A 144,179-nucleotide genomic window follows, 5' to 3' on the forward strand; every position below is an offset into this window, starting at 1 on the left:
TCTGTACTTGATGAGACAGACGTTTTGTCCTTTAGAATGGCGTCTACTAATTAGGACTTGGACTGTAAATGATTCACAAGATGGGACGGGTCATATCATTCTTGTCTCAGGACCTGTAGAGAATGTCAACGCCTGTATTGAACTGAAATGTACAAGTTAAGCATATCTAAATAATACAAAACGTTTATATATCAATACTGAACTGCTGAGTTGTTTGTAATGGATTGATGAAATCAATTCATTTTGCATGGAAACAATTAAAATTAATTCCAAGGGTTATCGACTCACTGCCTTGTTCCCAAAAATACTTGCGTCAGTTATAGGGTAACCATGGATACAAATTATGTACTATTATCATAGTAGGTCTGAACACAGGCATAATAGCTATTTTGATAACATAGAAAATAGATAGATTTCATAGAAAAAAAATAAAAACACATTGGGTTAATAAAATCCCATTAAAAGTAATGTTAGACAATATATATATTGTTTTCACCAGATGTCATCGATCAAAATGTGGATACATTGAAATAATTGTAAAATGTGCTAAAATAGACATGCTGTTTTACTCTATTTCATACATGGATTTTCTCAGAACCGAGTATTTATTTTCTTTTTCATTGTTACAGGAAATGCCACATGTGTATCCTACACATAAATTGATTATTGCACTATTGCGCTGCATTCTACATAAAGTTAAAGTATACGAGTTTTGAGTTAATATTATGTTTATAAATAATATTTGGTGGTTAAAATCAATCTAGTATGACATCGAATGACATTCCCAATTAGTAAACAAATGGTTTTACACAAATGTGAAACAATTCACAGACAAGTCGTATTTCAAATACTGTCTGTGAAAGCTTTAGGAACTTATCTCCGTGGATTTTTAATCAGTGTTATTTCGACGAAAGCTGGTGTTTTGAAATCCACATCCCATTGTTAGAAAATGCATAACGACCAGAGAGCTGTCAGCAAGCCAACCCAATGCAGCACAAACAAACGGAGCTAACATCACGAGACGTATTTCCGATACAAATTAACTCGGCCAGATATTCACCATATGCTGTCATTATCGACAGATCGATTTTCAAAGGAAAATTGTTCGACTGTTTTTAGTATTTATGTGAAGTTGATCATTCGATGCCCAACTGAATTGATTGTATAAAAGGAAAAACATTTTAAAACCAATATAATGTCATTATATAATATCCCGTCATAAACGGGTTTGCCAAAATATACAACACTAATATTGAACACGATTGCCTTGATTAAATACATGCTGCTTATATATTGTGAATAAGTGTGGATCAACGTATACATTTAAAGGTCTGAATCTTAAATGAATTTGGTCACAAAACTAATTTTTCTACATAATAAGAAGCTTAACACAATAGGTCCGTTCAATCTTTGCTATAATTAAGTAGTGTGATGTTTATAGAGTTGAGGTCTGCACCATGTTTATTGCGTTTAAGGCAATATGTACTTCAGGTTGAACTTATATGTGCACAAAATATTGCTGTTGGTTTGGGGAAGACGGTATTGCGATGATTTATATTGCACGCCAAATGTTCGGAGTTGTTGCTTTTCATACAAAAAGCACCCATGATCAAATGAAAACGCTTTATTCTGCAGGTTTTGTTGTAGACTGGTCACATTGTACTACTACGATCTTCTTACGTTGCTCCCACCGATTCACACAAGTAGGCGAATCTTGGTGTTAAGCATATGTATATGTTCAAGCTGGTCAACATAATAGTCGTTTTATAAAAACATCAATCGTTCATGAAATCTAAATAAATGGTCCTGACATTACCACTTTTAACATCACGAGTTGTTGCTTTAATTTCAGTTCTACCAAATTCAACTTTCAATTCAAGTTTTCTATTCCTTCCCTTTGTTATATCTGGAATTGGTAGGGTGACACAACCGACTTTTTTTACATGGGGTTCATCCACATATTTTACTTGTTTTTGTGTTGTTGTATAAAATCCGAAATGAACGGATGTCTGATCATCATGTGTAGGATATGCGATAAATGTTCTTACCTCCCCTATTTTAACGTTTTCATTTATGGTCACTAACGTATTAAATACGTTTATTCTTTCCACGCCGCATAGTGTGAACTTGTATTTCTCTTCATGTTTCTTTGGGTTAAATATTGGACTCAAATCACTACCATAAGTATAAGGACTGATCCGTGTTTTTATAGAATCTCGGTTGAGGCCAAATAATACTGCCCCTTTCATAACACTTAAACCTGCATCTATTGGCGTCAAAATACGGTAACGGGAGCCGAAATTTCGTTTGATTTGGTTTTGTAATAAAGCATTCTCCGAGAAACCGCCTACAAGAAATATGCTTTTGACGTCTTGTAAGGATCGCTCTTTCAATAATCTATTCAAATAATCATTAATTTTTTTCAAAGGAGGGAAGAACAAGGATTTCATAATATCAGGCCCAAGACAGAGGCACCCCTTCGAAATCATGATGTTATTCTTGGTAGGATTTCTTCCTACATATTTATCATCGGTTGGAAAACTATATGGAAGTCGAATTCTCGTCATTTCATCGCCAGACACAAAATCAGGTGAACGTTTTTTAATCTCAAAGTCGCTCATAATCTCAATCCACTCAGCAGGCGAGTTGGACTTAAATTGTTTGATAACAGTAGAACCAAAAATCTGGCAAAGTAAGTCTTCAAATTCGTTTTCAACCAACGTTCCTCCCCAAGCTCCACCCATGGGTCTGTGAATCTCGTCTATAGAGCCAGCTTTGTTTATCCTATGTGTTGTTATATCTACTGTACCTCCTGTAAAAAACAAGTACGGAATACACTATAGTGGTGTGAAAAACAGAAACAACTATAGTGGCTCAAAGTGTAAACTACTATGGTGTCATAAAAAGTGTAAACTACTATGGTGTCATAAAAAGTGTAAACTACTATGGTGTCATAACAAGTGTAAACTACTATGGTGTCATAAAAAGTGTAAACTACTATGGTGTCATAAAAAGTGTAAACTACTATGGTGTCATAAAAAGTGTAAACTACTATGGTGTCATAACAAGTGTAAACTACTATGGTGTCATAAAAAGTGTAAACTACTATGGTGTCATAAAAAGTGTAAACTACTATGGTGTCATAACAAGTGTAAACTACTATGGTGTCATAAAAAGTGTAAACTACTATGGTGTCATAAAAAGTGTAAACTACTGTGGTGTCATAAAAAGTGTAAACTACTATGGTGTCATAAAAAGTGTAAACTACTATGGTGTCATAAAGTGTAAACTACTGTGGTGTCATAAAAAGTGTAAACTACTATGGTGTCATAAAAAGTGTAAACTACTATGGTGTCATAAAAAGTGTAAACTACTATGGTGTCATAAAAAGTGTAAACTACTATGGTGTCATAAAAAGTGTAAACTACTATGGTGTCATAAAAAGTGTAAACTACTATGGTGTCATAAAAAGTGTAAACTACTATGGTGTCATACAAAGTGTAAACTACTATGGTGTCATAAAAAGTGTAAACTACTATGGTGTCATACAAAGTGTAAACTACTATGGTGTCATACAAAGTGTAAACTACTATGGTGTCATACAAAGTGTAAACTACTATGGTGTCATACAAAGTGTAAACTACTATGGTGTCATAAAAAGTGTAAACTACTATGGTGTCATACAAAGTGTAAACTACTATGGTGTCATAAAAAGTGTAAACTACTATGGTGTCATAACAAGTGTAAACTACTATGGTGTCATAAAAAGTGTAAACTACTATGGTGTCATAAAAAGTGTAAACTACTATGGTGTCATAACAAGTGTAAACTACTATGGTGTCATAAAAAGTGTAAACTACTATGGTGTCATAAAAAGTGTAAACTACTGTGGTGTCATAAAAAGTGTAAACTACTATGGTGTCATAAAAAGTGTAAACTACTATGGTGTCATAAAAAGTGTAAACTACTGTGGTGTCATAAAAAGTGTAAACTACTATGGTGTCATAAAAAGTGTAAACTACTGTGGTGTCATAAAAAGTGTAAACTACTATGGTGTCATAAAGTGTAAACTACTGTGGTGTCATAAAAAGTGTAAACTACTATGGTGTCATAAAAAGTGTAAACTACTGTGGTGTCATAAAAAGTGTAAACTACTATGGTGTCGTAAAAAGTGTAAACTACTATGATGTCATACAAAGTGTAAACTACTATGGTGTCATAAAAAGTATAAACTACTATGGTGTCATAAAAAGTGTAAACTACTATGATGTCATACAAAGTGTAAACTACTATGGTGTCATAAAAAGTGTAAACTACTATGGTGTCATAACAAGTGTAAACTACTATGGTGTCATAAAAAGTGTAAACTACTATGGTGTCATAAAAAGTGTAAACTACTGTGGTGTCATAAAAAGTGTAAACTACTATGGTGTCATAAAGTGTAAACTACTGTGGTGTCATAAAAAGTGTAAACTACTATGGTGTCATAAAAAGTGTAAACTACTATGGTGTCATAAAAAGTGTAAACTACTATGGTGTCATAAAAAGTGTAAACTACTATGGTGTCATAAAAAGTGTAAACTACTATGGTGTCATAAAAAGTGTAAACTACTATGGTGTCATAAAAAGTGTAAACTACTATGGTGTCATACAAAGTGTAAACTACTATGGTGTCATACAAAGTGTAAACTACTATGGTGTCATACAAAGTGTAAACTACTATGGTGTCATACAAAGTGTAAACTACTATGGTGTCATACAAAGTGTAAACTACTATGGTGTCATAAAAAGTGTAAACTACTATGGTGTCATAAAGTGTAAACTACTATGGTGTCATAAAAAGTGTAAACTACTATGGTGTCATAAAAAGTGTAAACTACTATGGTGTCATAAAAAGTGTAAACTACTATGGTGTCATAAAAAGTGTAAACTACTATGGTGTCATAAAAAGTGTAAACTACTATGGTGTCATAAAAAGTGTAAACTACTATGGTGTCATAAAAAGTGTAAACTACTATGGTGTCATACAAAGTGTAAACTACTGTGGTGTCATAAAAAGTGTAAACTACTGTGGTGTCATAAAAAGTGTAAACTACTATGGTGTCATAAAAAGTGTAAACTACTATGGTGTCATAAAGTGTAAACTACTATGGTGTCATAAAAAGTGTAAACTACTATGGTGTCATAAAAAGTGTAAACTACTGTGGTGTCATAAAGTGTAAACTACTATGGTGTCATAAAGTGTAAACTACTGTGGTGTCATAAAAAGTGTAAACTACTGTGGTGTCATAAAAAGTGTAAACTACTGTGGTGTCATAAAAAGTGTAAACTACTATGATGTCATAAAAAGTGTAAACTACTATGGTGTCATAAAAAGTGTAAACTACTATGGTGTCATAAAAAGTGTAAACTACTATGGTGTCATAAAAAGTGTAAACTACTATGGTGTCATAAGTGTAAACTACTATGGTGTCATAAAGTGTAAACTACTATGGTGTCATAAAAAGTGTAAACTACTATGGTGACATAACAAGTGTAAACTACTGTGGTGTCATAAAAAGTGTAAACTACTGTGGTGTCATAAAAAGTGTAAACTACTATGGTGTCATACAAAGTGTAAACTACTGTGGTGTCATAAAAAGTGTAAACTACTATGGTGTCATAAAAAGTGTAAACTACTATGGTGTCATACAAAGTGTAAACTACTGTGGTGTCATAAAAAGTGTAAACTACTATGGTGTCATAAAAAGTGTAAACTACTATGGTGTCGTAAAAAGTGTAAACTACTGTGGTGTCATAAAAAGTGTAAACTACTGTGGTGTCATAAAAAGTGTAAACTACTATGGTGTCATAAAAAGTGTAAACTACTATGGTGTCATACAAAGTGTAAACTACTATGGTGTCGTAAAAAGTGTAAACTACTATGGTGTCATAAAAAGTATAAACTACTATGGTGTCATAAAAAGTGTAAACTACTATGGTGTCATAAAAAGTGTAAACTACTGTGGTGTCGTAAAAAGTGTAAACTACTATGGTGTCATAAAAAGTGTAAACTACTGTGGTGTCATAAAAAGTGTAAACTACTATGGTGTCATAAAAAGTGTAAACTACTGTGGTGTCGTAAAAAGTGTAAACTACTATGGTGTCATAAAAAGTGTAAACTACTATGGTGTCATAAAAAGTGTAAACTACTATGGTGTCATAAAAAGTGTAAACTACTATGGTGTCATAAAAAGTGTAAACTACTATGGTGTCATAAAAAGTGTAAACTACTGTGGTGTCGTAAAAAGTGTAAACTACTATGGTGTCATAAAAAGTATAAACTACTATGGTGTCATAAAAAGTGTAAACTACTATGGTGTCATAAAAAGTGTAAACTACTGTGGTGTCATAAAAAGTGTAAACTACTATGGTGTCATAAAAAGTGTAAACTACTATGGTGTCGTAAAAAGTGTAAACTACTGTGGTGTCATAAAAAGTGTAAACTACTGTGGTGTCATAAAAAGTGTAAACTACTATGGTGTCATAAAAAGTGTAAACTACTATGGTGTCATACAAAGTGTAAACTACTATGGTGTCGTAAAAAGTGTAAACTACTATGGTGTCATAAAAAGTATAAACTACTATGGTGTCATAAAAAGTGTAAACTACTATGGTGTCATAAAAAGTGTAAACTACTGTGGTGTCGTAAAAAGTGTAAACTACTATGGTGTCATAAAAAGTGTAAACTACTGTGGTGTCATAAAAAGTGTAAACTACTATGGTGTCATAAAAAGTGTAAACTACTGTGGTGTCGTAAAAAGTGTAAACTACTATGGTGTCATAAAAAGTGTAAACTACTATGGTGTCATAAAAAGTGTAAACTACTATGGTGTCATAAAAAGTGTAAACTACTATGGTGTCATAAAAAGTGTAAACTACTATGGTGTCATAAAAAGTGTAAACTACTGTGGTGTCGTAAAAAGTGTAAACTACTATGGTGTCATAAAAAGTATAAACTACTATGGTGTCATAAAAAGTGTAAACTACTATGGTGTCATAAAAAGTGTAAACTACTATGGTGTCATAAAAAGTGTAAACTACTGTGGTGTCGTAAAAAGTGTAAACTACTATGGTGTCATAAAAAGTGTAAACTACTATGGTGTCATAAAAAGTGTAAACTACTATGGTGTCATAAAAAGTGTAAACTACTGTGGTGTCATAAAAATTGTAAACTACTATGGTGTCATATAAAGTGTAAACTACTATGGTGTCATAAAAAGTGTAAACTACTATGGTGTCATAAAAAGTGTAAACTACTATGGTGTCATAAGTGTAAACTACTATGGTGTCATAAAGTGTAAACTACTATGGTGTCATAAAAAGTGTAAACTACTATGGTGACATAACAAGTGTAAACTACTGTGGTGTCATAAAAAGTGTAAACTACTGTGGTGTCATAAAAAGTGTAAACTACTATGGTGTCATACAAAGTGTAAACTACTGTGGTGTCATAAAAAGTGTAAACTACTATGGTGTCATAAAAAGTGTAAACTACTATGGTGTCATACAAAGTGTAAACTACTGTGGTGTCATAAAAAGTGTAAACTACTATGGTGTCATAAAAAGTGTAAACTACTATGGTGTCGTAAAAAGTGTAAACTACTGTGGTGTCATAAAAAGTGTAAACTACTGTGGTGTCATAAAAAGTGTAAACTACTATGGTGTCATAAAAAGTGTAAACTACTATGGTGTCATACAAAGTGTAAACTACTATGGTGTCGTAAAAAGTGTAAACTACTATGGTGTCATAAAAAGTATAAACTACTATGGTGTCATAAAAAGTGTAAACTACTATGGTGTCATAAAAAGTGTAAACTACTATGGTGTCATAAAAAGTGTAAACTACTGTGGTGTCGTAAAAAGTGTAAACTACTATGGTGTCATAAAAAGTGTAAACTACTGTGGTGTCATAAAAAGTGTAAACTACTATGGTGTCATAAAAAGTGTAAACTACTGTGGTGTCGTAAAAAGTGTAAACTACTATGGTGTCATAAAAAGTGTAAACTACTATGGTGTCATAAAAAGTGTAAACTACTATGGTGTCATAAAAAGTGTAAACTACTATGGTGTCATAAAAAGTGTAAACTACTATGGTGTCATAAAAAGTGTAAACTACTGTGGTGTCGTAAAAAGTGTAAACTACTATGGTGTCATAAAAAGTATAAACTACTATGGTGTCATAAAAAGTGTAAACTACTATGGTGTCATAAAAAGTGTAAACTACTATGGTGTCATAAAAAGTGTAAACTACTGTGGTGTCGTAAAAAGTGTAAACTACTATGGTGTCATAAAAAGTGTAAACTACTATGGTGTCATAAAAAGTGTAAACTACTATGGTGTCATAAAAAGTGTAAACTACTGTGGTGTCATAAAAATTGTAAACTACTATGGTGTCATATAAAGTGTAAACTACTATGGTGTCATAAAAAGTGTAAACTACTATGGTGTCATAAAGTGTAAACTACTATGGTGTCATAAAGTGTAAACTACTATGGTGTCATAAAGTGTAAACTACTGTGGTGTCATAAAAAGTGTAAACTACTGTGGTGTCATAAAAAGTGTAAACTACTATGGTGTCATAAAAAGTGTAAACTACTGTGGTGTCATAAAAAGTGTAAACTACTATGGTGTCATAAAAAGTGTAAACTACTGTGGTGTCATAAAAAGTGTAAACTACTGTGGTGTCATAAAAAGTGTAAACTACTATGGTGTCATAAAAAGTGTAAACTACTGTGGTGTCATAAAAAGTGTAAACTACTGTGGTGTCATAAAAAGTGTAAACTACTGTGGTGTCATAAAAAGTGTAAACTACTGTGGTGTCATAAAAAGTGTAAACTACTATGGTGTCATACAAAGTGTAAACTACTATGGTGTCATAACAAGTGTAAACTACTATGGTGTCATAAAAAGTGTAAACTACTGTGGTGTCATAAAAAGTATAAACTACTATGGTGTCATAAAAAGTATAAACTACTATGGTGTCATAAAAAGTATAAACTACTATGGTGTCATAAAAAGTGTAAACTACTATGGTGTCATAAAAAGTGTAAACTACTGTGGTGTCATAAAAAGTGTAAACTACTATGGTGTCATAAAAAGTGTAAACTACTGTGGTTTCATAAAAAGTGTAAACTACTGTGGTGTCATACAAAGTGTAAACTACTATGGTGTCATTAAAAGTGTAAACTACTATGGTGTCATTAAAAGTGTAAACTACTATGGTGTCATAAAAAGTATAAACTACTGTGGTGTCATAAAAAGTGTAAACTACTGTGGTGTCATAAAAAGTGTAAACTACTATGATGTCATAAAAAGTGTAAACTACTGTGGTGTCATAAAAAGTGTAAACTACTGTGGTTTCATAAAAAGTGTAAACTACTGTGGTGTCATACAAAGTGTAAACTACTATGGTGTCATTAAAAGTGTAAACTACTATGGTGTCATTAAAAGTGTAAACTAATATGGTGTCATAAAAAGTATAAACTACTGTGGTGTCATAAAAAGTGTAAACTACTGTGGTGTCATAAAAAGTGTAAACTACTATGATGTCATAAAAAGTGTAAACTACTATGGTGACATAACAAGTGTAAACTACTATGGGGTCATAACAAGTGTAAACTACTATGGTGTCATAAAAAGTGTAAACTACTGTGGTGTCATAAAAAGTGTAAACTACTATGGTGTCATAAAAAGTGAAAACTACTATGGTGTCATAAAAGGTGTAAACTACTATGGTGTCATTAAAAGTGTAAACTAATATGGTGTCATAAAAAGTATAAACTACTGTGGTGTCATAAAAAGTGTAAACTACTGTGGTGTCATAAAAAGTGTAAACTACTATGATGTCATAAAAAGTGTAAACTACTATGGTGACATAACAAGTGTAAACTACTATGGGGTCATAACAAGTGTAAACTACTATGGTGTCATAAAAAGTGTAAACTACTGTGGTGTCATAAAAAGTGTAAACTACTATGGTGTCATAAAAAGTGTAAACTACTATGGTGTCATAAAAAGTGTAAACTACTATGGTGTCATAAAAAGTATAAACTACTGTGGTGTCATAAAAAGTGTAAACTACTGTGGTGTCATAAAAAGTGTAAACTACTATGATGTCATAAAAAGTGTAAACTACTATGGTGACATAACAAGTGTAAACTACTATGGGGTCATAACAAGTGTAAACTACTATGGTGTCATAAAAAGTGTAAACTACTATGGTGTCATAAAAAGTGTAAACTACTGTGGTGTCATAAAAAGTGTAAACTACTGTGGTGTCATAAAAAGTGTAAACTACTGTGGTGTCATATAAAGTGTAAACTACTGTGGTGTCATAAAAAGTGTAAACTACTGTGGTGTCATAAAAATTGTAAACTACTATGGTGTCATAAAAAGTGTAAACTACTATGGTGTCATAAAAAGTGTAAACTACTATGGTGTCATAAAAAGTGTAAACTACTATGGTGTCATAAAAAGTGTAAACTACTATGGTGTCATAAAAAGTGTAAACTACTATGGTGTCATAAAAAGTGTAAACTACTATGGTGTCATAAAAAGTGTAAACTACTGTGGTGTCATAAAAAGTGTAAACTACTATGGTGTCATAAAAAGTGTAAACTACTATGGTGTCATAAAAAGTGTAAACTACTATGGTGTCATAAAAAGTGTAAACTACTATGGTGTCATAAAAAGTGTAAACTACTATGGTGTCATAAAAAGTGTAAACTACTATGGTGTCATAAAAAGTGTAAACTACTGTGGTGTCATAAAAAGTGTAAACTACTGTGGTGTCATAAAAAGTGTAAACTACTATGGTGTCATAAAAAGTGTAAACTACTATGGTGTCATAAAAAGTGTAAACTACTATGGTGTCATAAAAAGTGTAAACTACTATGGTGTCATAAAAAGTGTAAACTACTATGGTGTCATAAAAAGTGTAAACTACTATGGTGTCATAAAAAGTGTAAACTACTATGGTGTCATAAAATGTGTAAACTACTATGGTGTCATAAAATGTGTTAACTACTATGGTGTCATAAAAAGTGTAAACTACTATGGTGTCATAAAAAGTGTAAACTACTATGGTGTCATAAAAAGTGTAAACTACTATGGTGTCATAAAGTGTAAACTACTATGGTGTCATAAAGTGTAAACTACTATGGTGTCATAAAAAGTGTAAACTACTATGGTGTCATAAAAAGTGTAAACTACTATGGTGTCATAAAAAGTGTAAACTACTATGGTGTCATAAAAAGTGTAAACTACTATGGTGTCATAAAGTGTAAACTACTATGGTGTCATAAAGTGTAAACTACTATGGTGTCATAAAGTGTAAACTACTGTGGTGTCATAAAAAGTGTAAACTACTGTGGTGTCATAAAAAGTGTAAACTACTATGGTGTCATAAAAAGTGTAAACTACTATGGTGTCATAAAGTGTAAACTACTGTGGTGTCATAAAAAGTGTAAACTACTATGGTGTCATAAAAAGTGTAAACTACTATGGTGTCATAAAAAGTGTAAACTACTATGGTGTCATAAAAAGTGTAAACTACTATGGTGTCATAAAAAGTGAAAACTACTATGGTGACATAACAAGTGTAAACTACTGTGGTGCCATAAAAAGTGTAAACTACTGTGGTGTCATAAAAAGTGTAAACTACTATGGTGTCATACAAAGTGTAAACTACTATGGTGTCATACAAAGTGTAAACTACTATGGTGTCATACAAAGTGTAAACTACTATGGTGTCATACAAAGTGTAAACTACTATGGTGTCATACAAAGTGTAAACTACTGTGGTATCATAAAAAGTATAAACATGAATTTAAATAATAACACATGTTTGTGAGGGTAATATCAATTTTGTTGCCAGTTCAGAGCTGAATGAGAGGGGTCATCATTATCACGGGGCATTATTATGTCAAGAGTGAGTTTGATAAAATCTTACCGCCATTGTCAACAACCATGTAACTTGTTCCGGGCTTTGAAACTACATCTCCACACTTTCCATTATCATCAGATTTATCAACAAATTCAGCCATATTCCGTTCCCGGCAATCAAGTGACGCAGCTTCTGGTTCTAGAGCGATTACCAGTTGGCATGGATTGTTTTTTGATATGATACCCGCCTGATGGAGAAATATTTGCATATCATTATTGTTTAGCTCGGCAAAACTTATCTCTAATTTTATTGAATATTTTTGTCGTGTTTGGTAAAAAGTGATAGTTTCGACTTTTAGTTGCAAACCGCAAGTCAGATTGCTTTGATATTATACATATAGATACTACAGGTGGACCTCTTTAATCTTCAATTATTGAATTGAAATGTGCATTGCTAACAGCGGAGCTATCTCAACCGAGAGGCTGCTTGTTTTATTTTATGATTCATAAGACGAGGGCGGGCACATTTGAGTCGTGAATCACATTGGGAAAATAAAATAAAAAAATTACAAATCCAATAATTTCTCATTAAAGTACATACACATAATTTAGTTCACGCATGAATTTCATCTTTTCGTGTTGAAATACTTTTATATATGATAAAGATGCCATACCGGTGATAACGGTGATTACTTGAACGAGTTTCGATATTTTAGGTTAAAGTACTTGTTTTCAGCAATTCCGCACGTCATTGTAATGACATTTTGATCGAAGCCGTAATGTAAAAAAAAGCTTTGAGCTTGCAAGAAGAGAGAAAAATACGTGACCCACTTTTGGCAGCAGGATAAACCATTATGGTGCTATAGATGACCCCACACAAACAAAACATAATGTGACTCTGCAGAAAGTAACAAAGCGAAACAACAGAACACTAACCTCGTAACTGGCCTCTCTCATAAACTGCTTTGACACATGATTCCATATCGCTGGAACTGTTATAACCCACAACATATCTTTTTTAGTAAATGATTTTCCTGATCGGGAAGATATAAGTTTTGTTGCTTCCTCGGATAGATACCGAATAGCATGGGCAAACACTTCCAATGCATTTACTTTTTTGCCATTGCTTGCTGTGATTTCTGTTCTGCTATCTATCTCCTATTTAATGAAAAGTAAATGAACAAAATTATAAACAAACACCATGTTTGAGTCACGACTTTTTCATTGCCATTCGACAAAAAATTAATTCAATGCTTTCCACGCATACACCAAATTACATATTAGAAAAATGAAAAGAAAATCTTACCTTACCTCGCACTGATGCAGCTTCATTTTAAACCTGTCAAAATAATAATACTGTCTGTCCTGTTCTTCTTCCAATTCAATGTACTTTGCTTGAGCTCTGTAGCCGAACGAATGGAAGGATTTGTCAGGATTTAACAGGATGCATGTAGGAGTCTGTAATGTACTAACACCTCGACAGTTTCCCCAGGTGCTATTCATATGAATACCTTGTTGACCTGCTCTGTACTTCTGGTGGTTGAATGCATACGCAAATCCACTGTACGTAGTACCGAAGTCAATAGCTACGACGGCGAGATAATCGTTCATATCAGCCATATTAGTTATTCTAAAACATAAATATCAGTGATTAGGTCCTAATACAATATCGCCGTTAAACTGTTAAATGTAACACAATTTAATATGTTCTTTTCATCAAGATATCAGCAAGATTTTGAAGAACATTTTCTAGAATTAATTTTACCTCAAGTAACGTGATCGCGAACTGCATGTGGTACGATACTCGCAAGTTAGAACCTCGATTCATGAGTTGTTACTCGTAGAGCTGCATGTTGGGCAATGAATAAACTACTCATTCGCATACAATGATAGGCACCTGTGTCGATAGCTCGATCGGCATGCCTTACCTTTTATGGCAATAGTATCAGCAAGGTGTTGTAACATTCCTTACCTTTTAAGGCAACAAAACAAACTGTTCTCACATTGTCCTTCATTTAAGTTAGACTTTTCAGTTTAGTTTATGACTTATACAGGCTTTTCTGAAGAACACAGACGAGCAGTTATAACGTAGGTATGTTTTGAGCACATTCTTAAATATTCTCAGAGAAGGTGGAACTTGTATTGAAAACGTGGTGATCAAAAATCTTTCAAGCTACAACAAGTGAATGCCGATCACAACGTATTTATATTATGACTGATTTAATAGATGTAATGGCAATCTACCTGTTTCCTACAACTGAAACTCATTCCGCCGCATGCCATCTAGACTCAATGGTATCGAATTATGTAAAATTTCGTAAATTGCCATTTACTGTAGAAAAGTAGATATGGCCTTGTGACGGTGTACGCATTCGACAGAGGTCGCTATTTGCGTTTTCTCGGTATCGTGTTGCGGCCACTGTCATGAATGCCAAAATCCGAACACAGAATAGTTGCCAACGAATGGCTAAGTCGGCATTCACAACTTTTTGACATTTAAAATCGACCCAAATGGTATTTCGTGGCCTCGTTAATTGTTGTAGTAACGCTGACGGTAATTTGGTATATTGCATGGATGACAATAATACGACTGTGACAATCCAGAGTTAGCTGGACCAGCGCAATATAAACGTGACGTTGGTAATGGGATTGTGTTTTCCAGAGTATTCAAATAATAGAAGCTGACATTTTGTGACTAACGTTATGTAATTGAAACACAAAACAATAGTATTAGATGGCTTACAAAAGAGGCTAAAGTTAATATGGGCAGATGATTTGCTGGAGCCATTGGTAAATTTATGGAATTAATTTTGCTGTGGCAATGTATACATGTATGAACAATTATGTGAATATGGTGTTGTGTGTTATAGGAAGTAGGTGATGTCTTAAGTCTTTTGGTTATGTCATTTGAATCAAGAGAGGGAGGTTAAAGTACTTGATCAGAAAGAATGATTATATTTGTTCTCTGGTATGTTCTGGTATGATTCGCATGAAACGACTCATGCTGTAAAAGCGCATAAGCGTTGACGGGAGACCCAAATGATAGGTATCACCACCGACAATTAATTTGGTAGTAGTCATATTGCTGAAATACTATATCTTGTTGTTTCACTATATATGTGTGCAGTAACATATGCAGCAACAATAAACTGTACGAAACCAGTAGTTAACTGACAGACCCATAACAGTCAAAGTTACATGGTGTCCTACAAATATACACTCTTACTTTTAGGTCATTGTATGTTCATACAAATGTCTATTTAGAATGAATAGGAAATAAAGTAGGTGCAAAGAGTTTATAAGAAATGTAATTGTACTTCATAGAAATATCACTGCCTTGTATGAATGATAAAAATCCCATCATGAATTCATCGCATGGCAATGGCAATATGCCATCTTACATATGACCGGAGTGAATTGAGTGAACCATGTGAAAAGACAGCATTGTTGGTTTTCATAAGACAGCCAACACACATGCTATAAGGAGTAAAATCCTGGTATCACCAATGACAGGGCTGTCAATGAGTCAAGATCAAACCAGAAACATAGAATATAAATACATGGACCTGTTATTCAGAATACCAGTTCATCTCTTATTATTTATGAGGACCATGTTAAAAAGATCTCAAACCATTATGAGGCAATGAAAACAAATTCAGTGTTTCCAGTATTAGGGTAAAACATATTGGGCAACATGTTCATTTTAAACAATTGTATTTGACTTGATGATACCTTTGTACATTTTAGAAAAAGCTAACTCATTTCCATAAAAATAAAATTTGGCCTTAGAAACAAATGGCAACACATGTCATTGTTTCAGGTTGAGGTGAGTGACAAGAACTGTTCATCGGTGGCACCATTTCAAGAATGGCAGCTGATGACAGCAAAACTTTTACTGATGTACATGTGTATGTAGACATCAGCACAAGGAATTGGCCCCTATCAGTGTCTGCCTAATAAATGACAGTTATGTACATTCCTGCTGTGGCCATTTACCCACAATAGCAACATCACAAGCATGATAAGAGCATTTTTGATGTACACATTGCAGCTCTTGCTGTTTCTTGCATGTGACAAAAATCCGCCTCAATAACACAACAATTGTAGTCGGCCAAACAATGGCCATTAAAAATTCGAATGGGTACATGTCAGCCATGCCAATTCTTGTGGTAGCCTATGCCGAATAATCAATGGCGTGGTCACAAATGATCTTGAAGATTAATCATGATCACATACTTCATATACACTATAACATTACATTAATGGGCAAAGACTATAAATCATATCCATGACCCTAGACATAGCTACATCCGAGGTCATCATTTTGCGAATGCCATTTTTGCAATTTCATTATTGCTGACTGCATAGACCAGACTATTAATGTACAAGTATTTATACATATCGTCCCTAATTTTTGGCTTTAGATGCTAAATTGAGATGCATCGTGACAACGGTTGCCGTGCAGGACCGGTGGGTTTGATACACAGTCACTTGAGCCTGAAAATAAATTAAATACTAATTTAAAAAAAAAAAATCTTCCGCTATACGTATATAAATAAACAAGTTTAATATGAAACATAAATCGACACCTTGTCGGTTTCAAATTCTGATTTCTTACCTTAAAATGCGAAACAAAAATATTAAAGGGGATCGGGTGTTACGTTTATAACCATTGTTCATAATCTCTAACTTGGTTTTATTCAAAACTGCACAAATCCCGCGTTTTCTGATGATATCCGACGTCAATATCATTGCGTCCAGTTTTTCGAATTCAACCCTGCAACATACACATCGCCATCACAAACCTGGAGGCGGCGCCTTTGTTTATTATGGCTGGACGTTTTTAGTAGTAAGACGACTCATTTCCAGTCAAATTAAGTTAGGCTATACACGCCTGATATATTGCCGCTAAACTGTCTAAATCAGTGTATTTCTGTAAAATGCTGCTCCGAGGTTCACATACTTCGATCCTAAAGAAGTAAGAAGTTCATCTGATACGTTAACCGATATGGTGAATTTAAATATATCATTGGTTAATTGTGTCCATTGCTCTATTAATGACGTTTCTATATCTTATATGGTTATCTAATATGTTGGCTATATCTTTTTGTACATTTGTCTATTTTCAATTGTTCTCAAAATATTATACTAGTATATGGTAATCACGTGATCAAATGTACAGTTGTGTGATGCAAAGGCGCAAAATACCACATACAGCACATCATACAACGTATTATAGAGCTAGTATTGTATCAGTGTTTTCTGTAATGCACTTAAAAATCCATGCATGTATTATTTTCTATCATGCCTGTATGTATTTACAGCGGCTGCGTTTCGTGCAAATGAATCTTGTGAAGTTACGTTTATGTTGAGACAAAAGAATGATGTCTTTACTATATACATCTTGTCGATAATATCTTAGCAGTTATCCTAGATGGCATTCACAATCCTTATGCATTCACTACTCTCAACAGCTCAATTTGTTAAATACAACATTGCTAATTCATTTTACTCATTTTTAGTGTCACCATGAGCCAACGACGTGATGAAAAAGGTTAGTGTTTTGAAAACTTTTTGAACTAAAATTACTCACAAACCGCGGGCTTATGCGTGTCAGGGATCACTGACCACTGTTGCTGATGCATGTGCAAAAGTTTACTGTATAATACTGGGCCTATATTGTGGATATTTTTTTTTCGTGATTCGATTCAAAATAACGGACTGGTGGTCGCTTTGTTTTTCTGTTCATTTTACAGAGCTGATTGTACAGATTTAGGTTAAATTTTGTACAGAAGCCAGATATATTGGGTTAAATGTTGTTCAGATATTTTTTGTTTTCATCAAAATTTAGCTGACTAGCAGCCATTCTCGTCAAAAACGAATAAAACCACACAATTCAAAAATGCCATCAACCGTTTCTTGGACATGCCTTCACCGATTTCATTCAAACTTGGCATTGACATCAGTCATAGTGGGTTACTGATGCACATCATCAGTGTTATATGAATCGTATTTAACCAATCAGTGAAAGTAATATGAACTTGATGGCACCAGTGTGCATGATCAATGAAAGTAATGTTGACTTGATGATACCATCTGGCCTAAATAACTTTGATAGTTTTAGTGTTCATAATTAGTCAGTGAAAGTATTGTTCATTTTGATTACATTTATTTGATAAGCAGTTCTTGTCTGCACAAGCCGTTCATTTCAGCCATGTTTTATGAATCTCAATAACCTGCTGGTTTTGTTGATATGTAATGGCATTACTAATAAACACTTTCACTTGTACTCTGGGTTGTCTTTATTGCTGTAATATGAACTTGCGTAAGAGTATAGTTCATTAATTCCTATAAAAAGCAGTTATTAATGCATTTACAAGTCATTTCTAAAAACTGGTAACATTGAAAAACGGCCGATTTTATAATCACATACTGACAGGTGGAACTGGTACATACAAAAGTACCAAGGATTGTTCACATGCAACATCTGACCAGTATGGATATCTATTAATTGATATGCACAACAATAATCTCTTTACTCTGTCCTCATTGATATGATTTGGTTTAAAACATGCATGTTACAAATGTTCAGTCTCTATATTTTATACAGACAAACAATATCATATGTTCTAAGCACACCATAGAGAATTGTACTGCTGCCCTATCATCAACCACTCCATCTGTTGAATCAAAATATTCAGCAATACGTTGGCTTTATGTCTCCAGTTCTAATGTAATGGTCAGAAAATGAAATCTGTGTTCAGATATTGGTATATTGGTATTGGATAGACATCCTTGGTGGTCATGTAATTCTGCTGTCATACAGTCAAAGCAGCAGTGATGAGGAGGGTACAATTGCCCTTGTTTTTATCATGGTCTTTTCATCTGTCTCCTGGTTCATATTTCTATTCGGGTCTAACAATGCGATTTGCATATGAGATTTAGTTGCAACTTCAGAGTGCAGCTATGCGTTCAGATTTTCCAGTAATTTTTTTTCTTTCCATGGATCACAGACATATATCAGATCCCGTTCTTTGTGATTTTTCAGGTTTTGGCCGCATTACATTGAACTTCTTTCAAGCAGACCAAACATATATAATTAAAACATCTACTATAATTGCTGTGTTGGTTATAATTGGTCTATGATAATATTATTCAAAATATATATTATTACTTTATAATTACCTAGGTGCTCATGTTAATGAGGAGATACGTTATGACAAAGATGCAAATTCAGAAGTAACTCAGTTAACTAATCTAAAGGCAAATATCGAAGTTCTTGTTTCTCAGTTTGAAAACAGGATTAAAATGAGAGACGACAAGTTCAGACGACATGTACCAAGGTTGGTTGTTTTTTACTTAGTCTTGTGTGTTTTTAACTTGATCTGTGACGTCATTTTATGAGCGATAAAATATAAATACTTATATTATTTATATTATGAGGTTATTACGAGGATACTGCAAAGTATGCACGAAGACGGGAGTATCGACGAACGGTCGACGGTCCATGCCACCGTGTTCGTTCTGTCTTTTCCTCCCAAGAATACATCATGGGAATGTTGAAATCCAAAACGTTTAGAACTTTTTTAGCGAACGTCTTTGTGAAAACACCCCGTAAAATACCGCAACATTACGGCACGTTGTAACTTATGGGGTTACATGACAGATGTATAATAATATTAAATAAATCAAATATTTAACTGATCCAAAATGTACGTAAATTGAATACCATTACATTAATAAATATCGAAAATGTGTTTCAATAAAACATGAAGGACAAATCTGGGAAGAAATTACACTTTGTTGCATGTATTTAAAAAAAAACTAAATGTCTATCTGTGTCATGTGTGTTTAGCTTCAACAATCCTACACAAGACAAAAACTCAGATGCACAGACACGTCAGTTACTGAGCGATATGAATCAAACTATTGATAATACGATCACCCGAATAGTTGAGCTGAGAAGATCAGTTGAAGATAAAAATAAACGTCTACTGTTGTATAAGGAACGGTAAGTTTCTGTTATAAAATAGCCAGTAAGTGTTGGCAGAATCTATATCAAGTTTACAAACACATTTGATAATGAGTTTTACAATTCTGTATAGATTAACCAGTGAAGCAGAATCCAAAACCCAGTCAGATCAAACAGAAGTAGAGGATATTAGCCACCCGAACAGACCAAGTAAAGTTGTTGAACACTACACACTATTCACAGATGGCAGAAGAATACGTTTTGTGGAGGCTATCGAAACCGAAGACTTAAGTGATGAAAACAAATATAAAATTGCCTGTGATATATTTAAGGTATATATGAAATGTTAATTTCTTAAAACTCCTGGATATGACCCATAATTGGTAGTTTTATAGACGAGGTAGATTACACGTGACATTTATCTATCATCTGAGTAGGCTGTTTCTTTTAGTATTCATGTTTTAACTTCCCCAACAAATTGAACTTGGAAATGAAAACGTGTTGTTAAAGGGTTCCTTATTAAAGGTAAATAGCACGTGTCATGAGATCAAGGTGTTAGCATGTAAATATGTCTGCCACCCCACGTTGCGTACTTGCTGCTCGGTGACAAACTCAAACACGGAAGGGAGAACGGATTATATCGATTGCACAGTGCATGCCCGAGACCAAATGTTATCACAAACATGTAAGCAGTTAGTTAAACGGCATAAATCCAACTCAATGTTTAGCCAGGATTGCGTACAGTGTCTAACAATCCCCAGTGGATCAGTAGTGTCCATGTCTTGACTCTTATTCCTGCAATTGAGATGAATTGACGTTTTTTGCCGTGGTAACAATGTAAATTAATAGCTGCTAGGCACGTGACTTGGGAGGTGGTAACATAACAAACCACCATGGATAAAGTACTGAATCAGGAAATGTGAGGGACTACCAGTGACCGTGATAGTGGTCAGCAAAGCATTGATATTGATGTATAAAATACCGTGTCAGTAGTATAGGTACCACGTTTGGGACACTCAACATTTACAGTATCAATTTTATCAGTAGTAAAAGTAGTAGAAGGTTTTGCTCTATGCAAGCTGCTTTCTGTCAATTTCTTCATACCAGTGAATCACCATTGGTTGTGGTACCCAACTTATAAACTGTATATCACCCATTTAATTGTCATACACTTAGTCCATGTATGCACCCATATATAGTTCTTCAATAGATTGGTGCAAAGGATAGGCTGTATAGATGTTTATATTAATTCACATAGACGTAATATCATGGCAAATAATGTGTCATAATTATTCGAGGTAATTTAAATATATTTGCATAGCTTTAAAGTTACTCCATATGTTCCTGCTAAACCCTTGAGTATATAAAAACCTTTTTAGAAATAGATTACAATAATTTTAGAAACGGGACTGATTGTTTTATCTCATATTAAATTATATGGAATGTTCATTTACTGGAAGTTACATATTTGGTGACAAACTATGATAAATAACGACTCCTTATAGTTCTTAAATAGTACTATACAAGATATATATCTAGCAAACAGTCAATAAAATGTATGAATCAAGTCCTGGACCCCCAAATGTCCGCATGTGCTTTGGCAGAAATGCACATTGAATGGCGTATTAATTGGTAGTTAAAGGGTTTGCATAAATTAATACAAAACAGTGCAATGCAGTGCAAAAAGTTTGCATGCCCACTGGATGAGCCGTTAAATTCTCTGAATATGTAAAAACAATAATACAGTAGTATTTCAGAAAATTAACTTAATTGGCATCAACATCAGTTTAATGAACAGAACTCACAATTGGCGGTTTTATAGACAAGGTAGATTACGAGTGGATTTTTTTTTTTTTTTTTTTGGTTTAACTATCTTTTATTCCATACAATAGAAATTCTTTACAGCACAATGTCAACATACAACAAATGTCACAGCTAGTATAACCCATACAAAATAGACACTGAATACCCATTAACAATTGAAGTCTCCCCACTTGTCCAGGAAAATGGACATTGTATTTCTTCTATTTGAAATTTCTAACTCTATCTTCTGCGTGTAACGTATGTCAGATTTTATGAGATTAAGGCATGGTAGTTCCTTTTTTAATTTACACGTATAGATATTTCTTTTAACAATTATAATTATATGGTTTAGTAGAGGGGAGAAGTCCTTGTCTCCTAATATAATCTGTTTTGCTGACAATGTTCTTGGGCATCCTAGTTTTGTTCCCCATAGATTAAAAATTGATGTCCAGAGGACTTTAATAGACTCGCATTCAACAAAAAGATGCACTAGGTTCTCGGTGGTACCATGACAAAATGAGCATAAATCTGACGATACTAATGGTGAATTCATATGGAATAACATTTGTGTACAGGATATTGTGGTTTAATTTACACTGAAACTCACGTAGTTTGCTGCATAGAGTTACCAAAAAAGGCATGGAATAATGAAATTCCCAATCCTTGTTATCCAGATTACACAAAGTATTAAGAAAGAGTTGACTTTTGGGTGTTGTAAAAACATGGGAGGTGAACAGCTTACGTAATTGCTTTTGGGTGGTATTTTCAAGTATAATTATTTGTTCACCGGTGACTAGACTAATAGGAGGCTCTGGACGTACACAAATTGCACGACTATTCCTCCAGTCTAATGGCAGTGCAGAGATAATGCCATACCACTGAAGTAGCTGAACATAATTGAGCCCTAGTGCCTGGAAATTAGCCCAATTTTTAATTTTACCATTTGTGTCAAATATATCTGCAATATAAATTATTCCTGCATTAAAAAACGCTCTGTAAAAGATACTTTTATTTTGAATGAGGATATTTTTGTTATTCCATATGATTTCATATTCATGCGAGATGTTTTTATTAGGCCCAACTTCACTCCACTGTTTTAGTAAAGTGTAATAGAATAATGGGAGTTTAACATTGAGTAAGTCAACAGAAAAATTACATTTAAAAATGAAATCTCCTCCCACATATTCCAGGTAATTGGTAAAAAATAATTTCCAAGGGTGAAATTTAGGAGATAGGTATCGTTTTACCCACCCAACATTAATGGCTTTTTGCATTGCATGTATATCAATCATACCCAAACCTCCGTGGCCTATGTCTCCTATCAGTGTGCTGCGTGCTACTCTATCGTGTCCTTGCCATATGAATATAGATATTTTAGTATTTATGAGTTTAATATCCCGTTGTAGAATTGGAGTATGGTTGAAAATAAATAGTAATTTTGGAATAACAAAAGTTTTAATAATCTGAATTTTGCCAATAATTGTCAAACTACGTCTAGACCAGCATTGCAACACACTATTTAAGCACTTTATTGGTATATTTATGTTCATTTCATATGCTGCTCTAGCATCATAGGAAAAGAAGACACCCACAATTTTGATAGGAGACATAGGCCATTTCACCCCGAACGGTCTGTCTTGACGGAAGCGCCATCTGCCCAACCAAATTGCTTCAGTTTTGTCATAATTGACCTTTAACCCTGAAACCAGTGCAAATTTGTTAAAAAGAGAGAGAAGATTTTCGCTCGATTTTACATCTGCGACAAAGCAGGTAAGATCGTCGGCATAGGCTGAGCTTTTAATTTGTTGTCCACCAATAGATATCCCTTTAATCCCGTCACTGAGTTTCTGATTAAGTAACAAAAGCTCCAGAGACAAAATAAACAGTATTGGGGATAGGGGGTCTTCTTGTCTAACCCCCTTAGAAAGGCCGAAAAATCCAGTTGATTCACCCCTGTTCATTACACAGCTCACCGGGTCAGTATAAAAGCATTGCACCCAACGTAGGATGGAAGGACCAAAATTAAATATTTCTAGACATTGGAACATATAATTCCACTCTAGGCTGTCAAAGGCCTTTTGAAAATCGACAGCAAGAAGTATGCCAGTGTCGTTATTATCTTTCGTGTAGTTCATCACACCCTCAATTACACGAACACATTCCCCAATTGATCTATTTTTAATAAATGCGGTTTGTGATTCCCCAATTAACTTGTCTAATACTTTTTCTAATCTTACGAGTGGAATTTATCTATTATCTGAGTAGGCTGTTCCTTTTATTACTCAGGTTTTAACTTCCACAACAAATAGAGCGTGGGAATGGAAACGTGTTGTTAAAAGTTTTTTTTTTTGTTTTTTGTTAATTTTGATTTGATTTTAAAGTTGATTTCTGTCAATTTCATCATACTAGTGAATCACCGAGGGATGTGATGCTCAACATTATAAGTATGTAAAAACAATAATACAGTAGTATTTCACAAAATTAACTTAATTTGCATCAACATTTAAATAGTTCAATGCAAGCTAGATACTGATAGGTTCCTAGTTTGCTAAACTATTATTAGCATTAGACAAGAAGTCTGTATATGTCGTCCACCTTGCGTAAAGTATATGAATATGCTCCCAGACTGAAACAACAAGTTTCATAACATTCACAATTAGAATGTATAGTGAAATGCTATCTTTACTGTGGACGATAGGTTTTAGATAACTTTACACCCTAAGTCTGTTGGAAAATATGCGTGTACGTTCTTTCATTAATTAATATTTATTATTCGTATTATTTAATGTTTTTGTCCACATCACCTTGTAGTGTTAATATGACAGTATCACTGTAAAATACTTTATTTTCGCTTGCAACTAGGTTTTCGCTATTTTCGCTGAAGAAATGATTCAGTTAAAATAAATTCAGCGAATATACCTTTTTTCTATATTTTACATTCAACTCGTCAACAATCAGTGAAAATAAATTCCACACAAAACACTCAACAAGTCTTAATTAATTCCGCTAAAATAAAGTATTTTACAGTACCATATTTGATAACCTATGACACAACCTTTCTATAAAGCTATTCGCTGTAATTATTACTCATTGTTATGCCTTGACCTTTTTAGTTCTGTTATCACGGGACCATTTACAGTATACAGTGTTTTGAATTATAGTTAGTTAGTCTAACTATCATTGAAATATCATTGTTGTTTTCACCATCTGTATTGACATAATTGTTCAGATTATTGCAGTAATATTTTGTCGAACCTGGTACACATTTTGTTTTCCACAGTAATGAGTCTAATGTTTCTCGGCTTACAGTGAACCATGTACTCAGCTATTTAAAGCCCGCTAAAACCACACGTTTTAAATGTTCAAATGCATCATACTTGAGTCAGGGAACTCACTTTCTGGGCTAAAGAACTTGGGCCACAGCCACTCGCAATCACATAAAATGGAATGGGTTTAATGCCTACCTCGCAATAGCAACTCCTTTTAATTCAAAACAGGAAGAATGCCTATGCTAAATGTATTTTTTCAGTCACCGAGTATTTACACTCCTGACACTCACTTATGAGGAAAAACAAATTAACATATAAGCTATTCGCATACACTATCAATTCACATTTAAATGTATTCAGCCTTGTAGATTCAAATGATAGTTTCATTTTTACATCAACAGATTGTATATAAGCAAGCATCTGATTCATTTGACACATTTGATGGTCAAGTGAAAAGCTTGCTCCACATGCCTGTAAAAGTAGGCACCAGCCTGTCAAAGGATGTTAAAGCGAAAAGGGTGAAAGAGTGTCCCCGTAAACAAGAGTGTAAAGACTCACCCGATCAAGTATGTTTTGTAGTTATATTCATAGTAATTATAGTATGTTTGTTCACATACATGTGTTTTATACTACCACCTTGTATTATATTTGAATATGGTGGGTTTATTAAGGTATTTGCGGTCATGTGTAGGCTGTGTTGGGGCGACAGGAAGTGACTTGTGGGCACCTCCAGTTTGATCCTTTAGTCACTCTTTTGCCCATCCCAGAAGGATATCAGACTGAGAATCAACCAGGAATCTGCCACATTTGTACAATATTTGTATTTATCTCTACACTACCTCTGGTTTGTTTTACTAACAGTGTAATGGATTTCCTGATTTTTTCTGGAACTGTTATTTCTTCTAGGGTGGTCGTTGCCTTTGTTATTGCTTCTATCCCAAATATTCTAAAGCTAAGAAACAAATGTTAAAACGTATGTCAAATCACAGACGTCTACAAGTTGATGCCACAATCCGTGTCATGCTTGTGAAAGTAAATGTAATCACTCTCATCTTTCTTTTTTCATTTTTGTCAAGTGTAGGTAACTATTTTACTATCTCCCCAACTGATTTTCCTGCCAAATTATCCAAAATATCGGCTGATTCTGATGAAATCCGAGAAAAAAATCGTCAAATCCCTATCTCAACCACCCAAGAGGAATGATCGTTAAACTGATCAAAGCCAGTCTTCGCTCTAAGACATCATTTGGATTAGAACTGTATCAAATACAGCTTCTGATGTTCCTTTGGCTTCAAATCAATTACCATAGTCTGTTCGTCTCAACATGTTCATGAGGGTGGCGCAATTGTAAACAAACATGATCATTTATTCAAAAATATTCATGTTTGGGATTTAAGTAATAATTATGTTATTGACAACCACCTTCTTTGGGCAGTACCTTAAAGAAAATATAGCTTCATCATGATTTCGTTCTTTGTCCGGGTCTTAACCCAACTTTGAGATTGATGTATATTGACGTCAAGCAGCAACTGTATATTGCATTATTTCAAAATAGTCAAATTCGTCGATTCAGTATGAGCTTTTAGTGTACATGGACAATCAGATTTGTCAAGTATCTCGGCTTATTTTGGAGTCATTTAACTTCTGGAGGGCCTATCTAAACACAAAGATCTCGTTGAACAACAAGTGCAGAAAAGCTAATGAAAGTGGAAGTGGGGTAAAGTTTGATCAAGAGATATGGAACATTTTAAACAGAATGCTGAACCATTATTATGTCAATTGGATGAGGCTAAAAGTGGTGAACTTCAATCTGAAAGCTTTTCCTCTTTCAATCCGTACGGACGTGCTAAATACGCGATGATCAAGCGTGTGTCGGTAACACCACTTTCATCATGGTAAGCAAAAGACGTAACTTAGCAAGTCCGTGACAACAAAGGTGACAAGAACCCCATTCTTCAACTCTTTTGTTAACAAACAATGGAGATAAAAATGCAGTCCAGTTCCGTAAATAAATTTCATATGGGACTTTGGAAACATGTTCGGATAATCCGTAATTCGGATAATCGGTGTTCGGATAATCGCGGTTTGACTGTATAATATGAGGTACAAATAAATGTACGTACATTAACAAAGATTGTGGGAGACACCCTGTCAGAAATCCTCGGGTTGGGGTCTTTGCGACTACAAACACATGCTCTGATTATATGATCAACAACGAATTATAATGAGGTACCCACATTTCGCTTCCCCTAAGTAGAGAAAATTGTGGCCCAGTGTGAGTACCTCTCATTTACAAATTCCATAGCTCGACAAATTAGAAGCTTACTGTCGCCTGCAGTCTCCAATATTTTACATTCACTCACTTTTTCATCACATATTCTATATTCACATATTACAGAAGTACATCGTGTCAAATGAAGCGATGCCTGCATATGAGGGGATGATATCATATCTCAAAAGAACTGCACATACCACCAGTTTGCAAAAAATAGTTGAGGTAGTATAAACTTTTTTTCCCCACACCTGCCTGTCTTCCTTTCTTTTCTAGTAGTTGACTAAGCTTCACAGAACTGTCATTTATACATTTGGTCTGAATGATATTGTATGCATTGTTTGAATTTTCCAGAGTTCCAATGAAGAAATTAAAAGATATATTGCCAATCAACATAACAAACCTCGCATAAAAAGCAATGAAATGGATATCTACACTGAAAGCTGCGCTGAGCTATGTTGGAAAATGGTAGTTCAAACTCCTAAGTTTGATATTGATGACTCAAGTGATCTAGAGAAACATTTTGAGAAGACTAACCATCAACTCCCTTCTGGGAGTCATCCACCACAACATAACCATGTTATAAAAGCATACTTGTGGCCAGCATTGTACCGACAGAATGACAAGAAAAAAAAAGTATACGTTAAGCCAATTGTCTCAATAAAGTAGATCAATTTACTTTAATGGGAATAGTTTTTTAGATTGGATGTGTGAAACAAATTCATAAAACTGATTTGCTTAAAAATATAGATTTTTGGCTGAGTTACATAAAATTTGAAATAAAATGTTTTAGCTAGTTTTCTCAATGCGTATTCACAAGGTACATGTCACCCACAAACCTTTAGGTTTTGTTCTGAATATTGTAATTCTACTTGTAATGCTATGTCTTTTGATTTGTAGTTTTTATTTGTTATTGTCATTACAAAATGAAAAACAGTGAAAATGAGGCACTACTTGTAAGGTCGTAAAACTTTAAAAATAGTTGCAGGGCTATATGAATCTGTATTTTGCCGCTTAGAATGGTAGTCGCGAGTTTCAAGCGTACAATTAATCGCTTTATTATTAATTAATAGTATTTGAACTTTTTTGATTTTACTGCCAATCTGTTTTTTTAGAAAATTAGTGAAATATGTAAATTAGACAATCTTGTGTATTTGTTTTCCCATATAAAAACATTTGATTGTGGTCCAAAAATAACCATAATTCGATGAAAACTACCGAAACTCCGAAATTACTTGACTTGAAATGGCGCATCTTCGTTTTGGCTATCAGGCATCTCCAAAATGAAGATGTTCAATTAGTTTGTGGCCGTTGCCAACGACTGTCTATTTCATTTACCATGTTTTTATACTATAACCAGTTAAAAATGTTATTTTTTGGTTTAAGGGTTGGCATGCTTGTATTTGAAAGAAAAAGCAAGACTTTGTGAATGAAATTTTGAAATGCAGATTGCTAATATATATTATACAAAATATGTTTTATAATCGTTGGAACTTTACTTATTGTGTAAAATTCCTCTGTTTAAATTTCATAGTGTATGGAATGCTTAGTTGTAATTCTGTTTCAAAAATGATACACAATTATTGGTTTTGACATCAAGTAGTCGACTTTTACAAAATGTTTTACTTTTGAAATAATTCATAACAATGATGTTTTACTACATGTACAAAACAAAATATTAGGGTATGATGTAAAGGTGGGTGGTAAAAAAGCGTATCATAGGTGTCAAGTATTCTTCAAAGCGTACTTCAGGGACTATTTATAAATGGGAACTATACAAGTCGGGTACCCGTTTGTTTTAAAGATGTCAACTGTTGTTGCTACATGTTTTAGGTTGCTAGCTAGTTAGGTTACATGAAAGTTATTTTATGCAAATAAAGTTGTTTAATAGAGTGAGCGTTTGTGCTGATATCCACTAATTTGAAATAATATATTTCTTTCACAAATTAATCTAAAATGACTACATATACATAACTGCATTAAGGTCACAGTATACATTAAGGAAACTATGAATTGCTCAACTATTATCTAGAATATGTTCAAATTGAAATGCTATATTTAAAACCCAAATATGCATGGTGGAGTTATTTATCACCTTGAATAGCTAAATAGTAGAAGACAATATTTGTAAAATGTATTCACTTCCTTCTGACTAGAACACGTGAGAGTCAATGCAATGCAAAATGTAATAATTAATGCTATACAGTTGTATTTAGTAATACACAAGTAGAATCTTACAGTAAGCATGTGGGGGAGATTGAAGATGTTGGTGAGCAGAACAACAGTTATTCGCACTCAGTATAGATGGCTGATGTTATTTTCTTTTGTTGATCTTTATTACAGGACAATCTAGAGCGCAAATTAATAACATGCTGTGGTATTTAGCAGCACAAATCTGCTGCTAACTGCACATGAACATGTACGTTGACTACAGAATTATTAGAATCCATGGTGAATTAAAGAGAATTATGGCTTCTAAAAATAATTATGGTTTTATTTCCTACATGTACAGTGTTAACTATGTTAGGATAATACAGAAATATCATTTGCTTTATATACATATCTGCAATGCATATGTTATCACCTGTGATCCCAAGTCAAACATAAACAGCAAATGAATTCCTTGGTGTAGTTTGTAATATGAAATGGCCATGATAATTAAAATAAGTTGTCAGATGTTACGTAAGTCAAACAAATAAGCATTAAGAATTAGTTTAAACATAAGACACACCGATTTTAGATTTTTAGACTGCGAGTTGTAGAAACAGTGACACAGGGGGGGGGGACTAGAACCCTTGTATGTCAGCAAAATGTCCTTATCAAAAGGCAGGAAATAGCGTTTCAGAGAGTCTATATTTCAGAATTTAGCAGATCCCGCCTTCCCTTGCAAAATGCCGTGCTGCTGCCTCTGAGAAAACAACTCTGATATCTAAAACTCTCCTTAACATCAGCAGATGAAAACACTTGTCATGAATGGAGGTCAAAGTTCAACCATTGAAAATACATTCCATGCTAACAATGTGCCTGTATATAAATAGGTCTGTGGGGAAAAAAACGGGGAATTCCCTTGAATAATGAATAAGTTCCGAAAACTGATATTAACGTATATCAGTTGCATTGTGGTTGTTCATGTGAAATATATAAGCCGAATAAACTGGTGGCGGTATTGAAGAGTTTGCTCACGGGGGCGCCGAGTTGCAGAAATCTAATTTGGATATCAAAGGATATTGAGGACATGAACCTAAGTAGCCAGTCTTCACTTCATTCATACATGACCCTTATAACCACTCAATGACACTCGGAAGTAAATGCATGTTAAATAAATGTATTATTATAATGAACTAACATTTTGAAATAAACAAATGTTCTGCATGCAAGAAAATAGGCCAATGGGATGTTTAACGGTTTTGAAAATTATTGAATAATATAGAAGTTTTGAAAATATTTAACTGGGGATGAATAACATGGTTACGGTCCAATAAACTGTGAAAACAAACACAGCTAAACTCGCAAAAGTTGGAATGTTCAGGTATAATCAGCCATATAACTATCATGATTATATTTCCATGTGTCTAGATACCGGTCACTGATACGAGTTGATAGCTGGTTTCCAGTGAAGGGCTGGGTGATATCACTCAATGCTCGCTCATAACCTGTTATCATTATCTCCACGAGGCTGTGGGGCTAGAGGTTGACACGTATTCCATCTGTGTGTGTCTTTACTTGGCTGAAAAGTTTAAGAACACCCCGATCCCGGGTACTTGATGTAACGCTTAAGAACACGAGAATTAAGCCGTTATATAATCACAAAGGGCATTCAATTATTAATGTAAGTTTGTAATTGGGTTTTAATCATCGGTTCTTGTGTGGTTTGAAGGTCGAAGGATAGAGAAATTTTTTTACACATGGTTTTACACTCATAAATATTTTCAGCGTATTGGCCATTGAGTCATTTTCAAAAGAACGGCCAGACTTGAAAACCTTGTCCCACACACTGTCTAAAAACGTGGTCAGCTCAATTTGTCAGCTCCACATATTATATGAACCGTCAATGAATTAAATGCATAAAATAATTGAACAGTTGTTTTCTACATTATGCTTGGTGATGAGGAGGCAATATATTTAATCGGTGAAAACGTGTTTATCCCAGTAAAATGTCACATTTTCCATACTTTGGACATCCCAAAATAGCTTAGAAATACAAACTAAGTTTGCACACCAATAAGTTAATTAGGATACTCAATAAGAACACTAAAGCCACAAATGAATCTCAAAACAAGTATAATTAAGACCGGATAGATTACAATATAGATGGACACATAGAGTACTGGAGAAGTACTGATGATGCCTGTTAAAAGAATTGTGAATCTTCTTTTGTTATGAAGATTGGTGTTCATAAAGAATTGAAAGATGGTGGTCGTCATGTGACCTCATGCTTAATATGTGTCATAAAGATGACAACAACGTGTATAAAATACATTGTGGTTATAAAAGGGGGCAAATTGTCTCCTTGGTAATTGAAGCTAAGATCCTGCCAACTATTTATATTAATGGACTCTTTGGCTATCTCTATTGCTTGCATCTCCTGCATATCTTGGTTACATATAATTATAGGTATTACATGGACAAAGTTATTTTATAGATTCACATCTCTATACAGTATAAAAGTTGACCTACTGTACTTATAAACTCATGGTTGATTGCAGGTACATTAAATGATTGTTTCACAGATCCCTTATCTAAATATGCAGATTTAACACAAGTGCGATGCTCATACTTGTTTACAACTCTGGAAAGACAAGACTACCAGGTGTGCGTGTGATTTACATAACAAATGATGTTTACAATTGTGTAAATCTACCAGGTGTGCATGTGATTTACATAACAAAAGGCGTTTACAATTGTGGAAGGGCAATTAAAATCTACCAGGCGTCCATGTGAATTACATAAGGATGTTTACGATCTACTGAGTTGCCTACGTGAGACAGCTGTTAGCAAGACCACAGTCTGAGTGGCTCTATCTGAATTGACTGTTTCGTAACTACTTAAGGCCTAGAGAACAGTGTTGTACTGCTAGGCAGACATTAAATCGCTTTATTTAATACTACTGGAACTCGAATTAAAACTTTCAGTATGAATATTGTTAATGAACTTAAGGTAGCGAAAGAGGAAACACAAGTTATAGTTTAATTGAAATTAGGACTTTCCTCACCAGTTACTAAGCATGCAGTTATAGCATAATACGATCATATATGTTTAAAGAAAAGTGTTGAAAGATGACATCTTCAATAGTTATGATAGTCAAAAATTTGTTTCCGTACAAACTCAATAAAATGTTTCTTTGAATTTGGCTACTTATAAACAGCTAATTCTACTATTCTGATCATACTTTATAAAGATACAAGTATCAGATCTGCGAGGACTGCTATATCGTAAAAAAATGAATGGTTGTTTCTAAAAAGTTCGTCGGAAGTGGGTGCTAACTTGAACAAAATGGCGTAGCGCGCATTTTCATTTATTCAAGCCCTTTTGTTATGTTGAACAGCGTCAACAGTGCGATCGGTTCTCTAAACACAGGGCGGGCCACCATGACAGCATATATTTACTCACGGGATATATATGCCAACAAGTACAGATATGTTTGCACTACTGTCTGCCTATGTAGCGTTATCGGATTCATTATAATCAATTAGTAGTTTTGGCAATGCTCACAGAGAACCACAGGTAGGATTGTGTTGCAGAGTGGTTCTAGATAGAGAAGGCGGTGATTTCATGTAACTACTAAATTTGCGTGACGACCCTTTCCAATGCCACGAGCTGCGGTCAACAACTTACGGTTTACTTTGAAAGAAATGCCTCTTTTCCGACCCCGGAAAATGCACTTATAGTGGATTTATGCACTATCACTGCCAATTTCATTTACAGACTGTTATTCTACCATGAACCAGCGTCTGTATCCAGGATTTCCATCTCATTGTTGTCGTTGCTGTCGTCTGAACTGTCTGTGTAACCGTGACAATAACTCACGACACTTTTGTGCGTAGAACTTTTGTTGTAACTGTCGATAGGCTCGTCTTCAAACCACTCTGCAGACTGACTACAATATTAGCCCAGGTCACTTTCATTTAGATTTCTTTAACGGCTTCCGACATTTTTCGGCCGCCAGGTTTCTTCATTTTTTAGAACTCCTTCCCATGATTATATTATGTTATTAAAACACAAAGATGTTAAAAAGACAGTAATGTTTGTGCTTCGATCACGATCGCAAAACAGACACTATTTATAGATTACACAGAATATAATAACGCTGGATGGTCAACAAATCCGTATGCAACTTTTAAGTCTTCCGCCTGTCATTGTTAGTGCTAAGGGTTCAAAATTACCATTGATCAATGAGACTAGGGACGAGATTGATGCATTTATTTTGGGGTTTGGGCGATTTGCTGCATTTCAGAAATGGCCGGGTGATAGTTGGGTTATGAATCTTAGTGCATTATTGACAGGCAAAGCTTGGTATGTGTTTTCAGCATTGTCTGTGGCAGAGTCCATAGATTACAATGTTGTAAAGGCAGCTTTGTTGGAGCGCTATGATATGAATGAAGAAGGTTATAGAAAGAGATTTCGAACTAGTAGGACAGAAGATGGAGAGAGCATTTCGCAATTTGAAGGTAGATTAAGCAGTTATTTTGACCGATGGGTAGAGCTGTCTGGAGTTGATAGGAGTTTGGATGGAGCTAAGGACTTAGTGATGAGAGATCAGTTGATGAGTACTTTCGATAACGCGTTGAAAGGTCACCCAAGTTAGTTAAAAAAAATGGCCGACTCAGCTGATAAGTTTAGAGATATACATAGACAGATTGCTTGTCAAACCAGGGTTTAGATGCTCGTTGATGTGTTTACTATTGCAACATGTTTCAACAATACTGATCAACCAAAATGTCTACATTCCATCAGATTGTTCCATCAAATGGTTTTAACTTAGTGGTTAAGTTTTCTTGAAATGAATTCCAATCTGTATCGTTTCATATATCCGGGTTTAGCTTAATGAGCTTAGGCTTCTGAAGTTAACATAAGTAATGTTGAGTTGGAGAAGATTGGGTTTTGTACATCTTATTTTATACGGTTTTCATATTTGAGCTTGGGTAGAACTCTTTTTCGTTCTGTGTCTTATTTTCATTTATAGACATTACACTGGGGTGCAATATGACGTGTTAAGTTTGTCATTTTAAATTATTCAATTAGATCCGACACTTTTTTCCAGGCCAAGAACTCAACAATTTTTACATCTTATTTAATACTGTTTTCATATTTGAGCTTGGGTAGAACTCTTTCTTGTTCTGTGTCTCATTTTCATGTATATACATTACACTGGAGTGTAATATGAAGCGTTAAGTTTGTCATTTTAAATTATTCAATTAGATCCGACACTTTTTTTCCAGGCCAAGAACTCAACAATTATTGTTCATTGGACAAAACTTTGCTTTATAACGTAGTTGTCCACAGTTTTCCAAAGTTGATCTTCTTTTCATGACGTCATACATTTTGAACAGTAAAATAGAGAAAAAGAGTAAAAGCATCCATGAGGTGGTATATTTTGTATATTAGGTTCATAATGGTTTTTTGCATTATATTTTCTTAACAAATGATTTGTTTTGAAGATTGATACATGCATAGAAAAACTACATTGGAGCAAAGCAGTACGTCTGTGAAACGAACACTATCATGCTCCAGAAACCGATCAATGTCGCTCATTCATATAGCTGACATCTCCTCTTGGCCAAATGTGTACAATCTCATACCAGATTCGGCCAATCCTGTACCAAATGTGTCTAATCCTATTCCAAATGTGTCCAATCCCATACCAAATGTGTCCAATCCTATACCAAATGTGTCCAATCCTATACCAAATGTATTCAATTCTATACCGCTCTTTAAACCAAGGAAATTCATAGCACAATGGCTGTATCTTTGAATGGACAAAACAAAGGAATATACGCTGAATGTATCCATTCCTATACCATATGTATCCAATCCTAAACCAAATGTGTCCAATCCTATACCAAATGTGTCCAATCCCATACCAAATGTGTCCAATTCCATACCAAATGTGTCCAATTCCATACCAAATATGTCCAATTCTATATCAAATGTGTCCAATTCCATACCATATGTATCCAATCCTAAACCAAATGTGTCCAATCCTAAACCAAATGTGTCCAATCCTATACCAAATGTGTCCAATCCTAAACCAAATGTGTCCAATCGTATACCAAATGTGTCCAATCCCATACCAAATGTGTCCAATTCCATACCAAATGTGTTCAATTCTATACCAAATGTGTCCAATCCTATACCAAATGTGTGTCCAATGCGTTCAATACTAAACCAAATTTGTCCAATTCCAAACCAAATGTGTCCAATTCCAAACCAAATGTGTCCAATTCAAAACCGAATGTGCCCAATTCTATACCAAATGTGTCCAATTTTACACAAAATGTGTCCAATCCTATACTAAATGTGTCCAATCCTATACTAAATGTGTCCAATCCTATACTAAATGTGTCCAATCCCATACCAAATGTGTCCAATCATATAGCAAATTCGGCCAATCCTATACCAGATGTATCTAATCATATACCAAATGTGTCCAATCCTATAGCAAATGTGTCCAATCCTATACCAAACGTGTCCAATACTTAACCAAATAGTTTTTGAGATGAACACTATCATGCTATACGAACCGGTCAATCTCGTTCAATCATAACTGTTCATTCATATAGCTGACATCTCTATTATATTCTTACTATCTCCTCTTGGGCAAATGTGTAAAATCCTATACCAAATAAGTCCAATGCTATACCAAATGTGTCAAATCCTATACCAAATGTGTTAAATCCTCTACCAAATGTGTCCAATCCTCTACCAAATGTGTCCAATCCTATACCAAATGTGTCCAATCCTATACCAAATGTGTCCAATCCTATACCAAATGTGTCCAATCCTATACCAAATGTAATCAATACTATAGCAAATGTGTCCAATCCTATACCAAATGTGTCCAATCCTCTACCAAATGTGTCCAATCCTATACCAAATGTGTCCAATCCTATACCAAATGTAATCAATACTATAGCAAATGTGTCCAATCCTATACCAAATGTGTCCAATCCTCTACCAAATGTGTCCAATCCTATACCAAATGTGTCCAATCCTCTACCAAATGTGTTCAATCCTATACCAAATGTGTCCAATCATATAGCAAATGTGTCCAATCCTATACCAAGTGTGTCCAATCCTATACCAAATGTGTCTAATCCTATACCAAATGTGTCTAATCCTATACCAAATGTGTCCAATCCTATACCAAATGTGTCCAATCCTCTACCAAATGTGTCAAATCATATAGCAAATGTGTCCAATCCTATACCAAGTGTGTCCAATCCTATACCAAATGTGTCTAATCCTATACCAAATGTGTCTAATCCTATACCAAATGTGTCCAATCCTATACCAAATGTGTCCAATCCTCTACCAAATGTGTCCAATCCTATACCAAATGTGTCCAATCCTCTACCAAATGTGTTCAATCCTATACCAAATGTGTCCAATCATATAGCAAATGTGTCCAATCCTATACCAAGTGTGTCCAATCCTATACCAAATGTGTCTAATCCTATACCAAATGTGTCCAATCCTATACCAAATGTGTCCAATCCTCTACCAAATGTGTCCAATCCTATACCAAATGTGTCCAATCCTCTACCAAATGTGTTCAATCCTATACCAAATGTGTCCAATCATATAGCAAATGTGTCCAATCCTATACCAAGTGTGTCCAATCCTATACCAAATGTGTCTAATCCTATACCAAATGTGTCCAATCCTATACCAAATGTGTCCAATCCTATACCAAATGTGTCCAATCCTACACCAAATGTGTCCAATCCTATACCAAATGTGTCCAATCATATACCAAATGCATTCAATCCTATACCAAATGTGTCCAATCCTATACCAAATGTGTCCAATCCTAAACCAAATGTGTCCAATCCTATACCAAGTGTGTCCAATCCTATACCAAATGTATTCAATCCTATACCAAATGTGTCAAATCCTATACCAAATGTATTCAATCCTATACCGCTCTTTAAACCAAGGAAATTCATAGCACAATGGCTGTGTCTTTGAATGGACAAAACAGAGGAATATACGCTGCCAGGCGTTGAGGGCAAGTACTTATGTCAGTCATTAAAGAGCAGTAGTCGTCGCGCCTTGCATGCGCGAGATATGGGTCTCCTATAAACAAAGATTGCGATTTTGACACTTGGGCACTCCAGGGAGCTGTAATGTAATGCAAGTGGTGCAAAGAGCAAAACTCGTACTAGTGATTTCAAATGGGTTTTAATTTCGCTGATTTATCATTTCAGGCATATTCAGTGGTTTTTAAATTCACGGTTTTATCATTTAGATAATGTGTTCTATGCTAAATTTTACATATTCACTGGGTTTTAATTTAGCGCATTTTCCAGTCAGCGAAATAAGCAAAATTAAAACCTAGTGAATAATTAACCCTTTACAGTAGGTAATATTTTTCCGATTTGGTATACTTGTTCAACCCCCAGTTTCTGATAGCGGACCTCTAAGGAGATCAAAGAAAAAGCGAACTGTTCTTTTACATTTAACAACCGAAATAACCTGAACATTGTGTTAATAATATGCTCTTATGTAAGTGACAGAGGTGTTTCTATGGTCAAAATACTGAAACGAATGAATGAAAATACCTAGGATTGTATTGAAGGCAATATACGGATATTGAATTTTGATAAATCAATATACAATGCAACTGTCGGCTTACATGTGCTTTTATCTAATAGAACAAATACGGTACCTGTTTTATTTGGAATAAACAGTGATGACAGAAATAGTACTTTGGTATAAATATGCATATAGAGTTTGCTACTATCCAGGTAAAAAAATAAATGGTCACACTTTTGAGCACTCGGGGGGACCTCCCCCCACCTCCCTGCCCAGTTACGTATCACCCCCCCCCCCAACGGGGGGGGGGGGGCAATGACGTACCCCACAAATAAATAATGACGTACCCCATAATATCCATGGTGTCGACGCCCGGTTGACCTTTCGCTATATCATTGCGCCCTCTTGTGTCGTCGCCTGGAAATGCCATTCAAATGAACTGATATTTGCATTGGTGTCGCGATGATCTTGGTGTAAACAACGGATGAAAGTGAACTGTGAACTGCAGCTGTTGTTTCTACATATCAGGTCAGTGAGAAACGTGTGTTTACTTGTATATCAGTGCAAAATAACTCACATCTTCGTACTCATCTATAATTCGGCTGATAACCAAAAATCGTCATCGTATTCGTAATCAAAATGGCGACGCGGCAAATTCAAGTTTTTAAAATACGCATAAAAATGTAGAGTATTTCATTGACCGATATCATCGTCAAATGTGCCGTGGTTGGTAAACGGTGATTAAAATTTGATGAGCCAATTAGATTTTCGAAACTTTGATTGCTCATCAAATTAAGGGTTGACCAAATTATAAAATCATGGGGGGGGGGTACTTGCAAATTAATTATTTCTTGTTTCCCCAATTCCAGGCTTTCTAATGATCAACCCCTGAGTGAAACAATAATGTACTTCCGGTGACGGCACGGATCTAGAAGCCGTACCTACACACGAATTGGTGACGTCACAAAATACATGACCTTCAATCGGGGTTGTTTCCTCGATATATACGAATTGGTATATACAAATTACAATAAAGATACTTAAGACATTACACATAAGGTAAAACAAATCATGTGACAATATAATGATAATAACGGTAATAAATCCTAGCTTAACAGTTGAACAGAACGATCATATAGTCAGTCGGGTGACACCGAGGGTCACGCACTTGTTGCAAAATGGCCGTGTGGTTGAAACTGGATCATGGCGTGACGGGCGAGGAAGACATCATTAAACACTCTCAAAATCACAATAAAACGGCGAAGTGGTTGCATGTTACGGTGTAGCCAACATGGGAAATAAAAAAACGCTCAATACAAACGACATGGGTTCGAATCACACGAGATACACACTCACCAGAACCGAAGCAATCAGGAACGAGCAATCGTTTTGGCTTTTCCGTTCAACTCATCGGAACACTGGAGTAGTTAGAAAAATGAACACCACTTAACGACCAACGTCGTGGCGTGGTACACAAGCGTGCCCTCAAAATAAAACAAAATTAGCTTGAAAAGACAGTGGGTTCGAGTCCCGCTCAGAGCTACCGTAAAAACGTAAATCAAATAAACTGAAATCTCTCAAACCGTAAACAAGTAAGCAAAGAACGTCGCGAAAAAATAATAAACCTCACAAAACTCCACCATACAAAACTGAATGAATAAATAATAAAATAACTTACGTCTTAAACTGGACGACGAGCAATTTGTTCAACAAGCAATTTGTTTCCAGTCACAAGAGATAAACAAGACCCAAGTCAAGGTAAGTTTTGTTAAAGTGTCGATGGCGTTCCCTATATTACGAAAACAATTCAGGCAACAGACGAATATCTTCTGTGGTGTTGTGGAATTTATACTGTGTCTGCGGAATTGTTGATTGAGGGTTCGAAGTCAGCAGTTAACATTTTGTTAGAAAGTTTCACAATTAAATCAAATATTCAATGATACCAGTATATTTATTTCATTATTTTAACAACTTGCAATGGTGTTAGTTGGTCAAACACGAGTTCTTACACTTAAATAAGTATCAAATATTAATTAAAATCTGTGCATTGTATTTATTAATCACACTTCAATATACGATTAATTAAAATCTGTGCAATGTAAAAAAAAAAAAAAAAAAAGTATCAAATATTTATCCACACATTTATTCTCTCAATTTAACAACCTTGTAGAGGTGGAAATTAATTAAACAACAGGTATTTACTCACAAATATAATGGTCAATATTTGTCCATACATTCATTCTGTCAATTTAAGAACTTTTAAATGTTGGAATTAATCAAATGAGAGTTGTCTACACCAAAATAAGTTTCAAATGCTTGTCCCTACATTTATTCTCTCAATTTAACAACTTGTAATGGTGTAAAATTATTAAATGAGAGTTGTCTACACCAAAATAAGTCTCAAATGTTTGTCCACACATTTATTCTCTCAATTTAACAATTTGTAATTTGTGGAAGTAAATTAAATGCGACTTTTCTACACCAAAATAAGTCTAAAATATTTGTCCGCACATTTATTCTCTCAATTTAACAACTTGTAATGGTGTAAAATAATTACACGAGAGCTGTCTACACCAAAATAAGTATTAAATATTTGTCCGCACATTCATTCTCTCAATTTAACAACTTGTAATTGTGGGAATTAATCAAACGAGAGCTGTCTACACCAAAATAAGTCTAAAATATTTGTCCGCACACTTATTCTCTCAATTTAACAACTTGTAATGGTGTAAAATAATTAAACGAGAGCTGTCTACACCAAAATAAGTCTAAAATAGTTGTCCGCACATTTATTCTCTCAATTTAACAACTTGTAATTGTGGGAATTAATCAAACAAGAGCTGTCTACACCAAAATAAGTATTAAATATTTGTCCGCACACTTATTCTCTCAATTTAACAACTTGTAATGGTGTAAAACAATTAAACGAGAGCTGTCTACACCAAAATAAGTATTAAATATTTGTCCGCACACTTATTCTCTCAATTTAACAACTTGTAATGGTGTAAAATAATTAAACGAGCTGTCTACATCAAAATTAATCTCAAATATTTGTCCACACATTTATTGACACAATTTAACCACTTGATAATAGTGGAAATTACTTAAACGCGACTTGTTTAATCAGTTGACATCAATGCAACTTACCCGCAGACAGTGCACAACAGAATATCATTATTGAGCAAATATAAACAGGAACGTGTCTTGGCATTAGGTTTAGGGTCGGGTCAGGTATGGGCAACGGAATTATTAACAGGAACGTGTCTTGGCATTAGGGTTAGGGTCGGGTCAGGTATGGGCAACGCAAATGGCAAACACCCAATTGGCAAAATGTACACTAACGGGTTATGCCATGTATATAGTTTACACAAGTAAAAACACAAAATTGCCAATTTTTTGGACAATTGTAACTCAATAATAGAAATATGTTGTATTTCTATATATATACACACTATATACTCTTATCAAATGCAAACACAACCAGTCAATCCATCGTGGTCTTGTGGGTCAGTTCTCTACATAGTGATCAGGAGTAGCTGGGTTCAATTCCCTTGCCTGCCCATCTTTTTCTCGCAAACCAATTTTATTTGGCAATAAAGCTAAATATGACAACAACTTATTCAATTTGCATGACTACCCACATAGCTCAGTTGATTTGTACTATGTCAGCAATGTGAGCGATCGCTGGTTCGAATCCAGTATGTTTAGTTAGATTTTTGAATGCTAGTGAAGACAGTGCTCCTATGAATAGGACTTAAATCCTATCTCTTGTGTGAAGACACTCGTGGTACAGTGGACAAGACAGTGCGCTGGGAACTCAAAGATCGCAAGTTCGAATCACGGATTGGACACTCCTACAAAGACATGAAAAACGTTAAAACATAAACAGCGGATTCAAAAACTGAAGTCAGAAAAACAGAACACAAGAATACTACCTACCATGGAAGCCAGTCGAAGTCGACGAAGAACGAACACAGTTGACAGCTGTAGGTCACGTGCAACAACAGACACGAGGAGCATGACTGCTCTCCAAATGGGTCCCTTCTTTTGTATTGACCCCCTAATGATTACTGATCCCCCTTTCTAACTCTTCCCCCAAAAATAATATATCGCCCCTTTTAAAATGTATTGACCCACAAATTAATGAATATTCATGAGCACAGAAACTGCTACGTCATGAATAAATTAGCATAATTAAAAAAAATTGCATAAAGTGTAGGTACGTCTTCTGGAGTCCTGCCCCGGTGACTCATAATGAACCCTCTTACCAAATTGCCAATTGAACTTTCAAGTCATAAAAATATTTCTTGAGCTGCGCACTTCCGTGCTGCCGTACAATATTTTTCTTCATGAAAATTTCCTAGCAACATCAGGTGACAATGTGTCTGGACCCCAAATACACTAAAATTACTGTGGAATACTTTATTTTCGCTGGAATTAATTTTCGCTGAAAAGGCATTTTGAGCATTTTATATGGAATTTATTTTCACTGTTTTTTGATGAGTTTAATGTGAAAAATATGAAAAAAAGTATATTCGCTGGATTTTATTTTCACGGAATAATCCTTCAGTGAAAATAGCGAAAATAAATTCCAATCGAAAATAAAGTATTCTACAGTACTCAAAAATTATTTTAATGACCATAGATACACCATTAAAACGGCACAGAAACCTTCCGATATGGCGTTTCCAGGTCGATCGCCTGTGTGTGCTTCCTCTTGTTCATTTTTTCTAGAAAACCCTGCTAAATATACTGTAGAATACTTTATTTTCGCTTTGAATTTATTTTCGCTTATGGGGATGATTCTGTGAAAATAAAATCCAGCGAATATATTTTTTTTCCTGTATTTCACATTAAACTCATAACAAATCAGTGAAAATAAATTCCATACAAAACGTCCAAAAAGCCTTTTCAGCGAAAATAAAGTATTCTACAGTATACGAGAAACAAAACAAAATGAAATATAGTATGCAAATAAGTTTGCTTATATAGTAAATAATTTGGATTGCTGAACACATGGTTGTTAATATATTTTTTTAAATATCACCTTCTTCTTTTGAAAAGTTTGCTAGTATACACCTGTTATCATTTCTAGTACAAACATATTTATAAATTTCAATTCTAAATGAGAGGTTTCTATTGGCCAATGGAATTACATTGGCACCCCACCTCCAGTACATGTTGATGTCTGACCTGGCTTTAGTTGATAATTTCGACTAGCTCAGCTCACACAGAAAAATATTCCTCTGTGACGTAAATGTGAACCAAATCTGATTAAAATACATGTAAGAACCTAGTTTGGGCTTTTTTTTTGTTTTTTTTGTGTTAATATATGTTTTCATATATATATTTTTTTTATTTATTTGCTGGTATTTTTTAAAGTTTTGGTAATCATGAAAGCCCACACACTTAAAAAAATACCAGCAAATAAATTGAAAAATAAAAGAATAAAATATATGAAAAAAATAGGAATGACAACAAAAAAGAAAAAAAAGCCCAAACTAGGATCTTATTTTAATCAGATGATGTGAACCATACACTCAATGATTAGCTGGTTGTGTTCAACTGTCATTTAATTATTAGTAAAAAATTAATGAATATTTCTTTTAATATTAAGTGTTGCATAGAATGGCTTCTTACAATAAATTTGATTTTGAAAGATAAATTGATCAACCTGGCAATTTATTCATAGAATATATATTACTTAATTTCTAAACATGCCACTGATATTGTGATATTTCAAGCCATTTTGAAATCTTTTCTATGCCGGAACTTGTTTTTGTGACTGCTATTTTTTCTACCCTATAGCTGAACATTTACAAGTCTGAAATGGATTTCTTTTTTTTGCAGATAACAGTCAAAATGCAAACTTTAAAATGTTTGTACAAGAAGACTGCTACATTAAAAGATTACATTTTATTATTAGACAAAGATAATAAACTGTTACAGCCATTGGTTCAGGAGTCTGATAATGCAGAGTAGGTAGTATTCATTGTGGGTATTAATCGATAATAAATCTTCTTAATGTTGTGAGATAAATTTCTGTGAGTCAGAAAATTGTGAATTTTAGTAGCAATAAACTGATTTCCTTGTGAAACTGGCTTTCAAAGACTTTACCAAATGTCATCCTTACTATTATTAGATAAATAGATAGTGATGACATCATTTGAACTGAAACACAAGAAATGATGACATCATTTTCACAGAAACACAAAAAATTATGACGTTGTTTGCACAGAAACACAACAAATTATGACATCATTTGCGTAGAAACATAATGAATATCATTTACAATGCAACATGCAAAAAGACTTCACTTGCACTTTAACAAAAATATGAAATTAGTTTAAAACACAGAATGGTGACATTATTTGCATTGAAACAAAAGGATTGATGACATCAATTGCACTATTGGATAAAATTCTAATATTATTTGCATTGAAACACGAAGAATTACATCACTTGTACTATAACACAAAGAATGATGACATCATTATCATTGAACATTATCTATGCACCAAAATGCAAATGTTGAAATTTGCACTAAAGAATTTGCATACAAAGAATGACTAACTCGGTTACATAAAATGCACCTAACCATGTACCACAATGCACCTTGGAAGTACCATATTGTACCATAGGAGTAAAACCATGCACCATGGGATCACCACAATGCACCATGGGATCACCATAATGCACCATGGGATCACCACAATGCACCATGGGATCACCACAATGCACCATGGGATCACCACAATGCATCATGGGATCACCACAATGCACCATGGGATCACCACAATGCATCATGGGATTACCACAATGCACCATGGGATCACCACAATGCACCATGGGATCACCACAATGCACCATGGGATCACCACAATGCACCATGGGATCACCACAATGCACCATGGGATCACCACAATGCATCATGGGATCACCACAATGCACCATGGGATCACCACAATGCATCATGGGATCACCACAATGCACCATGGGATCACCACAATGCACCATGGGATCACCACAATGCACCATGGGCATATTGTAACAGTGATGTCTCTCATAAGATAAAATAAAATAAAATTGTCCTTTTCTTCAATTTTTCAGATACAAATATTTTCTGCAGTCAACAATTGTTGGTTGGAATGAAAACTACAAAGGAGAGTTTACTTTTGAACAGTTTTCTTATTTAAAAGATATCATTTCAAGATTAGATCCAGTAAGTTTTTTTCCTTTCCAATGATAAAGTCAATCCCTATTTCCTGAATACAGAACTGATACTGGCCTGCATTTACTAGTGTAGCAGCCACAGAACTAAACTGTGTGTATTTGTGAAGGTGTTTTTTTGTGCCACATATATGTATGTTCCTCCAGATTTAGTGCCTTTATTCATGCTTGTATTTTAGATCATATTTAAAATAGATGATGTTTTTAAGTTTTATTATCAGCAAAATTTAGTTTGAAGCCATTGTGTTGAGTTTTATGTGTTTGTTATAAAGATAAAAGGTATGGTATTCTCAAGATATCTGCTTTGCCAAAACCCAAACATCACCTTAGCAGATACTAGCTTTGGTTGAGTTTTTCATCATTCTTACCATGTCATCAAATCACTGAATCAAATAGAGATTATATTATAAATCTATATTCTATGTGAAGCAATTTTAACTAAGATTAGTCAAACATTACGTACTTACTAGGTTAGTTGTGCTTAGCACACTACCAATGCAGAATTCAAACATCAAAAAATTGATCTATTGCAGTGAAAAAATTTAAATATTTTATGATGAGTACAATGTGTCCGAATTTGATCAGTATATCTCATAAATGCTAAATAAAAATATGAATATGAATAAAATAAAAATGAAATAAAATATGAATTCGTCTTATTTAAACATTGTTTGCTGACACCATTTTTCCAATTGTATTCTCCAAATGCCGAAATAATGAAATTTATTGCAATTACAGTATTTAAAATAATCTTTATTTTCTGATTTCTTTTTAGTTTCAGTGCAAAAAGAACTCAGCTACCAATATGAAGACTGATGTATGGGAAACACTATTAGAACGGTATGGCTGTTTATGACCTTTGACTTGATGGCACTCCATACTTCCTTTCCTGGCGTTCGCAATTTATTCACACATATTACATTTATACACAATATTTATTAATAATAACAGATTAATATTATATCAGATCGACAGTTTAATTCAGTCTATGAAAACTTCAGAACTTATTCTGTTGAGCTGAAAACCAGTATTCGGCAAAATTAAAGTACAGTTCTTAATTGGACTGAGAAATACCCAAAAGTTTCAACTGATATCTTTCTATTGATTGGGTGTAAGGTGAGTATAGTTACACTATGAAAAATGTCTATCACCTCAGTGAATTTGTAAACTTTGCTGTAATGTCACAAGGACCACATTACAATTGTATTTTTTCAGAGTTGGGGATGATGTCATCACTCATCTATTAAAATACCCAAGTATGTTTACGTCAACAGTTGGTAATTCATTTATTCAGATTTCAGGTAAATATATTGTCTTTTTATCGTCAGTCCAACACACATGTACATAATGGTGCTCAGCAAAAAATTAAAGGCAGTGGTTGTCATGCTACGCTTTTATGGAATATGGTTTTGACTATAAAAATAAAAGTGATATCAAGGTTTTACTAGGTAGTTTCTGGAAGGATTTGAAACATAGACGAATTGTTAAAGAAGATAAAGTCAGTATTTAGTACACATCATGTCCAGATCAAAACTCGCGTTAAAAAAAAACTTTGTGCTTGTCACTGGGAAGACACAACAAAAAACCATACATTGATATATTGATCCTAAAAAAATTAGTAAATTAGTTATAAGAAATTGTAATTTTCTAAAAAAAATAATAGTAAAAACAAATTTTAAGGAAGTTGTTTTCCACATTAGTTTTTTTCTTGACTTCAGAAGCTCCCTACATCCACATACAGTATTTATTTTTATCTTAAATACCTCACTCTCCAGCAGTCACTAAGATGACAACTCGATTTGCAAAATTTGATTATGACTTAAGATTCCCATAAAAGCAGTCATGTTAGAGGGCACACGGTCATCAAATCCAGGAACAAAAATAGCACACTGGAGAATCACTTGATGTGCATTTCTAAATAGTAGACACGTAACTGAACCCTGGACCTCTTGATATATTACATACAACGCATCAATATTAATATGCAAATGCATAAAATGATGTCAGTCTCTAAAATCATCAGATTCATATGTCTGTTTTTCATGGCAGGTGCTGATATTCATAAATTGAAAAGCAGTGTTTCTTCTGAGAGGTGAGTTTATGTTATGTCTTGTGAATGTGCGTGGCTTTTCTCACACTAGAATAGTAGAGGTTCATGAACAAATCTAAAATAGGTAAAGGTTTGTTAATAAAGAAACTTAGTATGCAATGTAAACAATAGCATGTATTGTTTCACTAGGAACTTAAAATCCTAGTGAATATGCTTATCAAATCTTCTGAAGTTAATCCTTTCACCACAGAACTTACAATGTACTTGCCCAAATTTGTCTGCAATTTTTCCTTATATTTCTGGAAACCAACGATTAAATTTGAATAAATTTTTAGTTTTTACTCAAAAAAGAAAGTGCAGACTATAAACAGGACTATTTTGTGAATTTTGATGAAAAGAACTGGAGGTGAAAAGGTTAAACCATGGAGGTAAAAAGAGAAGGAGTCACAGCCAAGCTTAGATCAGAGGTACCAGGATGGTTGCCGCTGTTTGTACATAGATCAGGGAGTTTATTTGCCGAACGGATCAAGGAGAACAGTTTCCTCTTAGCGCATTGAGGATTACCACATATTAGCATACTACGGACGCCTTCGGCAGCACTCGGCGATTTTCGTGACAATTCTAGTCAAATTCATATAAACAAATATGGCGACGATCGATAACGCGCACGAGTTTGACTACGATGCTGAAACTGCTATATCCTTAAATTCAGAAGACGTAAACGAAATCGAAGAGCATATTACAGACGAAGAATTTTTTGCATATGCTGTGAACGAAATGATTGCACAAAAACAAAAAAATGCAGCGATTTTCTTGTACATGGTGTATAAAGAAAATTGACGCACTGCCATAGGAAGTATGACATACACGGGATATAAACTTCAAAAAGTGTCATTTCGAACCTCAAAATTCAGTCTCTGGTACAACGCGGTGCGGTCCATGTCATGCATCATTGCAAGGAACATTAAACGATTTTTATTTTGGACTAAAAAACAGTACTAGCAAGGTTTCGAAACATTACAATATTACCGATTCAAAAATACAACGAAAAATGTGCTGAAAAACGAAAAATTACATAAACTTAACATGAAATTCTGGGATTTTCAAAATCCTAACTTTCCCGTTCTCACAAACACCATTCCTCTACGTATAAAAGATCTGCGCATGCTTTATGTCCTTTGGCTTTTACTGCGACACTGTAAAACAAGACTTTGGAGTGCGTACTGTACGCAGCAACACTTGAGAGAAATGACGCGTCGGCGACGATCCTGAGGTGAAAGGACGATAAATTATAGGATTAAACTTGGTTAAAACAAAAGTTCAGGAGGATTATTTTGGCTGTGACTCCTTCTCTTTTTACCTCCATGGTTAAACCCAGGGATGCTGCACTGTCTGTGTTTTGAAAACACACATACTAAACCATTCAGCTAAGTGACTGGTTATATTGTAAATGAGTGAGGCAGTTAGCTGACTGACTGAGTAGGAGTATTCAGAGATGTCTACCCAGAGTAATATTAGTTCTATTATTTAAATTTCAGCAATATAGACAAAATGAGTATGTTTTATGCTAAAACAACAAAAGAAAAACTTCCAAAGTCATGTAAGTAATTTATTTATAATTAATATTAATTCACAGGACTTTATGAGGAACATGGTATCTTGGACCAAGGGTATCTGGGTTGGTCACAACACATCTGTGTTAGCTTCATAACATCTGGGTTCCTCATGTTTATGCATTCAGTTCTCATTTTGCTTGTCTTTCCAAGCACAGCAGAAAATTGAAATTTAATTTATTTCATTGATTTATTTTTGAATGCTCGTCAAATAGAATACTTTTGGATTTTTTTTTGTTTTTAGTTAAATTAAGTGAATATAATGCATCTATAAGTGGTGCTTTAAATCTATTGTCCTCAATATATACCAAAGAGAAGTTGTACAAAAAGACAAAGAACAAAAAGGTGAGAATTATACAAAAATAACTATTTAATAATGATGAATTCATAATTTGTTAGTTTTAAATAACTGTTATATGAATAGAAACTCATGATGTCAGGGTTTGCGCTAGTTGGTCAGCAAGACGAGTCTCACTTCTTGAAATTTGACCCTGGACAACTTTATTAGAGACTGGACCCCAGCATGCCTGAAAAACTGGCTCCCTCTTCAATAATTGGAGTCAGGGAAGCAAAATATGGGGTTAACGCAATCCCTGTGATGTTGTTATAAATTTGAACAAATAAAAACGAAATTATACAACTGAGTATAGTACCGACTGAATCTACAAAATGAAACAATTTTCATTCCCACCAACGACTGTTGTCTTACTGAATATTGTTCAATAGTTACACCTACATATTCACAATTGGCCAACTACTGGTAACTTCATCCTGATATTTTGTTTAGTTTGCTCACAACTCTTTTGCATTTGTCAAGTATTAGTTATATGACAGGACAAAATAAATGTCATTGTCTCCTTCAGTGTTATTTTGACGTAATCAGCTGAGGTTAGCTTGACCCAACTTATTCCAACACATACATGTAACAAACCAGTCAGAAAATATGAAAAAACATAACTTTCTAATAAAACAGCAATTACATTTTCTTTTCTTAACATTGACATATGCTGTCTTGTTTTGCCGTGTTTCTCATGCTGTTCTTGGTATTTGGGTATTTGAATTTCTGAATATCATAGAGCAATTTTTAACACCCCTGTTGCTACTATAATTTTGTGCACAAATTTGTTATTTTATTCAGTTTTAAACTAATCACTAATAATTGCATATAAATCTGTAAATAATTGAAACATTCCAGGTACAAAGAATGCATCCAAGATTTTTAGAGTTGAAAAAATTGATGATTAGACTTCTACAAAAACATCGGTATGTATCTTGCTATGACAGAATTCGATATTATTTATGAATGTAGATTTAAATCCTTTTTTTAACAGAATTAAGTATCACCATTCTGTGAAAGGTGACAAAAGTAGGAGGTTGTAAAACGGTGTCACAAGTCATCACACTGTATTGACCATATGTCATTGCACTGTATAGTATATCATATCATAATAACCAAAATGTTATTAAAGCGGGGGAGTCGTCACCTGCGCATGCGTCAGATGGCCATAGCGTGTCATTGTTTATAAACAAGCGTCTACCCATGAACCTTTGCTTTTTTAGCGTGTGTTGTTATCGGCGCTTGGGAGTCGATTCCCGTGCATGCGCAGATGATGGCCCTCTCGCTTAAATACAAGTAGGAAAGTATATTTACAGATCTTTTGAAATCAGAAATAAAAATTCCTTATAAAATCATTACTATCGGTACTTTCATTAACTACCGGTATTACTTTTATCTTATTATTAACTAACTCAACTTTCTTTTATTACCTTATTGCTGTAGACTAATAAGAAGATTGTATATCTAAGGATGCAATAAAGATTATTATGTAAAGTCATCGACAATCAAATGTATTCCACATAGTGACTGTGTTATAACAAATCAATGCTGTTAAATATACAATAAAACCATCTAAGCACTACTAATCACTAATCACCAATAATCACCAATAAACTTAAAATAATAATTTGTAATATAATAAAATAAACAAAATTAATAAACCGAAAGTATTCATTCAATTTGAAATGTTGATCTAACTAAAATTTAACATGTTGTTTTCACAGACATTGTAATTATCATATCTTGTTGAACCGATACTGTCCTGCCTCAAAGTCAAAAAGTAAGAATGTTTTTATTGAATTGTAATTATTATGAATATAGACCTAATTTGTATTTTTTGTAAATTTTATATCATGTAGTACTGAACTAAAATGTACTTTCTGATAACAAATTAACATGCATGGGGATGTTTGTGCTATGCATATGCACATAGTACCTAGGTAGCTGGCTATGCATATTCAGATAGTGCTAAGGCGGCTGCATTGCTTTGCATATGCAAACAGCACACAGACAGCTAATGATCTACCAAAGTTCACTTTCAAGCAATTTGCTTGATACTGGATTCAGCTGATTACCCCACCCTGGGCGATCTCATGGAGGATTTGATTTTTTTTTAGAAATGTGTGGACCTCAAGATCACCCAGGCGATCTTTTGGCAGATATTACCAACCCCATCTTGTCTGGAAAAATAACCAAATAAAAAAAAAAAAAAAAAATATGGCGACGGTGGGACACCCATCACGAAATTACGTGGATATAAAGAAAAGCAGGTCAACTCGATTAGTAAATGTAAAACAAGTGCCTATTAACTTTGTTACATTTATGGCATAAAAATTAACAGTACTAGTATTATAGCTTGGGGTGGGATAGAGTCTGCATTTCATTCATTATTAATTGAATAACAACTTAGGAATCACTATTTCTTTCCTGTCTGCATAATAAGACATTTACATAGTCAAAAAATCAAGAATTCATTCAGACGAATCACAGAAAATAAATACCAATGTGATAGAATGTGAAAATCTAATGAAATTAATGACAAATGTTCAGAACACACTGATAAATTTCATTACTGGATTAGTTAATTAAAAATCATTGTCAAAGTCCTGATCTGGATCTGTGCTGTCCACAAAAACCTGCAGAGCTGCTGTGATATCCTCGTTGTCTGATACATCTGTAATTTCATTTTCGCTAAAAGAGTCCATAAAACTGAAGTCATCGCTGGCATTATCGAGGGTAGTTTGATAAATACATGTCTTGTTCACCATTGCATTTGCTATATTAGAAGTGCATCTCCAAATGAAGCATGTGTGTATAACCAAAATCACAAAATTGCTAAATTGTGAATTATTAAAATATTGCCGGTATTTATTTTATACAAATATGTTTTTTCTCATTTGGTATCACAAAAGTAATTTTAGTCCCCATTTTGAGGAAGTCCAAATATTAGAACTTAGAACCTCACGTACATTATGAAATACATTACATATGCACTTCCACAATCTAATAAATGATGGCTGAATGGTGGCCATTTTTGTGCGAAAATTAATCAAATCAAGCATTTCTGCAATTCTGGATCTCACTGAAATTCAGTTCAATTGAGATATGATAGTATATTTACTGCTCTTTTCATACTTACATGAAAAAAGTCAGCATAAATGTTGTGTAGCTAAAATGTATATTACAGATGTAGTTGTGAAGCATAAAATTAAAGAGTCGTTTTTTGTTTAACTAAACTCTACAGAAAAGAACTTTCTTATACATCTCAGAGTTCATTTTGAATTGAACTTTGTTGTTTTTTTCACTGAAGCCAATATTTTGAAACACCAAGCAGAAACAAACATAAATCATTCAAATAAATCCTTACTTATTTTTGTCTTGACAGAATCACAGAACAGAGAGATCCGATGCAGAATTCTTTTATCTAAATACACTAGATCACATGATGTATATTGTTATATTAGAGCGGTTGTCTACAAACTTATTCCCAGGAAGTTATGGGGCTCTAATCACAACAGGGAAGCATTCCTGAGGAGTATCCTTTTGTATAAATTATTCACAAGCATATCTTTGAGTTTTGAATGTCATTATTTTACTTTGCCTTAAGTGTTGGTGCTACATTTTGCATATTTTTGACCACCTTATAAGAATCATTGCAGTTACTCTGCCTGTGTGTGTTATTTTGCACGGATGATGCATGGAGCCCTTTTGGTAGACATATACATGTACATTTGTTTGTACTGAACACAGATATCGTCAGTGCTTGTTAATAATTGTAAAAAAAGTATAGCCTGTGTTTTTTGTCAATTGTCACAATAGTAGTGTACATTCTTTGTTTTGTAACCTTGCGTCTGTAAGTCTGAGATTATTGTTGCAAAATTAACAATTTTCAATTTTCTTAATGTATAAAATAATAGATGTTAGGAATTTCCTCAATCTTGGGCGATATGAGAAATTCAGTTCTAAGCAACTGATGTACAAGATCCGAATATCTGATATTGATTGGTGCAAGACATCTAGTAGTCATGTCAGTCCACAAGAGTCATTGGAAAGAGAATTTATAGTACAGAAGCTGCTCACGTGGTTACTCACTCATGTAATAATGGTCATTCTTAAAGTATGTATCCCAACTTAAGGCTAAAAAAATTGTTTTTCATTTTTTTTTTTTCAATTTTGCATACCAGTTATGTGCGCCACCTATGGTGGAATGAGGTAAATATTTTCTGTTTCAAAGTATATTTTGTGGATTCCAATAAATCTTTAGTGTATGTATTTAAAAGCACATGTTAATAATACGGTATATCTTGTGGGATTGAATAATCTTTAATCTAAATCTAAATTAAAACTGCATCATGATGCTGATTGTCAGTCATCATCAACTCCATATTTTTTTATTTCAAATTTCTTATTTTGATGTATATTTTTGTTATTTTTGCTAAAAAGAGATATTCTCTACATTACCTTACAAAGTCTGATTGCTTTGATATTTGAAATGAAGGTACCTCAGGTAACCCTCTCTCAGTTTTGTTTATTTGAGATGATTTCTTCATTTTGATGAATATTTTTGGCATTTTGTCATTTGTAAAAAGTGATATTTCCACTATTTTTAAAAAAAATGGTTATTCCAATTGCTTTGATATTTTATATGTAGACACTTTTAGTGGACCTCCATTCTCAAGTAGTGATCTGATTCTGTTCTTCCTATTTACAGTCAATGTTTTACATCACAGAATCCAGTGTGTACAGAAATCATGTCTTCTTTTATCGAAAAATGGTGTGGAAAGATTTGAAACGTTTGGGAATGAAAGGTGAGGAAAAACTTATAAATTACAAAATTGCCTTGGGTTTCAATGAAATTTAGTAACAAACTGGCAACCATTTTGTAGTATTTTTCAATTGTCAATTTGGTCTCATTTACATGCCAAATTTTCTTAACATTATTCCTCTATTCTTTGAGCTCTCAAATCAAATACATAATACAATTTCAACAGTAACTGTGTTGTTAATAATGACCTGTTATTGTAATAAGTATGGCCAACCAGACAATGTCTTGTTTAGAGTCATATTTTAAGTTACTTTAAAATTGCCTCTGATTGGTTACCAAGCCTTTCACCTAACAGTCTAGCCAATCAGACACTGCTTTGCTTGCTTTGTTTCAGATTATGTAGAGAGAGGAGTTTTACGAAAGTTGCCAAATGATATTGGTGAAGAAAAAAGTTTAAAATTTGGTTTCTACAACTTGAGATTTTTGCCAAAGAAATCAAGTGTACGACCGATAATCACTAAGTCTGTAATCCCACAAGTAAGCTGCAAATCAAACATTTTTACTGAGATCAAATATGTTGTGTATATCAATCCGCCATTTTGAAACCAGTTAGATTTCGCTAAAATTCTATTAACAAATAAGGTGTAAGGTAAGTTACAATTATGCCATCCCTTGCCGAAAATGTTTTTCAAAATAGAGAGGATTACACCTTGATACAATTTCTATTTGTGGTTTGAAACAATTAAATTAGGGGCATTTTGAAGGAGATGGGCGCTTAGCTGAACATGAACCCGAAAATTTGAATGCCTCGAAAGGGGGGGGTGGACGCTTAGCCGAGCATGGACGCTAAGCCGGTCAAGTACGGTATGTAGAAAGAATTTATTGATCAGCCAACAAATCATTACAATATGTTTATTTGATTTTTCAGGTGAAAACAAAAAACTTCAACTTGAAGGCTGCATTAGAGACGTTAAAATATGTTACGGTAAGATTTGTCACCGCTTCATATGTGCTATATGTAAATCACAGAGGTGTTAAATAAGTATTATTTTTCACTATACAAAAAAGGGTATTTTTAGTTTATATATGTTCCATTAAAGATGTGCTTCAAATAGATCAAATACAGTGTTTGTATTCTCTCCAATTTTCAACAAAGTGCAAAAAAAGACACTTGTATGCTCTCGTCTCACAATAGTAGTAATAGCTAGCACAGTAGTAGATTAAATTTTTTCTTTTCAGAAAAAATCTCCCGAACTCGTTGGGTCTGCTGTATTTGGAATGCATGATGTTTATGACATTTGGAAAAAGTTTGTCAATAACGCAAGACAGAAAAACTACAGGTATAGATTATTGGTTTAATCTATAAATACAGTATGAAATAATTTTGTGTGTGTAGAATATAAGAGAATTGGAGTATTGAAGGTGTCTTGTAGGTATATTTAAATGAGGTCTGGTGTATACAAGAGTGGATCAGATGTGAAATTGGGGTTTTATAAAATTGTTCAGATGTAAATGGTTAGATCTGCATATATAAGATTGGTCAAGTGTATATAATATGTGTTATCTCAGTATCTGAAATGATCATGATTATATAAAAGTGGATCAGGTGTTGTTAATATGTAGAATCTATTAAATATTTTTGACACAAATTTTCATTCAATATCACTGATGTCTTTTTTGTAGCGAACTTTATTTTGTAAAGTTGGATATTGAGAAATGTTATGATACAATGATACAGTATCGGTTGATGTGCATCTTGGTGGATATATTAAACCAGGAGGTATGTATGTAACACAGACATATTACTGTAATTCTAATGAAACATACATATAGTATTGAAGACGAAGTTCATTTTATTACAGACTGTAGCTATTACACTGATGAAAAGGATATTATGTACACTGAATTTACCAAGGAAATCTCCACTTTCCAGTCTGAAAACAATATCAACAAGTTTATTATCCTTATTAATACCACAGTCCCGGTGTTGAGGGACTGTGTTAATACTAACCATTGAGTTAGATAATTGTACCTGATTGACTATCCCAATCTTAAAATTGCATTCCCATGTAATTTTTCAAATCTGTGAATTATCAAAAATAATGTTTTTGTTTTAAAATATGATATATCAAAAGTAGATATCCTGCCCTGACCTTTCAATATTTTTTTCGTTTTGAGAGAACTGAAGGTTATCATTCCTAAGACGAGCATATCTACAATTAAAAAGACTCTACAAACAAATCCTCTTAACTCAGTGAGTGTGTGGTATTACTGTGTTCACACATGTAGCAAGATCCAGTGTTCAACCCATAGCTAATTTTACCCCATGATAGATTACCCCAATGTCACCTATTTAGCTAAGGTTAGGGGGCTAATCTCAACCCAAGGTTCAATGTTTAAAGCAATGTCTCAATTAATATGTTGGGTCACTGTTAGAGGGTAACAGTGACCCAACATATTAATTGAGGCAGAGAGTTCAATGTAAATCATCGTTATGAACAGATCTTGGTATCACACAGATTTTCAATATGAACAATTATATCCATCTAACCAATTGGGGAGTGTCTTATTTGTGTGTATGGATAGATTACAGCTAATTAAAAGCTTGCTCCTGATTGGCTACTCAACTTTAATACTACCAAGCCAATCAGTAAATATGTTACTGCACTATCAGCCTATCAAATCCTTGCTGACCTATTTAACATTAACTGAAAATAATACTTATTTGTTCATACATTTGTACAGAAAGACAAAACATTCATAATGCGTCACTATGTGATCTGTGGTACAAATCAAGGCAGACTGTTTAAGAACCATAAATGGAATGTCACATCAACAAGTGATCATCAACCTGACATGGTTAAGTTCATTCAAGACATGGAACCCAGTACAGCTTTAAGTAACAAGATTATCATAGAAGTTGTAAGTTTGGAAAGTCTGTTTGATGAGACATCAAAGCTTTTACCTCATTTTCAAACTCAATCTTTGACCCATCCACTCAATTATCATCAACCATGATCACTTTATTGTTAACTTTGACCCACTTACCGCCACTTTCAACTTTGACCCTCCACCGCCACTGTCAGCTTTGGCCCCTCCACCGGCCCTGTCAGCTTTGGCCCCTTTATTGCCACTGTCAGCTTTGGCCCCCTCCACTGCCACTGTCAGCTTTGGCCCCTCCACCGGCCACCACTGTCAGCTTTGGCCCCTTTATCGCCACTGTCAGCTTTGGCCCCTCCACCGGCCGCCACTGTCAGCTTTGGCCCCTCCACTGCCACTGTCAGCTTTGGCCCCTCCACCGCCACTGTCAGCTTTGGCCCCTCCACCGCCTCTGTCAGCTTTGGCCCCTCCACCGACCACCACTGTCAGCTTTGGCCCTTTTATCGCCACTGTCAGCTTTGGCCCCTCCACCGGCCGCCACTGTCAGCTTTGACCCCTCCACCGCCACTGTCAGCTTTGGCCCCTCCACCGCCACTGTCAGCTTTGGCCCCTCCACTGCCACTGTCAGCTTTGGCCCCTCCACCGCCACTGTCAGCTGTGGCTCCTTTATCGCCACTGTCAGCTTTGGCCCCTCCACTGCCACTTCCAGCTTTGGCCCCTCCACCGCCACTGTCAGCTTTGGCCCCTCCACCGCCACTGTCAGCTTTGGCCCCTCCACCGGCCCTGTCAGCTTTGTCCCCTCCACCGCTACTGTCAGCTTTGGCCCTCCACCACCACTGTCAGCTTTGGCCCCTCCACTGCCACTGTCAGCTTTGGCCCCTCCATCGCCACTGTCAACTTTGGTCCCTTGACCATCACTGTCAACTTTGGCCCCTCCACCGGCCCTGTCAGCTTTGGCCCCTCCACCGCCACTGTCAGCTTTGGCCCCTCCACTGCCACTTCCAGCTTTGGCCCCTCCACCGCCACTGTCAGCTTTGGCCCCTCCACCGCCACTGTCAGCTTTGGCCCCTCCACCGCCACTGTTAGCTTTGGCCCCTCCACTGCCACTTTCAGCTTTGGCCCCTCCATCGCCACTGTCAACTTTGGTCCCTTGACCATCACTGTCAACTTTGGCCCCTCCACTGGCCCTGTCAGCTTTGGCCCCTCCACCGCCACTGTCAGCTTTGGCCCCTCCACTGCCACTTCCAGCTTTGGCCCCTCCACCGCCACTGTCAGCTTTGGCCCCTCCACCGCCACTGTCAGCTTTGGCCCCTCCACCGCCACTGTTAGCTTTGGCCCCTCCACTGCCACTGTCAGCTTTGGCCCCTCCATCGCCACTGTCAACTTTGGTCCCTTGACCATCACTGTCAGCTTTGGCCCCTTCACCGCCACTGTCAGCTTTGGCCCCTCCACCGCCACTGTTAGCTTTGGCCCCTCCACTGCCACTGTCAGCTTTGGCCCCTCCATCGCCACTGTCAACTTTGGTCCCTTGACCATCACTGTCAACTTTGGCCCCTCCACCGGCCCTGTCAGCTTTGACCCCTCCACCGCCACTGTCAGCTTTGGCCCCTCCACTGCCACTTCCAGCTTTGGCCCCTCCACTGCCACTGTCAGCTTTGGCCCCTCCACCGCCACTGTCAGCTTTGGCCCCTCCACCGCCACTGTCAGCTTTGGCCCCTCCACTGCCACTGTCAGCTTTGGCCCCTCCATCGCCACTGTCAACTTTGGTCCCTTGACCATCACTGTCAACTTTGGCCCCTCCACCGGCCCTGTCAGCTTTGGCCCCTCCACCGCCACTGTCAGCTTTGACCCCTCCACCGCCACTGTCAGCTTTGGCCCCTCCACCGCCACTGTCAGCTTTGGCCCCTCCACCGCCACTGTTAGCTTTGACCCCTCCACTGCCACTGTCAGCTTTGGCCCCTCCATCGCCACTGTCAACTTTGGTCCCTTGACCATCACTGTCAGCTTTGGCCCCTTCACCGCCACTGTCAGCTTTGGCCCCTCCACCGCCACTGTTAGCTTTGGCCCCTCCACTGCCACTGTCAGCTTTGGCCCCTCCATCGCCACTGTCAACTTTGGTCCCTTGACCATCACTGTCAACTTTGGCCTCTCCACCGGCCCTGTCAGCTTTGACCCCTCCACCGCCACTGTCAGCTTTGGCCCCTCCACTGCCACTTCCAGCTTTGGCCCCTCCACTGCCACTGTCAGCTTTGGCCCCTCCACCGCCACTGTCAGCTTTGGCCCCTCCACCACCACTGTCAGCTTTGGCCCCTCCACTGCCACTGTCAGCTTTGGCCCCTCCATCGCCACTGTCAACTTTGGTCCCTTGACCATCACTGTCAACTTTGGCCCCTCCACCGGCCCTGTCAGCTTTGGCCCCTCCACCGCCACTGTCAGCTTTGGCCCCTCCACTGCCACTTCCAGCTTTGGCCCCTCCACCGCCATTGTCAGCTTTGGCCCCTCCACCGCCACTTCCAGCTTTGGCCCCTCCATCGCCACTGTCAACTTTGGTCCCTTGACCATCACTGTCAACTTTGGTGAAATATTCGATGTAAAACTCCATTCCCCACCACATACTGTCAACTTGATCTGTAGTTGTTAAGCAATGCAGATTATGTTTTTAAGAGAGAGGTTGCTGTATTTTAGATGACGACTACTCAACTTAACATTCTCTTAATCCATATATTTCATTTTGATGCCACAGAAGCCCTCTCTACTAGAGGTATGGTGTGTTACATGATTTTTCCAATGTTGTTAAACCTTATTTTTTATTTAATATGTTCTTTCACTTCATATTTAGAGTAGTTATGAAATTGATGGAGCCAAACAGTTACTGCAGAACTTATCCTGTCATATATCAGACAACATTGTTAAGGTGAGTCACTCAAGGTGTTGTCTAGGTGATCACAGGTGTTGTCATGGTGATCATAAGTGTTGTTAAGGTGATCGCAGGTGTGTAATTTGTCCTTTCATATATCAGACAACATTAAGCGAGTCACTCAAGGTGTTGCTATGGTGATCACAGGTGTGTAATTTATCATATTGTTAAGGTGAGTCACTCAAGGTGTTGTCTAGGTGATCACAGGTGTGTAATTTATCCTGTCATATATCAGACAACATTGTTAAGGTGAGTCACTCAAGGTGTTGTTAAGGTGATCACAGGTGTGTAATTTATCCTGTCATATATCAGACAACATTAAGCGAGTCACTCAAGGTGTTGCTATGGTGATCACAGGTGTGTAATTTATCATATTGTTAAGGTGAGTCACTCAAGGTGTTGTCTAGGTGATCACAGGTGTGTAATTTATCCTGTCATATATCAGACAACATTGTTAAGGTGAGTCACTCAAGGTGTTGTTAAGGTGATCACAGGTGTATAATTTATCCTTCCATATATCAGACAACATTAAGGAGAGTCACTCAAGGTGTTGTTAAGGTGATCACAGGTGTGTAATTTATCCTTCCATATATCAGACATTAAGGAGAGTCACTCAAGGTGTTGTTAAGGTGATCATAGGTGTGTAATTTATCCTTTCATATATCAGACAACATTGTTAAGGAGAGTCACTCAAGGTGTTGTTAAGGTGATCACAGGTGTGTAATCTATCCTTTCATATATCAGACAACATTGTTAAGGAGAGTCACTCAAGGTGTTGTTAAGGTGATCACAGGTGTGTCATTTATCCTTTCATATATCAGACTACATTGTTAAGGAGAGTCACTCAAGGTGTTGTTAAGGTGATCACAGGTGTGTAATTTATCCTTTCATATATCAGACAACATTAAGGAGAGTCACTCAAGGTGTTGTTAAGGTGATCACAGGTGTGTAATTTATCCTTCCATATATCAGACAACATTAAGGAGAGTCACTCAAGGTGTTGTTAAGGTGATCACAGGTGTGTAATTTATCCTTTCATATATCAGACAACATTGTTAAGGAGAGTCACTCAAGGTGTTGTTAAGGTGATCACAGGTGTGTAATTTATCCTGTCATATATCAGACAACATTAAGGAGAGTCACTCAAGGTGTTGTTAAGGTGATCACAGGTGTGTAATTTATCCTATCATATATCAGACAACATTAAGGAGAGTCACTCAAGGTGTTGTTAAGGTGATCACAGGTGTGTAATTTATCCTTTCATATATCAGACAACATTGTTAAGGAGAGTCACTCAAGGTGTTGTTAAGGTGATCACAGGTGTGTAATTTATCCTTTCATATATCAGACTACATTGTTAAGGAGAGTCACTCAAGGTGTTGTTAAGGTAATCACAGGTGTGTAATTTATCCTTTCATATATCAGACAACATTAAGGAGAGTCACTCAAGGTGTTGTTAAGGTGATCAAAGGTGTGTAATTTATCCTTTCATATATCAGACAACATTAAGAAGAGTCACTCAAGGTGTTGTTAAGGTGATCACAGGTGTGTAATTTATCCTTTCATATATCAGACAACATTGTTAAGGAGAGTCACTCAAGGTGTTGTTAAGGTGATCACATGTGTGTAATTTATCCTGTCATATATCAGACAACATTGTTAAGGAGAGTCACTCAAGGTGTTGTTAAGGTGATCACAGGTGTGTAATTTATCCTTTCATATATCAGACAACATTGTTAAGGAGAGTCACTCAAGGTGTTGTTAAGGTGATCACAGGTGTGTAATTTATCCTTTCATATATCAGACAACATTAAGGAGAGTCACTCAAGGTGTTGTTAAGGTGATCACAGGTGTGTAATTTATCCTTTCATATATCAGACAACATTAAGGAGAGTCACTCAAGGTGTTGTTAAGGTGATCACAGGTGTGTAATTTATCCTGTCATATATCAGACAACATTGTTAAGGTGATCACAGGTGTGTAATTTATCATATTGTTAATGTGAGTCCCTCACCTATTATTTAATAAATTGTTTATTCAAAGCACTCAACAGAAATAAAATAGATATGTCATTAATAATATAATATCATTTTGCCCCACATTCAAATTATCTATTGAAGTACACCTGCATACACTGGTGATGCTGTACTCAAAATATCAAAGTAGAGAATTATTTTTTTTTTAAATACTGATCATCTTTTTTTTCTTTTTGAAATTGTAAAAACATTCATCCTTTGTTTCATAACGTGTTAAACAATTAGAATAATAAAATGCACATAATTTTCTTCATAAGTGTCCAAAAATGAAAGAAAATTAAATATGCAAAATAAAATTACAGACTCTGAAAAATGTTGGTGGCAACAAATCATGCGCTCAAAGAGGATTTTCATGGAATATTCAGAAAGTTTTCTCCTGATGATGACGTTAATGACAGTTTTGTTTATTTCAGATTAATAAATCCTACTATAAGCAGGATACAGGTGTTTTCCAGGGAAGTACTCTGTCTAATATGCTGTGTAATATATACTATGGACAGATGGAAAAGGAGTACCTGCATGGATTGGACAAAGATGGTGTAAGTATTTCTGGTAATTCATATTACTGGCCTGCATATACCGTGTTTGGTGTGGAGGTGTGTCCAAAGTTGTATGTTAATGACCCATGATGTATTCGCTAAAAGTATTTCGAGTTTAGTTCCTTTTAAATACAGTGTTGATGCTCACAGATTTGTTTATAAAATTATTGACAAGTCACAATTAACTACAAAATTAAGCGGGGTTACACCAAGCTTTCATTACATGGTTGGTTAGATGGGGATTACGTACTGTTTAGGTACAATAGGATTGGGTAATGTTTAGGTACAATAGGGTTGGGTAATGTTTAGGTACAATAGGGTTGGGTAATGTTTAGGTACAATAGGGTTGGGTAATGTTTAGGTACAATAGGGTTGGGTAATGTTTAGATACAATAGGGTTGGGTAATGTTTAGGTACAATAGGGTTAGGGAATGTTTAGGTACAATAGGGTTAGGGAATGTTTAGGCTCAATAGGAATGGGTAATGTTAGGTACAATAGGGTTGGGTAATTTTTAGGTACAATAGGGTTGGGTAATGTTTAAGCTCAATAGGGTTGGGTAATGTTTAGGTACAGTAAAGTTATGTAATGGTTATCGGTAGTTACATTGGGCTTACATATTGGTTGTGAGTGACATTCATGCTTTCAGATTCCATCTGTAATTCTGCAAGACCCAATATGAGAAATACATATAATATATCATCAAGTTTGAATAGTTTTCAACCATTTGATTTTATATCATTCTGGTGGAGGTTTTGATGTGCGATAAATTGATACTAAAAATGACTGGAAGGCTTAAATATTGGCTCATTTCGTAAATAACGTATTTTTGTTTTCAGATTCTGGTACGCATGGTGGATGACTTCCTTTTGGTGACTCCATCTCTCGAGAAAGCACAACAGTTTCTGAAAATTATGTCAGCAGGTAAACAAATTTGTGTTTTCACTGGGTTTTAATTCAGCAAAAAAAATCTAGCTAATATTTATACCCTCTGTAGTGTTATGCAATCATATTTGGTAGCATTGACATGAAGTGTATTGTAGAACCTTTAAAGTTGCCTTTCTACTTTGCAAATCATATGCTACCATTTCCTCACCAATATATACTATCAATTATTGAGATTGTAGAAAGGTGATGATAAAGTAGCTGTACAATAAGCTCCAAAACTCCTCCTAAATTAAGTAAGACATATAATTATATATGCTTACTGAGTTTAATGGGGAGGGACTTTGTTTGTCCTTAAAGAGCAGTTGCATTGTATGTCTTAGGAACAAGTATTCTCAAAGTGAAATGAGTTGATATATACAGACATATATACTTTTAATATATTTTTATGTAACACTGCATCATATGAATATAATTTAAGTTTTTAGCTTATTCTGAGAGTGATTTTTCACTATTTGCTAAGTGTGAATGCACTTTATCGTGAAATGCAGTCAGCATAAGAGAAATGGAATTTATTTTTCAGACTTTTGTCAAGGTAGCAACAGGGGAAAAATGAGTTAAACACTAATCTGTGATTCAGACATTCTTTGAAAGTTATTAAGCATTTTACAATAACAACCTGTATATCTTCTGAAAACTTAGATATAGATGAATGTGGTAGTGCATATGCTGTACCAATGTTTGTCTTGTACTTTACTGTGTTTCTGGCTCCACTGATGGCTTGTCATTTGTATTTATTGCAGGTATTCCTCGATATGGTTGCAAGATTAACTCACAGAAGACTGTCACAAATTTTGAAGTAGGAGACACGTATACAGCTACAAGTCTGCCTAGTGAAGGTAATTGTGGTTCTGTTGAATTTGCAAATATGTGAGTTTCAAATCCCAAACCAATATGTACATCATCAACTGTTGAGGTGAAAGATGGATAATGAAAATAATTTGAGAATGTGAATACCTGGGCAAAGTACAGAAATTCGCAACAGGGAAATGGAGGGTTTGATCTCCAAAAGTACAATACAACCTTGTACTTTACTGTATTTGTGGAGCCCTGGTAGAATTAGGTTGACTATCAAGTTAACATTATATTGTAGTTTTGTGTTATATAGGCAGTCATTGTTATTTATTTATTAATTATTTAGTAAGGTAGCCACTAGTGCACTGTAACTATTATTATATATCAGTATTTATAGTTAGATAGCAATTAGATAATACATGTACAACTATTATTCCATGTACTAGTGAAACAAGACGTTCAAGGCTAAAAGACATATGCACACTAGTACTTTATGTAAACAGGAGCACATGTTCAAGTTTCAGGGTCATTACCATGTATGGAATTAAGAGTATTATCTAAACAGGATGTGGAGGTAATTAGTAGATAGGAGGCAGTTAAGTCAGACACACCCTAGACAGACCAGCAAGGGATCAACATCTGTTATAGCAGCTCTCTCATACTCCACTGTGTGATCTCTATGTACCTCATTGAATAAACCCAACTATTATACACTTGTACTCAAAACCATCTGCGTGTACCTGTAGTGAAGAGTGTAACATATTCATCAATAACCTGGTTATTATACATCTATGTTCTGCTTGAAGTAATATTTTAATGAGAATTAACAGCCTGAAATGAAAAAAAATGGTTTGCACTGTTTGAACATTTGTGTTCATGATAAATAAATGCCACACATTTTGGTACTTCTGTGGTACTAGTCTATGCATGGTCAGTTGAAATTTCTTGATTATTTTTTGTCCAAATTACAACCAATATTCAAAAGTATTACTCTTACAGGGCAATGATACCTCAGAAAGTACCAAGGATATGTTACTTTTAGAGGTCATGAATATTAAAGGCCTATACATGTATAATACTATCACTGTCTGATTGGAAATTTAATTCCATCTGATTTTGTTGACAGCTGTGTTTCCATGGTGCGGGTTGCTCATCAATACAAAAACACTAGAAGTAAATGTTGACTATGAAGTATACAGAGGTATTGGTAAGAAAACTTGTTTTTCGATCTAGTAGTGATTTGGCTAAATGCTTTTAAGTCCATATCTCTTTCTCACTACTTTGAACAGCGTCTTGTACAATACATGTCATTATTAAACGTCAAGCACACAAAAAAATAAGATTATTATATCATTCTGATTCAGTAAAAGGCTGTATATGCATTCATTCTAAAAAAATATCGGCAATCATTAAAATTGTCCCTTGTAATGTGTATATACACCACAAACAATTAACATTCTTCAGGTCATCACATTCAAACACAAGCACAACTACCACAGTTTTATGTATAATTGTTTACCAACTACTACAATTGTACAGTCATTTCCCAACTATCGTGGTTGTGTAGTCATTCCCCAACTACAGCAAATGTATAGGCATTTCTTAACTACTTTGCTGTATAGGCATTTTCCAACTACCACAGTTGTATGTATAGACGTTTTCCAACTACAACAGACTTTTTTTACCACAGACTCACATTTATGCAAGCGTATATACTACAAATAGAGCAAGTAAAGTAAATTTTTGATGATGACTTTTCTTTATAGATATGGCTGATACATTTACAATGGATCTAACCAAGCAGCCTGGTAAATCACTTATTAACAAAATGAAACAGTAAGTATTGCATTCTTAGTCTACCAATCAACTGGCATTATATAGAAGGATGTCGACCGATCAACCAATCAACTGGCACCATTTGGGCAGAGGATGTCCACCAATCAACTGGCACCATTTGGGCAGAATATCCAAAAATCAACTGCCACCATTTGGGCAGGATGTCCACCAATCAACTGGTACCATTTGGGTAGAATGTCCACCAAACAACTGCCAACATTTAGACAGAATATCCGTCAATCAACTGCCACCATTTGGGCAGAATGTCCACCAATCAACTGCCAACAATTGGGCGGAATATCCACCAATCAACTGCCATTATTTGGACAGGATGTCCACCATTCAACTGACTATATTTAGGCAGGATGTCCACCATTCAACTGGCACCATTTGGGCAGGACGTCCACCAATCAAATGGCACCATTTGGACAGGATGTTCACCATTCAACTGGCACCATTTGGGCAGGACGTCCACCAATCAAATGGCACCATTTGGGCAGGACGTCCGCCAATTACCTGGCACCATTTGTGCAGAATGTCCACCAATCAACAGGCACTGTATGGCAGGATGTTCCCCAATTAAAGTATCACTGGAATTAAATATTAAAAATCATTTTTTATTTTACTTTTCAGAACAGTCAGTCTGAAATGTCACCCAATTTTCATGGATGGACAGGTAATCACTGTAAAGGTCAAAGCTGATAATTTATTTATTTATTAATGTTAATTCAACTTTGCCAGTACATATGTAGTTACTAAATAAAATAGGTTGCTGCTTCATGCCACCATCAGTAGTTATAGTTTTTAATAAAAAGATACTGGTTGCAATAAAATCTTAACACAGGTTTCAGTTGATTTAGGACCAGGGTACACAATTGTGTTTCTGTTTTACATTGTTTTTGTTTTTTGCAGTATAAATTTTTTGTTTGAACAAGTGAAACTAATATTTCCCCATGAGGGCATGAGTATGCTTAGTGTTATGTTCACCAGTTCAACTAATCATAACTTACAGGCTGTGGATTATAAAAACAGGATTATGACAAACATACTGTAAACCTTTTAAAGGATGTTGTGGTATTTTGGTGAAGACACTGAAAGTCTGTGTCTTTTAACCCAAGGGAAATTTTTACTTTTACAAAATTTTGTGATTATCACTGACTCATCAAATTCATTAATTTAAAAAATTAATGTTCCAGTAATACATGTCGACATGAATTCAAATATGAGTGGGTCATGATTCGATTGGTACTTTAATTAAAACACGTATTGTAAACAAGATTTGTGTGCATGTATTCAATCACAGAAATACAAATAATTCAACTCAAGCCCCATATGGTATTGTCTTAAACCCAATTTTTTATATTTCTATTATTGTAGGTGAATAGTTTCTCTACACTCCTTACCAATTTATGTAGGATGTGGCATTTTGCTGCTTGTCGATTTTTCTGCATGTGTGAGCGGCTGGCAGCGAAAAACAGAATAGAAGACAATCCTAGTTTTTTTATGAGTAAGTAGTGATTGGCCCATTCCAGTTTATATAATCACCCCTACTTATATGTAGATATTCCAGTTTATATAATCACCCCTACTTAGATATTCCAGTTTATATAATCACCCCTACTTAGCTATTCCAGTTTATATAATCACCCCTACTTAGATATTCCAGTTTATATAATCACCCCTACTTAGATATTCCAGTTTATATAATCACCCCTACTTAGATATTCCAGATTATATAATCACCCCTACTTAGCTATTCCAGTTTATATAATCACCCCTACTTAGATATTCCAGTTTATATAATCACCCCTACTTAGATATTCCAGATTATATATTCACCCCTACTTAGATATTCCAGTTTATATAATCACCCCTACTTAGATATTCCAGATTATATATTCACCCCTACTTAGATATTCCAATTTATATAATCACCCCTACTTAGATATTCTAGTTTATATAATCACCCCTACTTAGATATTCCAGATTATATATTCACCCCTACTTAGCTATTCCAGTTTATATAATCACCCCTACCTAGATAATCCAGATTATATAATTACCCCTACTTAGATATTCCAATTTATATAATCACCCCTACTTAGATATTCCAGTTTATATAATCACCCCTACTTAGATATTCCAGTTTTTATAATCACCCCTACTTAGATATTCCAGTTTATATAATCACCACTACTTAGATATTCCAGATTATATATTCACCCCTACTTAGATATTCCAGTTTATATAATCACCCCTACTTAGATATTCCAGATTATATATTCACCCCTACTTAGATATTCCAATTTATATAATCACCCCTACTTAGATATTCCAGTTTATATAATCACTACTACTTAGATATTCCAATTTATATAATCACCCCTACTTAGATATTCCAGTTTATATAATCACCCCTACTTAGATATTCCAGTTTATATAATCACCACTACTTAGATATTCCAATTTATATAATCACCCCTACTTAGATATTCCAGTTTATATAATCACCCCTACTTAGATATTCCACTTTATATAATCACCCCTACTTAGCTATTCCAGTTTATATAATCACCCCTACTTAGATATTCCAATTTATATAATCACCCCTACTTAGATATTCCAGTTTATATAATCACCCCTACTTAGATATTCCAGTTTATATAATCACCCCTACTTAGATATTCCAGATTATATAATCACCCCTACTTAGCTATTCCAGTTTATATAATCACCCCTACTTAGATATTCCAGTTTATATAATCACCCCTACTTAGATATTCCAGTTTATATAATCACCCCTACTTAGATATTCCAGATTATATAATCACCCCTACTTAGCTATTCCAGTTTATATAATCACCCCTACTTAGCTATTCCAGTTTATATAATCACCCCTACTTAGATATTCCAGTTTATATAATAATCCCTACTTAGATATTCCAGTTTATATAATCACCCCTACTTAGCTATTCCAGTTTATATAATCACCCCTACTTAGCTATTCCAATTTATATAATCACCCCTACTTAGATATTCCAGTTTATATAATCATCCCTACTTAGACATTCCAGTTTATATAATCACCCCTACTTAGATATTCCAGTTTATATAATCACCCCTACTTAGATATTCCAGTTTATATAATCACCCATACTTAGATATTCCAGTTTATATAATCACCCCTACTTAGCTATTCCAGTTTATATAATCACCCCTACTTAGATATTCCAGTTGATATAATCATCCCTACTTAGACATTCCAGTTTATATAATCACCCCTACTTAGATATTCCAGTTTATATAATCACCCCTACTTAGATATTCCAGTTTATATAATCACCCCTACTTAGCTATTCCAGTTTATATAATCACCCCTACTTAGATATTCCAGATTATATATTCACCCCTACTTAGCTATTCCAGTTTATATAATCACCCCTACCTAGATAATCCAGATTATATAATTACCCCTACTTAGATATTCCAATTTATATAATCACCCCTACTTAGATATTCCAGTTTATATAATCACCCCTACTTAGATATTCCAGTTTTTATAATCACGCCTACTTAGATATTCTAGTTTATATAATCACCCCTACTTAGATATTCCAGATTATATATTCACCCCTACTTAGCTATTCCAGTTTATATAATCACCCCTACCTAGATAATCCAGATTATATAATTACCCTTACTTAGATATTCCAGATTATATATTCACCCCTACTTAGATATTCCAATTTATATAATCACCACTACTTAGATATTCCAATTTATATAATCACCCCTACTTAGATATTCCAGTTTATATAATCACCCCTACTTAGATATTCCAGTTTATATAATCACCCCTACTTAGCTATTCCAGTTTATATAATCACCCTTACTTAGATATTCCAATTTATATAATCACCCCTACTTAGATATTCCAGTTTATATAATCACCCCTACTTAGATATTCCAGTTTATATAATCACCCCTACTTAGATATTCCAGATTATATAATCACCCCTACTTAGCTATTCCAGTTTATATAATCACCCCTACTTAGATATTCCAATTTATATAATCACTCCTACTTAGATATTCCAGTTTATATAATCACCCCTACTTAGCTATTCCAGTTTATATAATCACCCCTACTTAGCTATTCCAGTTTATATAATCACCCCTACTTAGATATTCCAGTTTATATAATCATCCCTACTTAGACATTCCAGTTTATATAATCACCCCTACTTAGATATTCCAGTTTATATAATCACCCCTACTTAGATATTCCAGTTTATATAATCACCCCTACTTAGATATTCCAGTTTATATAATCACCCCTACTTAGCTATTCCAGTTTATATAATCACCCCTACTTAGATATTCCAGTTTATATAATCATCCCTACTTAAACATTCCAGTTTATATAATCACCCCTACTTAGATATTCCAGTTTATATAATCACCCCTACTTAGATATTCCAGTTTATATAATCACCCCTACTTAGATATTCCAGATTATATAATCACCCCTACTTAGCTATTCCAGTTTATATAATCACCCCTACTTAGATATTCCAATTTATATAATCACTCCTACTTAGATATTCCAGTTTATATAATCACCCCTACTTAGCTATTCCAGTTTATATAATCACCCCTACTTAGCTATTCCAGTTTATATAATCACCCCTACTTAGATATTCCAGTTTATATAATCATCCCTACTTAGACATTCCAGTTTATATAATCACCCCTACTTAGATATTCCAGTTTATATAATCACCCCTACTTAGATATTCCAGTTTATATAATCACCCCTACTTAGATATTCCAGTTTATATAATCACCCCTACTTAGCTATTCCAGTTTATATAATCACCCCTACTTAGATATTCCAGTTTATATAATCACCCCTACTTAGATATTCCAGATTATATATTCACCCCTACTTGGATATTCCAGTTTATATAATCACCCCTACTTTTATAAGTGGATATTTAACCATTCCAGTTTATATCTTCAGCCTTGCATTGACACATGTTTTTGGCCATTCAAGGATTGATCCGTTACTGTAACAGTATATTTGGCTATTCTAGTTTATATAATCACTCCTACTCTGATCTTTGGCCATTTCTTAATTTGGTTTATATCTGCACCTCCTATGTGGCCATTCCAGTTTATATCTGCACCCCGAGTTTGAAGTTACTACCATTCACATTTTTTTGATCATTTTGAACAGAACCGACATGTATAATAAATGTGAAGTTATGTTCAAAATTTACAAAGAAAGTGCAAAAGAACATACATACGGAATATGTAAAACATTTCACATTCTCTTCTGTGAATTTTTGGTGAAAAAAATATGTTAAAATTATTATTGTATTACTAATAATGAGACCCATTCTTCATCGCAATTAATAGACATGGATGAATTACTTACAATAGACATATGTAGAGGAAACTCAGCACCTTTGAAATAGATCATAGAATACTATTCAGAAATGTTAAACTGCAGTCTTTTTCTGATTACAGATGTTCTACTTCTACTTGTTAAACACTCAAACAAGTATTGTACTATTTGTACTATCACAAGAACAACAAACCTTTGGTGAGTTTAACCAATTGAAATTATGGGAACCAGAGTGCCCTCTAACAGGACTGATTTTGTAGGAATCCTGAATCAATGAAATCCACAAAATCATGTTGAGTCATCTTCTCGACTGCTTCAATAAAAAAAAATTACATGTGACTGTAATTAAATGTTTAATTATAATTCCCTTATTTTATTTTACCAAGATACAATTTTATAACTATAGTATGTTTTTGGAGATCACTATATCAATGCTTGATGTACCAGTGAATTAGCACAACTAGTTGTGCAATAGCAAATCTTTGTGTTATCATATTTTCTTACAGGAAAACCTGATGTGCATATATTGATTACCGTAATTTGCAGTCGTTTTAATATTATTTTGTATATTAAAGTGCCACATGGAGTTTTCACACATATGTATTTGAATTTTGTGTAAAGAAATATTACGAAATACACACATTACTAAATACACACAGATTACTAAATACACACTTTAGTAGGATTATGCTACTTAAATATCTATGTATGGTCATATGAGGTGAAGATCATATTTTGCATACTTGTCAAAATTTCTAACCAATGACATCACAGAACACAATGAATGTGTGGAAAAGTTTGATTGGGTAAATAGTATTGTGGGAGATTATCATCATATTCAAAAACGCATTTATTAATACCACAAAACGTAGCAGACGAATATGTAAGAATTCTAACCAATTCTTTCAAAGACTCTGCTTAAATTAGTATTTCTAGTAATGTAGTTTCTCTGGCAATTTTGTGTTCAGGTCACAAATCTTGTAAGATATTCATTGCATATAACAACACTCACATATTCTTATTAATCCTTGATGGGAATCGTATGCTACTGAACATGGTACAATGAATGAATGAGATGATTTTCATTATTATAGTAATTAATATGAATATTGCTTCATTTTCAGTTATGTTTATTTTTCAATAAATCATAGTATGTTGAGATTCAATGTTGAAATAGCAAGTCTTAACGTATTTAAAAACAACTTGCTTCTTTAAATATGTTAAGCATTAATGCCTGCCACAGTGTGATGGTTTTATTGAAAACCTGATCACTTCTTTTCTCACTCATTCAACAACAAAAAACAGTTGTCCATCTTGCTTCTTCAAATATGTTGAACAATAATGCCTACTATAGGGTGATCGTTTTAGGATCTGATCACAATCTTTTCTTACAGGTTATGTTTAAAGACGTTTCTTCCATTTCTGGTTGCAAGGAAAGCATCTTGTATGGCGTTGTTGAAACTTGTAAAACTGAATCTTAAGAAACAATCAAAGAAAATAGTAAGTTAACAGTAAAGCTTATCTTACAATTTTTTGATCTCTATTTGTTTTCTGGTGCTGAGAGTACATTACAGACAATTTGTTGAAATACATTTTCATTCACATTGTTGGAGTTAAAAAATTATTGTCATTTAACAAGGCTGCGGCAGAAATTGATAGATTCACAATCCCACCATATCATTAGTAAGAAGTTTGATACAAAACTGTTTCTTGTTATTTTCATATATTTTTGAAAATGGCTACCAATTGGCAATCTTGATTTGGTTGTGTAATGTTTAAAATGTGATCAGTCGTTACATGTAACATGTCCATAATACAAAAATGTAATTCTAACTGTACTGATCCATAATATTTATTGTCTTGCAGGATGTCTGTACTAGAGAAAAAATTGAGGAAATTATTCAATGGGCTAATAAATAAGGTAGACACTTTCGGGTGAGTAGGGTATTTCAAATACCCTGTGCAAAAATCACACTATGTTATTTTAATGCATATTTTTTTTTCGGACTTTCGAACTTTACAAAGGATTACAATGTGTTAATTATTCACTGCCCTTCAAATTGGATATTTTCGTTATTTATTTTATGTATTAGTAATGTACTGTAAACTATGTAAATTTCGCGAAAGAAAATAGTGAAACCTGAGCTTCAACGACCATGTCATACAAAATTATGTCTTTACAAATGCCGTGAAAATAAAGTGATTAATTTTATTGCAGTGATATGTTGCTAATCCTAAGAAAATTTGTCTGAATATAGAATGTTAAAATTATTTGAAGCCACTGTCCGTTACCATAGTGACTCTACTTGTACCGCATGTGAATACATAAACTATGGAGATTTTTCAATGGCCAAAAAAAGTAATGTTTTAATGATTTAGTATACATCCAATGCAATTTTTTGTTTATATGGCTTTCAAAAGAGAAAATACAGTGCTTACTTGTCTGATTCAAACACATTCACAACTAACAGAATTACCTCCGTATTCCAATAAGTTACACTATGCCATATTTTTGTGGTATTGCACAAGTAAATGCCAATTCCAAATATGAAACAATTACATGGTATTTTCAAGATGGCAAACATATATTTTGTGGTGTCCTGATAATAACATCACATTATGTACTATGCTTAGCAATGCCATTCATTTGAGTGTGTTAGCGAATTGTTCTGAACATTTACTATCTGAACTAGGCCATGTGAAATTGTTCATGGATTACATCACAAAGCATTATACATGTACTTAAGTGATTGAATATCAGAATTTACCAAAAGCCAGTCAGCTATATTTTATGTTTGAGAAATGACTCTGCATGGAAAGACAGAACCCAAATTAATAGTTTCCAATTTTGAAATTTGTCCTGTGGTGCAGACAAACTGTAATAATACAATTGTGTGTTATTGAATATATTTCATATTGTTTTTTCTTCCAAGATATCAAGGAGTGTATATATGGACGGCAAGATTCTTTATTCTATATAGTTCAGACATCCTAATGACGGAAATAGATCATTTCCAGCGCCTACGAGATCTCTCTTGATTTGACAAATAAGTGTCAAAGGTCATATTGGATATTCTAAAGTATGTATATATATATATATATATATCACAGTCATCAATTGTTTAGAAAGCCATACTGAGCATGTTATAATCTCATCATAGAAATCTGTGTATACAAATGCTTATTTTGATTATTTTTATGTTCAGTATCCTAATGGCATGAACCCATAATAATAAAAATATGACAATATTTGCTATATTTTTTTTCAGACTCAGATCAGACCTTCACAACATGTATGACCAAGCTTTTTAACATGACTTTTAGATGCAAGTGAACAAAATTACAAACTTTTCAAAGTATTAACTTCTATTAGGTAACTTTGTTTTCTGGTAAATATTTCTTTTAAATACTTAAACTTGTTGACAGGAAACAAAAACGAATTTACATTTGAGTCATTGTAGATTTTCTTTTATGACACTTTATATCATATTTAATGCATTAGAAGCGCATTACATTTACTGTGTACTAAATAATTGAAAGTGTCATTTAGATAAATGCCAGCACTTTGACTGGTATAGAAGCAAATACAGTATAGTTTATCACACACGTAGCTTTACTGTTTTTTATGCAACACTTACACAACTTCATCCTGAAATAAATTGAGAAACTATTTGCTTTCAACTGCTTTGATCCTTTTCAGATTAATTTGATGGTGCCACAGAAGGTTGTACTCCTTCAACCTGCAAAACTAATTCATGCCATGTTTGGTCAGAGATGTGTCTTGAACATTTTGACATGCACTGAAATACAGTTTGAACATGGCAGATATTTGAATCTGAAACAGCATTCATTACACAGTAATGTGTTTCCATGTATTCACTAAAAAAACCACCATTTGGCATCAATGTGCATGTATATCCTAATATTTATATGGACTTTGAACAGTCAAGCTATGCATTGAGGTGTAATTCAGGACTGAATGAAGTGCATAACGTGAATGAATATGTGTCACACTAAATAGGTGATTTTCCGAACAATTGCGAGATCTCGCGAGATGCATGAAAGACGCGCGTCGAACGTCTGCCGCAAAAATCGAACGATTTGATTTTGAACTAGAATTTCTTTATTTCGTAGCTTACATTGACCGGCCGATCTTCGACATAGGAATATTGCTTCCGAATACCCTTACTTAATCGAAATTGCCTATCATCAAATGTGGACAGCACATTATTAAGCATGGAAATGTCCCCGTAATACTTTTGCGTTTGTCGAATCCCACGCGATGTTTGACGCGACTACGACGCTATGACCTTTGTTTGTCCTGTTTTTACGTTCGATTTCACGCATAACGCGTGATTCTCGCAGTGTACGGAAAATGGTCTATTAGGAGTTGTAGGTTTTGAACCATGCCTGATCAACTTTTTTTACTGGTAATAGTTAAAGAATCCAAAAATAGCACAGGCATGCAGCTTATTCATTTGTGTGGAGTTGCAAAAAAATATTATTCATAGGCAGCTTCGGTCACTCTGGCATTTACCATTCCCTCACTTGGGTAAAATTGACTGTGTCCTGCCCCCATTCATTGAGGAATTACTCACAGCCTCCCCAGTTTTTAGCATTTGGCAATTGATAAACTTACCTTGCCTAGCTTTTTCATAATACCACGATGTGTCATTTGACCTTATCTTATGGCCATACATTTAATTTAGTAAACATTTTTATAGACCAGATCTTACATCTTAATTATTGCAGCTTTAACCAAGATTCAATGTTGTTGAGATATATAGTTAAGAATGGGGGATAGTACCAACAATGTCTGAACTATTGGTGATTAAATGGTTGGTTCAATGAAAAGAGACATAAACATTGTATTTCTTCAATGGTATTGAAATATTTATAACTTTGTTATAATGAATACCAGGGTCATATCTTTGACATGTCTTGACCAATCATGTTCAAATATTACACATGAACATGTTACAATTCAATTCAAGATGGCCAAATATATATATTCATATATATAAGAAGATATTTCTGGTTCAGTGATGTTTATTGATATTATGAATGGTAAGTAAGATACTAAAAAAAGCTGATAACATTTACATGCAATTAGAATGCAAATTTATCTACACAAACAGCGTGTATGCAAATTATTATACAAATTAGCAAATTAGTATACATAGAATGTTATAAATTTTTATTAAATATTTGTAAACAAACAGAAGGCGTGTACAAAGTTTCTACCTATTTTAGTAAACTTTGTAAATGTATACAAAGTAACTGGCAAAAAACAATAATTTCATCAAGATGCACTGATCGTTTCAGTTTTGAAATTACCGGTTGGCAAGAAAATACACAGTACAAATAGCAAATAACCCAATACAAAATACATTTGTGTTACATTAGTGTGAAAGTTAATCGTAGTTTATCCCAGCACCATCATATAGCATATCGGACTTCGCCAAATTAGCATGGCTTTGAACCATATTTGCCAACAATGATTATGCGAGTTGGAATGTTGTCCAGCTGTAAACAAAACACAACACAAAAGTCACATCTCCATCTTCAGAACCACTGTACTTCACCAGACTTCATCTTCTGTGGCTCTGCTAACTTCTGTGTCTTTAAAAGGACTTCTGGAATCTAGCAGCTCTTCTCAATGTACAGTCTTTCTCAGTAGCCCGCCAGTATAACCCTATTGTCCTAGAACACACAGCATCAAATTTGTTTTGTCAAACCTATGATTAATCCTGTCTCTTAGTTTTCCCGCAAGGCCATCTTATAATCTTCGTGATAATTGGCTATCCATCCATCTACTGAGCATTGCAATCATTCGTACACACATCAATGTTAAAACAACAATGTGGATAATAGCAATTAAATGAGTGTGAAGTACAATTGTAAGCATACACTGACTTTAAGAAAGTGCTTAATACGTTTTGACTTCTTCAGAGGGAGCGTGCACAATTGGGCATGGAGAGTAAATTGAAGCAATCACATAGATTGTTGTGATGCCATAGATGTTAAAAAGTTCTTGAATAATCAAAATAAGTTTTAAAATGACGACCTTGATCTCTATAAATTCTTTAAAGGTATTCCAAATTGTACAAACTGAGACACAAGCTAGTTTTTTGATTTTTGGTTGGTATTGCTTGAGTGAATTTAGTGAACACATCTGTGAGCATAAGAACGCTCTAAACACGACTAGACCTGTGTTAGAGTACAGTGTTGTGCATAGCAAGTATGTTCAATGGCTTTAAGCAATCAGGGATACCAACCCAATACATCCTCATTCTTACTAAATGTTTTTTTGATATTTATCAATCAGCACATTTAACTTATCCTTCTGGGCTAACATCACCAATATCAATTCTCGGGACATAAGCACATTTACAGAAAGAAATCTAGTAAAGTAATTTGTATAGATACCCTACAAATGTCAGTCACAGCCACATATGTTGCACCAATTGTCTCTTCACTCTGCAGCTCCACAACATGAACTTTGTTTCTCTCCAACAATACATTGTATGCCTTTTCAACAGGGGCAGGCTTGAGAAATCCGCCAATAACACGTGTAGACCGAGCAGGAATTAATACAGGTGTGTTCTCCACTGAACTTCTTCATTATTCACAAACAGTGGCCTGTAACCTTCATTTATAGAGAAATTGTTAATTTCATTCACACTAAGCCCAGTTTGTAATTCATTTCTAATATCTCTAATACCCTTTTCTTTCTTGACTCAACAGGAGTATTGGTTTGGGTCACGCACATCTAAAATACCCAAATTATTAAATGTATGATAATTCCCTGGGACCCAGTCAACTTAATAAATGGAGCAACATTTAATATCTCTCATTTTAACAAGGTAGTTCCTAACAAAACTGATCCATTACTGGGAACCAGTGTTAAGTACACATTCTCCATCTGTACCTTCCAGCTTTGGAACACCTTCTGGACAATCTCCCGCCACACACTGTATAAATGGCTTTGGTTTTGACTTCCTTTTAGGGCTGTCTCGGTTGAGATGATACAGATAACTGGCATTCTGCACTGATCTTGGTATCAGACATGACAGTAGGATATACAGCAAAATGAAATCGTGAACTAACTGTACACAATTAGCACTAATAAACTACACGAATCTACACTCGAGTACAATTCTAACACTAACAGCAGTGTAACAAGACATGATGTAGCTTTAATGGTACTAAAAAAATGCAGTGTGCTCTTAATGACACAATATCAAACAGTAATGATATACTGCTACATTCATGTATAACAGCTTCAAGTAAAATTGTACACAGTGTATCAGTAGCGTGTACTTGCATACACCACAACAGTCTACTAAAAACACTGTGGTATGTATGGCAAATACACAATTACAACAATAAATATTCAACTATAGTCAAAGAAATTCCAATTATATCAGCTCTATTTGGAAAACTTGTCTTTTCATCCTTGTTATTCATTGACTTGTCATCTGCTCAGCGTCTTCTGTGACGACATGGTAGCACAGTAAGTAGCTGTGTGAACAGGAGAAAAGCTTACTTAGAATTACTAAGTGTGACGAAATTGTACATGATGCATCCTCTATAGATGTTAATTGTAAAATAAAGAATTTACAATGCATGCAAAGATAGTAATAGGTTTATTTAAAGAAAGTACAGACCAGACGAGATATGTAATTGCAGTCTTGAACGTCAACCTGAGCTTTAGATCCGAATCCAGAACAGCGCCTTTGCACACTCAGAAAGGTAAACAGTGCCTTTAGCCACTCAACCAGGGTAAACTGCACTCTCACGATAAGTACCTTTAGTAACTCGAAATTTAATTAACATTTAAAGTTCGAGTTACCAACAACATAGAATTGAAAGTTGTTTACGTAGATTGTAGTTATTGTTCAAACATTCACATACTGTCTTCCATCTTTGACCACGCAAAAAGCTTGCTTGTTTTAATTTTTGGGCTTAGTCGTTGTGCGCGTTTGTAATGTCTAAACAATGTTATTATTGCAACAAAACGCACCAAAATTGATTAATGTAGAGATTTGAGAACATGTTTGCCTGATTTCACACGTTGAACCAGTGACTCGGACGACAGTCGTGGGTTGTTAAATTTACAATGAATCGCTATATGACAATAGAGAGGGGGCTGGAAATGGTGGAAATATGGAACGACGCCGATGAGGAAGTGCCACGACTCTGGCCTCTATGCGGTCTGTGGTGGTTTCTTGCAAGACGTCGACAAAAAGTTGTGAAGATGTACAGTACGATAAGCCTAAAAGTTGAAACAAGCAAGCTTATTGCGTGGTCAAAAATGTATCAGGATGTTTGAACAATAACTACAATCTACGTCGAATTTATGTTAACTGTTAAAATTCGAGTTTACTGAATGTGTCCATAACTCGAACTTCGGTTAAATGTTTCGAGTAACTAAATTTCGAGTTACTAACTCTGTGTTTAAATAACTGTTAATTACAGTTCGAGTTACAAACTTTGAAAGTTAAGCAAAACAAAAAATATATGTTGCCCGTAACTCTAATTTGGTTAATTGAACATCGGGTTACAATTTGGGCATGGTTTCACAAAAGTGGGTGTGGTCTTTTTTGTAACTCGATGTTTTCGTAACTTGATGTTCGTAACTCGATATCTGTAACTCGAACAAATCAGCCTCTTATTATCTCAAGGTACCTACATTTTAATTTGATAACAAGGACACACCAAAATCATCACCTCCATTGTGCGCTTCGCACACACGGAAGCTAGTTGAGCAAACAAGTATCATGATACAGAATGAAAAATGTGAAAATTAATTAACAGCACAAACTGGTGTCAGATATTCATTTATTCAAATAACAATCAGGCAAATTAACTAATTACAATGAAAATTGTTTTCAGAACAAAATTCATCTCAATTAACTATTGCTGGGTTATTAACAAAATATAAAAGAGGTTAATTAATGTGCGAATTAGCTAATTATCATATGCAGATTGGTTTCCAAAGTAGTGTTTTCAACATTCAACTACAAAAACAATATGCATGTATACTTTTGGAATACCTTTGTAGAATGGAGTGGCTATACATCTTGAAAATTTCCCTGTTGATCCGAAAATACGACATTTATGGTGGGGATAGAACGTCGCCTTACAGCCTGGTTTAATATCACTGTATGCACAGTTTATTTTTTATGTCGGCGTCGAGAGTTGTGTCAATTCCTGGTAATTGTTGCTGTTTTTTTTCTTTTGTTATCAAAGATAATTCTCGAGTCGACAGTAAAGCGCGAGTCCGTTTCACAGCTTCCTCTGTATGTTGGTCTGTTTCGCTACTGTTAGTAGTACTATTTTCGTTAGCGAAACGCCGAAACATGCAGAGGAAACCATGATAAACAAGCTATAAAAATTCATCACAGCATCTTCAAAATATTTTAATATTTGATTACACATCTGAACTCTGTAACTAGCGAAATATTATTTTGTTAGTAATCATCATTCACGATGTGAAAAAATAACACATAATGATATTTTATTAGCATTTGAAGCACATCAAATCAACAACATCAAGAAAAAGAAAAAAACAAACTATAAAAAACATTCATACATGTAAATCATTCAGTTTCTCGTTTCTGAATTTCCACAGGCGGGTGAGAAAGTTTCGGATTTCTTCTGGTGTATTTTTTCCCAAATCCTTATTGATTTCCCATAAAGCATCGAGAAAATTAAATTTTAAAAATAATTCCACCTGGAAAAAAATACCTATCTACAATAGTTGGCTTTCCACCACTTTCCACTACTGTATTGGTCAATGCTGAATAGCATTTACTGATTTTCAAAGCAATAATAAGTGATAAATATCTTTTTTTTTTCAATCAATACCCCATCAATTTTATAATTTTCCCATCCTGTTATATTCCCTTCCAAGTCTATTGCGTTTGTGTCACAGGAGCGAGGTTAGCCATGATGGGGGAAATAATCAAAGATATTATAGTCGGGGGAAATAAACTACATCAACTATAAGTTCGCGCCATTAACCGGAAGTAGAACTTGAACATTCGGGGACTTTTATTATATCCAACTGTAAAAAAAAGATATATTTGTTTGTTTTGAATAACTTCTCTCGAGTAATTTCAACTCTATGTGACCCCCTCCAAGAGCGTTGGCGTTTCGAGACCGGTCATAGAAGGAATGTGTCCAAATGAAACTATTGTAATATAGGAAGGAAAACAATAACGAATGTTTATTAGAGTTCCAGTATTAGCGGAGGATAGGTCAGTTTGATCTCCAAAGTCCGATGTTTTCCATCCATATGTGTTGTTTCCGTTCATTTGATCGAAGAGTGAACCTGTAGTCCATTGGACAAGTCTCGTGAGAATCACAAGTATCGTGAGATTTAACCCCACGTCAGCATAAACAAAGCATCGGATTCGAATTCGTATTCAGTTGTAAATATTTAGATTCGTATTGCTTTAACTTTAAATATATAGTCTTATAGTTTTATCCATTATCTGTTAACAACCAAATCGACTTGATGCATCGTAATTTGATTATTGTTGTTCACTCCTATTGGGAAATGATACGTTATTTACTCATTCAAGAGCGAATCCGAATTCTAAAGCGAATCTGAATACGAATACAAGTCTAACAGCAACAGCGGCCATAACAAGGAAGTGCTTGGTCATTTTTAGTGACCAGCTGATTTAGTGACTTGTTGAACGGTAGTTGCCAACAACAATGGACAGGGTTGCCGATGGTATGCCCGAGGAGGATGTTCCATTGCAGCCACCTGAAAATGAAACCCCAGACTTAGTGAAAGGTGGTTTAAATGACGGTAAGGCTCGTCAGTATGTTCTAAACGCAATCATTGTGGACTGTCTACTCTATGATCTACTGTATGGGGTTATAAAGTTCTTACTTTCAGTTTAACCGTTCAGTCACAACCACATCTGCTACTAGTTGTAAATATGGTTTTCAATTAGATTATTCAGTATTTACTATAGGTATTAATTGGAGTTGTATTTCCACTTTGTATTACACGTATAACACCTCCCGCTGTTTACAAAATGTATTGTGATCACCGTGACAAATGATTTGGTAAAAATGCAAACACATTTTTCATTGTTGTGATGACTCGAGGACATTTTTTTTTCATTCATTCATTCAACACTCGGGGACTTGCTTTCAAGAGAGTTTCTAAATTTGATTTTCAGGATTTTGTTGATATGATGCTTACATGAGTTGGTGAGGTTTTCCATAGATCTCACAAAGTAGGAATGCTACAGAGGTCAGTTAGTAAAGAGATAGTCAGCAGCTCATATAAAGTGGTTATGTTAGTGCTGTCCATAATTAGCAATGTTAACCAATGATAACTAATGGTACTGGTATCATACTGTACCGCTAAAAATTAGTTACTATTTGATTTCAATGATTTTTACCATGCTTACATTTACAACACTTTCCAAACACATAAATAAATGACAGCGACTTTCAATGTCACAAAATGGAAATAATTACCAGCTCTATGAATGAGGGATATCAGGTGATAACCCTCTCATCACATGACTGTCCATGAGTGTCAACACACAAGGAAACTGTGCTCACAAATAATGTGTTAATTTATGCTAATTTGGCAGGACGTCTTTTTTTTTCTTTACAGTTACAGTATTCCTTGGTCAGTATGGATGGTACATTATTTTCGCAATAGTAGCCTTTTTCTTCCTGAAACAAAAACTCCAACCAAAGATACACAAATTTCAAAAGAAAAGAGAAGAAAACTCATATTATACACGGTATGGTAAGTGTCAGTTGTCTTTGTCTCTTTGCAGAACTGACCCATGGTAAATGTCAATTGCCCTGGTCTGTGTGCACAACTGGCCCATGGTAAGTGTCAGTTGTCCTGGTCTGTGTGCACAGCTGACCCATGGTAAGTGTAAGTTGTCCTAGTCTGTGTGCACAGCTAACCCATGGTAAGTGTAAGTTGTCCTGTTCTGTGTGTACAGCTCACCCGTGGTAAGTGTAAGTTGCCCTGGCATGACATGAGAGAGGTTAGATGACATGTGCGAATGCTGTGAGATCATGAAACTAAATTATAAAATTTACTCATATTTATTTTTCACAGATGCATCAACAATCGAATCAAGACAGGAAGCCATGATGAGGGCAAGAATGCGAATGCAAGAGGAGCATGATGAAAAAGCTAAAATAGCTGAAGAAGAGAGAAAAAAAGTAAATAATCACTGGTCATTATTTGATCTGCGTTGTTTTGTAATATTTTTAATCAGTATGCTGAATTTGTTCTATTATCTCCTGTGTAACATCTGGGTGTTGTATAGTGAACAAAAAGTTTGTAGAAAGAGAATGGTCAGTTTGTACATGATTCAATGATTGGGGGTAAATGACTATGAACATGCATCATATATTTTAAGCAGGTTGTATTCAGACTTAAAACACCTATATTAAATTCAACAGAAACAACAAAAGGGTGCTATACAGAGAAGGGCTTAATATGTAACCTCACTGGAATTCACAAAAAGATATTTAAAATTCCTGTACTCAACCCTCATTGGCTATAAATACGTCAACAAATTGTAACTATGTTGTAATGAAATACTATAAAAGATTCAGCTAGCATGCTTTTTTAGCTAATTTAGCTAATCTGTAATTTGACAAAATGTTCATAATGTAAATCTAATAGCTGAAAATTTCAATGTTGTGATAGTTTACAAACAAATACAAGTAAAACAATGAATTTGTAATAATATTAGAAAATTTAACAAAAATCTAAGAAGTATAAAAATGATGAAGTATTTCACAGTAGAATTGTGTGACATTTGCCAGTTCAGTCAGTCATTGGTAGCATAGTGGTTGTTGCATCAGGCTCATGATTGATAGACCTGAGTTCAAATCCTACCTTGGGTTCAGCACCAAAAAGTGTCAACCCCTACCTTGGATGAGTGTGCCGCAGACTCAATGGGAAGACAAAAATCCGCTGGCCAGATTCATTAACCAACAAATGTGACTTGGGGGAAACTTTGATTAAGATCCACAGGTGCTTGTGTATGACAGATTAGCACATTAGATTACCAAAATACCATTATTATAGGATGGTACATGAGTGACAAACTGATATGTAAATTAGCCATATTGCTACAAATAAGCCACAAAGATAATCAAGCTGCATCAGAATCTATTATGTAAATTACCGATATGAATATATATGCAATGTCTGCCATATGCATGTATTACAAACCTTAAAATTGCATTTAATGGATATACATGTAACTATGTATTTTAAATTTCATAGTTATATATGTATGTACATTAGCTACATGCAGGTACTCATCAGTCTAGCTGTTAAATGTTAATAATGTGTAGGTAAACACAAAATCTAGATTTGTCAGTCTTATTCAGGGGTTTCACAATAGCAGGCCATCATCCTGTAACAACAGGCCAAAAAATAAAATAAAAAGGTTCCCAACAGTGCGAAGCAGTGCAGCGAGACCGGTATAGGCGGTTGAGAGGGCAGATAGTAGATGGCCAATTTGGGCTAATAGCAGTCCGGTGGCCGGCTCTTAACAAAACCCCTGCTTTTTAGATTTAACATTTTCAGAAAAACTGCCAGTGTATGTAGTTTCTAATCAACAGTTACGCAGATCCACAAGTCATTGGTACTTGTCAATAAATCTTCACACTGGGGTTTAATAGCTGACATATTTGAAATCCACCTTCACGTATCATGTTTTAGATGAAAAACAAAGAAAAAAGTCCATTTGCTAACAACAACCGTATAATGTGAGTACTGATTGGTAACATGTGTTGTTTTCTAGAAAGAGGAACAAAAGAGACAAGAAAGAATAGAAGATTGGGACAGGCACCAACAAGGAAAGGGATACAGATCTAAATACAGACCACAGGTTAGTAATGTATAAAAAAAATACTATGTTTTGTCCATCTGTTAACCAGTAATTCAAGACATATATAGCACATTGCTTTATTATACGCTAAATTGCAATGTGAAATATCCAGTGATATAGATTCCATGTAACACATTCTATACAAATAATGTTATTTAATGTAAATAATGTTATTAAGAATCTTAATTTGTGTTTTTGAAGATCTCTCTTGGTATGAGGGATTCATTTTAACGCACGATTTTGGAGGAATACACTGTCACTGACCCCTATATAGAGAAACTTGTATATGTACTTCTGACTTATTGTCTAATACATCATTTTGTAATTTTACTTCACAGGAAGAACCATCACCGAGCACATCTGGTAAAAAAGAAAACAAGGCACCAAAACCAAAACTCAGACAGAATGGTAAGGATTTTGTAAACATCCCTATTAGCACACCTTAATGACCAACCAACACATGTATGGGATAAACTATATCACCAATGTGTTCAAGGTTGTTGAGGTCACTTTGAACACTTCTCTTGGTTTACATTGAGTGCTACAAAAATATAATCTTTTCATTGAATGCAGTGCTAAACTTGTTTTGTTGCCAATTTAGTGTTTCAATCACTCATTAAATTATTACTGTAAAATCTGTATTAAAAGTCGCGGCTTCTATTAAAATGGTACAATGCAACAGAGGGGATGTGGCTTCTATTAGAGCATCTATACATATGAGAAATGATGAATTTTTGGGTCTAAATTATTCAAAAAGAATGGGTGCGGCTTCTATAAGGGATGCGGTTTATAATACAGATTTTACGGTACTACAAGCAGGAAATAAATGTATATTAATTAATAATACCTGTACTGAATCATCACTTCCAATTTCTAAGAACTTGTTGTGTGTTGATGTGATGATGCATGCCACTAAGAAAACAATTTTAAAGAAATCAACAATGTGAAAATATTTTATTTGTAATGATACAACACTTACTTCACTCGTATTCCCTTCAGCTGAACAAAGAAAAATATTTGAGTATGATAAATAGTATTGTACTGTGTGGATATAGTCTTGATGGTGCGATTTTAATCAGATATACATTCAATATTATTTCAGATTACAATCCTTTGATGGGAGCAGGTGGAGGAGCTTCTTTTCGGCGAGCACGTCGTGGAGGAGGAGGGTGAGGCTAAAGTGTGTGTACACAATGTAAGCTAGTCACATGATAGACCACATGACCTACTGGTTCTAAAACTATTACTTCAGCTTGGTAGCTTCTTTCACAAGAACAAAGAGTTCACAGTTCAGTTACAGGAGATGACAACATCCATTTTAGCATTTGGGGGGGGGGGGGGGGTGAGCTTACCAATTCAGAATATACCATTATCACATAGATCAGTTGTTATTTCTGGGACGGAAACAGGCATATGCCTACTTACGCCTGTGCTGTAGACAGATTCGTCAAAAAGTAAAAAAAAAATTAAGAATTTTGCCAGAGTGTACCAAAAACTGGAAATATTTCTTACAAACATTTCAGTTATGGTACCCAATGTTAAAACTTAATCGACCCTTGCATATATTCAGTCACAAAGCTGAATTTAAGAAATTCAAATGCTGAAATGGCTAGTTAGTGTATGTCTGCACAATCACTTCACTCAAGTCTGATCTTTAATAGAATTGTTACAACATTCAGATTTTATTGACAAAAGTTGTGTTTCCTGAATTCTTTACTAATTATGTTTGTGACTGCTGTACAAACATTAATTATTTACTCAGTTTTGGTCTTCCTAATGAGTAAAATTTGCTTTATTTAAAACTACACGATTATGTAATATTACAGTACATCTCATTTTTAGCTCCGCTGTCGACTTTGTCGAGCGGAGCTTATCATATGAGTGATTGTCCGTCGTCGGTCGTCGTCGTCCGTGTCAATGTTTTACTTTTTCGACTTCTTCTTGAAAACTACAAGCCTGAATGCTTTGATACTTGGTGTATATGTACCTTGGGTAGACCTCTCTCAGATTTGTTCATTTTGTAATGATATCTTTAATTCTCTAATTTTGGTGAATATTTTTGTAATTTTTGGTAAAAAGTGATATTTTCGACTTCTTGTTGAAAACCGCAAGTCCAATTGCTTTGATATTACATATATAGGTACTACATGTGGACCTCTCTCAGATTTGTTCATTTTGTAATGATATCTTTAATTCTCTAATTTTGGTGAATATTTTTGTAATTTTTGGTAAAAAGTGATATTTTCGACTTCTTGTTGAAAACCGCAAGTCCAATTGCTTTGATATTACATATATAGGTACTACATGTGGACCTCTCTCAGATTTGTTCATTTTGTAATGATATCTTTAATTCTCTAATTTCGGTGAATATTTTTGTAATTTTTGGTAAAAAGTGATATTTTCGACTTCTTGTTGAAAACCGCAAGTCCAATTGCTTTGATATTACATATATAGGTACTACATGTGGACCTCTCTCAGATTTGTTCATTTCATAATGATATCTTTAATTCTCTAATTTTGATGAATATTTTTGTAATTTTTGGTAAAAAGTGATATTTTCGACTTCTTGTTGAAAACCGCAAATCCAATTGCTTTGATATATTATACATATAGGTACTACATGTGGACCTCTCTCAGATTTGTTCATTTTCTAATGATATCTTCTGTTCTTTAATTGCCATGTGCATTGCTAACAGCGGAGCTATCTCAGCCGACAGGCTGCTTGTTGTACTTAAAAAAGAAGTTTAAAATTTACTAATACACTCAAAATGTTAATATTACTGGGCGTGTGTGACTGGATTTTCAGCACTTTTTGGCTCATTTGACCTGAGTGCAAAAGTCAACTTTAGGTATCATCCCCAAAATATTTAATTTGTAGTCTGCTCTTTAATTCCACAGAAAATGTTGATGAAAATTTCAACTTTTTGATCAAAAACTAGAAGCAATGACACATTTTGTCTGTTTAGTCTAAAATTAAGATTGAATTCAGTGAAAATCACAGAAAATATGAACAAATTTGAGCAGGAAAGTAATTTGGCGCTTAAACTGTTAATACTGTGTTCAAATTACTTATTTACGGTAGTAAATGAAACAATATTATAACTATCAAAAAAATACAAATAGGTCATTACCTTTAAGTTGTTAAAATATTAAATATGTGTTATTGTTTGTATGGTGGTCACGTAGTCTTGTTGGTCACGGCATCTGCTGATTATGTTATCTATTGATCATGTAATGTATAGGTCATGTGATATATAGGTCATGTGATACATAGGTCATGTGATACATTGGTCATGTGGTCTATTGCTCATTGTAATGCATATATGAGTTTTCATGTGAGTTAGCGTTGTGTACACATTAACTTTGAAATGCAGTTGACTTAACTGGGATACAGAGAAGCTATGTAAAATGATGCACAGTCACAGGACATATGAATAATAATAATATTTGCAATAATTTCACAGCTTACCGTAAATACTTTCTACTCACTGTGTTTTCTTCATTTGAACCAAATACCGTATTTACTGTATTCGCAATGCATGAGTATTATAAATGATATAATTCATTATACAAATGCATTTTTTGTTCAGATACTCTGATATGGTATTTTCTTCATTTGAACCAAATACCGTATTTACTGTATTCGCTATGCATGAGTATTATAAATGATATAATTCATTATACAAATGCATTTTTTGTTCAGATACTCTGATATGGTATTTTCTTCATTTGAACCAAATACCGTATTTACTGTATTCGCAATGCATGAGTATTATAAATGATATAATTCATTATACAAATGCATTTTTTGTTCAGATACTCTGATATGGTATTTTCTTCATTTGAACCAAATACCGTATTTACTGTATTCGCAATGCATGAGTATTATAAATGATATAATTCATTATACAAATGCATTTTTTGTTCAGATACTCTGATATGGTATTTTCTTCATTTGAACCAAATACCGTATTTACTGTATTCGCTATGCATGAGTATTATAAATGATATAATTCATTATACAAATGCATTTTTTGTTCAGATACTCTGATATGGTATTTTCTTCATTTGAACCAAATACCGTATTTACTGTATTCGCAATGCATGAGTATTATAAATGATATAATTCATTATACAAATGCATTTTTTGTTCAGATACTCTGATATGGTATTTTCTTCATTTGAACCAAATACCGTATTTACTGTATTCGCAATGCATGAGTATTATAAATGATATAATTCATTATACAAATGCATTTTTTGTTCAGATACTCTGATATGGTATTTTCTTCATTTGAACCAAATACCGTATTTACTGTATTCGCAATGCATGAGTATTATAAATGATATAATTCATTATACAAATGCATTTTTTGTTCAGATACTCTGATATGGTATTTTCTTCATTTGAACCAAATACCGTATTTACTGTATTCGCAATGCATGAGTATTATAAATGATATAATTCATTATACAAATACATTTTTTGTTCAGATACTCTGATATGGTATTTTCTTCATTTGAACCAAATACCGTATTTACTGTATTCGCAATGCATGAGTATTATAAATGATATAATTCATTATACAAATGCATTTTTTGTTCAGATACTCTGATATGGTATTTTCTTCATTTGAACCAAATACCGTATTTACTGTATTCGCAATGCATGAGTATTATAAATGATATAATTCATTATACAAATGCATTTTTGTTCAGATACTCTGATATGGTATTTTCTTCATTTGAACCAAATACCGTATTTACTGTATTCGCAATGCATGAGTATTATAAATGATATAATTCATTATACAAATGCATTTTTTGTTCAGATACTCTGATATGGTATTTTCTTCATTTGAACCAAATACCGTATTTACTGTATTCGCAATGCATGAGTATTATAAATGATATAATTCATTATACAAATGCATTTTTTGTTCAGATACTCTGATATGGTATTTTCTTCATTTGAACCAAATACCGTATTTACTGTATTCGCAATGCATGAGTATTATAAATGATATAATTCATTATACAAATGCATTTTTTGTTCAGATACTCTGATATGGTATTTTCTTCATTTGAACCAAATACCGTATTTACTGTATTCGCAATGCATGAGTATTATAAATGATATAATTCATTATACAAATGCATTTTTTGTTCAGATACTCTGATATGGTATTTTCTTCATTTGAACCAAATACCGTATTTACTGTATTCGCAATGCATGAGTATTATAAATGATATAATTCATTATACAAATGCATTTTTTGTTCAGATACTCTGATATGGTATTTTCTTCATTTGAACCAAATACCGTATTTACTGTATTCGCAATGCATGAGTATTATAAATGATATAATTCATTATACAAATGCATTTTTTGTTCAGATACTCTGATATGGTATTTTCTTCATTTGAACCAAATACCGTATTTACTGTATTCGCAATGCATGAGTATTATAAATGATATAATTCATTATACAAATGCATTTTTTGTTCAGATACTCTGATATGGTATTTTCTTCATTTGAACCAAATACCGTATTTACTGTATTCGCAATGCATGAGTATTATAAATGATATAATTCATTATACAAATGCATTTTTTGTTCAGATACTCTGATATGGTATTTTCTGTGAAATACTGTAAACAATTCATTTTCACTGGCGTTTAATTTCGCTATTTTAATGCTTATAGCAATTTCACTGGTTTTTAAATTCACAAACTAGCAGTGATTTAATATATCAGAATTTACTTGTCAGCAAAAATAGTGAAATTAAAAACCAAAAACCAATGAATAATCACGCTTAGAGTATCTATACATGTATCTATTTCACAATATAAGTAAGCTTTCTATGGTTTGGCTGTAATTATAAGTATTATTTTATTACTCTGTGTAAACCGCAACAATGAAGTGATTTAATATTGTCATTTTGATCAGCTTCTATACTCTTCTCATGTCAAATTTTCCTCTAAATTTGTCTCACATTTTCTGTTTTTTTCAGTATTATTTTTACTAACTTAAGTAAATTATGAATGGGGAAAGTTTGACATAGAAGAGATGTGGATTTTTGACGCTAGATTTCCAATTCACTAAAGTGCAATATTATTTATCATATTTCCAAATTTTTTTCAATTGCATTTCATATTATTGAATTTGAATCTATTGTTGAAGAAAGCGTATCTCATAAGTCTACATGATGGCTGCTCCACAAATGGTTTAAATTGACCAATGGGGTGGCTTGAAACAAACTGCAGGTTGTTTTTAGTAGCTTTGATTTGATTAGATTTTTTTAAGTCATGTTACTTTTCTCACATTATCAACATGATTAATTTATATTTCATGCAAAAATTACAACTTTATGACAGTTTGTTCCTGTACTGGGTTTATAATGGGTTTAAAAGTCAGGATGCAGCAAAACTTAAGTAATACATTTTTGTTTCAAGTATGATTTTCATATTTCTTTTTATTTACAAATTTCTGTAAAATTTCCCAAAATTTACTTTTAATTAATTCTGATAATAAAGAAAAATTATAAACTCAAATGTCTGGTGGTCTCATTTTTTTATTTTTGTTGGGTGTACATGTCATTATATCAGACTTGTGCACATTCAATTGTTCCATGATCTGATTCAAGATGACCGAATGGCAGCCATTTTTAATCCCCAAATAGATCAAAATCACACATTTTCACTTTTCTGGAACTGGATCTCAGTCTCGCATTGATGAACTTTATTTCATTTTCCATGTTGAGTTCAAAATAGTGGATTGACTACCATATTCAGAAATATTGAAGAAAATAAGACAAGCAGCCATTGGCTGAGATAGCCCCGCTGTTTTAGCAATGCACATTTCAATTAGAGAATTGAAGATATCACGAAATGAGGTCCACTTGAGGTGCCTATATATAATATCAAAGCAATCTGACTTTTGCTTTTCAACAAGAAGTCAAAAATATCACTTTTTACCAAAACTGACAAAAATATTCATCAAAATTAGTGAATTGAATATATCATTACAAAATGAACAAATCTGAGAAGTCTACATGAGGTGCCTATATGTATACTATAATATCAAAGCGATTGGCCTCGCGCTTTTCAACAAGAAGTCGAAAATATCAGTTTTTACCAAAAATGACAAAAATATTCACCAATTAAAGATATCATCATGAAATGAACAAATCTAAGTGAGGTCTACCTGAGGTACATATACACTAGGTATCAAAGCATACATACAGGCTTGTAGTTTTCAAAAAAAGGTCGAAAAAGTAAAAAGTTGACACGGACAACAGACGACACACAACGGACAATGATGGACAATCACACATATGATAGCTTTGCCTGACAAAGTCGATGGTGGGGCTAAAAAACTGGTGGTAAAAATATTTGAATATTTGAAAAACATTTAAAAAAAAGACATCAAACAAACTTTGCTACTGCAATTCAAGAATAATATTTATTTTTTAAATGATTCTCACATTGTAATTTGAACATAGTGTAAATTTTCTCAAGTCATCAAAGAAAAAAAAAATTTCTTGTGTATTCTGTAATTTAATTGTGAAAAAATGTGAATTTTTCTTTTTGAATTATTCTTAAACTTGTCTGTGAAATACTGATTAACACATAAAATAAATTAAATTTAGATCCAGTAAACTATATAAAAATATTTGAATGTTATATTGTCAAAACAATCCCCACATTATGATGACTGTGTACATTTCTTTAATTCAGATTGAAAATATGTTAAAATTCTTACAAGCAATACAAGATGGCCGACAGCTGATGCCAATAACCTAATGTCATCACTCATCAAAGATGAATACAACTTGATACAAGCTTTGTAGTAAATGAGAATCTGTGAAATTCACATCATTCAAGAGAAATACTAAATATTAATGTTTCCATATTTGTAACTTACGTTTGCGCAGTTAACTTGGTGTCATATTGTGACATAAATTAGACTACCGGTAACTAACACAAAGGTAATATTATGCATTGTTGGCATGGTTACTGTTTGCTATCTTTATCTGATGAGTGTTTTTTTGTAATGTTTATAAAAAATATTAAATAGGAAATAATCTTTGCATAATAATAGAGAACTGACATAAAGCTCCCATAAATCAAAAGGATGGCAGTTGTCACTGACCATGCACCTCATACTACAATGTCAGTACATGTAGCCATGACAACAGCCAACAATTAACCCTTTGAGCGCCACTATTCAAAAATTTTTAATCAACATAGTTGTTTTCTTATTTTCTGCACAATTTTGATCAAGAATTATGTATTATATATTTATGTTCATTTTGTCCAAAATTACATAAATACATAATACATAAAAACAGATGAAATGTTGCACCAATATTTTGGCAAAAAGAATGATGGCAATCAAAATATTAAATGTAAAAGCCTTAACTTGTAAATAACAATACATATTATCAGAGGTACATTACTTGGGGTTTGTAACTACGGTGACATGATACCAAGATCCCGTCACAATCTCGCTCTCGCATAAGCGTTCCAACTCAGAAAAAATGCGAATGCGCATGCCCGAGGTAACTAGGATACTGGGATGTCCGGGTGGAACAAAATAGCTACTCATGATATGACGGATTACGAGAACTATATTTTCTGTACATTTTCGATGTATTACATTTTTCACTATGATAGTTACAAGAAAAGTTTTTTTTTTTCATTACAAACCTTGAACATTGATATGTGTCATGTCAGAAGGTCGTAGCCTCAGTCTCGCTATCTACGAGAAGAGACTTGAATGGGATCTTGACATGATGTCACCATACAGTACTATGTGAGTTGCAAACCCCAAGTAATGTACCTCTGATATTATTTAATCATTCTGTAATAAATTGTAATCTAATATAAAAAAGTTTGGGATTTAAGTAAATGGCAGTCATACCTTTGCTTTGCCTCCTTTGTAGGATACACGATATCTCAAATTATAGAAATGACATTGAATAAACGGCAAGGTGAATACTATGTCAAATTATAGTAAACACGTACTGCCTGCGTGACGCCTGCCGCTCGCGTACGGCACCTGATCGCCTAGCTTCACGTCACTACACGTCTTCCCCTCAGCCACCGGGCATTCCCAAAAAAGGATGCTTAATAACAATAACAATTTGATCTTAAATTATAGACTGGTCAACAAAAAGTAAACTAAAAGTCTCCATTTGGATACTTTTTGTTATTTTGAATTATTTCAAAATTCTGGGTTTTGAATAGTAATAAAAATCCTATTCTATTTGTCAAATTTTCTTAAAATACTATTTTGTGATACACATCAGTCAACTGTTTCACATTACCATGGAAACTATAGCTCAATAATCATACATAATAAAGTAATAAACATTATCATTTATGACCATATTTCACAACAGTCATATTTTCTGTTTTTAATATGTCATATAATGCACAGCTGTCACTTTACGCTGGCGGAATGTTCATCACACGAGTCTCTGTCACTTTATGCTGACGGAATGTTCATCACACGAGTCTCTGTCACTTTATGCTGACGGAATGTTCATCACACGAGTCTCTGTCACTTTACGCTGGCGGAATGTTCATCACATCACAAAAAGCAGTGAAAACTAGAGGGCAGTATTTAAACCAGATGGCGCTGTTCATGCACTATTTCAATTACAGAAATTTGTGGCCCTTATGAAGAGATTTCTTCTTTAGTAAGTGATAGCTTTGATTTTTTAACTCGTAGTCCATCTTTTTCTCTTGCAGCACAATTTTTTTTTCTGTTCTGTTTAACAGCTGTAATGTTTGCTTCAGCTTTCTGTATAACTGTCCTAGATGCATATGGATTAGGAATTGTGTTTTTTTCCGTAACTGTTGAAATTGGATTGCATATCTGATGCATCATTTTGGAAACCTGAAATTCAGAAAAGGAAAAAAATAAATTAAAATTAAGATAAAATAAAACAGGCTCCACTGAATTCTTTTTGCATGATTTTATATATCTTGCAACTTTCTATTATGCAAATCAGATGATTAATATGCATGAATTTTTTTAAATTTTTGTATTTGTTCACTCCTTTATTGTGTTTTCTAAGTCAAAGAGGTAAAAGTTCAATACAGTTATTACAATGTACTATAATTTCTTTATTTTATTTGCTGTATGCTACCACTATAGGCTCAGTAAAAACTACTTTGTTCATATTTTCCATATTTCATACCCAAATATTTTTTTATTTTGGTTGAAAAATAATATCATACAATTAATTTCAATTCTCTATAGAATTATGAAAAAATATGAATATTTTCGCTGTCATTTAATTTCACTATTTTGATGTTTTGAGCAACTTTACTGTGTTTTAAGTTCACAAACTTGGCAGGAAAACAATTGTTCTGTTGTTCTGTCACATGTTCATGTGGATTTAATTTAACAAATTGTACATATCAAAGAAAATAGCAAAATTAAAATCCAGCGAATAATTAATGCATTTACAGTACTACAATAATTATCTGTAATACTTACACTAGTATCCTTGGCAACATTGGCGGCGGTGTCACAGTGATAGTTTCTCATGCTCATATCAGCTCCATTGCGAAGTAGTAGCCTTACAATAGAAAGAAGACCACGCCCACTAGCCACATGAAGTGGTGTATTACCAGAGTACGACTGTGCATTCACATCACCATTATGTTTCAACAACAATTCTATTATGTGTTCTTGGCTATTTTCCACTGCGTGAAAAAGAGGTGTTCGCCCACTTTTACCGTCCTGGGTGAGAACAAAATTTAATCGTACCATTTATTACATGTATTTGGTTATGTTGATAACGATAGGAATCTACACTGATGAATTCATCCCAAATTTATGTATAGCCACTATGAAGCATAATATTCAAATATGAACTTGCATTTGTTATAAGAATTGGAAGTGTTGGCAGCTCAAATCAAATAAAATTTAATTGAAAGACAAATTTTCGGTAAATAAACGCATTTGACTGACATGCATTGCTGCTATGCGTAGTATGGGACCCATATGAAATATGTGTAGTTTGACAACCATCGTCCTTCAAAATGAGCAGACATTGGCTATACAAATTTAGTATGCACAAACTTTGATATGATGATTGTGAATACTGTAAAATGATTAATTTTCACTGGGTTTAAATTTCACTGATTTACCATTTTAGGCATATTCAGTGGGTTTTAAATTCACGGTTTCGTCATTTAGATAATGTGTTCTATGCTAAATTTTACATATTCACTGGGTTTTAATTTAGCGCATTTTCCAGTCAGCGAAATAAGCTATATTAAAACCCAGTGAATAATTACCCCCTTTACAGTATACAGGTATATTCCTATGAGTTGCGCCCTCTAGTGGCTGATGTCAAAATTTTGAAAACAATGTTGTTCATTCGCTGTTTGTGTCACAGTTACTTAAACGTGCTGGTTGCGTAGTTGTTTGTAATTGAGAATGTAGTTAAATCTTTCAAAATCATCATGAATCCTTGTTGATAGATGACTATAAATCAAGACGATTTTGAAGTTTTTAAGACGACCATTTTTACATCATGAAAGGTTAGATTTTGAATACAAATGTTACTTACTTGACACTCTATTGCAGCACCTTTACTCAATAGAAACGTTATCATGTCTTGATTGCCGGATTGTACGGCTAAATGAAGCGCTGCATATCCTGCAATCAATGTACATATACATTGTGTATCAGATTTATAGAAATTGAAACACTTAGTTAGGGATTGATCATTTTAAATCAGGGGGTGGCTGGAAGATTTTCTAAAATCATGCATGCAAAGTATTGCAGAGAAAAAATGTACACATAAAACAATACAAAAACAAAAATTTAAGTTGTCATACTCTTCCAGCCACCCCCAGGGTTTCTAATGGTTGATCCCTTAAATTGCTTTACATGGATTGCTCTATTAAGAATTGTTTTTTCACTAATAACTTTAACTCATAACTAATAACTTTAATATCAGGTGTATTTTGAGTATATTATAAAAATTATAGTAAATAATTTGAAAACATACCTTCATAATTTTTGGAATCTAATTCTATAACGTGGGTTGAACAGGTGAGAATTGAATGAAGGCATTCCATATTTGATCTTTGACATGATAGATGTACGGCAGTCTGTCCATTTCTGTCTGTGAGATTTCCATCAGCTCCTCCTAATATCAGAAGTCTTGTCATCTGCCATTGGTTGGTTATAACTGCTAAGTGCAATGGTGTCTGAAATAAACCAATCATATACACTGTTACGTGATATGGTTATCCAGTACAAATGTCTTAGATTAGGCTTGCAAATAAAAAAAGTTTCTTGTTAAATTGTTTTAAAAAATAGGGCATTTAGGTGATTTTTTTACCTAAAATTGTTGAGGGCGCTAACATTTTGCAGGCTTACTCACTATGCCAATAGAGGGCGCTGTACATTGGCACAATAAGTTACTGTAAAATGACTAATTTTCACTGGGTTTAAATTTCACTGATTTACCATTTCAGGCATATTCAGTGGGTTTTAAATTCACGGTTTTATCATTTAGATAATGTGTTCTATGCTAAATTTTACATATTCACTGGGTTTTAATTTAGCGTATTTTCCAGTCAGCGAAATAAGCTAAATTAAAACCCAGTGAATAATTACCCCCTTTACAGTAATAAAAGATTGGCCCAACTATTTTCTTACCTGTGTAAAATAACATTAATAAACTCATAGTAGTGAGTCACAGTAACTGTCAATCTGATTAAAATAAGATCCTTGTTTGGGCTTTTTTTTTTTTGCTTTTTTTTGTTAATAAATATTTTCATATATATATATTTTGTTTTCAATTTATTTGCTGGTATTTTTTTTTAAGTTTTGGTAATCGCGATAAATTTAAAAAGAAATAATAAAATATATGAAAAAAATATAAATGATATTATATTAACAAAAAAAAAGAAAAAAAAAGCCCAAACCAGGATCTTATTTTAATCAGATTGAGTAACTGTCTATTTGAACATTTATTCAAATAAACTTACCAACATTATTGGAATCAAATTGCCAAACTTCATATGAAATAGAATTTATATTTCTAAAATTTAATGATAATTACTATAATAATTACTATAATTCATGGATAAGCTGGAATGGTGATAATATGTTTTTTTTAATTTTAACTACCAAACTCAACAACTTTTGTCAAAATTAACATAAATATTGTTCTTACCTGTCTAAGATTATTGAAAATATCCACACTCTTTCCTGACAATGTTATCAGATATATAAGTTTTTCTACAAGTTGTAAATTTGACTGTACTACTGCTATATGTAGAGGCCTGCAAAAAAAATATTACAAATTAGTATCTGTGACGTCCACAATTCTGACAGAAACTTTCGATTAAATTCACACGGCGGTTCCATAATCTAAGAACATAGTTGAACTCTGGTGACCTTGCCCTTTGTTGTATAATATAATTCCCTTTAACATAGTTTGTTTCAATATAAATATACATTGTCATAATTAATTTTGAATACAAAAAAGTTTTGAGGTTGAACTAACAGTGGGGAATCAGTCTACCGAATGTCCTTTAAAGATGTAAATATCTTACAAAAACATTGGTGCCTTATTTGTTTAATTATTTTAAAGGACATAATTTCCAGCTTTATTCAAAGTAATTCAGATATTTTAGTATAAAAACAAATGCCTCATTGCAAAAAAAAAGTGCTGCATTTAGACGTGAATAGATTCATAAAACATGCAAGATAACAGAAAATCTTAGCTGGCTTTTGTCCAAGTATTTTGTACAGGTGTCTGTCAAAAATTAATGATTCACTGAGACAAATATGAACTGCCTCATTGTGTGACTACTGTATTATATGAAAAGTAAAAAAAAAAAAAACACCCTTTATGAATAGCTATCATGTTGCAAGCTCTGCTTTAAATAGTTAGTTGGTGTCCAGTGGAGGGAGAAGTCAACAGTAATGTTGCCTCCTGAGAACCTACATCTTCAAACACTGCAATCTTTGTTTGAAGTGAGTTTTTAAACTAGTATTATAAAAACATTCTGTTCTAATAGCTGAAACATATTCCTGTGAGTTTTCATTTGTCGAATGAACTGTTTGTAAAATACAGAATACATATATTTTAGAACAATTTTCTTTTTAAAATGTGGATGAAATGTTTTGCTTTTTATGTATTTTTTATGTATTGTTTTTGATTTGATAACTTTGAACTAAACATATTTTCTATTAGCTTCAGATCTTGATCAAAGTTTGGCACCCAGTTCATAGCAGTGCTTATATTGATTTTCTGACATCTTGTTTTCTGTAAAGATTTATTGGTAGGTTTGCAAATGTGTATCAGACTGTGCAATCTCTCCATGAGTTGGTTTTGAAACCCAGTAAGGGATTCTGAGATACATTACCAAGGATATTATTACAAGATAAATCATTTGCTTCATTGAACACATACAACAATGCATATTTCCACTGAGATCAGTGACCTTTGATGTGTATCACCAGTGATCAGTCAAGTAGAAACAGTCGAAATATTTTATCAGTTTTTCTCAATTTGTGCATGATATTTTCATACAGGACATCTGTTGTTCAAACTCAGGGAAGACTTTATACTGATGAACAAGGTGACCAAGTTTGATGAAGTTTGGAATAGAATTAGTAAAGTTATCATTCACACAATAACAATTATTAACGACGACGACGACGACGACGACGACAACGCCGGACAAAATCTTTCCCTTAATATACCTTTCCCTTCCATCTTTGATGGTACGGGCAAGGTAAAAACGCCCTCATCGGTGGGTTGGGGTCTACCGCTGATGGCGCTATACCTGACAAGTATGAGGCTGATCGCGATGTCCTTGTAAAATGACCAATCAAAAAAAGAGGAAATAATTTTGTTTTCATTCACTTATAACTATATGGCAATACACTGACATTATAATATGATTAAAACGAAAATATTTTGTTTCTTGCCATTAAAAATAGTTCGTAATTTTCTATTGATCCCAAAATCACAACCTTTCAATTTAATGTGCACTCATAACTGTGAGTATTTTTGATCATGTTTAAATCATTAAATTCAACAATGTACAGTCCTAAATTTGTCTCTTTCCACCCCAAAATATACTAATCGTGCAACATGCCTGGTTAAATCATTTACGCACTAGTAAGATGCAGACAAATCATTTCTCTGATTGGTCAATCACGCTCAAATAATTGATAATTAAAACAATCATGCTTTAAACATTCACATTAATAATTTTGATAGTCAAGGACTTCCTTTCACCGAGAACACTACTTGTAGTTTAGTTTCACTATCAAATATTTCGCTGGTTCCCGGCGTCCTTTGCGAATGGCTTGGTACGCCGTGACACTTGAGACCAAAATCAAATATATGCCACATGGGGAGCTGTTTATGACTACTTGTAACTATTTCCAGGTACTCCTTTGAGTCGTTACGTTAAAATTAAACCCGCTCTAGTAAAATATATGTTTGTCTATTGTTAATTGTCTGTGGTTATAGCTGGCTTAAAACGGGTGAATACGAGAACAATTAATGGTCATCGTCAAAACACCGCTCGTATCGCCGTGAACCTGAACCCTCTGGCCCATGAACAGGCGAACGGTAAATACGCGGAAATCGGATAGGGATTCGGTAGTAATCAAAACAGATTGATACGGTCTAGTAAATAAACACATTGATAGTGGACGATGCAGGGGACATTTTAGGGGCTGTCCCTTTTTTATCGATGATGTCACAATTCGTCACCAGGCACCCGGTTTTAGATATGGGTCTCAACACGTTGTGATTGTTAACGCGGATTGATTTACCGCAGTCAACAAGAGACCCTGATGACCTCTTCCGGGGAAAGTACCTATTCTACTAAGATGATTGACCGAATACTGGTATGGACTACGATTAAATGTGAACTATCCATATCCCTATTAGCTTGAATATTTCCCTTGAAGACCGTGACAGTTATCATTCATTCTAACCGAGCTTTAGACAAAAATATTACAAACTTACGTGTCTCCGTCTTCGTCTTGTAGTGTAGCCAGGTGACAGTCGGCGGCTATCAGTAAGCTTGATCGTGGATCAGTCCCTGTCGATACCACCGCGGACGGTGTCACGGCTGTGTTTCCATAAAAATCTGTCAGAAATTGAAAAGTAATGATCAGTTGAGAATTGACGACATTTTGAATAAAGATACTAGAATAAACCAAAGACTATAGAGAATAGTCTTTGAATAAACACGGAACATGAATGGCGATGCGTTTTGTAAATATAAACCTTTGGCGTGCTGCTGCCTTCGTTCGGCTTTCACTTCGACGTTCATCTCCATCATAGTCATTACAGCGTTGTCTAACTACAAGGGGACACAACCATCAAGTAATACCGTGTAATCCATGTGCACTCAGAAAGGAAATAATATTCGCTGTGCTGTCGGTATTTAGAAGCTGATGTCACTGGGAAATCCCCAAATGATTTAACGTAACCTTTCCACTCAAATAACGCTGCATATTCTAATAAATGTTAGTTGGTCTTGTTTACTTTGTTTTAATGGATTGGGAGAGTAATGATATAGATGCTATAGATGCAGTTTTGAAAACTGTATCTTATTATTTATTATTAATATTAGTGTACTTTCACTTTTGTGTCATCCCTTAAAACTGAGCATGCGCAGGAATGTCGTGCAGAAACGTCATGGATATTTGTGTGTCACGGTGTTATAGCTTTCTCTGTGGCTCTCCGGGGGCGTTTTATATGACAGCTGAGGTATCATTCCCACACGCTCATCAGTTCAATTGTTGAATTCAAAGCCCGCGACAAGGATGTTAACAAATCTGTTAATATTTATTCCGGTTATTTATCAACCGAAGACTGATATCAAGCTCTCCATTTTAATATGCAGACTTACTCTGCGATGGAGACGATCCGTTTCGATGTGGAAGTTACAGCACCGGATAACATCTTTCATTGTATACATGAAGTAGTGAATTCTTTAAATAAATAGAACACATCCTGTTTATGTGGCCAAGTATTACTATTAACATACCAGCCCACGAATTAGGGAATTCCCCTAATTTTGAATTTCAAACTGCGCATGCGTCACTTGCTTCAAGTGCTGTAACAATGTTTATCCACGATTTAGCAAAAGGGGCTTTCCCGGGGCAGTCCCCATTTCAGTCAGCGTGCCAATTAAAGTGTTGCGCGGCAGCGTTCGTTGACACCGTATCTAGTTGGCACATTTTCGGCGTATCGTGTGCCATAGGTCAGGCCCACGTGACGACTCCCCCGCTTTAACAATTCACAAAACCTAAGTATATACATCAGTGGTACTGCATCGCCTGTATTCTGTGCGAACGAATTATTCTCAATAGTCGTTTCAAATAACATTTTGAAAATGTTTTGTTCTAGATGTAGTAACATAATTTGAATGCAGTGTTTATTCGAATTTAATCAAAACGACTACTGAATTATATCAGGGCAAAACTACTGTAGATTATAAGGTCAGTCGTATTGGATTTATATCGTGGGAAAAATATACTTCAGATGTAAGTCTATATGTAAGGTCGTCATCCGAGTACTAATTGTGAATAAAATCGTCACAGTTATCTCCGTCGGTAAAACAGTTGGTGACACGTACGAACGACGATGACAAAAAACAACAACAAAAACACGCCCATGCTGGAATGATTCGTGGGAAAAAAAATCCTTAACCTGTTTGCGAATATCTGACAGCACCTTGCGGAAATTCTGAAAAAGATGTTAATCCAGCAAACACAACAATTCTGGTAAAATAACCACTACAATAACAATAGGGTTTAAAAATAATTAAAATACAGAATCTCTCAGTTAGAGGGTGACGGAAGTTTGTTACGCATTCATTTTTGTTTTCAATTCAATTAATCGGCAGTTTCCAATTTGTATATTCGTTGCGTGAGTTTAGCTGAGTGTTCTGTTATATCTTAAAGCGGGGGAGTCGTCACCTACGCATGCGTCAGCTGGCCAGAGCGTGTCACAGCTTACAAACAAGCGTCTACCCATGAGCCTTTGCGTGTGTTGTTATCATAGCTTGGGACTCAATTTCTGTGCGTGCGCAGATGACGACCCTCTCGCTTTAAGATTTTGAAAACAGAATAATGCGTACACCGATAATCAACAATAAGCACGTTCATGAAATATGCAATACGGGCAGCTGAGAATGTTTAGATGATTGTTTGTTATTGTGTCATACTATAAGTTATCTTAAAATAAAAAGTGGTAAACGTGGTAGTACACGGAATTTCACTTGAAATTGGACGGTTTTCATATAAAACATGAATTTTATATGGCTTTTGAAAAATAACTTGAACCCATTCCAAAACAGTGCGCGAAGTCGGGTAATGGCCTTACTAAAACTCTTGTTCCAGAGGTGGGCGCTTTCCCTTTTGATTCACGCAAGGGTTTTCCGTGGATAAAACTGTTTATATGCCTAGTAAATTCAGAGTAATAGTTCGATGATTTAAATTAGTAACAATAATTATAATAACTGCAAGTTAAATTGGATATCCAAAGTGTGTTGGTTTCAGAGAAATATATGTCAGTATTGGCATGCATGCACTGTCACGTATTCGTTGTTCCAATCATAAACCTCGTTAGTAGAGGAGGGCGGTACATCAGTTCAGAAGAGGGACGGTGATTGGTTCAGGGATTGATCAACTTACTCTAATTCTGATGGTTAAATTGTCGTTAATCTTTGTCATGTAGGTCACACAAGATCGTTTGGTTCCCCATTGTTAAACCTTGAGTTCAATCACTCTAACTACATAACTCAATAGTCAGTAGAACTTTTACTCTAATTGTTTATAAATCCTTCATTAAAAAAGTGTATTTTACAACTTTGTAACAAGAAAACCGCCTCGTTGTTTACAGAATGTTTGTTTTAGCTGCACACCGTATGGTGTTCAATAGCGTGAAAGAAGATGTGGTTTCACAACGATGGTTTCCCAAGTGGGAAATTGTTTTAGAATTCAATAACTAAGTAGTGGCTCGAGTGTTTTGATCTACCATTTAATGAGTCAGAAATACGTAGCGCATGATTCGACAGTGACTGTAATATTAAATATCTACAGTTTTTAGTGCATGCCGTAAGACCTTGAATCTGACAACATTTACAACATTGTTCGCTCTCGATTCCATGTCGAAAAATTGACATCTGCATTTGAGATAAATACACCACCAACCAGTGAGTTTGCATTATTATTAGCACAAAAATGTGAATCCAATAAGAATCTTGTTTTTTGACACCAGATTACATAAAATAGAATAAAACGAGTTGCGATGAAGATAGCCGATGATATAAGCATATCGAAAGAAACTCAGGCTCACTTGAACTATATTAAATGTTCATGAGGGTATTTCGTAGAAATGGAGCAAATGTTTCAGGAAATCTCTTAACTTTATCTTATTTACGAGCATACGGTCTTATCAGGTAATCTCGTTGAACTTTCAACTATGATCATATAGGATCCACCTCATACAAGCTCCTGGCAGTCTGCTTGGATTTGTTCTTGCCTGATGAAAACCTTCTACTAGTACAAGACGTGGTTCGGGTTTGGGCAGGAATCAACTGATCAAATAAGAACAACCGTGACAAAACCCCGTGATTATTCCAATCATTTGACCACCGGCCATTTTTGTTTTGACATACTATAGTCTCCTCACAATCTGCATCAGTTGTCGTTTTTAGGAATTAATGAAACGGAGAGAGATACGCATTAGTTTATAAAGTGAACGGAAGTGAAGTTTTGTAATTCAAATTACCCCCTGCGCACTTGATGCAATTCCCGGATTGAGTGGGTTTTCCTTAAAAAGAGCACTTTTCTAAATTCGAATACGTTCCATTAATGCGTTGTAATTACGCCATATACACCGTTAAACAATGCGTCTCATAGCCGAAAGATGGCATCTTAAATCAACTGCATTATGTCATTGCGTTTTCACCGAATTCATGTACATTCGTGTTTACGTTTGATCCTTCGTTTGAACTCGTGCTCTATCGCTACTACTTTTACACTGAACTGAACTTTTAAAAGCGGGGAAGTCGTCACCTGCGCACGCGGGGATGACGTAACCTGCGCACGCGGGGATGTCGTCACCTGCGCACGCGGGGAAGTCGTCACCTGCGCATGCGGGGATGTCGTCCCCTGCGCACGCGGTAGAAGGCCATAGCGCGTTGTTGTTTACAAATGAGCCTTTGCGTTTTTAGCGTGCATTATTATCGTCCTTTAGAACTCAATTCCTGCGCCTGTGCAGGTGACTCCATGGTTAGGTCTAACAATCTCCCTAACTTGTGCTTTTGTTGTTATAAGGAAATGTGGATAAAAAAAGCAATTCATTGAGCTGAGACCGACATAGTGTACATTATTCAATCGTACGTGAATGCCTACACAAATAAGGAAATACTTATTGAAATTGAGTTTGCGGTAGGTTGATTTAGCATTTCGTTCTCCTACACTGACCTCAAGATATTCAGAATGAATAAAATCGTGACTGAATCGTGATTGTCGTGAAACCATTAATGTGTCCCTCTGATCTTGTCAATGGAACACACGCCCCTTAAAAACAAAAATCTGAGACACAATTCAAATTGTTGTTTATGACACCATATTTTACCACCATTAAGGACCTAGCCAGTAGTACTCTTACTGATTTCTGACTGGTCTTTTAATTTTTTCGCCAAAATTTTGATGCAACATTTTGCACATTTGTATGAATTTTTCTATCATTTATTTGTTATTTTTTTCTCAAATGGCCAATTTTTCATTGGTCATTTATTTATTTGTTGTTAACTCTGACTTTTGTTTTGTTGTTTTGTTAAAATTGACCCAGACACTCACATGATGAAAGATACTCGAGCTCCATATTTTGTATTCCATATAACACTGAGTCAACATTAAACACGGTATAGTATTAAATTTGTAACTGTATGGTGATACATAATAATACAAGTCATATATCTATGATAACAGAAGGTAAATGAGTAGTTAGTTGACCGAAATTTCCTTCCCATTGCCATGTATCTAGGTGCACATGCATAGTATAAACATCCTGTCAAAATAACTGTCAAAACACGATTCATGCCCAGAACGATCCACATACACGTGAGTTAACAAAAATACCCGTTAAATCACTATTTTGTGACGACCCTCAGTTAAAATGTATGTGCTTTAAATTACTGGTACATACTATTAATCTAAAACGCAAGCGCACTGTCTTAATTCATTATTTCAGAGAACGAATGGTTCGAATTGTGTACAATGCGATGTATTATCATAACAAAGTTATCAGACTCCCTCGTCTAAATATGTATATATATATATGTCAAGTTCTACGCCAATAAGTTACTGGTACGTACTATTAAGCTAATAAAGCGCCTATGCGCTGTTATAGTTTAATATTTTAGAAAACGAATAGCTTCGTCTAATATGTATATGTATATACGCATACGACAAGTTTACCCCAAGTCATGTCAAGTAATGAGGTCAAACTTTAATTGTGTTTGTATTACAATCTTGGTCATATTCTTTCCCCGTAGCTTCCCGAACAGCTGCTGTCTGACACCTGCTCCCAAGTACCACGTGATGTGAAGAAAATCATCACAATCAATACATTTTAATAATGTAAACTTAAAGGGCGGCAGTCGTCTTGCCGCGTGTTGTTCGATATGAGACACATAGCGACGTATACAACGCGTGTAAAATACATTGTTTATTTACATGAAATTCGAACACGCGCTGCGCGACGACCACCGCGCTTTAAAAGATGTCCGATGAAGAAAAAAACAATTCAAATATGCGGTACAAATACGTTTTATACAGCTTTGCAGTGGACAAAAAAAGCTGAAACTTATTTTTCTAATGAGTACAACTAATGGCGACATGGTTAGACAGATTGGAGAATATTTATAAAACATGTTTTTTTATCTATTAGTAGAGAGTGTCAGACTTCTGACTGTTTGTTTGTTTGTTTGTTACATTGATATAAATGTTATGTCTAAATATGCAATACAATATTATTATTATTAATAATGGAATTCCCCCGGGCGGTACAGGAATAAGTTGCTACTTAAATTATAATTATTTGCTTACGATCTCAACGATTAACAAATCAGGCGATTACACTGTTCAGACGTATCTCAAAAAATATACAGTTTTCTGTGAGCCTTTGTTATCACAGTGATGGTTGCCAGGCGGTGAAAATACCCGGATGCTCACCCGGAGAATAGGCGTATAAGGAAATATTGTTTTACGACCCAGAGCTGCGGACCATGTGAAACGTGAAAAGCAACGCCCATAAATCATTGCGCGGTGACAGACCAGAGGTACAATCATTTTAGCAGCCGTGTTACATCACACCAACGCGTGGGCTCTATATTGAATCATTTCTTGTTGAAACTTGACGATTCCAGTTTGATGTAATCTAATCATTGCACGGAAACTTTACGCCATCACGTGCGGGTATGACAAATTTTCCAAGTCACTCTCCTCGTGACTCACATTAGCAGCGTTTGTTATGGCTACGGTGACAACACCGTCTTGCCAAAAACAACCAAGAAACAATACTAAGAAAACAATGAAGCCATCTCATGAAAATTGTACCAATAACTTGAACCCACAATGCTTTGGTCTATATTTTCGAGGGAAAATAGGTTACACTAATGACCTACAAACGCAATCATCCGAAGGAACAGTTTGTGTTAAGACTAACTTTCATAATGACATTTAGCATACCAGTAACATGCCAAGAAGACTTGTTCCAGTTAAATACTTCATGAACGGATCCATGTTTTGGCACCGAGTAACGCCCAAAACTGAAATATCTGTTATGTCATTGGTAATATCCTACACCGGAAAAACAATTGTAATTCCATAGTTCTGGGTCAACCATGGTGGTCGTACTTGGCACGGCTTTCGGTTAACCTTTTAACCCCCTGAACGCAATTTTCACTTTCGAAGTTTGTATTTATTAAACTAAAAAGAATATGAAACGATTCAAATTGTAGGTCAAATTGTTTTCTGAGCCTTGTTAATTTTTTTAGCACAGATACATCTACTATATACACCGTGACCGGAAATACCATTTTTGGGGGTTATTCCAAATGCCACATGTAATTTAAATCATGGCCACGTGGGGGAATTTGAGACAATGTGTAGTTATAAGAACATTATGCCTGGTTGGCTAACCAACCCTAATACCTAACAGTCTGACCAATCAGAGAGCAGCTTGTGTACTGACAATTTTTGTCACAAATCAAATTCTGCCTTATATATACTAGTATGCCTCGACTCAATTGTGAAATTCTGTCAGCCTACGACGGTCGTGGTACAAACTCGTGGGTAATAGACAATTGTGCAAATTGTAATTTCCAAAAACACATGTTAAACTTTCGTCATACACCTAGCAACTTACTACACTCACATTCAATACCAAGAACGAACCCCAAAATATACCAAATTGCGGGAAAATGTATATATAAACTATATCCTTCCCACTGGGAATTCAATATAACCTCAGACTACTATTCCATAGTAGTCTGAGATATAACCGTGTTGTCTGTAATTACCGTAGGTACGCGCCCGGTAGTTTGTGTCGGCCATAACACTTTGTGTTGCGGCGATAGCTGTACAGCGAGAGCCAGTAAATTCGCCCCTTTACTGTACGATTACGATTGGTTGCAATTGGCGACATGTTTTTGATAAATAAAACGCGATTTTAAAGACACGAACAGAACAAAGCTAGGTATTTACCCACTTGAAAATGAGAAATAGAAATGTCATTACATGACAACAACTGAATTTGCCACGTCAAATGAATGTAGTTTTGTCACTGGTAACTGCCTCAAATAAAGCCGGGAGTTCCCCCCTCCTACTACGAGAACGTGTCGTGTCTGATATAACACCGCCAGGAAAGCCCCGGCAAACATGCACGTGTGGCAGAGTAACAAAAACTCACGTTTGTGTCCCTGGGTGGCATTTCCAAGAGCCCCGTGAAAATCACGTTAATTTTAAAATTAGCTAGTGCGAAGTACATCGTCGTTTTGAAGCATGTCGTACTATCTTTACTGTTTGACCCATAAGTGGGCGTATTTTCATAATGGTGACACTTTTGGGGGGAAAAAGTATGTAAACAAGTTGTGCAGTCATTTTGTAAAAGTTGATCGAACTTGACTTTGTCTTTCGAAAAATATGATGTTGTGGTTGGTATTTTTTTTTTGAAAATATGGGATCTTCCAATTGCGTTGATAAATAACTTTGAGAAATAACTTTGCGGTGATAAATAACTTCGAATCCTGAGGAGTCACTTTCGATAATTCACTCGATAAAAAATGGAATGTCAATGAAAAATCGCACAGACAGACATTTCTTGTAAAATAGTGATGTAGTTGCTTTTTGGAAGAAAATAAATTATATATTTTTTCCCCTAAAACTTACTTTGTTGCGGAATATAATTCAGTGGAAATAACCTCGATTTCTTCGGCTCTATGCCTCGGCACTCGCAGTATTCATTCGCCAGACAACAGTCTCGTTTTCTTTTTGTGATCTCCTCTGCTGCTGTCTCAAACCGACTGTCCGTAAGTATTCTGGGGTGATGTGACGGGACAACGCGAGTCTGTAAATGAGTTCTTGACGCTGCCGTCGAGGTTAAAGGCACGGTGTTTTGGATAACAGTTATTGGTCTAGTGCGTGCTGTGATAGGGGGTGACATATGCCGATACACTGTTTGTTTTTCTTGTATGCTCTGTCCATACGATGGCGGTAGTGGGCAGCTAGGACACATGCAACCACTGACAAATACTGGTGAATGAGTCGGCACCCGGAGATGACCAGAGTCCCGTCGTATGGAGGATAAGTCGATTGGCATCTCAGCCTGTGTTGGGCTTCTTGTTTGAATCATGTCGGATAAAACCATGTTGCGTTACACGTTGGTATATCCAGTTCTGAGAATCGATATAAGAGCCCGTTGATTGGCGTACTTCCAAAGTTTGAATGTCCAACAATTCAACGGGGGGGCTAGCTTATAAACCGTCGCTGCCCTCATATGACGTAGCCTGACCTAATTTACATAATAAAAGTAAGCATGGCTCATGTGACGTGGTGGCCAATCGGGAATGACAGCGATAAGAAAGGGGGATCCCCTAAATCTTAAATCGTGCATAGAGGTCACTGAGGTCAGCGTCACTGTAATCCGTAGCACAGAGTGGTACAGCACTTAAATCTGAGCATGCGTAGATCACTGTTTTTTGTTTGGGGTTTTTTGGTGAGGGAGGATGTATCATCGTAAAACTTGGACGCGTTCTGAGTTGCTTTCCAAGTTACGACTATTTTGTACAGCGAATAGCTACATAGATATGTTCCGGCTTATTAATAAATATATATACACACACACAAGCGTGACTACACAAATATTTTCCGGTTTAAAAATAAACCACAATACAAACAAGCAAACAAACAAACAAACACGGAACTACAAAAAAGCGCGTGCAGAATGACTATATAGGTATGATGGAGGGGATCTATTTTTTATATTCCTGATCTGTCCGGAAATTAACAGATTTTTGAAGGTACTGGCGGGCACCCTTATAATTCGCACATCTGGGATTTATCAGGTTTTTGATGTGGACTTCGACGCACTGCATCATGGGGGAATGGATTATTTTGTTCATTTCAACATTTGTTCTTATTTATTATTTGATTATTATACCCGAAGACCATAACACTGATTATACAGAATGCGGTCACGTGGCAGTGAATACCAAATGTTGTTGGTTCGAGAATGGTCAGCGAAATGACCTTGAGACCGAGGCGCAGCCGAGGTCAATAGTATCTTGTTTGTGTCATTAAAATAAAATACTGTCTGACACTACTGTACCTATTAATTAACCGTGATGGAATTTACTTTGAGAGTCGACGTAATTATTATCCCATCATACTTTGCGGCTTTAAAGGGACATAAGATGCGTTTATTAATTCACAAGTAATACTGAGTGCGTCATACGTCACGTGTCACGGCGTATATTTCCTTCCCATGGGGCTTTTCGCTTGACGCAGCAGTACCTGCAATTTTGAGGTCAATCACATCACCACGGACGTTAATTTTTTCTACTGTTGCTCAACCTGGAAATTTACTACAAAAAGTGGAAAAAATGTATGTGTCAACCGAGCTATTAAGGATGTCCGACTTCTGTAGAAACTAGAATATGAACAATGTTATCGTTAACTAATTTGTGCACGCGATAGCTCAAACTGGGAAGAAACAATGCTCCGTTTACCTATATATAGTCGGGGAAAAAACTAATCTCACTCAAAGGGATATCCTAATATCCCCCGTTTATCTTATTTTCTTGTGAATATTTCTATCCAATTTTTGGCTTGATCAGATTCAATTCCCCGCTTCTAGTCAGTTTATAAAGTTAGTCAGTAACTGTATTTAATGCCTTGAACACTTTGAAAGGACTATATAAAAGCAACCCCATCTTGAAATTGATTTTTCAGGATATAATGCTCAAGTTCACTGCCTCCAAAATAAAGTTGAGAGAGAAAGAGATGAACGGATAAAAAACCGTGCAATCGGACGATGACGCAAATCATGCATATTTTTTTCAAATTAACCGAACATTATTTTTGAGTGAGGACGTAAAACGTTTTATTAAACTGACTAAAGTAACCGTACGACTTGAACATAACCGACAGGGACTTCGATGATATTCGAATATCATAGTGAAATATGTTTTGTGCATAATGATTAGTACCGAGTATCGAACTGTTCGTAATTAGATTTATGATTACACCTAGTATATAACTGGAAAGTGAATTGCCTTGGAACAAAACAGACATTTCTACTTGTCTAGGCGCTGTTTGAATATACACACTCATTTTTACATTTGACCTAATGGGGTTGGCACTACATAATTGTGTTATGGTTCAGAACTGAGTGTTTAAAAAACGTACATTTTTGCCATAACTCTGTAATTTGAAATTGAACATTCAGATTTGTGAATTTAAAGTAAAATAACTAATACACATTACCTATTACCACACGTCGAATGCAACATTTTATTGACTAAAATGAGCGGCTTGTTACTTTGTTGCCCCGTGTGAACTATTTAGTATCCTTGGGGGCGGAGCTACGTCACAAAACGTTCCACGTTGCTAAGACGCGCACCACTGTACTGTGTAGTACCAGTCGAACGCCGGTGAAAATAGCTAAATTCGAGAAAACAGCCCAAAATCAACTTTGAAGTAATACTGGACAACCACATTTATATATGTTTGACATGCAGGGGTGATCATGTTACACTGTTCAGGGGAGTCTCAACAACCATCCCAAAGTACCGTTTTTTAAGAAAGTTTTCGGCCTTTGTTTTCACCGTAATGGTTGTCAGGCGGTGAAAATGCCCGGATGTTCGCCCCCGAAAACAACACGAAAGTTGAATGTATGTATGTGATTTTATATACTTTTGTAATTTTGAAACTCAGCAAACGACAATCCTTAGTAAATGCATATACCTTATAATATAATATTTCAAATTGTGAAACATTTCCTTTAATTTAACTTATGAAGATTACGCAACCGGAATGACAGAACACGAACAGACAGTGGACTTTCAGAAGGAAATAGTAAACGCGGAAGTGACCTTTGACAGCAGGTTACGAGCAATCACGCGCACAATACAACGTTTCTAGGGAGTGCCCCAATAGCCCGGGTGTCCGACTTGTGGAAATACCTGGAACCCATGTCTGTGGAAGGGGTTTTCAAAATGACCCTAAACACGTTTTAAAAGATCAAAATTTCGTACCCCTTTCACTGTTAGAAATCACCTTGAACTCGCGCCTGATCGCGCGATATTTGAGCTTTCTAACCCTTCAGTGTAAGCACGGGTTGGTCATATGCCGTGATAGCCAGTGATCGAAAGCCGTTAACCAGGGACCGGACGCTTTCCTCGTTTTTGCGATCATTGAATTCCTTAAAGCAATAAAAAAAAAACGATAATCTCATTTTAAAAATAACTACCCTTATCACGTTGACAGTACCGGAAAAGACCCCCTTTTTTGTCTATTTTGACTGAAATGGTAACCCTAAACGCGTAATGCGCGTTAACGTGCTTTTCTTTAAAAAAAAACAACACCATTTTAATGCGTACCAGATCATTCTTTAAGTCGGACCCCTGGGCCCAATGGTGCAAAATAACCGTCATTTGAAAGGAACAAAAAACTAACTTGAAGTGTGCGCGCGAGCGTTTTATTTTATACGGTGTCTGTGTATCATCTTTTACATGCACTGGTTCGGGCAGTGCTCTCGTAATCATTGCATAGCATGACAGCATTGCTTGGCCCGAGATTATTGCAAGTGCGCCCTCTACCGGTGCCTCCAAGAGGGATGATTTGTTTACCTATTGTCAACTTCGAATTTTCATATTCATAAATGACATATCAAATAAACTGTGCTGCAGTTGACATCGTGGATGTTATAACCAAGACTGAGAACATTAGGATTTCACAAAATTATATACACATCACGCCATCTGGTGAATACTACAATTGACCAATAAGATAGGTGCGATAACATCATTTGCCGATGTGTCATCATTATCTATGTTAGTTATATTTCCTTGACCTGATATGAACTGCTAAAGATGAAGGGGCAAGGGGAATAGCTGCTACACGTTACAGAAAATAAAAAATGCAGTTTACGTTTTTACAGGAAATAAAATGGAAAGTTCCATTTACAGTGAAAAACTTAGGTGTTTACACTTTACAAATAAAGCAATTACATGTACATTACATCCTAATTACATTTTACAGTTTTATAATATACTTGATAATTTGTGTTTAAAAATAAAAATTTGAAATTGCGCTCGAATTACGGCATTTAATGTGGGAAATGATTTATGTACGCCTACCCCCAAAAAAGATCTTTGTACAAATTACGAACGAATAAAATAGCTGATTACATTTTATAACTTGCCCATGTCTACGAATTTACGTGTTTTTTTTATTTAAATTACATTATTACGAAAATAAAAACAATTGATTACAGCTTACGAAAATACCCCTTGCCGACCCTCAAAGATTTCTATGGCGACGATCTAAAGCGAGAAGTCCTCACCTGCGACGATAACAAAACACGCTAAAACGCAAAGGCTCATGGGTAGACGCCTGTTTGTTATTATTATTATTATTATCTTTTATTTCAGGACAAGCCCATATACAAAGTTTTTTTTTTTAAGAAAAAGAATATTAATAAATTATATAAATATTAATAAATTACACAGTATACATTAAATAAAATCGACCACACCACATTTGCCATATACGTGATTTAAAAAAATATATCACTAAATAATAAATTGATTAAAACAGAGTTTTTACTCGACAAAATACGTTGCGAAAAACTGTAGCACATTTTTATAAGTTTAACCTGAAAATCATCAACATGTAGTCTGGCGAAAGTCTCTGTTATACTACTATTAAAAGAACGTGAAACATTACATATAATTCTAAGAGCGTTGTTATACGCAACACGAATACGATTAAAATCTGCCACAGTAAAATCCGACCACAGGTAACTACAATACAAATTTGAACAATAACTACGAAATAGCGTACACTTAACAGGAAGAGAACATTTGCTAAATTTACGTAGTTAAAAAATGGCTCGAGCAAACAATCCACGTATTTGTTTTCTCATACAAATACTGTCTTTTTTGTCCTAAGTAAAATGATATCCTAAATAACAATACTGACTAACAAATTGTAGTGGCTTGCCATTAAGATAAACATTGGGAACTCGTTTAATGCCACACTGGGATGGTAAATTATACATACAGACAGATTTCTTAAAATTAAATAAAATATCAAATTCATTGGCATATTTCTCACACTTCTTTTCAAGAAAATTCAACCCTTAATATAAGGAGAAACCAAAATAAGGTCGTCAGCATAAAACATATGGTTGATGAACATACATTAAATTAAGTCCAATTTTAAGTACAACAGTTTGTAAACAATGACATATGCTATGTCCATCTGACGACTTTCCACTTTAACAGAGGTGTAAGTAATTGTAACCGGAGTTGGAGTAAGGGAGCATGATAATGGGGACTTTGGTCTCCTGCAGACTAGCAACAAAGTTGTTTAGTTGTGATCACTTGATGTGTTGAACTCGATATATCTACAGTCAATGTGTAATAGTTATCTGCCAAGTCAATCAAAGTTCCCTACACACTGCGTTCCTTTCGTACCATTGCATTGTGCTGACAATTATAAATTATACGTTTTAGGTATATTGCATGATTTTCATAAAAATACAATTTGGTATATCTAACAATTTGTGATGGTATTTCCATATGTATTAGAATGGATTGTTCAGGATAGCTGTAGAACATAATACAATCAAGTGGGAATCGATACGTCGGGAAGCAAAGGTTTACACGAGCTGATATCCTGTGACGTCATAAGTCACATGTTCGGATCGCGGAAATTTTCAATGGTGTATTTTGGATCGATAAATTCAAAGATTTTCTTTTTACTAAAATTCAGTTTACAACAATTCCTTAAATTGTCCCGGGTAATAAACTAATATAATTGAGAGATGGGGACGTCCTTGCTGATACATTCGTGACAGTGTAAACATTCGTGTCCGGGGAATTTAACACCATTAGTTCCGTGTTAGATTATTCATAGTCGAAATCACGTGTTGTTGACATGTTTACATACATACAACCAACCATATCATATCCCCATAGTAGCTCTGACATAAAAAATAAAGCTAGAAATCGACACCGTATAAACGGAAAGGTAAATGCGACGTCTGTACGCTGACTCACCGCTCTAATAATCTCGTGTTACGTTATCTTCATAAATACCAAGAGAATCGCTGTAAACCTTTATTGAATCACGGTTGAAAGGTCGAACAGAAAGATGTGATGGGAAGTTTGCCTATGACTCCAAGCCATGCAACTCCATTGAAATGGTTGACTTTATGAAGAATAAAGCTAAATAAAAAAAATCGTCAGAGAATAAGAAATTATATTTACCACTGTTGGCATGGAAACATGTATCGTGTGTGATTGGAAACAGTGTTATAGGAACACCAATAGTTTTCCTGGTATTGATTCAAGGAAACGGTAAATTATATGAAGCTGAACCATATATGGAGTGATATTCGAATTCTAAAAAAAAAGACAACGTTGTCACTCAGTCGCTGTCTTTGGGATCACCACACGTAAGTTCCGATAGCTCTCACTGTATCCAAGTTTAGCCGTACATTTTTATTTACTATAATATGTAATTAAATCACGAATTCGAGCGTAATGTGTAAAATTAAGTGCGCGCATGTTAATGACTAACAATAAATACGTCAGCTTGGCTCTGTTGAAAAATACACGAATACTCCGAATGAAAATCGTAAATTGTTAGAATGACGTAACCTCAAGATTATGTGAATATTTCTCACAAATATTCAGCGCTTAGAACCACATTCAATAAATATCAGGAACAAAACGCCAGAGAAGCAAGCGAGGACAACTCGAGTTGGAGATTATTTCGCTAAATGTCAAGAACGCCGCGTTTTCTTGTGATTAGATGATGTTATCCAAGTCTCAAACCCAAATGATAAAAATCCCGACAGTGCGACACACACACAGGAGTAAAAATCGACACAAAAATTTCAAAAATTAAAATAAACCACATTTAAATCATTTATACGTTCAATTATAAAAAGATGCTTAAATCTAACTCAGTTGACCAGCCTAATAATAAACATACATATGTATATTCGGGTGACATATATACAGCTGATTTATGTGTCCGACTCAGTAATAATTTAATAATAAACTGTAAAATAATTGGTGATTTGTTTAGAAACTTTACTTACCACCAACCATGTTGTATTTAATATATATATATATATATATATATATATATATATATATATATATATATATATATATATATATATATATATATATATATATATATATATATATATATATATATATATATATATATATATATATATATATATATAAATATATAAATAACTTTTATAAATAACTTTTTTGTAAACAATAAGCCAGAGATATAAGCTATCGTTAGTCCGCTGTCAGTTTGTTATATAAATAATGCGGCTGGGAACATAACTCATTGCTAACATTGTAGTTCGCGCTTATCTTTGATTTGTTATCATTTGTTCCTAAAAATGCAAAACATGGGTATTAATGATAATTTCTATAATGTTACCAAGTCAATGTACGACAGCTGAATTAAATAACCCAACACTTTATGTGACTTTGTTATATCACGGAATGTTGGTGGATTTTGGGGCAACAACTTTGCTGTAATCATAAAAAGTTTTATAATAATTAATGGTGTTTCATCATTCCTTAACAAGTACAAAAATCAAGTATCCGATGATTTAATCTGATGTATTTTTTTCTACTAAAAATAATTTTTCCTTTAAATTTATTCTACAGAAGTGATCAATAATCTGGATTTCCCGCTATACATGTTGACTAAATAACTACGATATATTACACTTGCATGGTGATGTATTGAGGAAAACATCTCAATGTCAAATGTATATAGATTTAAACGTCATTTGTCCCCTTATACCGTTCTCTATCGGTGAAAAACATTCTCGTACTCTAAATGATGTCTCACTTATAAACTTCGACTCATGACAGCGCAGTGAAAAATCAAATGAACCAACGTTTCAAGTCACCTACGCCAAGACTATTTCTGTTTATAATTTAAGTTCATTAAGTCTTTAGACTTAATTTTGCAGCCACAAATAGTCAAAAAGTGAAAAAAACATGGCAAACTAGTTATTTCATGATTAATGCCGCTTGTCGTGTTTTCATGGCAAGTTATTCGCGTAAATCGGGTAAATTCGAGAGGAAGATTCCTGAATGGAGGTAGACATACAAGCATGTCTACCTGTAATGCGCGAATCCGTTTGGCTGGCATAGTCATGAGGTATAATATGAATAACTTTATTACACTACTAAAAACCTTCAGAGGGTTTTTGTATGGTAAGGAACATAAATACAAAGAAATAAAAAACATACAATACATAAGAGATAAAAAAAAAAAATTAATTACTTTCTGTGGTTTAAAAAATTGTGCTCTTTAAGTATTTTGCTAAAGCTATATTATTCTCCATAATCTTTTTAAATATGGAATTCACATCCATTGTGTAAATATTTATTGCACACTCATCAAACAGTTTTTTTCTTTGTTCTATATAGCCAGTACAAAATAGCAGGAAATGTTTTTCATCTCCTAATGCTTTAGTGTTACATTTATTACAGTGTCTATTTTCTAATTCTAATTTTCTAATTCTATAATACGGAGTAATATGCCACTTGTGATCTAAAATATTGCATACTTAAAATATAAGTGTTATTTCGTGGGATAGTGGGTGTGAGAGGTTCATGGTGGATGTCTGTTCGATGTGATAACATCATAAATAAAAAAAATCGCCATTTGGGCAATATCACGATTGGTTGTTTGTCGGACTGTTCGTCATGACCATCATAATATTGATGATGCCCTCGCCTTCAATATTATATTCCCTTGGGCGGACAACCGTGATATTGCCCTCACAGACATGTGTCATTATTTAATGGTTGTTGTTTTTTTTCCACGGATCAGATGTATCAGAGACATGTTTGTTCAAATTTTATAATACATTTTGTTAAACTATTCAGCGACAAATTTAATTTTGAAATATTGCAAACACTTTTTAATGGTCCATATGATATTATTTAACATAGCCACTCGTGTAGAGTTGCGACATTATACCATTATTGTTTTACAGTAGAATACAGGATTGAAGGGACTGCAATTACCGACCGGTGGGGGCGCTCATTTATTTCGATAGTGAAAATGGGAAAATTCGTCATTATGATGACCGAATATGTTAATTTAACAAAACAAAGACATCGAAATAATTTAGAATTGCCAGCTTTTAAATAATCCGTCTTGCTGGATTTCTGCCAGTGGGTATGTTTCTTTAGTGTTTCTTTAATTTATCAGCTGTAGAATACAGTTGGCAACGCCCATTACCCATGAGCCTTTGCAGGTTTTATTATAAAACAGAGTTTGACTTTGTTTTAACAATGACAACAAATCACATGTCCCTGTTTCTAACGTGTATATTGTGTCACAAATTAACCAGAAATATGGCGTGACAGACACAAGTAAACAATAAACGTCACTATTTCCTGCTACGCATGACCATTACACCATACGCCAATATAACCAGAAATCACGTGTCATAAACAGAATGACGTCATCATTTTAAGGAAAATATGATGAAATACTTAAGGTAGAAGCATAGTCATAATTTTTGACAAAATTGGTCATAAATCGCATGGCAATGTTCATTAGTTTATTATGTACAATCATGAAGCTAATGTCTCATGGTACAATGAAATAGCATTATTTTGTGTGTTACAGGTTATGCTTTTTGAGAAACGTGTCCTAATATTTCTTAAAAATTGCTATATTTAGAACAATTCAATAGAACACAATGTTAAAGAAAAATTGCACTTTTTGACACTTTTTAAAACCCAGATTTTTTAAATAATTCAGAACAATAAAAAGTACTCCATAATTAACAATATAAGATTTTTTCAGCCTATGTCACCAGGCTAGATTTTGAGATATTGCATAATGTCATAGGAATCTGTAGTAAAAGTGTTATAATAGTGTCAAAATAGCGACTTTCCACTAAAATACAACCATCAATTTCTCGAAAAAAAGGCTGGTGACCCGCAACGTTTTTAGGTCAATATCCTTATATTGCCTTGGAGTACAATTTATTGCAAAATGAATAAATTCTGTTTTTTTTTTTTTTTTAAATCATGAGTAGGCTTATACCTTAAGTAGGGATAGTTCAATTTATAGTTGGTATACCTCCAGAGGTTTGTCACCAGAGTCCCCTAAATCTCATTTCATGAACTTTGATACTAGAAAAAACTGGACTAACGCTCCTATCAAATATCAACACACATGAGTTGAACCGCAGTCTCTATGAGTCCCTGGTCTGGAAACGAAATGTAATCTATTGTACTAATGCCCGTAGAATGATGGTGAATCAACTGTAACGTACAGATTTTATTATCAGTGCGCATGCGTTTGTGTCAGCCAAATTAAAAACCATACAATGCAAAAGTTATTTGGGTTTTTTATCGATTTAGTTATCTATTAAAATATATTCAATTAAACTACCTTACCAATGGGTTGTTCTATCCACAAAATAAATATTGTATGACCTAGTTACGCCCTTCAATCGTAATTTGGGCAATAACTTCCTCTACACTTATGCGGTCGTTGTGGAAGCTGTGATGGACAACTTACAAAATGAAAAGCAAAAGATCTTCTTTGTTAGCACAATCAACTTTATTCCTTAGTATAATATCAATATAAACATAAATGTTGGGAAAATCTCTAAAAAACAATATACAAGACAAACTGAAAATCATTCTGCCTACAATTCATCCATCTTTATGACATTGTTATTTTGATTTTATGATTTTTATGATTTTGATTTTTGAAACCAACTACTAGTATCTTAAAAATTATATATTCTACTACCCACCAATTTTAATACACTCTGAATTTTCCAAAAATGATAAATTTGCCGTTGTTAATAGTTTCACAAATAATAACTAGGACAGGAACATTGGGTAAGTTCATATGTCGGCGACATGAACGTCAGGGAGAAACATCACGCACAATAACTATATGTAATATCAACATGTGAAATAATCGAAACTTCTTTGTAAAATAGGTTTCATTCTTGCAAAAAAACATTAAAATTTCGACCGAACCACTGTGATCGTATCACCAACAAAGTCACCGTGCTCCGCGGATTGCCAGTACGAGAGTTGTCCCACTATAAATGCAGCTGGTTGACAGCGTTTCCAGACCGGTGATTGAGGGACTATGGTTGAATTTATATTTACTTAACATCCACACGATTTCAACGTAATTGTGAAAAAAACCAGATTTTGTCATTTTACATATATGGTTAGCAAAACTATCAATAGGTTTGCAAGGATTGATGTATAAAAATCAAAACACGCCGACCTAAAACGTAGATACCACCCTTGCTGCCATGTGATTAAAGTAAGATCTAGTGACTTTGGGCTTTATTTATTTTTTAATATATATTTAATTAATTATTTTTATATATTCAATTATTTATTTGCTAGTTGTTTGAACGAGAGTTACTCAGATATATAACATATATATATGCTTACAATAAAACAAAATGATAAAAACAGTAGCAAAAGGAAAGTGAAAAAAGATTAATGAATTTTCCCGAAGCCAACACAATAGATTTTATTTTGATTAGATTGGAACTGCTCGTAACTACTGTCAATTTGTGCAATCATATGCCTATTAACTCATTTGACGAGAGTCTATGGAAGCAGCAACTTTACTGCCCTCTGATTCTTTCAGGGCATCCAGTTGGATCTCTAAGCTTTCAGCAGTTTCGTTAAGGGCAAATATTCCATGATTTTTTCGGAATCTCTTTCAATTGTATCAGCAATTCTTTTCACACGACCAGCTAAATCATTGGCTGTAGAAGCAGAAAGATCAGCGAACATGTTCATTTTGGGAAAGAACACATTCTGGAGCTTCCGTTCCCGCAAACATTTCTGTAACGCGCGAAGACATTCAATGAAAAGTACATCGACCTTTTCAGCTGACCAATCACCAATGTGACAAGACTCTGACATCATCAGATGTTTTAGGTGATATGATTTAATTGCTAACCAGTTAGAACCTTCGACTTCTCGGAGTAACTTTAATAATCGCAGGACTTGTTTGCGACATCCCCCTCTGCTGTTACCTCCACTGTATTTGTCAATCGAACTGAGGACATACTTTTCAACAGGGGAGGTTGATATACGCCACCAAAGGCCGTATCCACCCGAGGCCGCACCTGTGTACTGCTTTGTACTGATCTGCCACATACCGCTCTGCCGCATAACGTCGTTTATTCTTCTCATTATATCTCTATCAGGCCAAGTATCGGGAAACCTAAAGCCTGGTGGCATGCCAGTCATCTGTAGTGTAGGGGCGAGATCCACTGACATTTCTCGTCGACCAGGTTTGTTTATGATAAGGTTCGCCGATGGTCCAATTTTTCGTAGAGTGACACCTTGCATTTCACGGCAGTGACTTAATTCGGATGCCAATGCCTTCGCCACCAGACCATAGAACCAATCATATAGCTTGGAAGGTAGAAGGTAATGATTACCATCCATAAAGCACTGCCATTTACTATGAACGGAACTAAAAGAAGTGGACGATAAAACACCAACAAGTCTATACTTGGCGTATCCTTGAGGACCTCCTAGACCTGTACCCTCTATCTGAATACATAAATAAATAAATAAATAAATAAATAAATAAATAAATAAATAAATAAATAAATAAATAAATAAATAAATAAATAAATAAATAAATAAATAAATAAATAAATAAATAAATAAATAAATAAATAAATAAATAAATAAATAAATAAATAAATAAATAAATAAATAAATAAATAAATAAATAAATAAATAAATAAATAAATAAATAAATAAATAAATAAATAAATAAATAAATAAATAAATAAATAAATAAATAAATAAATAAATAAAGTTTCGATTCAACTGTCATTCCAAACTGACACGTTTACACACACTCGAAAATGGACAAAGTATACATTCACATTTTGTAAAATAACGAAATCGACAATAACGCAAAAACAGATTTCGTTGAAAATCTAAAAAAATGTAGAGGTGGTCGTTTGGTCACATCTCCCATACGACATCGTAATCTACCCTGGAAGGTAGCCATACGTCACAGATGAGAGTCGTATATATATCTTACCTGTCCTTTCCATCCATCCGGTATTTTAAGGCATATGTTGTAATCGAACTCGTCGGCCTCGCGGACTTTGAGGTTTTCATGCGAGCTGCCAACACCAAGCTTACGATCGAAGCTTGCATGAAACGTGACGTCTTTCTGCATATGATCGATAACTTTATCGACAATGTCACAGACTGTCTTCTTGTTCCTTTCCATTTCATCACATGACACCTTGACGTGGTCTTGTGTTATTCGGTTCAACTTATAACACAACTCAGTCGTTTCTGCCGCATATGACGCCATGGTATAATTTCGGTGCAATCAGTCTGAAGAACTGAGACTTATATCATGTAAGATCACGTGACACGTCAGCGTAACTAAACATCAGCATTTCCGCGAACAGGTGACACAGTTTGCTAATACGGGATGGGCAGGGTTATCTGGGAAGAGCTATGTATCTAACAACAACAATCTCTATGTGTCATGTAATAAATTCAACAGATACCTTGTTTGCAAGATATCCGGGTCAGAAGTTTCCGAATACCCGAATATCGCCGTAGTTTGTTAGTGAGTGAGTTTCAACTCGAATCACTGAATGGCATGCGAAATTTTATAATGGACGAGCTGAAGATGACCAAAATGCAAAATTTGATTTGAAGCATAGTAAGAGTGGTATTATGCATTACGGCTTTGTAATATGTTTCGTGTACAGCCGTCGAATATCGATTATCCTATGCTGCTATGTTAGCTACGCCCCGAGGCAGAAATAATATTGCATGACGGGATTTATTATAATAGTGAAGACACGAATTAACTGCGACGTGGCGTAACGGGGAGCGCGTCTGACGTGTAACTGACGTCACCATTTCTAGAAACGCGTGACGCTGTGTGTATATCAAGGGACGGGTCGCCCGGACGGGTCGTTTTATGTCGTGAGACAGCAAAATTAACATTGCACATTTGTCTGTCTCCTCTCACCTTAATGATTATTATTTTATTTTATTTGTTATTTGGTTTATTATTACTTTTCACTTTAAACAAACTACCGGTGATTAAGTTATAAGAATAAATTACAAGAACAAAATATTACATACTGTTAGTGGATTAAAATATGAAAACAACAATCTTATCTAAAGGTGGCATTAAAATTATCGATTCTTTTTCTTCGATTATTATTTAAAAATTTTTGGATCAATTTTCGGGGTCGTTTTGCGAAAAACCTAGTTCGGCGCCAAGGTGACAATATATTTTTATTTCGTAATTTTGAATTACAGTATTAACCTAACACCTCTTGCTGCTTTTCTAGGATTTCTGAGTATTTTTTAATGGTAGCGAACTACCTTGAATATAATGTTCTATTCTATTCTATTCTATTACATTCTATCATGACATTCCTGATTGTGTGACATACATTATGTTAATACAAATAATATCCCAAACTAATGCTAAAGAAAAGAAAAACATATAGATGATAAATGAATATTTTTGTACAAAAATCAGAAGATGTTTATATAAGCTACATTTGGCAACGCCCATTACCCATGAGTATTTGCAGGTTTGAAATTTATAAAACATTATAAAACGAGTGTTTTCTTTCCGTTTGACTTTGCTCTAACAATGAGAACAAATCAAATGTCCATATTTCTCACGTGTATTTTGTGTCACAAATTAACCAGTAACATGGCGTGACAGACACAAGTAAACAATAAACGTCACTATTTCCTGCTACGCATGACCGTTCCACCATACGCCAATATAACCTGAAATGACGTGTCATAAACAGAATGACGTCATCATCCTTAGTAAAATATGACGAAGTACATAATAAGTAGGCGTCGTTGGTATACCTTCAGAAGCCTATCGCAGTGCCTCTTAATTCTCATTTCATGAACTTTGATACCAGAAAAAAAATGAACTGATGCTCCTATCAAATATCAACACACATGAGTTGAACCGCAGTCTCTATGAGTCCCTGGTCTGGAAACGAAATGTAGTATATTGTACCAATGCCCGTAGAATGATGGTGAATCAACTGTAACGTACAGATTTTATTATCAGTGCGCATGCGTTTGTGTCAGCCAAATTAAAAACCATGCAATGCAAAAGTTATTTGGGGATTTTATCGATTTAGTAATCTATTAAAATACATTCAATTAAACTACCTTACCAATGGGTTGTTCTAGCAACAAAACAAATATAGTATGACCTAGTTACGCCATTCAATCGTAATTTGGGCAATAACTTTCTCTACACTTATGCGGTCGTTGCGGAGGCTGTGATGGACAACTTACAAAATGAAAAGCAAAAGATCTTCTTTGTTAGCACAATCAACTTTATTCCTTGAAGTATAATATCAATATAAACATAAATATTGGAAAAATCTCTCTAATAAACAATATGCAAGACAAAATCATTCTGCCTACAATACATCCATCTTTAAGACATGGTTATTTTGATTTTATGATTTTTATGATTTTGATTTTTGAAACCAACTACTAGTATCTTAAAAAACGATATATTCTACTACCCACCAATTTTTAATACACTGTAAATTTTCCAAAATGTAAAATGTGCCGTTGTTTTAAAAGTTTCACAAAGAATAACTAGGACGGAAACATTGGGTAAGTTCATATGTCGGCGACATGAACGTCAGGGAGAAACATCACGCACAGTAACTATATGTAATATCAACATGTGAAATAATCGAAACGTCTTTGTAAAATAGGTTGCATTCGTAAAAAAAACATTAACATTTCGACCAAACCACTGTGACCGTATCACCCACAAAGTCACTGTGCTTCGCGGATTGCCATTACGAGAGTTGTCCCACTATAAATGCAGCTGGTTGACAGCGTTTCCAGACCGAGGATTAAGGGACTATGGTTGAATTTATATATGCTTAACATCCACACGATTTCAACGTAATTGTGAAAAAAACCAGATTTCGTCATTTTACATATATGGTTAGCAAAACTAACAATAGGTTTGCAAAGATTGATGTATAAAAATCAAAACACGCCTACCTAAAACGTAGATACCACCCCTGCTGCCATGTGATTAAAGTAAGATCTAGTGACTTTGGACTTTATTTATTTTTAATATGTATTTAATTAATTATTTTTATATATTTTATTATTTATTTTGCTAGTAGTTTGAATGAGAGTTACTCAGATATATAACATATATATATGCTCACAATAAAACAAAATGATAAAAAGAGTAGTAAACTTGAAAGGAAAGTGAAAAAAGAAAATTTACCCGAAGCCAAAACAATATATATTATTTTGATTCGATTTGAACTACTCATTACTACTGTAAATTTGTGCAATCAAATGTCTATTAACTCATTTGACGAGAGTCTATGTAAGCAGCAACTTTACTCTGATACTTTCAAGGCAGCCAGTTGGATCTCTAAGATTCCAGCAGTTACGTCAAGGGCAAATATTCCACGATTTTTTCGGAATCTCTTTCAATTGTATCAGCAATTCTTTTCACACGACCAGCTAAATCATTGGCTGTAAAAGCAGAAAGATCAGCGAACATGTTCATTTTGGGAAAGAACACATTCTGGAGCTTCCGTTCCCGCAAACATTTCTGTAACGCGCGAAGACATCCAATGAAACGTACATCGACCTTTCCAGCTGACCAATCACCATGCCGACAAGACTCTGACATCATCAGATGTTTTAGGTGATATGATTTAATTGCTAACCAGTTAGAACCTTCGACTTCTCGGAGTAACTTTAATAATCGCAAAACTTGTTTGCGACACCCCCCTCTGCTGTCACCTCCACTGTATTTGTCAATCGAACTAAGGACATACTTTTCAACAGGGGAGGTTGATATACGCCACCAAAGGCCGTTTCCACCCGAGGACGCACCCGTGTACTGCTTTGTACTGATCTGCCACATACCGCTCTGCCGCATAACGTCGTGTATTTGTCTCATCATATCTCTGTCAGGCCAAGTATCGGGAAACCTAAAGCCTGGTGGCATGCCAGTCATCTGTAGTGTAGGGGCGAGATCCACTGACATTTCACGTCGACCAGGTTTGTTTATGATGATAAGGTTCGCCGATGGTCCAATTTTTCGTAGAGTGACACCTTGTATTTCAGGGCAGTGCCTTAATTCAGATGCTAATGCCTTTGCCACCAGACCATAGAACCAATCATATAGCTTAAAAGGTAGAAGGTAATGACTGTGGTCCATAAACGACTGCCATTTACGGTGAACGAGGGAAGTAGAAGATGAAACACCAACAAGTTTATACTTGGCGTATCCTTGAGGACCACTTCGACCTGGACCCTCTATCTGAATAAATAAATAAATAAATAAATAAATAAATAAATAAATAAATAAATAAATAAATAAATAAATAAATAAATAAATAAATAAATAAATAAATAAAAGTTTCACAATTCAAATTGAAAATATAGGTCTATTGGTCAATTGAACAACATTACAACGTTTTCAAATGACGTCGTTGTGCACTGTGCTTGTTGATTGGCTGTTTCATTCCAAACTGACACGTATATACATACCAGTGGCGTCAGCCATCTTGAAGCATACACACTCGAAAATGGACATACACAAATACGAAAAGTATACATACACATTTTGTAAAACAAACTGGGATTTCGTTGAGAATCTAAAAAAAATACGAGGCGGTCGTTTGGTCACATCTCCCATACGTGATCGTAATCTACCCCCGGAAGGTAGCCATACGTCACAGGTGAGAGTCATATATATACCTTACCTGTCCCCTCCATCCATCCGGTATTTTAAGGCATATGTTGTAATCGAACTCGTCTGCCTCGCGGACTTTGAGGTTTTCATGCGAGCTGCCAACACCAAGCTTACGATCGAAGCTGAACTGAAACGTGGCGTCTTTCTGCATATGTTCGATAACTTTATCGACAATATGACAGACTGTCTTCTTGTTCCTTTCCATTTCATCACATGACACCTTGACGTGGTCTTGTGTTATTCGGTTCAACTTATAACTCAGCCCAGACGTTCTCGCCTCCGGTAAAAACTCAGAATATGACGCCATGGCTTAAATTACAGTGGAATCGGTCTAAAGGGCTGAAAATGAATGTTCAGTGAATTTCCACTGTAACTGGGCGTTAATCCGAGAGGGCGCTGTAACTGAAAAATACAATTTAAACTGAAAGCTGTATTGTCGTCGAGAGATACATTCGGAAGTACAGGGAACGGCAGAAACCCGGCGTCGAAATGTTTTTTGTCGTTCACTGTAATACAAGTCCTATAATATATCCAATAGTTACGTTGTTCTATAAATATCATGGTCAAAGGTTTCATCAAATCGCTGAATGGCATGCGGAATTTTCTAATCGGCGAGCTGAAGATGACCTTAACACAAACACAAAATTGTATTTGAAGTACTGTTTGGTATTATGCATTACCAAATTTGATATTTGTTTTCTTTAGAGTCGTCAAATATCCTAAGATGTTGTCGGTATTAACTACGCACACAAAGCAGAAATTTGAACAGCTTTAACCAATAACTTAGCTGTGATTTCTGGGGCAGTGAGTAACGGCACAGTCCTTCTATCAGGATATCAGATAGAGTGACTGTGGTAACGGGGAGCGCGTCTGCTTAAAGTGGCGAGGTGCAATTGCCGAATTGTGTGTTAGAATCGCGTGTTTCATGTTTCTATTTTTGTAAATGCTCCTGCATTTTTATTCGTCAATGGACGGTTAAAATGGCAGGTTTCAGTTCAATTTGCGTATGGTTTTCATGAGAAATTGTATTTTGAATATTGTATTGTTTCTTGCATTTTTTTCTTTGGAGAAATTCACCGAAATGCTAACATAGTAGTCCATAGAGTTATAATTAGTCGTGAGACAGGTTAGTTTTACCCTACTGATGAGGTTAGGTCGTCGCTACGGTAATTCTGCTCAGTACGAGAAGAACCGCAGATTCGGTCACTTGGTTTACGCGATAGGCCGATAGGCCGATAGTGCGAGGCTACCCTCCGAGGGCTTACGACTGAACGCCTCTAATTCGGAATCCCGCCCGGTGCGCCATGACTCCACGGCGCCGCTATCGAGGGAGGCTCCCGATAGATGCGTGTTTCCAAGCACGCACCGACCGAGCCGAGCCGCCTTCCGCCGAAACTTACTTGGCCTGGAGCAGTAGAGCGTTTCTCCCGGCCTCGCGGCGGTGATCATCCCCTCCGTGAAAGGGGCGCCGAATCACTTGCAGACGACTTGGGTGTGGATCGGGGTGTCGTACTTAGCAGAGTAGCCGCTTCGCTGCGATCAATTGAAAGTAAGCCTCAAAGACCCGTTGGATTCGTTTTTTTTTTTTAAATACAAAAAAAAAAGAAAGAAAAAAAAGAGTTATAATTAGTGGCATGGGCCCTACAATTACCTGCAAATGAAGCAGACGGACAAGGTCTTCAGAGAGTGTCATTTACTGAAGTCCAGCCTCAGGGATTACGGTACAACTTATCGGTGTCCCTGGGCGAAATGACGGCCTATCACTGTTAGTTTTATGTATTATTTCCCACAATAGTGAATGATGCTAATTATCCTTTCCGTGATCGTGGCCGATTTCAACGAAATGGCGACTATTAGACCTTCACTTTTCACATCACATTTCACGGACATTAACCTTTTATTAATTAGTTATAATTATTAATATTTCGGTAAGATCTTTATGTGGTTTGTGACGTTTTGGGGACTATTTTATCGATTGCGCCAGAATACATACTTTTGTAATGGTGTTATATGTCACCTGATCACTCGAGTGTATTGATATGTAAAAGTAGTGTGGGTGGTGTAATTGAAAATGGCGGAATAAACAAGAAGTTAACTTTGAAAGCTCTCTGGTTTCTTTGATGTGTTGTGTGTTCCTGCGTCAACACATCACAGGTTATATACGAAAAAAAATTATTACACTTGATACATAGATGTCTTGGATAAGAAGCAGACCTGATTAGTTTCTTGTTGCAATCTGTGCATATTAATTACTCAATTGACATATTAATTTTGGCAATTTTAAGCATTCCCATTTGTTTTTTCATGTACTATTCAACAGATTTCAATGAAACTTGATACATAGATGTCTTGGATAATGTGCAGACCTGATTCGTTTTGGGTTGAAATCCATGCAACTTTAGATCTAATTTGCTATATATGGTCATGTGACCTGATTAATATGTATAACTAACGTAACGTGAGTACTGCTGCAGATCGACATTCAACGAGCGTATAATGAAGACATCGGACAGATGATATGACTAATGTATCAGATCACAATATATGTGACCCCAATATCACGCATATCTGTAATATATTAAGGGCTAATGCAGATAGTGACATGATATAAAATATCGGAAATATACAGAAATATCAGTTCATCATAAACGGTCATGGTTTCATAGTAATAATATTTCATAATATTTATAATTGTTGTACCAAAGCCACTTACAACTACCTAATCAGTGTTTGCATTTATATTAGTAAATGTCGTAATGATAATTTACCAAGGCCATTTTACGGTCAAAATTTAGACATATTTCAATGATTTTGCGTGCAATGAATACATTTTTCTGCCTTATGTTGCTTCTATCAAATAAATACAGTATTTCTTATTTGTACTTCATTTCGCCAACACCCTCAGCACACGGGAGTTCATCGTCCGCCTGCACGGTGTTGTCCCGTTCGGATATTCATCCCTCCACAACACAAGGTGATAGTGGAGCGCTTTGCCGGAACATTCACCTTAAAAAAGTTATTCTAAGCTTTCTTTGATACAATTTCATAAAATTGACATAATTATACCTTAGATCATGGAAGGTATGCTTAGATTAAAGATGAATGGGTAGTATAATATAACCCCATGGTTCCCATCCTAACATTTCTGTGGTATTTACATGAGTGTAATAGCTGCATATATGTCACTATATTAACGCTATGATAAAGACGTTCTATTTTTGACATTGTGATATTCTTTCGTTTTTTGGGAAAAAACCTGAAAACACTTATTTTGACCAGATAATCCAGAAATTTATATTCAGAATAATTCATAACGAAATATATTTTCTATGCACCCACAAATGATTTTCATAATTACTGATTATACAAGAATATTACAGAGAAACGATAATTTGCTATATTATCTATATCACTGAAATTATGTAGTGTGTTCAACAACCCATGTATGGACAATAACTAATAAATATACTTGTAAAAATTCTGTATTTTTCTGCATAAAAACGAAAGAATTTCTCGTCTTTATCGTAGTGTTAATATTCAAATACATGTTTAACCATGTTTACCTCCATGTTTTAACGTTGATATAGAACAAAACGAAGCTTAGCATGATGTCCCGCTTAAATTACAAACCTGTGGGTTAATAATCATATTGATTGTCAAAATTATTAATATTAATTAATATATATATCACATCATTTGCCCCTTTGAGTCTGTGTACATTTCTAGCATGGTTTACTACTCCCTATCTAACTAAAATAGGTTAAACATTATCAAGCAACGCAAAGAAATGGTTGATATGACATGGTATATAATCCAGAAACCATCCCGGGACATCGTCAGGACATGTCCGAACATGCTGACATTTCTGACGATAACAACAAGTGAACATATATTACTACGTGTCATACGTAATTATTGAACATTAGAACGCTTTAGGATGTCAAGGGTGTCACATAGTAAGTGACATTTCGTGGACTCTATTTGTCACGCCTTAAATCGACAGACTAAACACGTCCATGCAACAACTAAAAACATTTTAACTGCATTATTCGACTGCGAAAAGAGATATGTGGTGTTTATGAACATTCACAGGGGAAGGGTGTAAGTAATATGCGTACTGAATTATTCTCGATTCATATATGATAGCCGTGATTAGTCACAGATTCCAAGGGCTCTATGATATTAAAGCGGGAGGGTCGTCACCTGCGGACGCACGGGAATTGAGTCCCGAGCGATGATAACACATGCTAAAAATGCAAAGGCTCATGGGTAGACGCTTGTTTGTAAACAATGACACGCTATGGCCATCTGATGCATGCGCAGGTGTCGACTCCACCGCTTTAATTGTACATTCACAGGTTAGCTAAAGGATAATATAGGATGAAACATGAATATTGCCAATATGTGAATATGCTTTCAGTCAGGCAGTTTAAAAACTACCCAAATATCAATGTGCATCTTGTATAGTTAAAACGAGAGGGTCGTCACCTGCGCACACGCGGGAATCGAGTCCCAAGCGACGATAACACACGCTAAAAGCGCAAAGGCTCATGGGTAGACGCTTTTCCGTAAACAATGACACGCTATGGCCATCTGACGCATGCGCAGGTGATGACTCCCCCGCTTTAAATCGTATATTAGAAAAAGTGATAAATATTTAGACGACATGAGGCATTATTAGAACACTGATTTATTCACAACTAAAACTTGTTTATATAACATGTTCATACAGGTACGCAACAAGGAAGTACAAGGTAAATATTATTTGTTATAAGAAATTGGATTGATTTATAAGCTTATGATTAATTTAATCACCGATATGAACATCGATAAACCATGGAAGGTACTGTTAGTACCTTCTATGGATAAACTGAGTCTTGTTGCATAAACAATGTGAATGAAAATTAAAATTAAAGGCATTGTTCCACGGGCGCTTGCAACAGGATTTATGGTTAAGGGAGATAGGCTTGTTTAGGGTTATATACTAGTATAGAAATAAAGATATACTAGTATATAACCCTACACAAGCCTATCTCCCTTAACCATAAATCCTGTTGCAAGCGCCCGTGCATTGTTCAGCATGAACAAACAAACAAACAAGTCATTCACTGCCAGGTCAGCAAGCTACACACATGGAGCTCCGTGCTACACACAACCCCCCAAAATAATCTAAGAAACAACCAAAACTGTTCTGTTCTGTTGCAAAAGCGACATGCAATTTTAGCAAATTGTGGTAAAATGACGTAATACTTGTCGCGTGTCAAAACAAATGCGCAGTTATCACCTCCATAAAAACCAAAAAACTGTCAAGTGTAATTAGGAAGTGCCCCAGATTTTTACGTTCCGAATTACTGTATACAAATCCCTAAGCCTTGGCCATTTTGAATTTATAATAGTCATTAGCGACATCTTGAATTAGCGAATCAGTTCTCTCGCTAAATTTGCTAAAAAGACATGTTTTACAGTATGTTCACATACATTATAGATTTAAAAACATTCGCATTATAGTGTTCATAGAAGAGAAATTAGCAAAATATATCAACGAAAGCTTAAAAAACTCCCGTGTGCTGAAGGTATTGCAAGCATGAAGTACAAATAAGGAATACTATATTTACGATATTAGAAATACATCTTCAATAGACATAAAGCAAATATTGTATTCATTGGATGCAAAATCATTGAAATACATCATATTTTGACCATAGTTGTCATGTCTTTGTCATTTATATTCACAGTAAACAGGTACAACAATTATAAACAGCACAGACCGTCACAAAACTCCATAGCGTGAAAGAAAACGGCCAAAAAACAAAGTTTTTCACAGATATAAATGTCGGTTCATGATTTTTCTCGAAAACAACTTTCAAAGCATTTCATTTACAATTAGCCCATATAAATTTTGCTGCTAAAACGGAAGTTAACGTTGATTGAAGTTGGAAATCATAAAAGTGCCGATTTCTCGGTGTTCGGTTTTTGGCAATTACCGTTGACCTAATTTTAAATGGCGTTTCAGTGAATAGCGCTACGATGTCGCCGTTTAGCTTTTCTTACTCTTGGATATGTTGGCTTCATATCCGTATTTACATATTTGCAAAATTCTATTGCGTTTTTTCACAAACCTCGCGCAAACCACCGGTACACTCTAACTTTAACACCAAAAGACGTGCTTGAAATTTGTGATTTTCGGAAAGAAAAAAGAAACTTAATACAAATCAAAGAAAGCTTAGAAAGAACTCCCATGTGCTGAGAGTATTGGAGACACATTAAATATAATTTGAAATTACTTAGCTGAAAACTAATTATGCAAATCAGAAAATTAACATGAACAGATTTGATTGTAAAACTAATGAGGTCTGCGCAATGTAACAAAAACTCTATGTACCAAGTTTAATTGAAATGTGATTAGAACCAAAAAATTATGAATTATTATGCTAATTGGGGAAATAATATGAACAGAGTTTTACCTCAAACTAATTAGGTTTGTACATTGTCCTAGAGCATCTTTGTACTAAGTTTCATTAAAATGGAAATTAGTACTTTAGATATCAGTGTGAAAGCTTAAAATTGGTTAATTATGAAAATTGGGTAATTAATATGTACAGATTTTAACCCACAATTATCCAGGTCTGTCTATTGTCCTACAGCATCCATGTATAAACATTCATTGATATGTGATGATTACCATAGTACCTGAGATATCAGTGTGAAAGTTGGAAATTGGTTAATTATGCAAATTAGGTGATTAATATGCACAAATATTTACCAAAAACTAATTGGGTCTCTGCATAATTTAGATTCATTGAAATGTGATGATTAGTACTTTAGATATCAGTAGAAAAGCTGAAAATTAATTATGCAAATTAGGTAATTAATATGCACAATTATTTACCCTGAAACTAATCAGGTCTCTGCATAGTCCTAAAGGATCTATGTACCAAGTTTCATTGAAATGCAATGATTAGTACTTGAGACACCCGTGGAAAAGCTGACAATTAACTAATTATGCAAATTAGGTGATTAATATGCACAAATATTTATCCGAAACAATCAATCTCTGCATAGTCCTTGAGTATGTAAGTACCAAGTTTCATTGAAATGTAATGCTCACTACTTATATCAAAAGCTGAAAATTAATTAATTATGCAAATTAGGTAATTACATGTACTGATATTACCATAAAAACTATCAGGTCTGTGCAGTGTCATATGACATCTATGTACCAAGTTTCATTGAAATGTGATGATTAGTACTTGAGATATCAGTGGAAAAACCGAAAATTGACTAATCATTATGCAAATTAGGTAATTAGTATCCACGGATTATTACCAAAAACTAATCAAAACCTAGCATTAGTTCAGAAAATCTATGTACCAAGTTTCATCAAAATCCAATGAGTGGTTGTTTAGATATCAGTGGAACAGTCATGGAACCACTAAAAAATAGCTAATTATCATGCAAATTAGGTAATTAATATGCACGGATTTTTACCAAAAACTAATCAAATCTGCGCACATGTTCAGAGCATCTATGTACCAAGTTTCATCAAAATCCAATGAGTGGTTCTTTAGATATCAGTGGAACAGTCATAGAACAGCTAAAAATTAGCTAATTATCATGCAAATTAGGTAATTAACGAGCATGGATTTTAACCAAAACCTAATCAAAACCTAGCATTAGTTCAGAGCATCTATGTACCAAGTTTCATCAAAATCCAATGAGTGGTTCTTTAGATATCAATGGAACAGTCATAGAACAGCTAAAAATTAGCTAATTATCATGCAAATTAGGTAATTAACGAGCATGGATTTTTACCAAAACCTAATCAAATCTGCGCATTGGCCCAGAGCATCTATGCACCAAGTTTCATCAAAAACCGATGTATGGTTCTTGAGATAGCAGTGGAAAAGTCGGACACACATACACACATACACACACACACACACACACACACACACACACATACAGGTGTCCCATGAATTGTGGAGCCACCATACACATGTCCCATGAATTGTGGAGCCACCATTGAATTAACTTTTAATATAGTTGAATTAACTTTTAATATAGTTGCGATATGAACTCGATTAAAACGCGTTCCTATATAGGGTTGCGTTTTAATTGGAGTTTAATTAAACTCAATTACAATGCAATACAATGGAGAATTGCACTTTAATTAAACTAGAGTTGAATATCCCGTGACTGAACATAGAAATGTTTGCGAAGCTTAGGTTTAGTATCGGGGAAGGTATGGTTCACGTTATATTAATATTAATTAATGTTAATATAACGTGAACCATACCTTACCCCGATACTAAACCTAAGCTTCGCAAACCTGACTTAAATTCGATTAAATAGTAATATAAATTATGCAACATTGTGGAGCCACCAATTTGGGGCTCCACTTTGTTTGTGTGTGTCTGGTCTACTGGCTCTACTTCTACGTTTACACTTTGTTTTAAACAGCAAACAATGTGGAGCCCGAGTGCAAGGCGCGCACGCACACGCGCACGCGCACGCGCACGCGCACGCACGCACGCACGCACGCACGCACGCGCACGCGCACACGCACACGCACACACTAACTGCAAAGACTCCCATTTTGTGCTTCGCACATGGGAGTCAAAAATAGAAATACGGATTTAAACTTCATGACCTTTGCTTCAAAAGAGTGTATAGTTTTTGATCGCATGAATGACTGTGGAGATGACAATTAAAATTTTATTCACGTTAGATGAATTATCAGCCCCGCTGATTTTCGGAATCACGTGACGCTAAAACAAATACAATGTTCACAAAATATTAATAATAGGAAAATACAAGTCAAAAGCTTTCCAAACATATATAGATTGTATGGTTTCTTGTAAAATTTATTCCGATTATAGGTGTTTACATTTTTCATGCAAAAAAACTATCCTGCTACCTTAATGAAAAAATTACCACATAGATATTTTGGTAATATGTGTTTTTTTTCCCAGTTACATATCCAAGAACATATCACACTTCCTGTAAGTATATATACTGTTGTGTTATTTGGTGGAAAGTCATTTGTGCACTGATCGAAGGTTCAGAAATGAATGACTTGTTTTTTTATCTTAGTATTAAATTAATTTGGTAAACAGTTAATAAAACTGTGTATTAATTAGTAAAAATATGATTATTGTCAATGGCAGAACACTTGGTGATCTGTTCACTAGTCACCACCCAGCTGCATGGTTTGGAGATTTTGATCAAGGAGATATTGAAGATGAAAAAACATTTTATTTTGAGCTGCTCATATTTTGAAAATGAAAGAAAAATCTTATTGAAAAACTGCAAAATTAACTGCAGTGAAGAGAACAAAGACGTAATGTTCTTAAAAATTAAGAAAAATAACATTGCTTTTTCACTATATCTAAAAAATACCATATACAAAGCACGGCCTGTGTATACCCCTGGGTAGGGAGAGCCTTTACTTTGATTTATTTACTGTATTTTTTAATACTTTTTGATTTATCCCCCGGTAGTTATAGTTATTAGAACTTTTAATTTATTTTACACTATTTTTACCTTGCCGTATCCACAGCAGATTACAGTTGCATAATAAACTATAATTATTATTATTTATTTATTTTTGTTGCCTTCGACATAATTGGGAAAATTCTGAAGAGAAAAGGACACCAAATATTTGGTTGGCCACGAATTCAATCAGAAACTACAATTATAAAGTCACACAACTAACAAGAACTCAGAACTACTCGTAACTATTGTATATTCATGCAATCAAATGTCTACAGAAACTATAATATGTTACAACTTGACTCTTGAACTTTCAGTGCAGTCAGTTGGCTCTCCAAGTTTTCAGCAGCAACGCTACAAGTAAGATATTTATTGATAAGTTCGGGATCTTTTTCAATTTTGTCAGCAATTTTTTTCACGCGATAAGCTAAATTATTGGCCGCATCAAATTTGAGATCATGGAATAAATTCATTTCAGGAAAAAACACATTCTGGAGGTTGCGTTTCCGCAAAGAATTTTCTAACGCTCTAAGACATCCAATGAAACGAACATCAATCTTCTCAACTGGCCAGTCATTATAGCGACAAGACTCTAACATCACTAAGTGTTTAAGGTGATATGATTTAATTGCTAACCAATTAGAACCGTCCATCTCTCGTAGTAACTTTAATAATCGCAGGACTGTTTTTCGACTCCCTCCTCTGCTATCAACTCCATTGTATCGGTCAATTGTATTGAGGACATACTTCTCAAGAGGTGAGGTAGAAATACGCCACCAACGTTCGTTTCCAGCCAGGACCGCACCCGTGTACTCTTTTGTACAAATTTGCCACAGACTGTTACATCGCATTACGTCTTCTATTTTCTCTGTCATTTCTTTGTTAGGCCAAGTATCAGGAAACCTAAAGCCTGGTGGATTGCCAACCATTTGTAGTGTTGGGGCTAGATCCACTGACATTTCTTGCCGACCAGGTTTGTTTATTATGAGGTTCGCTGACGGTTCAGCTCTTCGGAGAGTGACACCTTGCATTTCATCACAGTACTTCAGTTCACTAGATGCTAATGCCTTTGCCACCAGACCATAGAACCAATCATATAGCTTAAAAGGTAGAAGGTAATGACTGTGGTCCATAAACGACTGCCATTTACGGTGAACGAGGGAAGTAGAAGATGAAAAACCCACATCCAGTTTATACATTGCGTAGCCTTGAGGACCAAGTGAACTTGGACCCTCTATCTGAATAAACAAATAAGTAAATAACTAACTAAATAAATGAGTAAATGAGTTAATTGATTGATTGATTAATTAATAAAAAAGTATGCTGATTACATCATGGCCTTTTTCCAAACCGACAAGTATACATGCCATTCACATGACTCAAGGTTCCTCATACACCCTCGCCGGGAAAAATATAAAAAATAATATATCCAATTATTATCAATGTCTGTAGTACAGTTATGAGTTATTTTCAAAGATTGCATTGTAAGAAAACAAACAATTCTAATTTAGAAGCCACTTTTAACTTTAGCAAGTTTAGTAGTTGTGATTCATGGTACATCTATGTCAAACAAATATTACAAGTTACACAGTTTACACTTGATGACCTAAATCAGAAAGACTTTGGTGAGATGTTCAAAGCAAAAATGTAAACATTTACCTTAGTAAATGGAAGAAGGAAATCACCAAAACAGATAATAAAAAAACTTTGCACTTATAAATCTTGTATTAAATTTGAACAATATTTAGAAAACATCAAGAACAGGAAATTTAGAAATGCTCTAACCAAATTCACGATTTCAGCCAATCAGCTACCAGTCGAAAAAGGTCGACATAGAGGCATTAAAAGAGAAGACAGATTCTGTCATCTGTGTAACTTTAATGAAGTTGGTGATGAAAAACATTACCTTTTCAGATGTAACCATGACAAAATTAGGGAATCAGGCAATCTATGTTTATGCCTCTAACCTACTCTAGCTAGAGATGATATTTTTCCCCGGGGTCCGACATAAAGAATGATCTGGTACGCATGTCAGTGAAAGAAAACGCGTTGAAAGGGTGTTTTTTTTAATGAAAAACACGTTAACGCGCGTTGCGCGTTTAGGGTCACCATTTCAGTCAAAATAGACAAAAAGGGTGTTTTTTTCCGGTACTGCCAACGTAATAAGGGTGGTTATTTTTTAAATGAGATTATCGTTTTTTTATTGCTTTAAGGAATTCAATGATCGCAAAAACTAGGAAAACGTCCGGCCCCCCTGGTTAACGACTTTCGATCACGGGCGATCACGGCATATGACCAACTCGTGCTTACACTGAAGGGTTAGAAAGCTCAAATATCGCGAGATCAGGCGCGAGTTCAAGGTGCGTGATCTTTTAGCTTTCCAACAGTGAAATGGGTAAGAAATTTTGACCTTTTAAAACGTGTTTACGATCATTTTGAAAACCCCTTTCATAGACATGGGTTCCAGGTATTTCCACAAGTCAGACCCCCGGGATATTTTTGTTTTGTTTTTTTTCAAGTTCTGATCTCTTTATTTGTAGCAGTCTTAGAAAAAAATGTTTTTCATGTTTTAGAAATGTTTTAGCGTATTTTATTTGTGTTATTTTGGACTTTACACTAGCTCTGTATTGTGTACGTGCCAAATCAAACATCCTATTCTATCCTACCCATATTGAATATTATTATTATTCAAAAAAGGTGCCCCATACAGCTTATTTATACCTATTTCATGATGGCACGCTTTCAATAGGTAATTTCTACATAGTGCCCGGTGGCGATTAGGGCCGTATTTGTACCTTACCTGTCCTTTCCATCCATCCGGTATTTTAAGGCATATGTTGTAATCGAACTCGTCGGCCTCGCGGACTTTGAGCTTTTCATGCGAGCTGCCAACACCAATGTTGCGAACGTAGCTTGCCTGAAACGTGGCGTCTTTCTGCATATGTTCGATAACTTTATCGACAATATCACAGACTGTCTTCTTGTTCCGTTCCATTTCATCACGTGACACCTTGGCGTCGTCTTGAAATTTTCGGTTCAACTGATAACATAGCCCAGTCGTTTTCGCCTCCAGTGAAAACTCAGAACATGACGCCATGGTGTAAATTACAGTGGAATCGGTCTAAAGGGCTGAAAATTATAAAATGTTCAGTGACCTTCTACTGTAACTGGGCGTCACCATTTCTACGAATTGGTTACGCACGTTAATCCGAGAGGGCGCTGTAACTGAAAAATACAGTTTAAACTGAAAGCTCTATTGTCGTCGAGAGATACATTAGGAAGTACAGGGAACGGCAGAAACCCGGCGTCGAAATGTTTTTTGTCGTTCACTGTAATACAAGTCCTATAATATATCCAATAGTTACGCTGTTCTATAGATATCATGGTCAAAAGTTTCATCAAATCGCTGAATGGCATGCAGAATTTTCTCATTAGCGAGCTGAAGATGACCTTAACACAAACACAACATTGTATTTGAAGTACTGTTTGGTATTATGCATACCAAATTTGATATTTAATAATAAACTTTTATTGCCATACTAGGTCACGGCCCATCACAATCTCAAGTTTACATTTCTTGAAAACAATAATAATACATAAATACATAAATTAACTGTAATATAAAATACTGCCCATCAAGAGGTTAATTTTAGTGCCTCTGACCTTAACTTAAAAGCTTGATATAGGAATTTTGACAAATTACAAAGTGTAATGGGTACCTCACTTGTTATTAATTTTATGAAAGTGTGGTGTCCCTGGTCATGTAATGACCAACGTGGTAATAGCTCGTCTCTATAGGCTTGGTATATGGGACATTCGAAAATTAGATGTAATTCGTTTTCAATTATTCCGCTATTGCATAATACACATTTCATTTCATTTCAGAACGATCTATATTATGCATACGGCCAGATTCTATTGCTATTTGGTGACTCAAGCAACGAAACCTTGATAAGGATTTCCTATGTTTGTTCACACTTACACTGATAATATATTTTTCTACAGTATAGTGTCGTTTTACCTGGCAGAACAAATTTAGGCGGCTCATAGTTTAGCATTCTTCCCACCATTCCTGTTACCACATGTCCCTAATTCTATGTGCAAAATTTGCGAGGAATGCAATTTCATTTCCCACCCCTTGATTGATCCACACTATCCCAAATCCATATCTATTCAAAATATCTCGAATATGCATTACCCAGTTAATTTTACTACGTTCGTCTTCCCGTACTAAAGAAGATACGATTGCTTATCAATCTTATTTTCTTATATACATAATAATTTTAACCACCATTTGATACATTTAATATATGTAGTAGTAAAAACTGGGTAACGTTCTAGTCCACCGAATACAGCTAAATTTTGGGGTATCCCCTTTAACTCCCAGAAATCTTTTACAGTATTTATAATAGACCCGCTCAATACATTCATACTTTTTAAAACCCCAAACTTCAGATCCATGAGTCAGAATTGGATATATATTGAGATCAAAAATTTTAAAATATAAATTATATGGCAATTCCCCAAATGTTTTCATATATCTGTTAACACTATGAAGAGCTTTACTAGCTTGGTCTGATAATGTTTCTGTAGCTTTGTGCCAAACATTCCTACTGGAGAAAACGATACCTAAATACTTATAATAAGAGACCACTTCTAAGTTTAGGCCATTATATGACCATTTCTCAGTTTTCTTAACAATACCCCCATTTCTGAAGACAATGATTTTGGTTTTTGATAGATTAACCTTCATTTCCCATTTTTCATTAAATAGACTGAGGACGTTTAGCAGTCTCTGTAGACCTATTACAGTATCAGCAAAGAAAACAATAGTATCTGCATAAAGCAGAATAAACAGGTCTTTCAATTCCTGTGTAATTTGAATACTCATGTAATCAGCGTTTTCAAGCATTACTTGCAATTCATTCATAAACATATCAAAAAGAAAGGGGCTTAATACACAGCCTTGCCTGACCCCTACTGAACAACTGTCATATATTCCCACTCTAACACATGCTTTAACATCTGCGTATATACTCTTAATTATTGTAAGCATTTTACCTCGTATACCATTTTCTAGCAACGACACAAACAACAAGGGGCGGTTGACGGTGTCAAACGCTTTTGCGAAGTCCACAAAAACACAATAAAATCTGCCACCTTTTTTCCCCAAATATTGTTGAATGATCGCGTACAGCGAGAAAACATTCATGGTGGAAAATCCTTTCCTGAACCCAGCTTGACATTCCGACAATTTATTACCCACTTCCGTCCAATATACAAGTCGTTCATTCATTACAATAGTGATCACTTTACTAAAGTTATCCAATAATGTGATACCTCGATAATTATTCACATTGCGGGTGTCTCCACTTTTGTGTATAGGTACGATAACCCCAGTTGACCAAACGGTCGGGAATTTTCCAGAATCAAAAATCAAGTTAAAAAGCTCAACAAGATATGGCATCAAAATATTTTCTGTTGCTTTAAGAAATTCACTATATAGGTATCCCATCCATCCCCGGTGCTTTTTGGCTTTTTAGTTTTTGAATGGCAGCTCGGATTTCCGCTTCAGTAATGGGCATGTTTAGGGAGGAGTCTATTAAGTCATCATCCAGATTATGCCCTGTGGTCACTGCTTCTGATATATTAGACTGAAATAAATTACAATAGTAATTAACCCACTCATCTGCCGAGATATCATCTTTCTCTCCTTTCCCCCGTAATGATCTGATATTGTCCCATAGGGTTTTATTGTCTTTCCCGTCCACTAAATGATCTTGATACTGATTTTTCTTTAATTTACACATTCACCTGAAATCACGTTTGCATTTGTTATACTCATCAAAAACTAACTGGCTATTGGAATCACGAAATTTACGTAGTTTGTTGTATTTGATCGATTTTAATTCCTTACATTCATCGTCAAACCATGGCGCATCAATATTTTTGACAATACGAGGCTTAAATTGCACTTTCATATCAGAACCGGCATATATTAAAATATTGCCAATGCATTCAATAGTATTATCAATATCGCCTCTATCTAGTGCATCCCTCACCGAACGCCATCTATCTGAGTCTGAAACTCTGTCTTTAAATGTAGTCCCAAGTTCCTGTTTCCACTTAAACTTAATAGTAATTCCATGCAGTTTTACTCCTAAATTAGTCGGTCTAATGCAATAGGGCAATCCGTGCTTTAGATCCACCCATGCAACAATAGGTAAATGGTCAGAGTAATCACTTAAAAGAACTGAAAAGTGCGAAACCGAACTAAACATAGCCGATGAAAAAATCATACAATCAACAAGGCTACTGCCATTATTAGCAAAGCAAGTAAATTCCACTTTGGCGTCTGATTCTTTACGGCCATTCGCAATGTGTATATCAAAGGTTTTACATAGTGAAATCAGGGATCTTCCGTAATTATTTACTACTGTATCTTTTGACTCGCGTGAACATATAAAATTATCACTGGAGTATATACCCACTGGTAAATAAGTGAAATTGTCATCTATAATAAAATCATTTAGTTTGGCAGTTCTTAAATTTAGATCCCCAGTTAACACAATATCTACATTGGAATAATTGTTTAGAATATTTGCCATACACTCTTCTAAAAGATTAATACTGTTTTCATCATGTAACATGTCATATGTTGTGGAATATTCAGGTGGGATGTAAGCACAAAAATAAATAACATCTCTTGAAGAATTAAAGTTAAAAAAATTATTTTGTAAATATAGTATAATTATGTCC

General features: G+C 34.8%; 7 protein-coding genes across 8 annotated transcripts; 2 read left to right on the forward strand and 5 right to left on the reverse strand.

Annotated features, from left to right (window-relative positions):
• Nucleotides 1-1,775: 1,775 nt before the first annotated feature.
• LOC100376588 (heat shock 70 kDa protein 12A-like) lies at nt 1,776-13,545 on the reverse strand. The gene is made up of 4 exons (XM_085498953.1): nt 13,237-13,545; nt 12,862-13,083; nt 11,993-12,173; nt 1,776-2,812 (listed from the first exon to the last, which is right to left on the reverse strand). Exons 1-4 carry the CDS (start codon nt 13,543-13,545, stop codon nt 1,776-1,778), a joined length of 1,749 nt encoding a protein of 582 aa, XP_085355079.1.
• Nucleotides 13,546-38,446: 24,901 nt separating this feature from the next.
• Nucleotides 38,447-75,028, forward strand: LOC102801535 (telomerase reverse transcriptase). Its single transcript, XM_085499682.1, has 31 exons — nt 38,447-38,524; nt 43,847-43,974; nt 45,107-45,218; nt 46,002-46,066; nt 46,442-46,527; nt 47,276-47,318; nt 48,815-48,876; nt 49,134-49,234; nt 50,085-50,152; nt 50,951-51,006; nt 52,612-52,761; nt 53,144-53,343; nt 53,938-54,034; nt 54,386-54,528; nt 54,920-54,976; nt 55,231-55,331; nt 55,675-55,771; nt 56,737-56,913; nt 59,711-59,785; nt 62,238-62,363; nt 63,201-63,285; nt 64,050-64,145; nt 65,228-65,308; nt 65,868-65,937; nt 66,571-66,613; nt 67,315-67,444; nt 71,470-71,545; nt 72,742-72,847; nt 73,214-73,282; nt 74,281-74,427; nt 74,617-75,028. Exons 2-29 carry the CDS (start codon nt 43,859-43,861, stop codon nt 73,265-73,267), a joined length of 2,673 nt encoding a protein of 890 aa, XP_085355808.1. The 5' UTR covers nt 38,447-38,524; nt 43,847-43,858; the 3' UTR covers nt 73,268-73,282; nt 74,281-74,427; nt 74,617-75,028.
• A 6,922-nt stretch (nt 75,029-81,950) lies between these two features.
• Nucleotides 81,951-86,494, forward strand: LOC100376740 (selenoprotein S-like). The gene is made up of 6 exons (XM_002738664.4): nt 81,951-82,172; nt 82,998-83,135; nt 83,460-83,566; nt 85,168-85,254; nt 85,593-85,662; nt 86,357-86,494. The coding sequence occupies exons 1-6, from the start codon at nt 82,076-82,078 to the stop codon at nt 86,425-86,427; spliced, it is 570 nt and encodes a 189-aa protein (XP_002738710.1). The 5' UTR covers nt 81,951-82,075; the 3' UTR covers nt 86,428-86,494.
• A 6,199-nt stretch (nt 86,495-92,693) lies between these two features.
• Nucleotides 92,694-110,293, reverse strand: LOC144359431 (B-cell lymphoma 3 protein homolog). Of its 2 annotated transcripts, none has more exons than XM_078012597.2 (7): nt 109,740-110,293; nt 101,290-101,413; nt 98,470-98,578; nt 97,294-97,495; nt 96,850-96,938; nt 95,769-96,014; nt 92,694-95,162 (listed from the first exon to the last, which is right to left on the reverse strand). In XM_078012597.2, the coding sequence occupies exons 1-7, from the start codon at nt 110,215-110,217 to the stop codon at nt 94,941-94,943; spliced, it is 1,470 nt and encodes a 489-aa protein (XP_077868723.1). In that variant the 5' UTR covers nt 110,218-110,293; the 3' UTR covers nt 92,694-94,940. The 2 variants fall into 2 exon arrangements, with proteins under 2 accessions (XP_077868723.1, XP_085355472.1); XM_085499346.1 differs by lacking the exon at nt 109,740-110,293 and adding an exon at nt 101,554-101,693.
• Nucleotides 110,294-121,795: 11,502 nt separating this feature from the next.
• Nucleotides 121,796-123,496, reverse strand: LOC146746086 (cyclic GMP-AMP synthase-like receptor 1). Its single transcript, XM_085498954.1, has 2 exons — nt 123,204-123,496; nt 121,796-122,698 (listed from the first exon to the last, which is right to left on the reverse strand). Exons 1-2 carry the CDS (start codon nt 123,483-123,485, stop codon nt 121,796-121,798), a joined length of 1,185 nt encoding a protein of 394 aa, XP_085355080.1. The 5' UTR covers nt 123,486-123,496.
• Nucleotides 123,497-126,435: 2,939 nt separating this feature from the next.
• LOC100376890 (cyclic GMP-AMP synthase-like receptor 3) lies at nt 126,436-128,322 on the reverse strand. Its single transcript, XM_085499683.1, has 2 exons — nt 127,939-128,322; nt 126,436-127,493 (listed from the first exon to the last, which is right to left on the reverse strand). Exons 1-2 carry the CDS (start codon nt 128,233-128,235, stop codon nt 126,609-126,611), a joined length of 1,182 nt encoding a protein of 393 aa, XP_085355809.1. The 5' UTR covers nt 128,236-128,322; the 3' UTR covers nt 126,436-126,608.
• Nucleotides 128,323-137,649: 9,327 nt separating this feature from the next.
• Nucleotides 137,650-140,605, reverse strand: LOC100377041 (cyclic GMP-AMP synthase-like receptor 3). The gene is made up of 2 exons (XM_078012592.2): nt 140,221-140,605; nt 137,650-138,658 (listed from the first exon to the last, which is right to left on the reverse strand). Exons 1-2 carry the CDS (start codon nt 140,515-140,517, stop codon nt 137,702-137,704), a joined length of 1,254 nt encoding a protein of 417 aa, XP_077868718.2. The 5' UTR covers nt 140,518-140,605; the 3' UTR covers nt 137,650-137,701.
• Between the last annotated feature and the right edge of the window lie 3,574 nt (nt 140,606-144,179).

The sequence above is a fragment of the Saccoglossus kowalevskii genome, chromosome 5 (assembly GCF_978046115.1).
Source record: "Saccoglossus kowalevskii chromosome 5, keSacKowa6.1, whole genome shotgun sequence".
NCBI classification, from domain to species: domain Eukaryota; kingdom Metazoa; phylum Hemichordata; class Enteropneusta; family Harrimaniidae; genus Saccoglossus; species Saccoglossus kowalevskii.

Bases quoted from the DNA above. Each gene is read 5' to 3' on its own strand.
- LOC100376890 (XM_085499683.1), bottom strand. From the start codon at position 128,235: ATGGCGTCATATTCTGAGTTTTTACCGGAGGCGAGAACGTCTGGGCTG. The intron at 127,494-127,938 runs GTAAGGTATATA...TTATTTATTCAG, and splicing joins CGGATGGATGGAGGGGACAG to ATAGAGGGTCCAGGTCGAAG.
- LOC100376740 (XM_002738664.4), top strand. From the start codon at position 82,076: ATGGACAGGGTTGCCGATGGTATGCCCGAGGAGGATGTTCCATTGCAG. The intron at 83,136-83,459 runs GTAAGTGTCAGT...TATTTTTCACAG, and splicing joins CTCATATTATACACGGTATG to ATGCATCAACAATCGAATCA. The intron at 85,255-85,592 runs GTTAGTAATGTA...TTTACTTCACAG, and splicing joins GATCTAAATACAGACCACAG to GAAGAACCATCACCGAGCAC.
- LOC144359431 (XM_078012597.2), bottom strand. From the start codon at position 110,217: ATGGTTTTATCCGACATGATTCAAACAAGAAGCCCAACACAGGCTGAG. The intron at 96,015-96,849 runs GTAAGTAACATT...GTTCTCACCCAG, and splicing joins GTGCTGCAATAGAGTGTCAA to GACGGTAAAAGTGGGCGAAC. The intron at 95,163-95,768 runs GTAAGTATTACA...TCTGAATTTCAG, and splicing joins ATGTTGCCAAGGATACTAGT to GTTTCCAAAATGATGCATCA.
- LOC146746086 (XM_085498954.1), bottom strand. From the start codon at position 123,485: ATGGCGTCATATGCGGCAGAAACGACTGAGTTGTGTTATAAGTTGAAC. The intron at 122,699-123,203 runs GTAAGATATATA...TTATGTATTCAG, and splicing joins CGGATGGATGGAAAGGACAG to ATAGAGGGTACAGGTCTAGG.
- LOC100376588 (XM_085498953.1), bottom strand. From the start codon at position 13,545: ATGGCTGATATGAACGATTATCTCGCCGTCGTAGCTATTGACTTCGGT. The intron at 12,174-12,861 runs GTTAGTGTTCTG...TTTCTCCATCAG, and splicing joins TGAGAGAGGCCAGTTACGAG to GCGGGTATCATATCAAAAAA. The intron at 2,813-11,992 runs GTAAGATTTTAT...TGTTTTTTACAG, and splicing joins CATGGTTGTTGACAATGGCG to GAGGTACAGTAGATATAACA.
- LOC100377041 (XM_078012592.2), bottom strand. From the start codon at position 140,517: ATGGCGTCATGTTCTGAGTTTTCACTGGAGGCGAAAACGACTGGGCTA. The intron at 138,659-140,220 runs GTAAGGTACAAA...TTGTTTATTCAG, and splicing joins CGGATGGATGGAAAGGACAG to ATAGAGGGTCCAAGTTCACT.
- LOC102801535 (XM_085499682.1), top strand. From the start codon at position 43,859: ATGCAAACTTTAAAATGTTTGTACAAGAAGACTGCTACATTAAAAGAT. The intron at 51,007-52,611 runs GTAAGAATGTTT...TTGTCTTGACAG, and splicing joins TCCTGCCTCAAAGTCAAAAA to AATCACAGAACAGAGAGATC. The intron at 67,445-71,469 runs GTAAGTAGTGAT...TTCTGATTACAG, and splicing joins CAATCCTAGTTTTTTTATGA to ATGTTCTACTTCTACTTGTT.